The sequence below is a fragment of the Ambystoma mexicanum genome, chromosome 2q, assembly GCF_040938575.1.
Source record: "Ambystoma mexicanum isolate Mex_15411 chromosome 2q, UKY_AmexF1_1, whole genome shotgun sequence".
Taxonomy (NCBI): domain Eukaryota; kingdom Metazoa; phylum Chordata; class Amphibia; order Caudata; family Ambystomatidae; genus Ambystoma; species Ambystoma mexicanum.
In genome coordinates, this window is record NC_090924.1 from 413,930,146 (window position 1) to 414,074,324 (window position 144,179).

Here is a 144,179-nt window from a genome sequence, read left to right on the forward strand (position 1 = left end):
TTCCGACCTGGACGCTAAGTTCTGGATGAACCGACCACAGTACGTCACCATACCAAGAAATCTCTGCACCTCCGATACATTCTCGGGTGGTCGGGCTTCTTTGATGTCTTTCACCTTCCTTGGATCTGGCGACACACCCCCTTCCTTGAACATGAATCCAAAGAATTCGATGGTCGATCGCAGGAACTGACATTTTTCCCTGTGGAGCGTGAGGCCTAATGGCTGCAGCCTCTCGAAAGTCCTGGCCAACTTGCATAAATGGTCCACCTCAGTCTAGGCGAACACCAGGATGGCATCACTGATGTTTAGGACTCCATCCAGGTCAGCGAGGCCACCTGTGATGATGTTTTCAAACACCTCTGTTGCTGATGACACGCCAAAATGGAGTCTCTTGTACCTATAGAGGCCTCTGTGTGTTGTGAAGGTCGTTATATACCTTGTCTCTGGGTGCAGGAGGAACTGATGGTAACAATCTTGAAGGTCTAACTTTGAGAAGAAACAAGCCCCTTGCAACTCTGCGATGATGTCGTCGATGGTTGGCGTCAAATATCTTTCTCTCTTAGTAGCCTTGTTGGGTAGCCTCATGTCGCCACATATCCGTACGGAGTCAGGTTGTTTCGGTTTCCTCGCCACCACTATCTGTGATACCCATGGTGTGGGACCCTCGACCTTCTCAATAATGTCCAAATTTACTAAATTGTCCAGTTCCTTGTCTACTTGTGCCCTGAGATGGAATGGCTCCCTCCGATGTTTCAAGGCAATGGGCTGCACAGACTCATCTATGTGCAGCCTCACTGGATCATCGTCCATCTGACCAATCCTGTTGAATAGGGCAGAGTATTTGTCCAAAAGGTCAAGTATGTTCTCTAGGTATACAGAGTAGGCAAAGCTCACAATGCCTAAGGCCTCTGCCCCCACACAGCTCAGTAGTGTGTTCGTTCTCACCGGTGTGATGTAGAATCTTGCTGTGACCTTTGATCCATCATGTTCCACCTTTGCCACGAAGGTGCCATCCAATGGGATTGGTTCCGACCCCCCGAAGGCGAAGATGCGGGCCCTCAGGCTGACCAGTTTCGGTGGCATGTCCATCACATTGTAGTGTCCATGGGCCATTATGTTGACAGACGCCCCAGTGTCTACGAGCACCGGGACGGGCGACTTGTTCACTTCTATCACGCACCTCGGTTGTTGTCTGCTCTTTGATTTTAGAGCTCCCACATTGGACACGAAGAAGATGTTCTCCTCCTCTTCTTCTTCTTCCTCCTCTGCTTGGGCACCCTCCTCTCCTTGGTCGACATGTGCCACATTCGGTGGGCGGGCTTGATGCAGGAACCCCGACCGAACTGGGCCCCTGGGCACCATCACGGGCAGGGATGCCTTGCACACACGAGCATAGTGATCAGCAAGGCCGCACCGCCCACAAGTTCTTCCCGCCGCTGGGCCATCAGCGGGGTGGGGCAGGTCATAGCCACACTTCTGGCACGACTCACCAGCTCTCCCGCCCCTGTCATGGGCACTGGTACCTGGCCTCCTGGTACCTCTGCCACCCCACCCTATGACACACAACTCTTCTGTCTTCGCTGGGCGCGTCCCAGCCTCCATCGTGGATGCCCTGGCCTCTGACACTTCATGGCAGCACCCCAGTTCAAGGATGCGAGCAAGTGTTGTGCCTGGTTCCCTCAATACCTGTTGCCTCAGTTTTCCCGACAAACAGGCCTGTATCAACAGAGTTCTAAGCGTGTCAAGGAGAGGCGTTTGAGACAACCATAAAAAGTGTCCAGCGTCTCGTCTTCCTTCTGTCGGGCAGACAGCATGACAAACCTCTCATAATCTGCATTGGGAAATGGTAAGAAATGATTGTGGAGGGCCACCTTGTCAGCCCCATAGGAGGCATCAGTGGTCTTAAGTGACACAAATATCTCCTGCACTGCAGGCCCAGCAGCATACATCACCGTCGCCAGCTTGCTGTCATCATTAGTCTCCATGGTGACCCTGAAGTACATATCTAAACGGTCCACCCACCGTTTCCACCAGGCCCCATGCTGGATGGGGTGCCTGAGACAACAAATTCTGGAATAGGCTGTAGCGCCGCAGGGGCCCGCATTTGCGCGATGACTTGGGAAACTGGCTGGAGAACTGGTTGCGCCACAGGCTGGGGCTGGACTTAAGGTTGCTGTTGGTCTGCAGGCAGCCCACCGTCCTGGTTACTAAGCACACTCATGGGTTAAAGCACACAGCACCCCCAAAACGAACTGGGGGCTGCAACTCACCAGACCAGCACAGGCCCAACGGGGGCCGTGGAATGCAGACACACAAAGAAATCAATTGTCCAGACCTGATGATGAGGATGATGATGTGTAGCAGAGTCTGAAGGCCACAGAAAGTTGCCAGTCCAAAATGTGCCTTTACACACAGCAGCTGGGCATGATGAAGGTGACAATGAAGATGAAGGTCCCCAACTGCAGGATGGCTTGGAGTTTCTGCAATCCAGCGTGGATGTCCCAAAAATTGAGCCAGGGAGGTCTAGGGGTTAAGCAGGCCTTGGCATTATTCCCCCTTTTGCTCGCCTTCACTCGACGTAGCTGTCCCAAAAATCAAACAAAATTCAGAATTCGGGCATGTGTGGGCAGATATAGCTGCCTGCTATCATAATTTCTAAAATTAGGCATGGATGCCCTGCACGGGCCCTACCAGAGCACGGTGAGTATCCCCTGCCAGGAGCCCAAAATGGCTGACTGCCGAGTGGCATCTACCCGGCCCAATGCATGGAAAGAATCAACAAAATCATCTGCTGCGCTTCACAAATTGTGAAAATCTTCACAGCCGGGCCCGGGCAACATACTGACCTAGTCGACACTGTTGGGGGTTCCTCTGTGACTAATACGGCGGTTCCCGTGATCCCCCAACCCCACAGACTGAACCGCACACATCCGTTCAGTTCGGGCTCCCCGGTCGCACTGTCGCGGCCGGGAATGCCCCCTTTATTTATAATGCACGCAGCAGCGTGCAACGTCACACCGCCGTATGTGCTTCCCTTAAGGGGACAGCACCACACTGGTTCCCTGCAGCGCCAGTTCCCTTTCACTTCCCGTGATCAGGAACCAGCGTTGCAGGGTACCTTTTCTTTTCTTTTTTTTTGTAACGGAAGGCTGCGGGCATGTCCCCCGCAGCTCCCGCTCACTATACCATAAAGTATAGCGAGCAGGGCAATGCGGGGACACCCACACAGCCTTCGTTTTTAAAATTTCGTTATTTTATTATTATTATTATTTTAAACGGAAGGCTGCGGGTGTGTCCCCCGCAACCCTCGCTCACTATACCATGACGCATTTGAGCGGGGCGATGCAGGGGATACCTCAGCAGACCCCGTTTCTTTTCAATGCTATCACCAAAGTTTCTAACTTTTGGAGTTCAAACCTTTGGTGGTAGCATTTTTAGAACTTTTGGTCAATGCGACCACTTAAACCCTAAATTATGCCTGGTTAGATGGCATAATGTTACTTTATTGCTTTGTAGAGTTGTCTGAAAGGACATTAAAGGCGGTTTTGCACATGCAAATTCAATGAACGGCTGCTCGTTAAGAAATGCTCTCTCGTTCTCTGCAGCATGACGTTTTCGCCCTAAACTGTGAATCTTGTAGACTTGTCTAAACCCAGCATGTTCATTCCTAATTAGAAACAGCTGGTTCAGTTTCCCTGGCACCTGCAGGAAACAAGCACTTGAAAACCTTACACGTGTCAGGGAGACAGGGACAGACAGTAAATACATCAAACTAAATGACCTGAGACCGCAGTTTAGCTGACAAAGGAATCCTTTACACGTGAGAGAGGTAGAGAGGTGAATTGTATTGCGCGCAACCCAGGCTGCCTACATACAGAGCAGATGCAAAGATTCAACAAGCAGCACATAAGTGAATGTGCACTGCTGACTTACATAGCGCATAGCATGTTCCAAAACCGCGCTATATGCAAGAGGCAGCGAACAGCGCTAATCTTTCATAATTGAGCAGTCCAACAATATGCTGTCCATTTTCAGATAGTCTAACCGTATGTGCAACCAGAGCACGTGTTTTCAATTTACTACTCTACTACATGAATTGTGGCCACCAATATTTCACAATAAGGAAACCCTTGAGTCTTGCAAATCCACAAGCATGGCCACCGTGAAACAAGTCTCTCTGCCCTTACTGGGAGGGGCTTCCTCACTTGTTGGAGGAACACAGCTTAGCTCACAGGCTCAAGCCTGTCCTTCTGAGCAGCTTGAGATGTGCACTGAGACAAAAGGGGCGAGAATATCGTAGGTCAACGTTGTTTTTTTTTTTTTTGCATTTCTCTGCCACTCTTTACATTCTGAAAGGTTAAGTCCTTTTGCTGCATGTTAAACACCTGCCCACATTTGAATAATGTAAACTCACTGGTCTCAGAAGTGAGAATGTCTCCTCTGTTTGCTCTTAACTTTGCATTAAAATACATTGCACTAAATGAAGACTCGGAGGGTTCACGATAAAGAGTGGTCACTGAGTGGACATGATAGGCAAATATTGGCAGGACCATCAAAATGTGGATCAAGGAAGAGTCATCGCAGGGGAAGTTTCTCTACCATGTATTGCAGTTACATCAGCCAAATACAACTCTGAACCACAGCTCAGAGATAGCGGGGAAATTAAACCAAAAACCTCCTCCACACTACAAATGAATGCAGTTGAAATCTCGCGGTCATGTATACCGTACCTGACTTCAGAATAACTATAGTGCTTGCAATTCTCTTCAGATGCATTGTGCATAAGAGGGATTTGGGGGGAGGGGTCAAACCGGAAGTAGTGTCAAATTCTGATGGATGAATTAGAACGATGATCAATGAAGAATCGGCAGAGAACCGTGTGCCATATGCTGAGCATGATGCTGTCCATGGTAAATCTGTAAAGGCCTTCTTCACGTGGAAAAATATGTGAAAATCAGAGACAGATGTAAGGAGTGGCAAAGTCATCAAGGAAGCGTGGGGTGAGGTCTCCCTACCTGTGCCTCCTTCTGAAATCTTTGCCACCTCCTCTTTGGTCTTTCGAGCTCTTTGCCCTAATAAAGGTACGTGGCTGCAAGCACTGATGAAGCCCTGCGTGTTACACAAACTTTGCATGTTCTTTCAATGCATTTTTTCACTAGGGCAACTATTTCCTGCATTTTTGCACGAGGGCAATGTTTGCCTGATTTATATTTTGGAGTGGTGCAAAAATACATTGCCAACCATGTATTTTGCAATAGGGCAATGTTTGCCCTATTTCTAATTGCACTTTCCCCTGGAAAGTGGTTTTAAGCTAGAAGGTCAGATATTCAAACCTAGCAAGAATGAAAAAGAAAGCCATAGCAAATGGGATCACCAAAAAAAATGAACACCCAAAGCCACTTTGTCCTCTCCACAACTTTCATACCCCACCGCTCCAGGAACTGTTTTCTTATTATAGCCAAGGCGTGTGAATCGTGTGGTTCTCCAGATGAAGCAATTGGAGTCGCATAGGTTGAAGACACCCAGTGTTGCCTGTAGGGTTTTGTGTCTTAACTCTGCCACTGACGAGTATGTCTATAAAATTATACACTCACGCATTTTGATAAACTCACGCATTTTGAATGAATAGTTCACTGATGTGAAAAAAGGAGTGGAATTGCAACCATTTGCTTCAATTTTTACAAATTATTGAGAGAAAAACCAACTAAGAGCCCCCCCTAAATATTAATGTGAATAATTGGTGCAGTGTGAGCGATTTGGAACGGCAATAATATATCTCATTAAGAATTAGTAGCACAGTCAATCTCAAAATATCACTTACAGGGTTTCCACAGAAGGGTGCAGGTATTGTCTTGACTTCGTGCAATGTCCACATATTAATCCTGCATGTTGTTTGATGGGAGGTTATGTACTACTATACTCTTCCTGGGCTAGTTTGTGCATGGGGATAATTGCTTGGTGTAGTCAAGGTAGCTGGTCTCCTGATGATCCTTGCTCCATTCCACAGGCCACCCTACTTCGATAATGACTGGGTAGTGCAGTGGAAAATTGGCAGCATTTGGGAGTAGCAATCATCAGTTTTCTTTATGGTAGGCAGGTGAAAGTCTCGGAGAGCAGCTGCTAAAGATTAGCAAAACATCTGCAACCTAATTATGATTGATTGGCACTGCCAATAGCAGTACAACATTTGTTCTGAAGCCACGCCATGATTAATAGAAAGGAGCAGGCTAGGGTGTATCCCTCATTTGGGTTCAATTAGTGCTCATCGTAAAACTGATCGTTCATATTTATAAAAATTATCAATGTAAATTGCCTCATCTCCGTCATGATTCAATATAATTGAACACCTTTAGTTATATAGATATATTTATATATCATCATATAACTCCAAAGCATCCATACATAACTTGACCACCATCACAAACTGCTCAAGACATCACACATAGGAGCTCATGTTGCTGCTAATCGTAATTTGACGGTGGGATCTGGTATCTTGGCAATCAGACAGCCAGTGTTGGGATGCACGTACAGCTCCAATACAATGCTAAACGATTCAGGTTAAGATAAATCTATTAGCGCAAGAGAAAGTGAAGCTGCACGGTAGTAGGGGGGTGGAGAGCGCAGTTGGGAGCTACACATTTATCTTTAAAGTAGTTCTAGAAGCTTAGGTAGGCCCAGGTATAGGACATAAGTGATATTGTGTAACTGTAGTGAAATATAATGTGTAACAATGGTGATGTAGAGATAGGACCTGGGTGCAGGAAAAACTGACCATCTCCATATTGGAAGTCAGGCCTAGCATTTTGTACTCTCTGTTGGAGGTGTTTCTGCGGTGCATAAGGAAGAGTTTGAATCATTTTCCCAAGCCCCAGGAGCAAAGCTGAGAATAGTGGCATTCACGCTGAATACATAATGGTTTAATTGTGACACGCTGTATGCCTGTGAAACCAGAATGGAATGTGAACGGCAGAGCTATGGTAGGGCTACGACCATCCTGAAGGACAAGCGAAAGTCTCTAGCTGCCAACATGCTCGGTTTAGATTTAGTAGATTTAGTGCACTAGCACCCACCAGGACAATCAGCGTCCCATTTGAACTGCCAGGTGGCTGGAAAATAGAGTACATGTATCCATAAGAATTGGGCTGATTAATGTGGTCCTCAAGAGAACAAGGATGTGTACTGGGGGTGGACAACTGATAAGGAAGGAGCAAGGAGTAGCACATCCCATGATTTGTGATGCGAAGAGCAAGAGGTGATGCCAACAAATCTAGTCCCGAGCTGGAGAGGTATGGTTGGGCGCTGGCATGTCTGGCATCATCAGGAGTGCACTATTATTTCAAAGGGACAATTTGACGACAGCGTTGTCCACTGAGCTCATGCTAACGACCAGGTACACACCCTGTGACTAGGCTGATGGGGCGGGTAACATTACAGGTAACTCGCCAATCCAGTATTGGGAAAAAAGGTGATGGAATAGGGAAACCACATGTTAGAGGGCAGGGATAGATTAAGATGTGGCCAATCGGCCAAGAAACTATAGGAGACTGGTAGTATGCATGTAGGAGGCAGCCAATGAAGGAGGGGGATTAACATTGGATATTCTTCACGTCATGATTGATGAATTCTCTCCTTAAAAACCTTGCACTTGCTATGAACTAACATCGAGCTCTGTATCAGTTTGGTTCAACAGGACCTTCTGATACATTTTTCCTTTCTGTATACAAGATAAATCTTGTTTTCCTTTGCAAAGCGGTTCACCAAGCCTTTTTCCATAGAGGAGTGTTTTTATTGTCTAGTTGTCTGGAGTTCTTGCCTTACAAAATTGGTGACCCCAACGTGATCCGAGACCCTCTGTGCCCACCTGCAGTAACCAGACCGCTGTGCTTAAACTGAACAGGTTTACAGGAGCCATGTTGCCTGGATTCCTGTCTGCTCTTTGGAGCATGGAGCTGCTTCCAGATTATGCTGGTAGTTGATGGGACCCCATGATGGAGGAACTCGGGAGAGCACATAGATGTAAGGGCACATTTTGCGGGAGAAAGCAATAAAGGGATGGGGTGTGAGAGAGTGGAGGAGTGCGTGTGTGTGTGTGTTGATGGTGAAGTGGATGTGTAGTGGAAAGACCACGTGGAATTTTATATATTCTTTTTATTTTATGAGGTAAAAAGATAAGAGAGTAACAGGATACTCTCTAATTGGGGGAGAAGGCAGTGCTGCAGAACTAAGGAGAAAAAGAGGACTATGGGTAGAGACGCAGTATACAGAGAGGGGCTGAGTTCCCCTCCATCCTATATAAATAAGCTGTGAGGACAAATAGTCTTTTTTGAGTATTGTTATTGGTTTTTTAATTGTGGAGGTATGGACCGAGGAGCTTTGTTGAAAACAATTTTGTGGATTGTCAGTAGGATGTGTATAGTTCGCGTGAGAGTGTGTGGATTATAGTAGTGTAGTGACACAAAGCGTTTGTGTGAAGAGTGAGGAGTGTGGAGGGAGAAACACAGAAATGGGAAAGGGGTGGGGATGGAGCATTAAGGCGCCACTGGATTGGAGCCTGGGTTGTATTAAGACGTTATGAGCGAGTCTGGGAAACCATCATGGAGCCGTCGACTCCACTGGAGTATATATGTACAACCCTTCCTTTGAATCGGGAGAAAATTGTTAGGTATCATAAGGAGTGGGTTGCCGAGATGAGAGGAGGAATGTATAGGCAATGGCTGGAGCGGGGGACAAAGAACACAGAGGTTTTGGGCCATGTGTACCCATTTTGGGAGCCTAGTATGAGGTATGAGGGGAATACATTGAAGAACAGAAAGGGGGTTCTAGAACTATAAAGGATGCTAGAAGATTTGGAGGATGTATCCCCAGCCCCTGCAAAAGTAAAGATGCACCCATCCACTCCTTTTGCCCCAAGCATCCAGAGGTGCCTGGTCCCTCCCAGCACAGTGCACACAGTACAGCTTCCCCCTGTAGGCTGTTATCCCATGCGTGCAGCAGCAGGGTACAGAAATCCTTTGTATATGCCAATGCCAACCACTGTCCCTCCTCCTTCAGTACCTGCACAATACAAGAATATCCTGAACTCTATAGCATCTGCATCTGCTCAAGCTCAAGCATGCAGGGAATCAGAGCACAGACCACCAAATCATTTAGAGGAGGCTTTGAGGAAGACGAAGAAAAGTTAGCTAGGTTGAAGTTAGACAGAGGAGATGGGCATAGAGCCCTCGTTGGAGCGGATGAATGGCAAGTATTGGACATCTTGTTTTGATTGATAATATGGTGATTAGTAATGTGCATTTGGAGACAGAAGGTAAAGGACAATACCCTAAAGGGCAGCAAAGAGAAAGGCCATGGGCCTGGAGCTTGCATTAGGGATTGGTTAGGTCCAATGCTGAAATTGCAGCAGTTGCCTGAGAGGAAGGGTGGGACACAGAGGAGGATGAGGCCCTGCCCATGATATCACTGTGGATTGAAGGTCTGTGGGGGCCCAGATCAAGATCGTGCCACGGGCGCATGGCAGTAGTGAAAGGGAAATGAGGGGGAAGAAGATGACGGGGATGCCGGTAGGGGCACAGTTTCCATTATTGCACAGAGACCCTGGAAGGGCACAATACATACCCTAGCCACACATGGACAGGAACAATTTAATTAAAATGTTACCATCCCTCACCAGAGGTGTGGGTAAATGGATATATGCCTTTGAGAAAAAGACTGCTGGCATTACACTAGCTGTGCGCAATATAACAAATGTGTTCACTGCAGTATTGGGAGACCATGCAGATGGCATTTGGGTCAAGGTGGGGTATCGTGGAGTACAGATAGAGGACAACAGCTGTGACAGGCCCATTTTTATGACTGCAGGGCCCGGGTGTTGTCTGCACTGCTGTGCTCGTACCCCAACATGCCACATCTCCATTCAATAATGGTGCAAACTATGTGGGATGATGAGGACCCAATGCAGTATATATTGCAAACACAGGAGATGTGGAGGGCAGATACAGGGAAGCCATGGGGCTGATGCATAGCATTCCTTTACTTCATGGTGAAGCAAGGCCTCCCCAAGGAGATAAAGAATGCTTTACATAAGGTGGTAGGAATTGAAGTAAAAGGGTGGATGGGGATTCAGTCAATCATTGTTCACCATTGTAAAAGGGTGAGGGAAAAGGAAAAGGAAGTAGTTGAGATGGCAGAGGAAGCAGAAGCAAAACTGGTACAGAAGAAGTTACCGAAGTTGACAGTGGAGGGAGCAGAAGTAACTACGCCACAAGAAGGGCATACAGAGCAGAGGGCAATACCAGGAGAGGTATGAGCAGCCCCCACGGGAATGTTGGGAATCAGGGAGAACACCAATGAGGCACCCAAGGAGGTATACCAGGGGAATAGGGGGGTTTGCAAGATTTAGAGGGGGCAGATGAGGATCTGGATTAATGGGCACAAGGTTTGGGAGTACAGGACAGTGTTGGACATGTAGTATGGGCCATTTCTCACAAGAATGTAGGAGCAGACAAGCAGCTGCATATGAGCCATGCATGTCCCCATACACACCAGGGGTACCAGCCCCCTATCCCCAGGCATATGCCATGGCACCTCCGAATGTCCCATATGGTGTACTGCCCACACCCCCACCTAATGTCTTGCCCCATTATCTGCAGATGCTCATGCCGGTACCCAACAGCACGTCAGTTTACACCCTACATCAACTACGACTGAGGATCCCTCAAGTGCCCAATAGCACACAGTACCCCAAGGCTCAGTCACTAAGTGCCAGATGTCCATTGTGCTGGGTGGGAACCCATTTATATTTCCAGGAACTAATGCCTACCAAGATTAGGACAGCCCACATTTAGCGTGCTCAGTCTTGTCAGTCACTGCCAACCCAGAGGAGGAGCCATTGTTGGGAGTGGAGATAGGAAACAAATAATTTGTTTTCATGGTAGATACCAGAGCAGCAAAGTCATGTATCAGGGAGGGGAATTTCCCATTATAGGTTGAAGTAATGGACACACAATGATAAAATCGGTTCCATTCACAGAATAATGACCCATAAAGGTAGGCAACAGAATAGTACGAGCCCAGATGTTGTTTTCAGCCACATCTGAATATGAAAATATTATTAATGGAAGAAGGTGTAGTGTGTTCAATGCCAGAAATATGCTGGGTGAGGGACATGTTCATTGTGCACATGTAGGAAGTTAGGGAGCAACCCAAGGAGTACTTGTAAACCCAGGTCTGTCCACATACTGGGTTACAGTGTTCCATAATACAGTGCCAGGTGTGACCAGTAGACCGTGGAGGATACCATCTGAATGTTTATATTGACCAGCTATGCCCCAAGACAATGAAGCAGGGACATTAGATCGGGAAGGGGTGCTGGTCACAAGAGACAAAATTATGTTGATGGGGACTGATGTGAAGGTAGAATAGTGACACACGGTCCTGTGCATTGACCCGACCCAACCACTGGGGGTGTCAGACCAGTAAGTGTTTGGGGACACAGACAATGACAAGGAAGTAATATTAGAAGTATGTGCCCCAAGTTAAATAATGTTTTGATATCGGATTGTCCCATGTCCCATCATAATAGCTGGCAGCATACCATCATTTGCCCAGGACGACTTAGCACAAGTACTAGATGGTTTATGAAACAGTAATCCCCATGATGTAGGACTGTTAAAGAGTGTGGCGGCAGTGCACATTACCCTTAAGCCAGGAGCAATATTACCCAGAGTAAATAAAGCAGTATCCATTGTCCAACAGGGCAGATGAGGGGATATTGACACTATCACAGCTTTACTGCACCAGGGCATTAATGTGTCCGCTATCATGATTTCTAAAAATTAGGCATGGATGCCCTGCACGGGCCCTAACAGAGCACGGTGAGTATCCCCTGCCAGGAGTCCAAAATGGCCACCTGCCGCGTGGCGTCTACCCGGCCCACAGCATGGAACGAATCAACAAAATCATCCGCTGCGCTTCAAAAATTGTGAAAATCTTCACCGCTGGGCCCGGGCAACGTACTGACCTCGTCGACACTGTTGGGGGTCCCTCTGTAACCAAAAACGGCGGTTCCCGTGAGCCCCGAACCCCACAGACTGAGCTGCACACGTCTGTTCAGTTTGGGCTCCCCGTTCGCACTGTCGCAGCCGGGAATGCCCCCTTTATTTATAATGCACGCAGCGGCGTGCAACGTCACACCGCCGCGTGTGCTTCCCTTATGGGGACAGCACCACACTGGGTTCCCTGCAGCTCCAGTTCCCTTTCACTTCTGTGATCGGGAACCGGCGCTGCAGGGTCCTTTTCTTTTCTTTTTTTGTAACGGAAGGCTGCGGGTGTGCCCCCCGCAGCTCCCGCTCACTATACCATAAAGTATAGCGAGCGGGGCAATGCGGGGGACACCCCAGCAGACCCCGTTTTTTTTTCAATGCTACTACCAAAGTTTCAAACTTTTGGAGTTCGAACCTTTGGTGGTAGCATTTTTAGAATTTTTGGTCAATGCGACCACCTAAACACTAAATTATGCCTGGTGAGATGGCATAACGTTACTTGCTTTGTAGAGTTGTCTGAAAGGACATTAAAGGCGGTTTTGCACATGCAAATTTAATGAACGGCTGCTCGTTAAGAAACAAGCACTTGAAAACCTTACACGTGTCAGGGAGACAGGGACAGACAGTAAATACATCAAACTAAATTACCTGAGACCGCAGTTTAGCTGACAAAGGAATCCTTTACACGTGAGAGAGGCACAGAAGTGAATTGTATTGCGCACAACCCAGGCTGCCTACATACAGGGAAGATGCAAAGATTCAACAAGTTCTGTAAAACAAATAGGGTTGTCATGTTGCCCGTGTATCCCTCCAAATGATGCAGAAAATGGGTCTTTGTCCCATGTAATATTGATATTGATATTCTTTTGTATTGCTCTCGTACACAAGTGTTTCATGAAGTGTTTAATAGAGGCCCAACACATGTTAAAGACAGGAATGGAGACTGAAGCAGGAGTGGACACTGATAATTGGTTCGACCTTATGTTCTCCTGGGTCACACCTTGGCTAGGAATAGCATTGAAGATACTGGTTTCTATCGTAGTGTTTTTCCTGCTAATTGTCTGCACATACCAGATGGTGCTTCGATGTTGCACCAAGACTCTTCCAAACAATGCCATTAAGATTGTAAACAGACAGTCCAGATAGACTATGTATGGTGAGAATTGAACATTCCTTAGATCCCGGGGACATTAGCGTTGCCCCCAACAGACCAGAAAAATATGTAGAACACTGGGTCGACTTAGCCAGGGATAGAGATTCTCATTACCTTACCTGTACCCGAGAAAAATATGCCCAAGATGGGGGAAGTTTATGTCACGTCTACAGAGTATGGGTACCCAAGAATGATGAATGCAGAAGAAGGGAAGCTGGTGGGTTAGTTAGTTGAGGATTAACTAAAGGCAGGAATGTTGGGATGTATGTACAGCTACCATGCATGGCTAACCTATTCAGGTAAAAAAAGTCTATTAGCACACAATAAAGGTAAGGTGTGTTGGGACGGGGCCAACCCCGTCCCCCCTAGGCACTTTCAAGTACGGCGAGATACATTTGAGGCACTGTGATGAGCCAGGAGAGAAAGGGGACAGTGAGAGGGGCACCTCCCCGTCCTGCAGGACCCCATATTAAAATAACCTGTTAAAGTATAACTACATGATGTGCACAGGCGGCATCGCTATTCTGCGTGGTTATTAGTAATCGTAGGTAGAAGGGAAATCTTGCATGGTAAATGCGTGATGAAATGCACAAGGCCCAAGTTCACAAGGTCACATAAATGTCCAGTCATGCCCGAGGTCCCATGAGGACAGTTTGCACCCCCACCCGCCACACCGTCTATTCATTGTTCTTGAAAGAGTTGCAAAGATGTGTTTTTTCACCCAAGAGGAATGTGCCCTACAAGGCCATAATCAGAGACCGGCGCAACATGTGCATGTTAACTCAAAGTGATCAAAGAATGGCCCGGCCCATTCCCGATTGACCACAAGTTATAGCCCATATAACTGACTGAACCCTAACATCCCCTAATTTCATGGCACCAGGTGCCCTCTGACCACCAACCCCAAAGTAAAAAGTTCTGAACTGTTCAAAGAAGATGGACAGGGTATATTGTTGAAGCAACAGTATTGTGATTTGTATTGCGAGGTGCTGGGAGGGATAAATTATAGTTCAAAATGAAGATGGAGACCTTGGAGCCAGATGGCGTGGAGGGAGTGAGTGAAATGTGTGTGTGAAGGTTAGAGTGCCCTAGAACCTCCTATGTGTCTGTCTTGATGCCTGACAAGTGTACAGTATGAGTGATAAAATAAGCTGTATAGTAGGAGTATAATTAATTTGTTTTCTGACCTTCAACATGAGAAGAAAATGACCCCCACAGATCCCACGTGATGGAGGTCAGACAGACTGTGCTGGGACCAATAAACTGCAATCCCATATGGATAAAGGCAGTACCTGTATAGGGTTCATCCAATCAGCTGCACAGGTTTTTTCTATATGTATTGCATCATTTATGATGATGTTTTGCCTTATAAGATTGTGTTTGTACTAGTTTTCGGAAGAGCGTTCCCAGTAGCAGAGTTCTCTGCTGTTGCTCTCATCTGCGTGTGAGATTAAACTTGTTATCCTTACGAGATCGATTTAGGACTTTCTTCCCTAGCGGATTGTATTCTCTCTGGTGTGAGTGTTCCAGGGCGTGCCTTCAGGTGCGCAGCAGTACGGCAGTGTGGAGTGAGTTGGGAGCAACAAATGTATCTTTCAAGTATTTCTAGAGGCTAAGTTAGGCTCATTTATAAGGGATGGGTGATGTTGTCTAGCAATAGTGAAATATAATGTGTAACAATGGGGATGTATACATAGGGCCTGGATGCAGGAAACATTGAAACATCGCCATATTGGAAGTGAGGCCTTACATTTTGTATCCTCTGTTGGAGGTGTAGGAGCATGGCATAATTAAGTGTTCAAATTATTTTCCCTTTTCCAAGTCCCAGGAACAAAGCTGAGAATAGTGGCATTCATGCTGAATAGATAATAGTTTAATTGTATTAAGATGTAGGCCTGCGACACCAGTATGGAATCTGAATGGCAGAGCAAGGGTAGGGCTGCACCAATTCTGAAGGACAACCCCATGTCCTTGTGTCCCCGTCCAAACACTTGTATACAGGCGTGTTATAAATGCTATATCATATCATATCATGGGAGCCAGGCTAGAGGTCTTGAGCTGCCGAAATGCTCGGTTTAGATTTAGGGTACTAGCGCCTACCGGAACAATGGCCGTCCCATTTGAACTTCCAGACAGCTGGACAATACATGAACCCATCAGAATTGAGATGATGAATGTGGTCCTCAACATAGAAAGGAGGTTTACTGGGAGAGGGTAACTGATAAGAGGGGAGCGAGGAGCAGAACATCCCATGATTTGTGATACGAAGAGCAAGAGGTAATGCCAACAAATCTAGTCCCGAGCTGGGGAGGCATAGTTGGGCGCCTGCTTGTCTGATATGAAGAGATATGAAGAGAAGCCCATTATTATTTCAAAGGGCAAATTTGGCCTCCGGGTTTTCTACTGAACTCATGCTAATGACCAGGTACACACCATGTGAATAGGCCGATAGGGCGGGTAACATTCCAGGTAACTCACCATCCAGTAGCGGGAACCAAGGTGACGGAATAGGGGAACCATGTGTTAGAGGGCAGGGGTAGATTAGGATGTGGCCAATCGGCCAAGGGACTATAGGGGAATGGTAGTATGTATATAGGTGGTAGCCAATGTGGGTTGGGGATTGACACTTTATATTGTTCACGTCATAAGTGACTATTTCTCTCCTTAAAACCTTGTACTTGCTATGAACTAAAAGAGAGCTCCATGTCAGTTTGAGTCTAGGGGACCTTCTGATATGTTTTTCCTTTTTGTACACAAAACAGATATTGTTTTCCTTTGCAAAGCAGTGCACCAAGCCTTTTTCCCTAGAGGAGTGTTTTATTTTCTGGTTGTCTGGAGGTCTTGGCTTACACCAAGTCCCTGCCACCAAATTTGTCATTTGCACAGCAGAGTTCAAATATACAGGGCAAAGGCAGCGTACACTTGTATAGGTCGCATTTTGCCCTGAACCTTTTCACTCTGCAGTGCAAAGTGAGTAAATACTATCTGCCATGCTCGCATGGCAAGCAGCGTGTAAAATTACAATCAAATGCTGCTCAACATTCTCGCATTTTGGGAAGTATTTAATTTTACTTGTGAATGCTGCTTGCTACGTGTGCATGGTAAGCAGTGTTCACAGTTACAAGTAAACTCTGCCCAAAGTGCAAGCATGCCAGTCAGCATTTAATTTTATTTGTACACGCTGCCTGTCATGTGAGCATGGCAGGCGGCGTGTAGAATGGATCCCTCTGGGTTCTGGCTGCTTTATACTAGTGCATAAAGACGGCGGACACCATAAGGATCTCCAGCATTTGCACTACCATGAAAATCCATACCAGCACAAACGCAGGAAGGAAGATAGCAGAAATGCAAGTTGCTTTCCTACCCCCCTCTGTACCATACAAATCATTGAAAATGTGGTATGGCGTAAATGAAAGGCTTAAAAGTCGTTCTTAAGTCTTTTAGGCCTTTCATTCACATCGCGCCACTGTAGAACATAAGCTCCATAGTGTACTGCTATATTTCATTTGTTTTTTTTCTTTCTCGTGCCCTGAAGGAACTAAGGGTACACAATTGTAATTTGTGATAACATGTGCAGTGTCATGAGGCGGTGGCTGAGTTATGGTTGCTTTTCTATAACTGGCACATTTCCGTTTTTTTGATGATGCTTTGTATTACAGAAGGATCACCATAACTATACTTAACAAATTATTTTCAGTGGCTCTTTGAAGATTTACAATGATGTATGGTAACATCCCCAGATTGACAACTGGTTGTGGCCTTTGGGCATGGCCCAGGCACCTCCAGGCCACCAATACTGTCCTTGGACATGGCTTGTAGCAATGCTCAATAAAAACTGTGCCTGGTGTTCATTTTCCAGCTATGCCCAGACTCCTCCAATATCCTATGTTATTGTCCAAAGCATCTCTTAGACATGTAATTAGGCTACTGGTAATGGTCTTTAGCCATGCTCATTGGGAACCTTCCCCAGGCCATGGACTTCATGGATGACCATGCCCCCGGTACATTCAACCCACCCAGTATTCATTTGGGCATGACCTGCAGCCAACCCTTGAGTTTGATGAATGCCATACAGCAATACCCCACTTTCCTCCAAAACCCACAATATCGCCATTGGGCATGGTCTTCGGCTATGTTCTGGCACCTGCAAGCAACCCATTGTGTTTACTGAATAGGGCCTATGGGCATGCCCAGTGCTCACTCTAATGTGGACATGGCCTATTGCCATGCACAGACTCCCCCAAGAGCCTCAATGCACACTGGCTACTTGACATAGAGCATGACCTTCCTGGTCACCCAGAAAACAAACACCCCTTGTTTCCATTTGTCATGCCCTGCAACCATGCAGAGTGGAAATGTTTATGTGACTCTTAGAAACCCAATTTGTATACTGGAAAAGGATGGTGGCCACACTCAGTCAACACTGTGACCCGGACATGGCCTTTGGACATGCCCATTATCCAATGCTTGGGCCTTTTGGGGTCTGGTGGTCTCCAACCCTGGATCAGACCCAGCAGCATTGTAGGACAATGCCCTTACAGATTTAGCAAAGATCTGAACGCTGGCCCATTAGTCCCAGGTTGGACCTCTGTGTTGTATCAAAGGGCCCTACATAGACCCACCTTGAAAGTGAAAGAGGTAGTAGTTGGTAAGTGATTGGGGGTTGTGCGTGAAATTATGGTGTGTGGCTACATGATGTCCATATTAGGTAAGTATTTGAGCCATAGACCCAGCTAAGACCAGGCTCAAACAAGTCTTGGGCCAGTGAGCATAAATCCTCGTCTGAGATCAGTACCTGGCTCACCTCTCGGTCTGCTGTACCTGAAGAAGATCCATATACCTAACTCAGACAAGTATCATGGCTTGTGGGTGTAGAGGCTGCTCGGTATGCATATCATATACCAGGTTCAGACTCATCATGGGGATCACAGTCTTTGCAAGTGTCTAGGTCTCCAGCCCCCAAATAGAGTGTGCACACTCTGCCAAAGGGAGTAGGGAGTAGCGCAAAGGAGTAGCGCAAAGGAACAGGAGTCTTTGTCCCCAAAAGGGGGAGGCTCTCTCAGTAAGGTTCCACTTGCCTTGAACCCTAGGGAGGGTCTTGTGAAGTGTGCTCACCTCCCTAGACTCACAGGGGGAGTCTCTGTCTTGGGGAGAAGGGACGAATACCTGCGATTCATCACAGTCCCAAGAATCCCCAAACTGATGTAACTGAGAGTTTGCCTTCCAGACACACAAGCCCCACTTGGGTTTATCATTCTGCCCTCTGATGTTACTCTCCCTCTCTCCTCCTACTAGTAGGCACTTACTTCTTAGGCACTTTTAGCCAGTGTCATTGTAGTAGTAATAACGTTCCGAGTTGACATCCGGGAATCATTGTACTCCATCTCCCATCTGGACTGGTGCTTGGACGCCAGTGCTGACGCGTCTCCTGGGCGACACAGGCCATAAGTGGCCTGCATCCGCGCAAAGCCTGTTTGGGCCTGTGTTTTGCTTTTTTGACACATGTAATGGATCCAGAGCTACTCACCCTATTACACGGACCAAAAGTTCTTAGACTCAGGAAGTCAATAATACACACCTAGACCAACAATGGGAATATAATTGGCTCTTTACAGGCCCTTTTTTCATACACAATAAGCATACGGATAACTATTGGAATAAATCCAATTGATAACTCATACAATCATCCGGGGTTCCAAGATTCTCTCTACCATCAGGATACCTCTCTTCTTATGGGGAAAAAATCTCCACTCCTCCTAGGTTGCAAAACTGTCCCCGGCCGAAGGACAGACAGCAAGCATGGGAGGCAAAGAGCAGAAAAATCCAGACATTGGGGGGGAAAAAAATGTTTTCTCTGTTGCTCATTCCCAGCACCCCTTATCAATCCACCTGCATATTTCTGACTCCCTTCTCAGCTTGTCCTTGAGGGAACAATACAAGAACTATCCTTCATAGTGAGCTCCTCTGTTTCATAACATAATATTGCAATCATTGCCAAATTCATGTCTGCATTTTAACTGAGCTCACAGAAATGTAGACTTTCAATGAGGTTTGGAAGTGAATGTCCAAAATGGCTGCGCACCGGCGCCATGTTTTAGCTCATTTTCGCACACGCATTACACTCCACCCTTTGGACAATCATGGCCATAGCCCAATGAAACAAAAGATTGCTTCCGAAATTGACGAAACATCGTAATCAAATTGGGAGTACAAGAAATGCAATAACAACAAACAACCAATACAAAAACAACTGCAAAAACACAAATAAAAACATATTGCAAGGCCTCAGGGATCCAGGAAAATAACATATTTGACCAGTTCCCACCCTGGTCCTGAGTGACTTGGGAAACCAGGTCCCTCAAACTGCCAATGTGCTTTTCAATAGAACGGGAATGATCATCCAAATCAAAACAACACATCCCTTCAACGGCATTGCAACCCAAATTATGTTTCAAAAACAAACAATCAATAGCAGCCCTGTTTTGCAAAATAGCCATTCTTAAATTCCTGTTGTCTAACAGCAGCTCATTCAAAGCTCGAGAGGTCGCATTATGCCCTTTAACTAAAAACACAAGCCAACCTAATCAAGGATATATAACCCGGAGCAGCCAAACCCCAAACGCCCACTAAGGAAAACGCAAGCGCCAAAACCTCAGTGTCAGACAACAAATGTACATTCGAATCACAGTTAGGGGACAAGCCAATATGATGAACAGAGCTTGTAGAAAGGCAAATAGCAGGCTGCAAGGGAAACATCATCAAACTAAGGCATGTCAAAACACAAGGGCAACCAGAAATGTTAGCAGGATTATAGGAGCAGGTAAGGTTACTGCTGGAAAACAGCCAACCAGTAGGAAGTTTAACATGCTGAATATGACTAGCAGCTAAAACAGTAAAATTACAGAACATGTCATTAGACACATCAGTACAAGCTGTCATCAGGCCTCATTATAAGTTTGCGGTACAGTGACAACGGCGCCGGTAGGGCACCGGCACCATTGTCACCGTACCGCCAAACTACGAGTTGTGCTCGCAGGCTTGCGGCTGTACCAACTCGTGGATGTACCAGCACCGTTCTGAACGGTGCCGGTGCTTCCATGCTCCCCATTCCTACTCAGCCCCAAAGGGCTGAATGGGAATGGGGAGTGCGTTCACACCGGCTCGTAATGGCCTGGTAATTGCCCATTCGCGGGTGCCGGTGTCGGATGCGAGTTTGGCAGTATCCGTGCCTGTATTACAGGCACGGCTACCGCCAAACTCATAATGACGCCCATAGACTGGGTACATAAGCATTTCTCAAAATCAGTATGACTCTGATCATTAATCAAATGAAATTGTTGACATTTGCCAAAGCGTTGAGGATCAAAAGTCATCAAGTAACAAACATCAGCAGGAGCATTATTGTAGGTGACAATACGGGTCATATTCCTCCATTTACCATCTGTGTTCGCACAAAATTTGCAGTACTCATAAGCAGAAAATGTTCCTCTGACATCGTAATCCTGCACGAGAGATTCATTATGCAATATGGCAAAAATGCGCCGTAACTCAGGGGCTGTCATTGGTACGGCCTCAAGGCATTTTGAAATCAGGTTTGAAGCATCATGAACATCAGCCAAACATAAGTGCGAGATGTTCATCATACGACTGGCTAGGAAGACCCATACATTCTCAGGCTGTCTGACAATTGTAGCATAGCCATGCCTTATAAAAGACATGAAGTCCCGGAAGGGGGCAAAACATCACGGCCATGTCCACAACGTTTCCTCAAAGAATCACGATATAATGCAGTCAAACTAGTTGCAGGCAACGTGGTGACATGAAAGCCGTCAGTCGTCATCCAGATCATCGAATTCAGTCGTAAAATGGACACACCTGCCACATCGCTCCACATATCCCCCGACCCACCCGAATCGACTCCGCACAAATCCACAAGCGCAAACACCACACACAGGGTCTGGCAAAATCAAATTCAGAAAAAAAGACAAGATGTCAGTGAAGTACATCACTCACATAAATAACATTTGTCAGCAGGAGCATGGCTCCATTTTCTTTTCCCTGGTTCCATTACAAGAGCAACTTGGTCCTCTCCTGCTGCAATTACATCTGCTGGAACTGGTGGACAACTGGGTTTTTCCACCCAAACTTTCGCTCCTGGAACCATTCAGTCTGTATAGTTATCACCGTGGGTGCCTCTCCTTTCTTCACCATAGATAACTTTACAGGTAGCATGGTTTATCCACTATTGATTAGGATCACTTTTATCTCTCCCTGATAGTCAGCATCAACAATCCCCTCCAACGCTTGGATTATCCTCAGTGCTAATACAGATCTAGGAGCAATTAATCCCATATGTTCTGTTGGAATTTTGACTCCATTTCCTGTGTCAATAACACTGATTCCTCTGGGTTCTAGTCTGATCTCTTCTCTTGCATGTAAATCTACTCCTGCCGACTCCAGCGTTGCTCTATAAGGCGATAAAGCTCCAGGTGCTATTTCCCAGTACATCAATGTTTCAAATGCTCTATTCGGTTTAGTTTGTAAGGCTGGTGTTAACATACACATCAATGGGGTCTCATTATTGGTGATTGGTCTATTATTCAATATCTGCACCGCATCTAGAACACGCTCACACCACCCGTTCAAAATACCCTCACTAGTTTTTCACAACTGTTCTTTCAACAAACCATTCATTCTCTCAATCAATCCCGAAGCTTCAGAGTAATAGGGGATGAGAAAAATCCATTCGGCCCCCTTTTCTTGACAATAGTCCTGAATCAGTTTTCCTTTAAAATGTGACACATTGCGCCATGACTACCACCAACCTCGGAATGAGGGCCACTGTCTCCGCGGGACCTTGGGTTTTTGCTTCATTGATTTACCATCCCTCCTTTTTCGGTCCTTAAATAATAAGTTCTAGGTGCATCTGCACACTTTGCTGATCTTTTCCCTGTATCAGAACATCATCGGCATGCGAAATCTGTGCATCAGGTTTGCACAGAATCTTATCTAAATGTTCTGCCACCAGCCAGTGACAGATGGTAGGACTGTGCATGTACCCAATGGGCAGTCGGTGAAACATACACTGCCTCTCTTTCCACGAGAATGCAAACTGCTCCTGGCATTCTTTAGCAATGGGTACAGTAAGGAATGCATTGCTAAATCAATTACTGTGTACCAAGTTCCATCGAACCTTTGCACATTCTCAATCAAGGTAACCACATCTGGAACTGCAGGGACTAGCGGAGGAGTGTATTTATTCAACTCTCGATAATCCACAGTTATCCGGCAGCTTCCGTCGTGTTTTTTAACAGGCCAGACCGGATTGTTCCAAGCCGTAGTCACAGATCGTAATACACCTGCTTCCACACATCCTTCAATAGTATCCAAAATCTCCTTTTGCCCCCCCCCCTCCATGGACTACAATATTGTTTCACATAGATTTGTTTTGTGGATAAGGGAACCTGCACAGGGAGCATTTTTAATGTTCCCACAAGGACGGGAGCACACGTTAATGCACTCACCCCAAATTGATAGGCCTTCGTTCTAACCCAAGGGTCAACCCTTCAAAAATATCGAAGCTAATAATGTATTCGGTTGTGGGAACAATCAATACTTGGTACTTCAAATTGTCAATCTTCATATCAACTCTGGTTTGGACTGCGGCAGTCTCTTTACCTCCCACTCCCGTAATGGTAAAATGTCTACCATTAAACTTTAAAGGATTCCCATGAATCAGTGAGGCCTCTGCCCTGGTATCATTTAAGGCGCAACCACATGTGTTTCCCAATTGACAGAATAATTTCATATTCCCATGAGGCCGTCTATCTACCTTAAGTCGGGCAGACGCTACCGGAGTTTGACCACAATGCTATTCGTATTTTGACTCTGTTTCCAACATTGCACTCACCACCTTCTGTAAATCAGCATAAGTCAGCTGATATTGTAAGGGTGGCCCCAGGGACTCCACATCTGCCTCCTCCTCAGGCGGTGCGGAACGAACCTTTCTCCCATTGGATTCCTTGTCATCTTGCCTTTTCACTTGCTTGTACTGCTGTTTACCGTCTAGACAACTCTTTTTATAGAGATGATACATTTTGCAGGTCTCAATCCCATCAACGTCTTCCCGCGGCACACCATCTTTCAGTAGTGCCAAAAAGTATCTTTCCTAGATACACAGGAATCTTGGCTATCGAATGTCCTTCCAGTAGTCTGTCACTATGTCCCTCTCTTTCTCTTTCGCCGGGCTTGGCTTCAGTCTTTTCCCATTCCCCTAAATCTGCCAACTTTCTGATAGCATCCATCAACTCATCGGTTATTTTACTGGTCATCCCTACCAATAAGGTCATGATAACATGTTTATATGCCGGAGGAGCGGTTCGAACAATGGTATTTCTAGATGATACCGATAAATGACACGACCCCCATTTGTGGGGCATCCTGAATGTGTATAGCTTCCTTCTTAACATGCTCCCTCAACCTCTGGATTGCCTCCCTCAAGGTGTACCATTTCCTCTCCTCACTAGGCCAAAACGAGGTAATTGGTATTTGCAATTACATTCTTGAGCAGCTAGCTGTAGTAATGACACTTGTGATTCCCTCCCCTGACCGTTGGCAGGGGGCCCTTCATGCATTACCTTCTGAATATGATTTTAATGAGACAAGGGCAGCACCTTAAGGCATCCGTCGTGTCTACCAAAAGATCTGCGCACCTCCATCAAATAATTTAACCATCCACGTCAACAATGACTCACCATTCCTCTTCTTCAATCGGTTATTTTATTTCCCCAATGTCTTGTTGTGTATAATGCTCCAGCACGGTCATAGCCACCAGACCACTTCCGGGATTATTCGGATTTGGTCTGGCTCGCCTACGCAGGACTGTCTTTGCAGTACCTTTCTTGTCGTCAGGCTCTCTCTCTCTGAACAAGTACTGTCAAAAACATCTCCATCCCATTAGTCAGGGTCCCAATCGACCCCTCCGGAGCTGATTACTGTTGCCACCTTCCGGGTGTTCACCCTCCCTCCTCTCTTACGATATTTATATCTAGCAACTCTCACAGCAGTTCTCTCAGCTACCGCTTGATATTTATCATCTTTGTCATGATACATCTTCATTTGAAGCTGCTGCACTAAAGCAATCTGCTTCTCCGCAGCCAGCTTCTTTTCTCCAATCTTAACAGATGCGCCTGCAATTCTACATTCTGTTAGTGTATCCTTCTAAACGTATGCAACAAAATCCACCCTCTTCTATCTAGGGCGGTACATTCCTTCCCTCTCTCTACGGGCACTGTTGCAGGCACCAGCCACTTCGGACAGACTCGCCTCTCCTTAACTCCTATTTCAGGTCTCACTCAAACATGCGCCACATGCCCAGGTCTGTACCAATTTATCATATGGACCCATTGCCCACCCTGGAATTGTAACCTCAGGACAGTCTTAGCCCGCAGAGCTTCCTTTTTTCCTAAATAGGGAACTCATGATGTCAATGAGTGTTTCACGTCCCTATTACCAATGCCTTAAAACACACACTCTTCTTCTAAACAAACACCAAAAATTGCCTGACTGAGTACAAGCTCTGAATTTCACAGGACTCCTTGGCAGCAATAACAGCACAAAGACCCTGCTCACAGTGCCAAAATGTTCTGCTTATCTGTTGTGTGTAGTTACCTTAGAAACCACGTACCATACCAAACCGACCAAAAGTTCTTAGACTCAGGGAGGCAATAACCCACTCTCAGACCAATAGTTAGGATATAGTCAGCTCTTTACAGGCCTTTTATTCACACAAAATATAAACATGCACACAACACTATCAATTAATACAGTTGACTATATCTAAACAAATACATTAATAGGAATAGAAAAAATCACATCACTGTTAGAGTAGTTGAGGAAGAGAGCTTCCTCTCGGCCACTGCAATACTACCCAGTCCCAAGGCAGGTAGGCAGAGAGATCACACACACTAACTGGGTCTGGAGCAGAGCGTCCTCCCTCTTAGCGAGGCTCCTTCACCCAGGGTTCCACATCTGAATCTATTACCTAGATACACTCTCTCTCATGGGAAACAGGTCCCCGCCCTCCTTTGGTTGCCAACTGTCCACAGCCGAAGGACTGACAACAAGCATGGGGTGCAGAGTGGAAAAATCCAGTTAATAGTGGAAAAGCCCAAATCATCTCAGGCGCGCTTGTTCCAAGAACCCCTTATCACTGGTCCTGCATAACTTCAACTCCATTTTCAGCCCGTCCTTGGTCAAACAATGCACCAGCTATCCTCCATAGTGTGCTCCTCTCCTTCCAAATATAAACATTACAACTGTGGCAGAATTCAGATCTGCTAATTAAATTCACAGGAGCATAGACTTCCATTGTGTACATAGAGGGTGAATGTCCAAAATGGCTGCACATTGGTGCCATGTTTTTTAGCTCCTTCTCGCACATGCATTGCAATATCTCAGTTCTCACTTAGACCTGCACCACATGACCAAGTCTGTGCTATTTTGTTATATGGACTCTTTGTCCACCCTGGGATCGCTACTTCAGGACAAACTCCACCTGCAGAGCTTCCTTTTTTCCTAAATAGATAACTCATGGTGTCAATAGATGCTACACATCCCAATCAAAAATATCTCACACATGTCACCAACGTGAAAGAAAAGTTTCCTTTGTGTCCAAGCTTCAGATTTGTGTTGTCTCTGGCATCAATTTCAGCACAGGGACCCTGCTCACAGTGCCATTATGTTTTGCTTTTCTGACACGTGTAATGACGCCAGAGCTACTCACCCTATTACATGGACCAAAAGTTATTAGACTCAGGAAGGAAATAATACACACCTAGACCAACAATGTGAATATTATTGGCTCTTTACAGGCCCTTTATTCATACACAATAAGCATACAGATAACTATTGGAATAAATGCAATTGATAATACATACAATTAGTTATACGTAAACTCACAAGCAAGAATAGTTACAAAAGGTCTACACCATTGTTAGTGCAGTTGCAGGAGAAAATATCACCTGGCCACGACGACACTACCCAGTCCCGAGGCAGGTAGTCAGAGAGATCACACATACTAACGGGGTCTGGAGCAGAGCGTCCTCCCTCTCAGCGAGACTTCATCACCCAGGGTTCCAAGATTCTCTCTACCATCAGGATACCTCTCTTCTTATGGGGAACAAATCCCCGCCCCTTCTAGGTTGAAAAATTGTCCCCAGACAAAGGACAGACAGCAAGCATGGGAGGCAAAGAGCGGGAAAATCCAGACACTAGAGGAAAAACCCAGTTTGTTTCCCGCACGCTCATTCCCAGCACCACTTATCAATGCACCTGCACATCTCTGACTCCCTTCTCAGCTCGTCCTTGAGCAACCAATACAACAACTATCCTTCATAGTGAGCTCCTCTGTTTCATAATATAGTATTGCATTTGTTGACAAATTCATGTCTGTCTTTTAACTGAGCTCAAAGGAACGTAGACTTTCATTGCGGTTTGGAAGTGAATGTCCAAAATGGCCACGCACCGGCACCATGTTTTAACTCATTTTCGCACACACATTACAGTCTGTTTGCGGCCAGTTTTGTGGCATTTGATGAGAAACTCTGTGTTTAACTTGGTAAGGGTTTGAGTGTGATTGTATTTGTATATTCACTGGATGATTGTAGGCTCAACAACACGGTACCTTTGAGATTTAAGAAAATGTTAACCTTTTAGGGTGCCATGCTGAAAGAGTTTGACCACAATAAAGGCCATCTGTCTTTTTGGACTCTAGATAAAATTAGGAGCTAAGGTATTGAAAAAAAATAATCAAGTATTGATGTTCCATCTAAAATTCAAGAAAAAAGGGAAAGCCCACTGAAGGCAGCCATACTGAATGTTAGGGCAGCAGTTACACACGCTCTCGAGATTCACAACTTCATTGAGAATCATGATTTTGATTGCCTGTTCATTATGGAAACATGGTTTAATGATTCTTCGCAGGCCATGTTTCATTTATTGGTCCCTCAAGATTGTTCCATCCAGCCCATTGGAGTCCACGCACAGTCCCGCTTTGCCTTTGCCAGGACCTTTGCCAGGGCCGCTGCTCGCTGGATGAAATCACTCCATTACGGTTTTCTTCGTTCTACAACTACGTTTCCCACAAGGCCATTACGCTCAAGTGGGCGTGCTATATAAGCAGGAACCCACGTGCATAGCGCGTGCACACACGGAGTCCACGCAGAGTCCCGCTTTGCCTTTGCCAGGACCGCTTCTCGCTGGATGAAATCTCTCCATTACGTTTTTCTTCGTTCTACAACTATGTTTCCCACAAGGTGCTGATCTCTTGTCTTCTGGAGTGGACTTGCATTCATACCACATAGACTATATATATATATATATATACATATATTTATATTTTCTTTGCTTCACTTGTAGGCCATTACGCTCAAGTGGGTGTGCTATATAAGCAGGAGCCCGCGCGCACAGCGCGCGCGCACAAATGGTGTCCACGCGGAGTCCCGCTTTGCTGCTTCGCCGCGGCGACCGGTCGCGGGTTGCGGATGCTCCCTTTCTTCATTTTTTAGGTCATTTTGGTATGTGGTTTTGTTGTCTGTTAAGTTGTATTAATTGGTGGTCGGAGAACTTTGTCATTCCTTCCTTTTTCGTTTAGGCCTCTTGTTTCTGGCAGTGTGCAAGAGGTTTAGCTGTTAGGTCTTCATATCTCGTGCCTTATACACGCTTAAATCGGACATGCCTGGAGTGCCTGCCAAAAAACATTCTGATAATAATGCTAATGCTTCGCCGATTAGTTGTGCCACTCCAAAGGTATCTTCATCAAATGAGTCATACAAAACTCCAGTTAATGGGCAGATTTCCAAATTGAGTGATGAAAAAAAGAGGTTGTCCCGAATATCCAAGAAATCTATAACCCTTACTACAGTTATCAAAACTCCCTTACAAAACCGGGATATTCGAAATTTCGATGAAAAAATAAATGAATCTTCAGCAGTGACTCAAGTTCCTGTCCAATCTAAAAAAAACTCCTCAGCCAGTAAATAAGCTTTACCGGAGTCTACAAATACATCGTACCTTGATTCTAATGTGTTAAATCCTTCTGTAATCATTTCTGATCAAACATTAGTGACAATTCCTCAGTCTCCTAATAAAATCTTACAGCATAAAAGAATGATAACGGTAGTCGAGGAAGAAACTTTGAACTCCTCGTGACAGCTCTTAGTGCTGCATCTAATACCGATTGTGTTGTTGAAACTATGGTGGTACCTGAACACCAAAGTATTAATATTTCTGAAGAAGGTACTGTTCTTGAAGAAGTGATTGAAATTACTGATGTGAATGCAAAAGGCAAAAGAAACCGCCATGGTTGATACTTCGTTACACCAGTGTAACAATGACTAAGAAAGCTCTAGACTGTCTGTTATTACAGACTATAAGCTGCCATGTTCTATGTATTCTACAAGACATGTTATCGATGAATCCTTTATACAGCCAACGCCCCGGCGTTGCCTGTCTGTAAAAACTCTGGGTGAGCCTCTTGCGAATCGTATGCTCCTAGAAATTACTTTGGGGGCTGTGAACACAACCATATCAGGCCTCTTCACACATTCTGAAGAGATGGATCGCAAGTTAGCCTCCAAACAATAAAAATGGACCAGATCGGTGAATGGATACAACGTTGCTCCCATTAATCGACCACTCATGATACCATGAAGAACATAATGCAAAGACTCACTGCTCTAGAAAATTTAAACTGCTCTGGCCCGTTGTTTGCTGTACAGAAAACATCAAACATCATGCAGAGATTGTCAGGGTTAGAGCAAAATTATACCCCTAAGACAGCTTTACCCACTTTCATGAGAATAATACGCCCTGTGGAGTGTGCAGATGGCTTAAGAGATAAGAAAAATGATTTGTGGATCAGTGTTGACTCACCCCAAAGATCTGTTCACATTGTCCCTAACAAAACTATTATTAATGAAGAGAGTGCTGTTCCAACCCAAAAAAATGGTAAGAAAACCCTAGTTCTAAAAAGAACCAAAACATAAACTCTTAAAATGTCTGCGGTGGCAAAGACTAGCAGAGTAAACACTAAAAGTACTCAAAGTAGAAATCCTTCAATTGTGACCACCACTCTGTCTACCGTTCCCTTAGACAATCCACCTCAGATTGTGAGAGGCGGTACAGACCATGTCTCTCCTCAAATCCCGCTGGTAGCCTTAGAGTCCTCTATTATTCCCCCAATTGGTCCCCCGTTTGCAAGCATGTCACAAGCTTGGCCCGGTGGATATGCTCCATTGAATGAACTTGTTGAACTCCTTGATCATGACTCATCCCTGGTCCTGCCCCAACAGGCTCATGCTTCGGTTGACGCTTCTACCTCACTTTCGACTCAAGCAACTGTTATGAGTTCGGCTGGACATATAGTCCCAACAACTCCAGCAGGTTTTGAAAATCGTTTGTCTAACCTGAAATCAGCGGTAGACGCGCATCTTGTTAGAAGGCTGGCAAAAGTGATCCCGGAGGTAATCTGAGAGAGTGTTAAATCTGTTTCCATTGGAATAACTCGTTCAGCAAAGTCGCAAGATGACTGTCTCCAAAGAGAATATTCCATGGCCTGCTCAAAAGACGTTCTATCAGAGAAAGCGCATAATAATAATCGCCCTCTCTCATGTCAAAACAAGATAAACTCAACAGTGAATCCTGTGAACTCTCTTTCAAATCCCAAAACTCAGGTGCATAAGCAAAAAGATCCCAAAACACAGCGATTCAACTCTTTCCACAATCTGATCCTAAAGTGTTGTGATGGACCGTTTGCAAAATATGATTTGTGTCGTTCAAGTGTTTTGAACATTTTTGCTGACATTCAGTCATTGGAAGACCTGTCCTCGAGTGATTTTGACCAAATTGAGTTCCTCTGTGAAAAAAACGTATCAATTGTAAGGTTATGGATCAAATCGGGGCTGGTCCGAAATACTTTATGGAAAGCAAAAATGGACCTTGTTAGCATGGGCTTTTTGCTTGCGTTAGATCCAGCCCGTCAACACCTTCAAGAGACCAAAGAACAGTCTGAAAAAGCAGTCCATATGCCAGTCATAGAGTGTGCATGCCCATTTTGTACTGTTGATAGTTGTTCTGGGAATATGTTGTCCGCAAAAAAAAAAATCATAACCACCAATAATTGAGAAAAGCGAAACCTTCTCGTTGGCAAGCTGCAATACAAGATGCTTCTCACACCTACAATGGGCCTCCAATGATCAATTGAATAGCTTTGATATTGTAGCTCTGCAAGAAACTTGGATGCTACAAGCACCCATTTGGGATGACCACGATCTTAGCTTGCTGCCTGCAGCTACTTTAGGCAAAGGCAGACCCACTGCCGGCTTATTAGCTGCAGTAAAGTCTAGTAGGAACTTCCAAATTGAGGAGTGGCTTTCTCCGAACAGATTTATTCAATTGGTCGAGATCACTCATGGAACACAAGTATATGCACTCATTAACCTTTACCGTAACCGAGCTGGCATTACAGGTGATGCTTTCTATCGTGCCTTATTACTGGCTTTCGAAACAATTGCCCAACATCAGATCTCAGTCACTATGTTGGTAGGTGACTTGAATCTTGTGTGTCTTCCGACATATAACAAGGGAGTGTGTAATACAAGTCAGAGATGGAGCATGTTTACACAAAATCTAAACCTAAAAATGATGAATGGAGCTATCTTGGGTGACATTCCGCCCCAGCAAACGTGGTAGAGGGGAGACTCAAGATCCACTATCGATTCAATATATGTGAGTGACAATTTATTTGTAAATGCCATCAAATTTGAGATTATAAAGCAAACATACAGTGATCATCATTTGCTCTCATTCCAATTGTCCTCCTCATGCCAAACTGATACCCTGATAGGCTATTTTCTTTAAATACGGCCATTTTAAAAATCAAAGTACAAATGTTATTACATCATATGTCGATGTGTTGGACACATTTAGAAATATTTTACCTTTTAAATAACAGACAACCTCGCTCTCATATTCATGGCTTTGATCTTGCGTTACAAGAATGTAAAAACCTTGCTAAGAAAAGAAATATGCAATCTACGCAAGTTGCCGTTAGATGACCAGCTCAAAGCCATCAAAACAGCGAGATGCGCGTATCGGAACTGGACCCGCTTCAGAAAAGCCCTTCTCTTCCAAAATGACAGTGAAAAATTCCTGTCTGCTTGCTACACTAAAAACTCCGCACAAGTGTGGCAATTGTTGAACAAGTGTAACTCCTCCTCTCAAGTGGATCACCAATTAAATGGTGCTTCAGAAGCACAATGGGTAACACACTTTTCTCAATTATATGCTGATAACAAAATGATTGAGTATGAATATACTTATAGAACACCTTCATGTTGGTACCTAGATTGCACCATAGAGATTGTGCAGGATTTCATAAATAAATCATCTTCCTAAAGAGCCGCCGGGCCTGATGGCCTGACGAACTTCATGCTCAAACAAAATCCAAAAGAATGGGCGACTATATTAAACAACACCTTTCAACACATCTTGCTAACTAAAACAATTCCAAAATCATGGCGCACATCCTTAATTGTCCCCATTTATAAAAAAGGTGACCGTAAGGATCCCAAATGCTATCGCCCGATTGCGCTTTTGGATGCGCCGGGTAAGATTTTTTCTCTTCTGGTTGTGAAAGAGTTCAATCATTAGACCACTAAAGTAAATCAGCGTGATCCCGCACAGACTGGCTTTGTAGCAGGATTGGGGACGGCAGTGAATTTAATCACTCTTCATGCCATCAAACACCGAGCTCAAAGTACTAAACAACCTATCTATTTTGCATTTGTAGATTTGCATTCTGCCTTTGATTCAGTCTCTAGACCCCAATTTATGGATAAATTGATAAAGGCAGATTGCCCGTCGACCCTCAGTGATATCATCTTTGCATTGCACTCTAACACCTCAGTTTCCATAAGATTGAACTCAGAGAGGCTACTCTCATCAGCAGTGCTCACTGAACGTGGACTTAAGCAGGGATGCATCCTCGCCTCAGCGTTGTTTAACTTTTTTATTAATGATGTCAGAAGGGTCTTTGACGAGGTTCGTGCGGATGCTCCAAAATTGCATAACATCGAGGTGAAAGCACTTTGGTATGCTGATGACTTAGTTTTAATTTCTAAAACGCCCATTGGTCTTCAAAACCTCTTAACAGCTCTGTGCTCATATTTTCGTACAAATGAGTTGGTAGTAAATAGCAAAAAAAACAAGTTGTTGTGTATGCACCAAAAGGCAAGCGCAGTTATAGAATTGACTGGAAAATTGAACACATAAGTCTAGAGGTGGTTCCTAATTACATTTACTTAGGCCTCATATTTGATGGTCCTGCATCACTTCAGTCCCAGCTAACCAAAATCGAATTTAAATTAACTGCTGCAATACGTCAGACAAGACTAATCATGTTCAAGTATGGCAAATTTTCTATCAAATCTGTTGTCATATTTTTGATTCAAAATGTCATTCCCACCATATTATATGGTTTAGAAACATATAATGTGATTCTACCAGCCGTTTTGAATGTATTGGAAGCAAGGTTTTGGGGTGTGATTCTGCATCTTCCGCAATGTACTCCTGGGGTGATGATTCGTTATGAATTGGGACTTACTTCTTTAATGACTATGTACAATTGGCGTTTGTGCAGCCTACTTAGAAAATGTTTGTTGTCTGCTCTGAATAAGTCTACCTTAGCCACATTATCTAGTTACTTGCTTTCATCCCCTCATGAGTTCCCTAAAACATGGTCCAAAAACATCTTGTCCATAATGTCAAATGCTGGAATCTCAATTGAAACTCTTGTCTCTAACCCGGATAGAGCAAAGAAAAAGCTCTACATGATGGATTGGATCGATACCAGATCCTCCTGTCTGAGGTATAAAAACGTTAACTCGTCTGTGTTTGCTCCTAAACGCTACAGAGAAATGGCTTCTTATCTCTGTAAAGCTCCTTCTCCTGCTATCAGAAGTGCAATATTGCACATCCGTTTCAATTTATGCTCCACCCGTGAAATCCAAGCACGAAGGACATAGATTGATCCTGAAGCTATAGGGTGTTGCTTCCGTAAAAAATGCAATAATTGCAGAAACGTTAGGGCATGTTATTGTAGACTGTCCAGATCTTATGAATTTAAGACAAATTCCTTTCATTAAACACTTGGCTTACTTTAGTCAAATGAGGCATGAAAATAGATGGCTTGCAATCTCTGCCACTAATTGTATGAGTATAAGACTGGCCTCAATTAACTTTTTGCGTCCACTAAACTTGGTATAATAGTCTGAATTCTTGTGAGAAATGCCATATGAAGCCTGTGCGAACCTTAAATGCTGCCCTTTCAATCAACCTCTGGAGTTCATTCAATTAAATTGACGCTTATGTAATCCTGGTTTATGAATTGCAATTGTGGTCCTCAAAAAAAGAAAAAAAAAAAAAGAAAAAAAAAATTACGTTGTAAAAGTAATTAATTAGTAGTTGTGACAATTGTTATGTGTGCTCCTATATTTTATCGTGTTCCTGAAAGGATTTTTTAATTTTGCAAGTGTTTGTTAAACAGTCTGCGGGCGTCCTCGTGCAAAGTGTATAGGACTTGCATGTTAAATGTCTTTTCTCTTTTTTTTTCCCCATGCTTAGGATTTGTGCTGTTTGACATTTCTGTTCCTATATTTTATTGTGTTTTAAAAAAGATTTTTAACTCTGTATGTGTTGTTAATTAATTTGAGGGCGTCCTCTTGTAAATTGTAAAAGGAAGTGAAGTTAATTGTTTTTTTGGTTCTGTTTTGTCATTATGCTCTGTAACCTTTTGATAAATTATCTTTTCATAATTGAAAAAGTTGATTAAATTCAGCTAAATTCAATAAAAAAAAAAAAATAGAATGGCCAGGAAGGGGGGTGTGGTGGCTGTAATTCTTAAAACCTCACTTAAGCTGTCTCATATAGAAGTGTTAGATTGTGAAGCCTCCATACAGATAGGACATTCCTGTACTTGGTGTCCGCAAACAAAAGCCATACAAAATCTTTTTGGATACCGACAGCTGGGGCCAGCAAAATGATTTTGAATATATTAGATCAGTTTCTCATAGATACTGGAAGTAAATACAAAGAATCTGTCTGAGAAAAGGAAAAAACTGAAACCAACCATGGCGGAAAGTCCACGACAAAAAAGATAAGCAGCACCGAGATGCAAATTTGTGGCAAGAAGAAAGTCAGAGAGACATGACTGTCCACAGTGCAAGTAGGAGAAACGAAAGGGGTCAAAGAATCTCAAACAAAAAACGAACACCCTGCACTTGTCCAGAGGGGCCAAGCTCCTGCATAGATAAAAAGACTGCAGCCAACAACAACAAGCAAAAATCAGTAAGAAAGACAAGTATTAAATACCAAATTCTCCTGGAACGTATATCATCCTTGGAAGATGGGCTGATTTTAAAAACGCAAGCACGTCCTACGCTTATTGAACCATATTCCAGGCTTGTGTGCTATAGAGAAGGAGGACAGCGCAGTGGTGGAGTGTATCGAAGAGGAACAACATGACCGTGTACTTCTGCACCTGCAATCTAGACTAATGCTTGACTTCTTACTAAATGCCTCACAGGATTTATTACCATTAGGCTTTGACAACATCAAATCTACACCTGGAATTGAACAGGATGATAGGCATTACAACTTTAACAAAAACAAACACGAAGTTGGAAAAACTCGAGACATGACCCATAAAGAATCTCGAGCCAGAACAATCTTCATCAGCCCAAATGAACAAGAAAACAGCGACCGAAGCATAAAAGCCAACCGGGACCAGCTGCAAAACAGAGCAAATAGATGCTGGTCGATGGATAAAGAGATGATAGAGGGTCAAATGGATTTTATGAAGATAACAATCAACTGCCCAAATGATCGATACAAAATAGCTGCTAAAAATCCAGCCGTAGAATGACAAGGAAATAAGCCAGACTTGTGGCATTGGCTAGATGAGGCCCTGTACATAAATAACAAAAAGCTAAAGCCAGGTTCAATAACTTGCCACATACACATGCATTGGCTCATGGAATACAAGGTGATTTGTCCACATATCTGCAGAGGACCATAAGCTTAGTCAATTCAACGTCCTATGTTTACAGGAAACCTGGTTAACTGAACAACCCTGAGCCGAAGGTTATGATACATTCCTGAATCCTGCCATAAAGGGAAAGAAGGGGAGACCCAGGTCTGGATTGTTAACCTTAATAAAAAAAGAAGAATGGATTCTGTGTGATAAAGACCATGAACCCCAATGCATAAATAAAGGCTATTGTATTGAATTTAAGGCAAAAAGTGAACACCTGGCAAAATATAATTGTGATTTAAAATCTTTACTGGCAAGATAAAGTTATGGTCACAACCCAGTATATCGACCAAATAAGAACTCTGATTGACCACTTCAACATTTGTCTATCAAATCCAATCATAATCATATGTGATGATTTAAACATTGATTGTCTGGAAGCAGATAAGGATACAAAATGCAAACTTGACAGAAAACCCAATGGGAAGATCATGCGAGGTAAGATCTGGTTGGAAGAACTAGAAACCAGAGAAATCTGTATGCTCAATGGCTGCATACAAGGAGACATTGCAGCACAAGCAACATGGAGGAGAGGTTCTCAAGAGTGAACATTGGACTACTTCTTCATGTCAGGAAAAGCGACACATAAAATCATGTCGCTACATGTCAAATCCATGAAAAACAGTGATCACAAATAACTGGAGCTTGAGTGCAATCTGACAAAATCTGTAATACAGGACATGTGGAAGACGAAGCTGTCAGTGGAATCAGGAAAAAACATAATTTGCTTAATCGCAGATGATGTATGTGAAATGCACAGGAAATTTGGAAGCTTGGAAGTACGAGACAAAATTGATGTTGAATACATGCTGTTACTTCAAGTGTATACAAAAAAGTGCGAGGGGCACTCAGATGCAGACTTAACACCCATCACACCTTTGATCTACAAATTGTCATGAGAGAACTTCGGAAAGACCTAAGACACACTGTCCATCAGATGTCGTCAGAAGGAGCAAAAAAAAGAAAGGCACCAAAACAAAGTTATAAAAATTGCCTTATCTCCCACAAGTTCATAACCAAGCAGCACGACGCTGAAGCAATATTAAAAGCTTCAACTAACAGGAACACAAGAGAGTTCTGGGGGCTAATGAATCAAGCAAATAACACACAGCAGACCATTCAGAGTAATATGGTCCCAGAAGAAGCATGGATAAGGCATTTTGAAGATCTTTTTTTAAAAAAAGAGGGAACTCGGCTGATCCTGTACTTCCAGTGGCAGCCAAATGGGACATTGACTTTGGTAGTGACGACATTGCCAAAAGAATAAAACATGCCAGCTCCTCAAGAGCACCAGGCCCTGATGGGCTAAACAAGCAAATGCTCAAAGAGTCGCAAGGAGAATGGACAGACTTCTGCATGATGCTGTTCTCACGAACAATAAAAAAGAAAGAAATCCCAAAGTCATGGCATAGCGCGATTATAGTGCCAATTTATAAAATTATCGCCCAATCACGTTATTAGATGTCTTAGGCAAAATGTTTGCTTCTGTAATTCAATCAAAAATGATATGCTGGATCAAGGCTACAAAGGGGTTTGACTGCGGACAAATGGGCTCTGTAAAGGGCGCTGGATGTGGACTCAATTTATTTTTGATCAACCTGTTAAAGCTGAAGACGATTAAACAGGGACAAAAAAATTACTTAGCATTCATTGACCTAGCTCAGGTGTTTGATAGCATCGATAGAGAGCTCCTATGGTCAAAACTGAAAGAGTGGAACTGCCCTCTAGGTCTACTTCTTGCAATCAAAGCCCTTCACTCAAAAATGCGAATAAAAATAAGGTTAACTCAAGCTGGTCTCCTATCCAAACCAATAGACACGCATAGAGGCGTTAAACAGGGATGCCCGTTGGCATCCTTGCTATTCAACCTCTTCATATCAGACATTGGAGAGGTGCTAGAGGAAGTGAACTAATTTTCACCCAAAATTAACAGAAATAAAGTCAGTGGATGCTCTACGCAGACGACTTAGTCGTATCAGATCAAACACCAATAGAACTGCAGAGGAAGCTGAATGCACTACAAAGATATATGGAGAATAACAGGTTGAATATCAATGTAAACAAAACTGAGGTACTGACCCTAAAAAATTGAAAGGAAAGAAGAAAAGAAACAAATCATGCTGGTACTTGGGTAAAGAAACCCTGAAGCAAGTCAAGACTACAAGATATCTATGCATGCGCATCAATTCAAGTGCCAACGATGCTCCATGGGTACAAAGCATAAAGGAAAAGAACAAGCAATTAACTGCACAGGGGTGCATGGCTCATACAAAATTCTACAAATTCTCATTGTTGCCGATAATCATGTACTACAAACAGAATGTAGTGCCAGCAATAATCCACGGTGCGGACTGTGCACTGTGTTGTCCATGGAATTTGTGGGAAACATTGGAGGGCACCTTTTGGACAACTATTCTGAGCCTCCCAATGTGTGTTCCAACCAGTATCATAAGGCACGATTTGGGGTTGGTTTCTATAAATGCTAGAGTCGTCTGGAGTGCTATTTCAATGTACAGAAAAACAATAGTGGATGATATTGCTCCCCAAATTGCAATTCTGCAATCTGGAAACAAATATAAAGCAGAACCAATCCTCAGAGAGTGGAACGACTATTGTTTAAAATTACTAAGTGATATTGGCACCACCGTGGAAACTCTAATAAATATCCCTGAATCTGTAAAAAGGAAACTTTGGGAGAGAGACTGGATTATGACTGAAGAACAAAGACAAAAACACAGGCTAAACAAGAACATAGTAAGTGATGCAAAGGCCTTGAATAATGTGCCAAAGTACCTAAAAAATGTCCTAGTGTGCGCTATCGCCACCTCTTTATGAAATTTCCCTTTAATTTATTTCCAACAAAGGAGATTCTTGAAAGTTGGAGAAAAAATCGATTCATGGACAAGAGGCAGGGTGCGGACTGGGACAAGAAATAGGCCCGAACACCCAAAAAAAAGTGGCCCCCCCTTCGCCTCAAAAAAGTGGCCCACCTCTCGCCTCAAAAAAAGTGGCCCTCTAACCATCATCCGTGAATCGCATCAATTCACGACTTTACAGAAAATGCTCCTTAAGGAGGGTACATGTATCTGTTGCATGTTATGTTTTGTGTAAACGCTTGAGAAAGTGATAACATTCCTTTTGTTCTTTTTTTTAAAACAGCATCATCCCAAAGCTAAATACTTATTTAGCAGAACCAGACTCAAGGCATGTCTACTCGTTGCCACCAGTAATGAAAATAGAGTTGCATTTAATAAGCAGTACAGCCAAATGATTCCACCGGAAAGTACCTTGCCAGTTGCATTTATGCTCAAATATTATATTACAAAACAACTCATAAAATAACATAACTTTGCATACAGTTCTGTGACAGAGTCTACAGCTCTGAGGCGTAGGAGTGGCATGAACCAACTACCCCCACTGCGGTTTTGAGACCTGTTGCAAGTCAATGCTTATACAGGGCTCCACAACCCCAACAGGGAAGGAGGGTTAGGGTAACCATGGTTGGATAGGAAGGGGGACGTAGGGAAACCGGAATGAGGTTTAGGGAGAGGTTATGGGTAGGTTGAGGATTTTAGGGTAAGGTTTTGAGGTCCCTGCTTCCGAATCTACACATACATACAATATCACTACCGCAGTATACAAAGGCACAGCAGCATAATATACATACATACAATATCACTACAATATCACTACCGCATGGTATTGAGTTTCTCTCTCTTAATAGCTCCTCCCTTCTGCCCATGTTATAATATTCCATCACTTTAGCGTCTCTGGCTTTTGGTAAATATTGGGGGTTGCCTTTTTCCCCAAGCATGCTTCCCTCAGTTCTGATGGGTATTACAATCACTATTGCATTTCTCTCACTCAACACTCTGGTTCTCTCTTCAGGTGTTTGTATTTTTAATATAGTATCTTATCCAATAGTGTTGGTATTCAGGGTTCTCTTCTTCCCCTGGTCATTCCAGTTCCTTAGTCTTCCTGTTATATTACTCTGATGAGTATGATTGGTCCTGTAACAATTACTCAAACTTCTCTGGTCATCATCATTCTGTTTTCTTATTCTATTATTTGTACTACTAGTAAGAATATGAATGGTCCTGTAACGATTACTATTAGGCATCCTGGGTCTCCTCTTTTCCCTGTTACCTTATTTGCCTGGAGTAATGTCACAGGGGGCTTCGTCTGCTCAGGGTATGCTGGTTTCTTTGTTCTCTCGCATCACTTCAGCGTCACAATATCCATATCCTTTCTCGATATGGCTTATCAGCTCCTCGGATAACTGGCTGCTAGGCAGTCAGCTTCCCCTAGGGTTTTGGTGCATTTTGAAGGACCCTTGGCCGACCATGCAGTCTCTGAGGTCAAGTCATCACAACTGCTTTCTCTCCTCTCGCTTCTCACTGAGCACTCTGTGTCCCTGGTTCCTCCTGCGACTCCATTGCAGTTTTCAAGCTCACAGGTTATGCTTGCTGTAGTCTCTCTTCCCCTCTCAAGTGTTGCGTCTGTCTCTGGCTTCCCTGGCTGACATACGTGGCTCTCTGTCTCCGCTTATTCGTCCCATTTAAATGGGAATTTCGATTTAAAGAGACATATTCATCTTCTAGTTGAAAATAACGAATGGTAACATCTTCTTCCCAGTTTTTACATTGTATGTCCTTCGCGTTTTCTAATATTCCTAGGTTGTCCATAAACTAATTTGGGAGTTCCTCAGAGGAACGGGAGTCTCTCCCAGTGAGGTCACTCTTGCCTCGTTGCAGAGAGGACTCACCTCCCTAGCCCAACGAGGGGGCTCCCTTTTGGAGAAAAGGCACAAATTCCCTCGATTCGTCACATACCCTTCTCCCATTGTGTCCTTGGCTTCCCCTTCTTCACAGGTCTGAAAACGACTTAGGAAGTCAGCATTGCCTGGTTCTTGTGGCTAGTACGTATTTGTTTTTAATGGTGGTGTCTTCATTACTATTTTCTGAAGGTTTAGAGATGGGGCATGTTTCCATTTCCATATGGGTGTGTGTGAAATCTTGAGGGACGGTTCCTAAGACTGGAAGGGAGAGTAGGGAGTATGTGATTTTTGCTATTCAGCGGGTATAAATAGTTTGCTAAAATTTGGAAAGTCTGTGCTGATGATCACTTCCTCAGGCATACCTGGTACCACTGGTGTTTTTATAGTCATTGGTTGGTTTCTGATCTTTAATGCCACAGGTACCTTCGGATAGGTCTCTACATCCCCATGGACACAAGATATTTGTACTGATTGACTATGTAGTAGATTGGCTCTGATTGTCATTTGTTTACTCCCTAAATCAATAAGTGCCTTGTAGCAAAGGAAACAGAAGTTTGCTTGTCTTTCGCATTGGGTTTGGTCTAGCCATGTAGAACATGACAGTTGTTCGACAATCTAGCATATGTAGAAATCTTTCTACCCTTGTTTCAGGGTTCTGCAAGAAAGCAGAGAGCTCAACAGAGTGGTATATATGGAATATCGACATAGATTTCAGGAAGAAGCATGGGTGAGTTATGGAAAACACCTTTTCTATATGAATGGTGTCAAAGGGCTTGTCAAATGACAAGACATGTAGTTTGATTATCATTCTTATTGATGTAATTGCTGTCACAAAAGACACCTTTCCAGGGGTTTGAGTGAAAATAATTAATTGGCTCAGATGGAGAAGCATCAATATGTGTAGGGTTGTATTTACATCCCAAGTAGGTGCTAGGGGGCAACTGGCGGTCATTTTGCTCCTTCCATGAAAGATTTCACAAAGGGATTTTCCACCATGAGACTTTGTGCTGGGGTGTTGTCTGTGTGGCTACAGCTATTACGTGTAACTTTAGAGGACTAAACATGAGCCCTAAATCTAACAGGTATAGTAAGTAGGACACTACATCAGTAGCCATGGAATCTAATGGGTTAATGTATATCTTTGTACATCAAATTTCAAAACATTCCCACTTGTTGAAGTAGCATGAATGTGTATTAGTTACATAAACATCCCTAAGGAGGCAAACAAAGTGTGTTTTTTGGCGTTTTCCATTGGAATGAAATTGGGCCCCAGAGCGATTTGATCGGGGTTGCCTATTGCTGGGGCAGTCCGTATACAGGCAAGTTATTCGATAAATGTGATACCTAAGAATGATGATTTTTGGTGTTCAGGGAGAGGAAACCCCTGTTGGTGTTTTGCACGGAGCGTGTCAGCTGGCCCTAACTTTGTCATTTTTATCACTAGTGTTGAGTCGACCCTTGTTGGAACCAGTGATAGGGTTATGGAGAGACCAGTGGTGCTGACGACTATCTAGACGTGTTTCTAAAGATAAATTCACTTGTAAAGGTAATCACTGGGCCTTGTATCATTTGAAAGTATATCCCAGACTTTTAGAAGCAGATTGATGTACAATGCCTCGCACCTATTGATGGGGAGTGCTTTTGATATAGGCATGAGCCAGATTTGGATTTGTAATGCATTCCTCCATGGCATGTTATGTGGTTTACTCATTAAGTTGCCAATGCCTATACATCACAATAATAATTTAAAAAAACATTTTTCATGTGTTCCCCCCTGCCCCTTTTCTTAGATACTGAGGGTGTATTGTTCTTTGAAAATCTGAGGTCTCTTCAAGGTTTGTTACGCCTGTGAGCTGGCACATGCGACCTAGTAGGTACATGTTCATTTGTTTTGTAATTCTGTACATTTGATCTGGACTTTAGTATGGCCAATTCTTAAATCAAATGTTTCAGCAGATAGACTATTGAAATGTGTCCTGTATGTATTTGGTTTGCAGAGTATCCCTGCATACATGACTTGGTTTTGAATTCTTCCACACTGAAACTGAAGATCGGTTGAACTTATGTCGCTGTTTGTGTACCATTGACTATTCATCAGGTACTGACTATTTTGTAGTCCTTTCTGGGGTATGCTCTAGATTTAGGTGAATCTTTGTGAAAAACCTTTAAATTGTTGGACTTAGGTAGTGTCTCTCTGGTTTGTGTTTTTAGCTAAGAATATATGCAGCACTTCGATAGAATATAGGAATATATCAACATTCTTTATTGCTCTACCCCTGAGGAATGTCCTGTATTAAGTTACATCATAAGGACAGAAACATGTTGGGCTACGTTTTGTACACAGATTGATACAAATGTGTTTGATTTAAAATGTGTATGATGTTCCAAGAATAACTGTTTTGATTTTGTTTTTGTCTTGGACAAGGAATGAATGTTATTATTATTTTTTCATACAAGTGCCTGTGATCTTATGATTTTACCCTAAATATTTTTAATGAAATTGTTAAAGTAAACATGGTAATACTGTAGAGTGTACTTTTCCATTGTTGAATTACGTTGGATCTTTCATCAGAGATCTTTCGTGTTGGTCCAGAAACTAGAGACACAACTATCCTTTTACATTCTTTAACTATATCTGGAGTAACCCTATTTTTGAAAATGCATCTGAGTACCTATGTTCTCAGTTCCCACTCATAATATTCCTGATCAAGCCGGCTGATGGTGCCCAAGAGACAACTGACAACTCTTGGGATGTGCTGGCTCAGCAGCCAAATCTCCTAACTTATGCCAGTGCCAAATGTGCTGTGCCGTGTGGGATAGCATTAGGGTGTGATCACCCTCCGTTTCTTTAGATAAACCATTGCTGTGGTATTGAACATGTGCTGCCCAACCAGTAACACACATCGGTCATAATAATCATTTACACTGGGAGGTTGGAGAAAGGCTGTCACATCTACCTGTATGTTGCTCTCCAGGCTTGCAGACTCTGTAGAAGGATTTCCGTCATTAGCAGTAAATCATCCCAGCGTCCTGTGTTGCTTCTGACCAACTCACACTGAGTCACTGTTGCAGCAGTCTCAGTATAGTTGTGAATGCGCTATTAAGAAGATGCATGAAGCCGTTATACCAGCGATCCCATTTATTTGCCTGAAATGCTTGAACCCTTCTGTTTGATGGGTAAACCATTGGAATCTGTTGAATCCTGCGCCCAGAATTATCTATACTTGAGGGGACATAAAACTTGATTTTGGGATGTTTATTGAGAAGCCCAAATGATGGATGAAGGCTGTGTCTCCTTTGTGAGCTGGTAGCAAAGCATGGAATTGTTCCCTGTAATGAGCCAATTGTCTACGTAGGTGTAGACGTGTCCACCTTGCCGGGGAATATGTGCCACCACGCATTCACACTAGGTGCTCATTTTATCCAAAAAGGCAGAAGCTTAAACTGATAATGACCATTCATGATCTTGTACCTTAAATATTTGTTGCGTTTGTGGATCATGGAAATATGAATGTATACCTATTTCACGTCCACAGTGGTCAAATAATGTCCCATGACTATTTATGAAATTAAAGTTGCAATACAGAACATTTTCACTTTGACCAACTTGTTGGTTGGCCAGAAGTGAATAAATGGCTGCATTGCAGGTCTGTTTTGGGGGACTAGGAAGTAGAATGAGTAGATACTGTAAGGAACTCATGGTGACAACAGTAAAGACAGACAAAAATGATCACAGTTAAATAGTGTTTATTGAACTGTATGAATGGGTGTGAAAAAACGCCTAATCAAAACCTATAGTTAAGATGGGAGCAAGCTACAACCATCAAATAATAATAATGCAGTCCTAGTGATGTCTTGTCAAATAAAAAGGGCTTATACTAAAAAATAACTATTGCCAATCCTTACCACTAAGTTACAAAATAGTGTGGGATAAAGTTCACCGGAAAAGAAAGAAGTGTTCACAAAATGATAAGTCAGGATGGTATGGCTGGAGTCTCCCTTCGCCAGGTTTTAAGCACGGGACAAGGCAGGACTTCTGAGCAAAGCACACTCCTGGGCCTCTCCAGCACAATGTTTACAATTCCATTCAACAAAAGTTGGGCCTTCTGGGCCAAGTCTCTCTTCTGCAAAGTTTCTTGCCTTAGAAGGCCTGCTGGATCAAAACACCAAAAACAAAAGTTCCTTTGGTGATCGTATACATCGTGTTGATCTTCACCCCTAGGATCTCCTCCGCCGGGCTTGAATACTTCTTACAACGTGGCCTCCCTCTGCCGGGCTCACTATGGCCTTTTTCGCAGAATATCAATACTATCATGATGCACGATTTACTTCTCTTGGCTTTTCCTTGGCATCCCTCCATCAGGTTCATATAGCCATCTTTAACACAGTTCATGAATTTCTAAATCAGTTCATGATTTGCTTCATCTCATCAGAAAGCATGGTTTCCCTTCCCCTAGCTTTCTCTTGGCAATGGGTCACTGATTGTACAAGGGATTTGACGTAACCCTTGTATGACCGCTCTGACACTTCACACCACGACTTCCTAGAGCCTTCTGGTACTTGCAGTGTCAACAACAAAACAAAAGTGTCCAGCGAAAGTCCTTCGAATGAGCACTCCTGTGGCACCTGACCACTCTGCAGCTGGCCCTTCTCTTTGCTTTCCCAAAAATTCAAACATACATAAGTTCTTTGTTCACAAGTTTCTTGCATTCATAAAATGTTGCCGATTGCAACCTTGTGCTCAAGACAGTTCGGTTTGCTATCAGCTTCTTCGACTCACCGGCTATGCTGGACCTTGTCTTGCTTCTGTAGTCAAGGACAGTACCACGGTAGCAAGCATGCCTACCCACCTGTGATATCAATGCAGGAGGCCCCTGTATACCATAGGGGTCTGTTACTCCACACATCAGCTAAAAATCCCAGTCTTATGTCCCCTTTTCTGGAGGCTTCGCGGGTCGGGTTTGAAAAGGGCAAGGGAACTTCCCTCCTTGTTGTTCTATCAGCTTTCATCGCCTTTCGTCTCCTTTTGAACTGCAGTCCTGAAATAGCTGCTTTCTCATGCGGTTGGCCTTGCTCGTATTGTGCTCTCGTACCCTGCCTTTTATACCTGTGGAGAAGGTAAAGGCTGTCTGGTGTGTGTGATTATTATCAATTGCCTGACTCTGCCTGACCCTTGTGTTGGGACATGTCGGGTAAACGGCTCTGGTGTTAGTCCATTGTCTGTCATGGTGTAAGACAGTGTTTGTGTCAGAAAAGGGGGGAGGGGTAGAGCTTCTAAATATTCTACAGGGTAGGATGGGGAAAAGGTGTTACAAGGAAGGGGGTACCACATCTCAACCGTCGGTATCCCACTTCCACTCGTCGAATACCCCCCGTCCAGGTGATCCTCCACCACTGGTTCCACCCCAGGAACAGGATCCAATCGTGATGGCCATGTTCTGGCCACGTAGAAGACAGATCTCCGTGGACTAGCGGGAGAGACACCTTCAGGTTTCTCACAATACCTGTGTTCCATTGTTGTGGAAGGATTTCCTTGATGGCTCCCATTTGAAACAGTGCTGCCACCTCTGCTTCAAACAGTAAACCATATCCAAGGTTCTGTTTATGTCCTTCCCATGGTATGTTGTGTGGCATTGTGTGAAATTCCACACAATAACCATCCTAAATGATTTCCAAGACCCACTTTTATGTGGTTATTCCCACCCATATGTTGGTGTATGATGATATTCTCCCCATCAACCAAAGTTACAGGGGAGGGAATCTGGTGTAATAATTCATGACTTGGATGCATGTTCTAACTCTTGTCGAGAAGCCTGTGGGTATACTTTGATCCTTGCAGGCCTGTCTGTCCTATCTGTACTGGACTTTATGGGCATGCTCCTGTTGCAAATGTTTATGCTGTCCATCAAATGAATTGAACGCTGTGGTACGGTTGATGCAACTCCTGCTATTCTGGTGTTCTATAACCTCTTCTGGAAGTGCCCGGTCCTTTTCAAAGCTATCTGCTCCAGAGAGTTGACCTAAGCCTTTAACCACCTCTTGTGCTTGTTTTACTTTTCTCAAGTGTCTCGTCCATCCATTTGCCCAAAAGAAAATGCTCTTTCGAGATCCTTGTTAATCATGGGACCCGCCTTCTATGGTCTGAGCTGAGTTACACAGTGCCAGAAATATCGCTTGAGCATGGCACTGTGTGTGGTTTAGCGACCTTGGTTCCCACGCTTCTAAGGTGCTCTTGATGACTGCAATGGAAGCAAGTTGCCCTTCTTTGATGATTGTTTGTGCTTTTGCCCGGATTTCCTTGGAGCATTCCTTGAAGCACGTCCTGCATTGCGTCCCACTGGGATCGGTCATACCAGTTTATAAATGCTGTTGCATTAGGGCTATGAATTTTGTAGGTGGCAGAATATGCCATTATCTTGCCCATATGAAAGAGTCACCTGTGGGCCTGTTTTAAGGTGACCTCTAATGAGAAGGGGGTCGCAGAGATAATTTCTACTTTATTGTCATGTTTACTGGTTGCATGTGGCTGACACCTCCATGTGGGAAACTCAACTGGCAGTGCACTGATGGTCTATAGGTGAGTCAGTGGCTGGGGGCTCCATCTCTTCTTGTGACTCTACTGAGTAGTTTGGTGGGTCATCTTCATCTAAATCCCCCTGAGAGCTATATACAGATCTGACTGCCTCCTCTGCATGGAGGCTTAAGAGTGTTTACCGCCACCAGAGGTGTTTTTTTTTGTGAGTGGTTTTCTCTGACGATCAATGGGGCGATGTGACAGCTGTCTCTCCCTTTCTTGCCGTTCCATCAATATTAGATTTATATTTTGGATGGTTTGGAGCCATGTTTGTTCCTACCACAGCGGCATTCCTGTATCTGAATGGGTATCCCTACATATTATCCCCACCAAAAATATCGCCATGCATATGGTTTTTTGACTCACCATAGGCAATATTTTTGGGGGGGATAATTTGTGGGAGCTGGGGTTGCGGGGGTGTCCCCTGCACATTTAAAAATAGTGCAGGAGTTGCAGGGGTGTCCCCCGCAGGGTCCATGGCTCAATATTGCTACAAAAATATGGCAATATTTTGGTATCACGATATTTTATTAAAACATGGAACCTCTGTATGATCATAAAAGCCCTCCTGCTCTATATGTCCTTTGAAATACTCCTCGTCCTCCCCTTCCTCATAGAGAGTATGTTTCTTTTAAGACTGCTGGCCAGGAGTGTCCTGGAGAGAGTGTCTTTAGCCAGTCTACAAACACAGGAGGGTGTTGGCTTAACAGTGATTGGTGTTGCCTTAACATAGACTTAAAAATGTCCAGAAGCAGTGTTGTTTTAGTAATCTGGGTCTGCATTTCAGAGAGCAGGGGTTCTTGAACCCGTAATCAAAAATTTCTAAGTGATTGACTTTCCGGCACATTTTCTGAAGATGTTCATATGATGTTATGTTCTTGGCATGCTGATCGGCACTGATTGCTCCGGCATCCTATGGTCAGCACCATGCGTAGGACGTAATATGTGTTTGAAAAGAGTATCTTTTGAAAGTCTAAACTTTGATGAATCCGAGTGATCCGACCACGGGTGATTTGGCAGCGGTCGGAACCTTCGCATGAGAAAGGTGCGAACTACAAAAAGTTTGCACCTTTCTCATGCAAACACACGTACTACGGGGGCTGCAGGGGGTGTCCCCCACAACCCCCGCTCACTATACTATTAACAGGTTACCTGCAAGAACTACACTATTTAACATCTCTATGCTCCTGCTGTTCCAACACCTCGATACTACAGAGACCATCTATGCAAACTACGCAAAAGTGATGGCAAGCAGGAAAATCATTTAAGGGTGAGCAACCTAATAGAACAGGGCTAGAAGGTCTCAAACAGAGCTCCCATAAGGTGTGTCAAAATCAAATTCAAATCCCACACTGGAACCACAACGTTGTGCAGGGGAAACAGGTTACCTGCAAGAACTACACTATTTAACATCTTTATGCTCCCCCTGTTCCAACAACTCAATGCTACAGAGACCATCTATGCAAACTACGCCGATGATGCTCAGTGCCTCGTACCACTATCTGGGGACTACACCATCGATTCTATTGCCCTCAATTATATGTATGAAAAAATACAAGCCTGGATGCAGGTGAATAGTCTAGCATTAAATGACTCAAAGACAGAATTGATGGTTGTGGGCACAGCCCCAAACTACAAAAAAATTGTCAAAATGTTGCCAGTTTAACATAGCTGGATGTTTGATTAAAACCCAACTCAAGGCCAAGACCCTTGGAGTTATTCTTGACAAAAATCTATCTATGAAGGCACACATGAGCAGTCTAGCTCCTGCTCCTCCTACTATCTTAAATTGCTGGCTCAGCTTCGCCCCTTCTTGAGCATCACCAACTGTACTATGATTGCACAGGCAATCATAGGGGCCAAGTTTGGTTGCGCTAGCCTTCTACTGGGGGTAAATAAAGGAGAACTCTTCCGTGGTTCAGAATAACACTGTGCATGCTGTGACAGGGCTGGGAAGGGCAGATCATTTCTCCCTAGCCAGAAGGCCCTGCACTGGCTGCCAGTGTACAGCCGCAATCTGTACCATGTGCACTGCATAACTCATCAATGCCTTTATGGCTTGTGCCCAGAATATCTAGCCCAACATCTCCACTGCGTTCTAACAACACTGCCCTTAGGTGACGCGATGTTCAAATCCCTCCTGTGTGACAAGAGGGTCATTCTAACATGCATCCCTGCATCTTTGGAAGGAGCTTCCATTAAACCTGAGAGCATGCTCATCTTTCTCTGTCTTCAAGAAGGGTCTGAAGACAGTACTGGTCTGCTAAAACTCTTGAACTAGTAATTTCATCCCCTGTTTTCTCTCTTCTTTGTTCTATGTACACATGTTTTTGTTTTCGCGCCCCCATGTCCACGGGCTCTCGTCTTTTGCACTATATAAATAAACTAAATAAATAAATACACTGCTTAACAGTGGGGATTAACCTGAAAACTGAAATTTTTCGGTGAGGTATCCCTTAACATTGCTGATCTGCAGGCCTGCTTGGGCCAAGGACAGCAAAAGAAACATAAATGGGTATTACAGACAGGAACATGAGTCCAAATCCCTCTCCTGGCACCAATACGAAAATGTACACCACCTGCAGACATAAATAGACCTTGTTATAGGCCTTTGAGCTAATTGGAGCACATCAAGCATGTTGTCTGCCAAGTCCCAATCCTTGTATTTCAGCCTCTCAGTAGCAAAGCATAAAGGTTCAGGCTGCTGAGGTTCGGGGGGAGGACCCGTCCCTCCGAGTGGGAGAGCAAGTCGACCCTCCTTGGGACATGTCCATCAGCTCCAGGTATCATGTCCTCCGGGCCCAGTCCACAGCAATCCGAATCAACTTAGTCCCAAATAGGTGCAATCTCCTTAGAACTAGCGGAATGGCAGGGATCAGCGGAAATGCATAAACAGGGTCCTCCAGATCTATATGACTAGCAAATGTCCTAGAGCGGAACAACTCGCACTTCCTGGAAGCAAAAATATCTACTTGAGGAGTTCCCCAGAAGAAGAAGGTCTCCTCCAGAACTTCCTGGCAGTGTTCCCAATCGTTTGACACCAATGTCAGTCTTCTCAAGGCATCTGCTATGATAGTCGCTCTTCCAGCAAGATTGCCAGCCATCATAGAGATGCCGTTCTACAGAGCCCAGAACCACAATGGCACTGCTTCTATGCATAGCGGCAAAGACCCCACAGCACCGCGCTTGTTGAGGTACTTGTGATCAGGAAAGGAAGTGGTACACTCCAGTAATGAAGGGGTATAAAATCACAAGTTGTATTTAAGTAAAAGACCCCAACATCCTCTGTGCTGCAGAAAAACCAACAGAATAAGTAAACGTTTGTTGCTGCGCATGATGACATTCTAAATTGGAACGCTGAATGTCATTGTGCGCTAGCAACCATTACAATAACACATGGAGCATGAAACACTAATAGATTTGACATATGCCGCTCCTTGTACTTTTCAGGTGCACAACAAAGATAACAAACTAATAGAGATGTTATCACAAGAAAAATATATATGAATACAATATCATAATATGATGATATATGAAGAAATCTGGAGAAAAATTGTATTCATGGTCCCATAATCTCCTTTTCCTCCCACATCTCGTACTTTCCAACTCCTCCCCTGAACATCCACCCTGCCACTATCACTGGATTCTTCACCACTGCTCTTGGTCTCCGGTAGGCATATACTCCCACCTCCAGCACCTGAACCAACATCAACACCCCGATCTTGGTACCATTCATCAACCTCTATCCCCTCAGTATCATAGTTGCCCTGACTTGTCTCCAACGTCATATTGTCCACACCATGATATAAAGCAACCTTGTCCATGATTCCAATGTCTACCATCACTCGTCACAATGTGCTTTTTACTCATTTTGAGTACTCTTATGGGAGCAAAATAACGTGAACCACCCTTTGGAAACCTAAAATCACCTACTCCCTGTACTACTGATGTCTCCATGCATAACAGCATATTTTTCTTCACACAGCCATTGAGCACACATTGGAGAGCACATCATCCTACCTCTCATCTTCTCAAAAGGGGAAACACATGTTACTACATGGGGAGTATCTCTAAACCACTTTTACATTTCCTGTACACACCCCTTCCATTTGATGCCATTAGCAAATGCTAGCTGAATTGTCTCTTTGGTAATACCATTCACTCTTCCAACTAATCCATTAGCTTTGGGATTGTATAGTGCTGTCGAGTGTTTCTCTATATGATGATTCTTCAGGTAATTGCACATTTCAGAAGAAAATAACTATACTCCATTATCCGAAATAATAATTTTAGGGTATCCTTCTCTTTAAAAAAGCGTTTCCATGTTTTCTATCACACACTTAGTTGAAATGGTAGGGATAAATTCAACTTCAAACCATCTTGAGGCATAGTCAACCACAACAATCGCAAATCTATATTCAGGACCTAGAATGCTAATAGGGCCGATAAAATCAGTGGCTATTTTTTCCCAAGCTCGTTCCGGAATCTCCACACTACCCTCTCCAGTCTTCTGAGTCTTTAGAGATTTGTCACTTGGATAACAGAGAACACAGCAGCCTACTTCACACTCAACCATAGAGTCCATGCTTGGCCACCAACACTTTGCCCTTAATCTTCTCTTAGTTAGACCTTAGTCCAAATACCCTGCATAGACACACTTCACAAGTTCACTACATGGTGAGAAAGGAGGAAATAACCTATCCCCTCTTATCAAGCCCCACCGGAAGTTGCACAACTTCTCCCTCACTTTGTAAAAAGGTGTATCACCCACTTCGCCAGAGCACCACAACATTCAGTGTTAGTTATGGCATCCGTGAACACAGTATCCTCACGCTGACTATCATCTGGTGATTCTATGAGTAGCTAGCCCCGAACCTCTTGTGGTAAAGACATGGGCTAATGGTTTGTGGCCACTCCTTATTGTATACGGGATACACCACACATATATTTTTAAATAATTTGATGCCAAATAGTATGCCAGGCTTTCTCTCTCGATTGTATGAAGCAAAAGCTACAGGCACCTCAACACCCTGTCTACATTGAGAAAGAACAGCACCAATGCCCCTGTTACAGGCATCCACTGTGATCATGGTTTCATAAGCAGGTTCAAACTTGTAAAGTGTAGGTGCACTGGACAACTCTGCCTTTATCTGTTTAAAGGTATCTTCTTCTCTCCGTCCCCACATACATTCTCTCTGTCCCTTCAACAAATCTCTTAATGGTGCACATTTCACAGACAAATGTTCAACAAACTTAGGATAACATTCTACAACACCTAGAAAATATCTTAGTTCATCCCTATTAGTAGGAGACTTGATCTGTAAGATTGGATCCACCATTTCTGGTCGGGTCTCAACTCCCCTGTGAGTAGGCGTGTGTCCTAAGAACTTAACTTGATGCACTTTAAACTGGCATTTCTCCCTCTTTACCATTAAACCAGTTTTCTCTACTCTCCTTAAAACCTCCACCATTTTGGCATCATGTTCCAGTACGCTCTTTGCCCGCATCAGTATGTACGTCCTGAAAACATCAGACTTCCTCCATGTCTTTAAACAAATATTCCATGATTTTTTGAAAAACTGAAGCTGCCGAAGCTAACACAAAAAGTAATCTGCTGTACTGAAAAGCCCCCATAGGAGTGATGAATGCTGTAAGGGCTTTTGATGAGTCATGGAGTTCAACTTGGTGGTATGCAAAAGATAAATCTAGAGAGGAATACCATTCAGCTTCCTCCATGGTGGATAGCATTTCACTGACTTTAGGAAAAGGGTGCCTGTTCACCGGAATATTCTTATTTAAATCCTGCAGGTCTTCAACTGCTCCAAAATGCGGCGGCCAGAGCAAACTTGCACCCCCCAGCCCGAGCCCACATCTCAATGCTTCTGAGGCAATTGCACGGGCTTCCGATAGAGAAGTGTGTGTTATTTAAATCACTTTGCATTGTTCACCTGGCCTCCTACAAACTGGGGGCGGAATATGTACGGGAAATATGTCCCCACTATGTTCCTGCTCGCCATCCGCGCTCCTAGGCTGCCCTTCTGGTTTCTGTCCTATGTGTTCGTTTGTCACGGAGCAGTGGCCACGCCTTCTCTGTGGCAGCTGCAAAGGCATGGAATGGCCTACCTGGATACTCTGAGCTACTGCTGACCATCTTGCTTTTCGCCGGTCTCTGAAAACCCTCCTGTTCTAAGATCTGTTTCTCAACAGCTTCTGAAACCTTTCTGTCTTAAGGATTCCGTCCCATCACTGCCTCACCTCTGTTGCTTAGCACCAAGGTGTGTATGTGCGCTCTACAAATAAACATAACGTAACATAACATAACATACACCTAATCTGATCCTGCCCATCAGGACGTTGTGTGACTAATATCGGTGATAACCATGCACTGCTCTCAATGGGTTAAATTACCCCTTGTTCATAAAGATTCCTCAACTCCAGTATAACTTTTTCCCTCACACTCAGTGGAAGATACCTCACCTTATGTATACTTGGATATGCATTTTCCAATAACTGAATTTTATGCACATAACTTCTTAGCCTCCCAATTCCATTATGAAACACTTTACCAAACGTTTTACCCATGTCATCACTGAATTTCTCAGAAACACTCCACCCTACTGTGCGTACTTGTGACACCTTACCAGGGTGCATCTGTTGCCCTAGCTTACGCTGGTGTTTCCAACCTAGCAAGCAGTCCCCTTCGGTAGCCACATACACCTTCGCATGAATTTGTTTATCTCCATGTGCAATATCACACAAAACCCTTTGAATCAATTTTTCCTCCCCCATACACTTTAGGTTTTATGTCTGTGTTGTGTAACGTATGTTTCTTCTCACCCCAGAACTCTTTATATTTTGCCTCTGAAATGATGGTATAAGGCGACCCTGAGTCGGCTAAAGCTCTGATAATGTTGCCTGCCAAAACAATGTCCACTTTTGGAGGTTCATAGTCCCCTTCTTCATCCTCCCCCACCTCCCCCACAATATGGACCACCTTGTTAGACCAAGCATGTTTATCATCCTCGACAGCCTTCACACACATTTCTCCCACCGTCAAACTGGGATTGCTATTGATTTTACAAAATCTTGCAAAATGACCTACAATACCACACTTCCTACATCTCCGTCTCATAGCTGTGTAATCCTTTGGGTTCAGACCATGTTTCTCAAATCCACACCGGGATAATGTCCTTTGCACCCCCCCTGTTAAAAACTATTATTGCTCCCTCCCTGTCTGCTAGACTTCTTGAATGCATATACTTTTGACTCTTCCCCAAACACCTCTCCTTCCACTTCCCCACTTTTCAATATCTGAACCAGTTCTTTTCCATTCTTAGCATTCACTTCTAGACATTTGATTGTTAACTCTATACCGTTAGCAATTGCCAATGCTTCAATTAAAGGGTGATTTTTAGCTTGCCACAGTCTTCCCTGTATTTTGGAGTTTGACGTATGGATCATTAATTGGTCCCTTGTATATTCCTCCTCCCTACCAGTAAATTCACAAGAGCATAATAACCCCCTTAAATCAGCCACACAACTGTCCACTGTCTCCCCAAAACCTTGTTTTCTTGAGAAAAACTTATATCTTTCAAAAGCTACATTTACTTGCTTACCATATTGTGCCTCTAATTTTCTCATGGCTTTGCCATACAAACCTACTCTATCCTATCCTACTCTATCCCCACCACCACCCCTCTACCCCTTGCTCAACATGTGTTTTTTTTACAACCAAATCTTTATTAGTTCATCACTGTTCACATGTACAACAGCTTAGCATTTGCATACATTGTTTTAGACTGCTCTTTAGCATCTAACATTTCTTACTGATGTAACTTAAAACACTCCCCACCCAGCCCAACCCCACCAACCATTCTTATGAGAGCAACCCCTGTATCCTTTCTTCTTTGGCCCAGTCCTCTTCATCCTGTAATATCTTGAGTGCCCTCAGTTTCTCTGGGATGTATAGGTGAGTATGATCATTGAGTGCACAGGCAAGAAAGGGTGACCAGACTTTGATAAATTTCCCCAGCGTCCCACATATTATCGTGTCATTTTCTCCATGTCCACAGTGTCCAAAATGGCATTGTGCCATTGTACGATAGATGGTGGTTCCTTCTGCTTCCATTGTTTTGCTATTCAGCACCTCACACTCATCAGTAGATTTGCCCATAATGTTCCAGCTCCCTCTCCCAGTCGTTGCTTCCGCCAGGCAGGATGTTCAGGATTGCCATTTTTCCATCAAGTTCCATGTCTGCTCCTAATATTCTGACCACCTTTGACTTCACCCCCTGCCAGAAGAGCTTGAGCTGCGAACATCCCCACAAAATATGTTCCACTCTTCCAACTTCCCCACAGCCCCTCCAACACAGTGCTGATGTGAAGTTATACATTTTATGGAGTTTTTCCGTGGTGTAGTGCCACTGGTGTAGCAACTTGTAGTTCAAGATGCTGCACCAAGCCATATAGGCAATACCATCCCTTTAAGGATTTATTCCAATCCTTATCCGTGAATACTCTCCCCAGTGCCCTCACCCACTTGCCCCTCATTGCCCAGCTTTCCCGCTCCTCCTTGTCCGACAGGATCTTATAGATGGCTGAAATCAGCCCCCTATTGTTTTCAGTGGAAGACATTAGCTTTTCACATTCTGTCTGTTCCCTCGTGACCCCTTCCATTATTATGGGGGCCCGTGCCCAGTGTCTTATCTGCTGGTAGGCATAGAGGTCCCTCTTCTGGGAAGGGCACACCAACGGTCTGAAGATCAGTGGAGGCTGGTCTCTGTCATAGTCCAAACTTCATATCAATCTGTTGGAGTTGGGGGCAATCAGACTACCGATGATGGCCTTTCTGCCCTCTGTACGGGGGAAGAGCACCCTCATAATGACAGAAAACATGGTGGCCATGAATGACATCAACAAGAGAGGGGTTGTAGGGTCACTTCCTCTGTGCAGAGAGGCAACGCAGTTCTGGTTCTGGGCACTTCAGGAAGGAATCCCTCTTTTGGTGGTTCACCTGGCGGGAGAGGAGAGCACAGTGGCTGACGCTCTAAGCAGGCAGAGTACAGTCTCCCACAAGTGGGAGATAGCTCAGGAAGTCCTTCAAGAGATCTTCACCCTTTGGGGAAACCCTCAAGTGGATCTGTTCGCATCCAGTGTTAACAGGAAATTGACCTGTTCTGCTACAGGGAATTTCCTCAGAGAGGAGCTCTAGGAGACACGTTTGTATTTGTAGTGGACTGGGATTTTTCACTCCTGTAAGAGTTTGCACCAGTCCCCGTCATTCCTCATGTTCTCAGGAGGTTGAGGAAGGTCGGAAAATCCATGATCCTGATTGCCCCGGATTGGGCCAGGAGGACATGGTACCCAGAACTTCTGGACATTTCATATGCCCTCCAATCCGTTTTCCCCAAAAGGAGGATCTCCTCTAACAAGAGGGAGATCATATTCTTCACCCAGAAATCAGGACCCTCGACCTACATGCTTAGTTTCTGAGAATTTGAGGCACAAATATTGGGATGTCCGGAAGACATCATGGAAGTGTTGCTTTCAGCCAGAAGGCCAGCAACAAAATCTCTGTACTGCTGCCATTGGAATAAGTTTTGCACCTGGTGTAGAGATAAAGGTATTGACCCATTTTCTTGTGACACACAATCAGTGTTGTCTTTTCTTCTACATCTAACCCGTAAGGGGCTACAGGTCACTACAGTCAAGTGCTATCTTGCGGCGCTGTCTATTTTTAAGTGTTCGCCAGAACAAGGTTCCTATTTCAAGATGTCGATTGTTATCGATTGTTATCCAGTTCTTGAAAGGTTGACTAATATCTTCCCACCGGTTCCCTTCTTTGTTCCCGTCTGGGACCTCAACCTAGTCTTAAACTTCCTGATGGGTGCTTCTTTTAAGCCATTATATTACTGTCCGCTTAGGATGCTTTCCTTGAAAACTGTGTTCTTGACAGCCATTACCTCTGTTCACAGAGTTGGAGAGCATCAAGCTTTGTCCTCCAAGCCACCTTTCACTCTCTTTTATGAAGACAAAGTAGTCTTGAGGGATCGTCCCACGTTTCTACCAATTGTGGTATCAGAATTTCATTTGGCGCAAAAGATTTTTTTGCCTGCTTTCTACCCTCCTCCTCATCCATCTAAAGAGGAGGAAAGGCTACACAGACTGGACCTTAGGGGAGCATTACATTTGTACATGAACAGGTTCTCTAAACTGACTAAGGATGACCAAGTTTACGTTGGCTATACGGGCCATAAAATGGGACAAGTGGTTACTAAGCAAATGCTGTCTCGGTGGATCATACTATGTATTTCTGAGTGCAACAACCTGGCTGAGAAAGAAATTCCTGAAGGTCTAGGAGCTCACTCAACTAGAGGAGTAGCCATTTCCACAGCTCTTCAAAGGGTGGTGCCACTGCAGGATATCTGCAATGCTGCCACCTGGACTTCCATGCATACCTTTACGAAGCATTATTGCTTGGATAATGTATCGGACCAGGAATTCAGATTCAGAAAAGCTGTAAAACACAGCGTAAATTCAAAAATAAACTCTTCTTTCTCAACTCTTACAAGGCACTGCTATGGGAGACTATCAAAGCAGGAATATGTGGGAGGACACAATCCATTCGAAAAACAAATAATTTACCCTGGTAATGTTCTTTCGACAGGATGTTCCTCCCACCTATTCCTCATCGCCCCTCTCAACCATCCTCTCTGGCAAGAGAGAGTTTCTGTGATTTGCACTTTCCTCTCTGTTAATGCTCACATCTTTCTGATCTTCGAGACTGCTGTGCTGGTCAGAGGACAAACACAAACTGAGGCACTGGGCGTACCTTTTGTACCGACATCATACTTCAGATGGATGGAGGACTTTGACGGACATGAAGTGGGTGATGACGAATCACAGCGACCTCTGCTGGGAAAAGTTTCTGAGCTGCAAGCAGTATATCAGAGTATTTCAAAGATGAGGAATATGTGAGAAAAACTTCCAATCAAAAAAACATTATCAGGGTTAAGTCATTTGTTCTTCTAGTTTCAGATGGGATATTGCATGTATCTGAAAGGCACAGGACTCTGGGGAGCCAGATGTAAACAAAAGCCTAGTGCGGCAGCTGTGCGGGCAGGGGCTGCACTCTTATCCTATGCTGGTGCTCTTTTGGGCAAACATGGTACCTCCCGAATCTCTCATCCTGGGACTTGGAAGATGGCTGCAAACTGATTGGGTGCTCCAGAAATTAGATCTTATGTGTGAAATTAAATTTGAATGATTTTCAGCGGTTACTGTGGTATTGAGGATCATGAATATTTACAGTTAGAACAACTCGTATCTGCACAGTGATTTTGTCCTGCATGTATGGTAGCTGATAACCACAAATTTCAGTTAGTTGACCATGTTTGTAATATAAGATGAGGGGATAGGCTGTAGAAATCAATGCACAATGTTTTACAGAGATGTGTTCCTAACACCCTTCTCATTGCAACCAATTAGATCCAAAAGACAGAGCCCATTTAGGAGATGGAGCCACAGGACACTACAGACTACACAGACTGGTCAAGCTTTAACTGTGAGTGTATTAACCCCTCAGCCTTTTATTACAGTGTATGTGCAGTGGGCATTTTACCTAGTATCTTCTGTGAAACACAAGCTTCATAGCTTTGGCTTATTGTGTGAAGGTTGGGCCTCTGTTGACCAGGGCTGTCAGAAGATGTGGTGAGGCCCGGGGCAAAACATTTGGTGAGGCCCCCTTACAATCTTTTGCACTCGGCCAGCGGCGGCACATCCGTAAACAGGAGACTCGAGAAATCTACCCTTGAGTTTGTGTGCAGGATCTCAAATATGGTTTATTACTACAACTCCAAATCAACTGCAGCAAAGTTAGATTTCTCTACTGAAGAAAGGTTCATGCCAGACTAACTTTTTTATCATATGAATAAATATATATAAAATGGCATGAGCTCTCCATTGTGCCACCTCCAATTCTCTGAGGGTCAGTCACTTTTCCAAGCAAAGAGTTGAGGGCAGATCTCTTTCTTCGGCTGGGGCCTCCCTCTGGAAACAGCCTCCCTGCCTCGCTGAAACTTGAGGTGAACCATCTCCGGTTCCAGAAGCACCTCAAGACCTGTCTCTTTGCTTTTGCCTTCTCTCTTCCTCTTCCTTGCTGATCACCTTCCTGATCCATGCACTGGTCACCTGGTCAATCTCTGAATTCGGGCCCAGGTCCCTGCCTGTTGCAATCACGCACTGCCTCTTGGCTCCATTGCACTTGTGGTCTGTATCTGTAACCCTACAGTCCCCGCTCTTGCTTTTATTCTCCACCCGTTGGCTGCACTTATGAGTACCCACACTTGCCACCCGTTGGCTGCACTCTTGTTTCTCCTTTGTTACTGCACTTCTGCATCCTACCACACCCTCGGCACTTCTCCCCTCCCCCATTCCCTGCACGATCTGAATGACACAGGCCTAGTAAGATCTGTGTTTTGTCCTACTCTTTTGTTTCTCTCTCCTTGCCTTGTGTAGAAACACTTGTGTACAGGCACGTTATAAATGCCATATCATATCATTAAGGAGCACCCTGCCCCCGTGTGCGCATTAAAACACACATCATACACAGTGACAAATGATGTAAAGTGGAGGCTGGTACATTTCTAAACTTAAGAGGCTTAAATGTTTGTGCCAATTAGGCAGGATCAACAGAGCACAGTGAGGGAGCCCAAACCAAACAAGGGTTGCTTGAGTGGGGTTCTCACTCCCAAGAAAATGTTAAAAGCATACATTTTACAGCACTTTCTTTGCAAAATTGGGTAGAAATCCATACAGTTTGCTATTGGTTTTGTATGGAAGCACATGGAAATTCCCAATAGTTGCAAATCACAAATTGTGCATAGCAATATTTTCCAATACATTTCATGCAGCCTTTCCACGCGAGATATGCTAGTATAAAAATATATTCATGCTGGTTGTTCTAATTATGTTGATGCAGGCTGCATCATGTTGTCAGTGTGATCACGCTAATTGATGGGAGAGGAGTTCTCTCTTGTCAGTCATGTGTTCACGTTGCTCAGCGTGACCATGCTGACTGAAAGGAGAGGCGTTCTCTCCCAATCTATTTTGGATTGACCTCATCTGGGTAAAGAATCAACTTTTTAAAAATCACCATGTGGTTTGTGTTCGTAGTTGCTGAGCCGCGCATGAGACTTGTTTTTAACAAAGTTATTAGAACCAAAATAAATTAACATACTTACATTTCTTTATAGTCCTTACAAGGAGAAGTCAAAATTTAAAAAATAAACTTGCATTTTTATTTTAAAAAGTATTAGATTACAAGTACTTAAGAAAAAGGATAACACCTAAGCGCTTGGTTGGGCCAGGGTTGGAAGAGAGAAAAAGGGGGAAATATACAGATTTTGCTAAATGGCGAATTCAGTAAAAAATAGTTGAAAGCGATGAAGGACCGAAGTAGTCTTTAAATCAATTAATGCTGCATCAGACTGTGCAATAAAACCTCTTGCTCTGGAGCCCCGTCTTATGGTGGTGTGTGTGAGGGATTCGACCATCCACACGGGAAGAGTGCAATCGCCTGGGCATTTTTTTTGTTTGGTTAAAAGAATGAATGATGGGAGATCAACCTCTGAAAATATGTATGGCCATTGCCGCACATATTTTCCATGCTCACCGCACAGCAGAAAAAATAATCATGCTCTCTGGGAGGACACAGCTTACCAGCGCAGCCCTCCCCTGTCATGTGTAGCTGAAATCTGACAGCCACGGGTACATCAAAAGCCTTTGGCCGTGGGCAGCCTGATTAGAATTTCAACGCACCATGGATTTGCATCTCCATTGTCAAACCTTGCAGGTGGCGATGAATACTGAAGAATGTTAATTAGCAGGCCTCAGGGAAGGCCTGGGTGCAGGAAGTGTTAATGGAGACTAGACGCCAACACCTCTTTGTAATGCAATGTGTCAACTTGGTACTAACACCTCTCCTTTGTCTGAAAGGGCAGTGAATGTCCTGTCTGGAACCACTCCTTTCAGAGCAGGGGAGTATGTGAATTGTAGGAGACGAAAGTCTACCTGCAACCCCCTACTTGAAAGGAGGCCCATTTTGTGATCAAGCGCCGCACAGGGCTCAGTTAATTAGGGAGATACTTTAATGTAGAGCAGACAGGAAGATGGATGGGACTTAGAAGTACATATTGTAATCCAACCCCTGTCTGTTGCCAAGTGCTTTGATTCTGACCTGAAGCTTCACTGAGGATTGTTGGTGGAGACCCAGGATTGTCTCACTTAAGTTAGGCTTTAGAGCCCCTCACTGATCAGATCAACTGAAGACTTTGCAAGGAGTAAGAAGAAGGACTCATTTGGACCCGAGCTGAAGGTACAGTCTACCTTACATCTTCTGCCAGTGAAGGAAGGCCAGGAGTTCCAAGATGGAAGCAAGATCCCGCCTCTAAACATCTCCCAGGGAACGAGGGAGATACCAGACTCAGAGGACCCGTCCAACAGCTCCAGAACCAGTACCCAGTCAGCACTCAGCGTGCCCTGCTAGGTTCTGACAGCAAGATTCCTATGTTGGAAGTGCCGGAGAGTCTCTGGACAAAGGACAAGGCTGTTGCCTGCTAACACCCTCCTGAACTTTGGGACGGCCACCATGAAAGGACACAAGCCCTGCGAAGAAGCTAAGAGGAGTGCCATACAAACATCATCCAGCATCCATCCTTTTAAGGACAATTTTGAGACAGTCGAGTCCTCGAACCGCATCCGGCTGCACCACTGACTGTTGTCACTCCGCAGTCACCAGATCCATCCGAGATGCCTCGACCAGCATTTCAGATCTGCCAACCAGCACAGAGACAATGATTCTTGGCCCGAGCCCTCGTGCCGTACAGCCTGCATATGTCCGTCCAGCCTCGCTTGCCAAACTGGCTGCCGCCTGGTACCTGCAGTTGTCTCTCGCCACTAACTCTGTCTCACGGGCTGTGAAGTACCCCGGAACTGCCTCAACGCTGTCGAGTACCAAGAACCTCTTCAGCATCAGGTACGTTGTGGTTCTGCCACCCTGGTCCTTCTCTGAAGGCCCCTAGAGACATTTACAACCCTTTGCCTCTTTGGCATTGAAACCAAATAACCTTGAACAGTAAGACTGATTGCTTAACCAACTACCCTCCTGTCAGTATCCAGAGTGCATCCCTTTCCTTTGAGAAACTGCCTGTCCTCTGTGTTCTTTAAAGTGTGGGTTGTAATTGTAGTGTGCTAGAACTGTCTGTTGTAGTAATAATAAAGTAGATATTTTTATACAACCTTGACTGGACAGTCCCTTTTATCATTGGTTAATAATTGTATTTTTGCTTGGTTGCAACTAACAAATGATGCACAACCTTGAGGAGATAAGCCTGCCGTTCTGTCCACGTTACCAAAATTGGACAAGGAGTTTTTATAATTCACTTGTATTCCAATCTGTTTGGATGCCTTCTGATGTACTAGAGGCGTGGGGTTGATTGATGGTTTAGAAATTAATATTCATCCCTGGACCACTGGTGCCCCGGAAGTTGATTAGTCATAGTGTGATAAGGCAAGATGTCAAGTTGGGCATTTATTGCATGCTCCTGCTCACCAGACGGCATCCCGGTGAAAACACCTCTATTATTGACCATTAGTAGTAGCAATCAAAGGTATGAAATGAGCCCCCACTCATCAAGAGCACAGTGATGTTATCCACAGGGATCTACTCCTAGTCTAAGTAGTATGGGACACATAAAATGCCAACAGTAGCTGGGGAGCTTGGAATAGCATAACATCTGAGCATCTGACGGAGAGGAGGAGAGAAAGGGTCATGCACTGCGCCAAAAAGTTTGAGCAGCTGTTCTCCTTGTTAAAGGAAAGATTTTATATGTGCTGTTTTTCTGTAAGCTGCAGTTGAAGTGCAGGCCTGAAGGAGAAAACACATGGAATGTGGCTGACGGAGCAGGTTGCAAGAGTACAATGAACTCCTAGAGTGTTGTAAGATGACTGAGCTGGAGCGCAGTGAGTGTGCATATATCCCCTCAAGATCTCCTTGGACACGAGGAAGAAGCACAACTGAACTGCATCTGAACCAGTAGTGCATGTCTTATTGGTGAGCCTGTCCAAATCCTGGGGGAAACAGTGGCATCAAAGCGCGTTGATGATGCAGTATCAGAGGTGTCTAGAAAAGGGCTGATCGCTGTGCAGAGAAGTTTGCTATGCAAATGGTGCAGAGCTTCTTGGACTAGAATCCCAGCTATAGCTATAGCTAGCACAATAACATTGGATACGGGGGTTGTTAGGCCTCCCACAGCCCCACAACATACGACACAGGAGCCTCTGAATTCTGTGTGTTCTCTCCTTTATTTCCCATATAGCACTCCCGTTTCTCCTCCCGCTCTCCTCCTCTTCCTCCCTCCTCACACCTTCCTCCCAATACTTGTGGTCTGACCCTCTTAAAGGGGCTTCAGTCTATTTCCACTACAACACCTCCCCCTTGCTTATCAGGGAGGTTCACCATTTACATTTGCTCGATGAGAGGCATAGGGGTTTCCGCATGACTCGTTGTGGGCGACCTGGTGATTCACAAGTCTTCCCGCACCACTCTGCCCCTCTTCTTTGATTGCTATCTCCTCTATCAGTTCTGGCTCTTCCAAGTGTAGTTTGTGGAACAAGGAAATATTCTTGGTTTTCTCACTCCCATCTCCTGTCGCTGTGACCATCGGTCCCTTCACTTTGGTAACTGCAAGTGAATCTCGGCTGTACCTCGGGTACGTCTTCCTTTGCTGTTTTTATCTTATTAGAACGACCTCGCCGACTGGGAGTTGGTGTTCTTTCACTCTCTGCACATTCCTTTGCCTTTTTCCGCATCTCTTTCTCGAATTTCTGCATCCTGCTCTGTTGTGTAGTCTGCTACTTGTGGGAGGCAGGTTCACGGTTTTTATTTTTATCATTAGCTCTATGGGCGTCCATCGCGTTGCTTCATGTGGTATGTTTCTGTAACACCTTAGCATTTGACATATCGCTTGTGGTAGCGATGTTTGATCAGTGGTGGCCTTTTGTTGGGTTTGTTTGATGGTGGCCATGGATTGTTCCACCATGCCGTTGGCTTGTGGTCATAGTGGTGTGATTCTCTGGTGGCGGAAACCCAGGTGGGTGGCGAACCTGTGAAAGTCTGTCCTTGGAACGGCGGGGCGTTGTCGGTTTTTACAATGCTGGGAATCCCCCATTCACTGAAGAGTTTGCCGATCACTCCCACAACATGGTGAAAGTATGTGGATTGTACGTGTTTTATTAGTGGGAATTGTGAGTACTCATCTTTTATTACAAGGAGGTGCCCTCCTTCTTCAAGTGGGCCATTGAAGCCAATGGCTATTCTTTGCCAGAGTCCATCTGATAGTGGTACCACCTGGAGTGGACATGGGGGACTGTTTGCCGCTGTCTTTGGCAGGGTATGCAATGGGTCAGGTTTGTCTTCTACGATTGCATCCATGTATGGGAACCACACTTTATTTCTCAGTATTTTCTTTGTGTTTGCGACCCCCCAGTGGCCTTCATGGGCTATGGTCGCTAGTGCTTTTCTCAGGCCTTTGGGGACTACTAGGCGGTTTCCTCATAGCAGTATCCCTTGGCCAGTTGTGGCAAGTTCATTCTGTATTTTCGCCATCCTGTGCAGATCTTTTTTGTCCACTTCCCCATTCACAAACTGTTCCGTTTTGAGGTGCTTCCATTTGTTTGTGTTGGTGAGGTGTATTGCCACCTGTATCATGGGGTCAGCCCTGCTTTTGCTGGCAAATGACTCTGCCGTGACGGCGGGGGGGGGGCGTTGAGCGATAAGTATGAGATGTAGTCTTCTGCCTCTTGTCTCATTGAGTCCTCTGTCTTTCCTTCCGGATGCCTGGACAGGCAGTCCGCCGGGTTGGTATCACCCCCGGGTTTGTGGATGATCTGATAGTCATAATCCTGGAGTCGGATGCCCCACTGTTCAATGCATGGGGACATTTTGGTTTTGGGGTTGCCAAATAGAGAGAGTAGTGCCTGGTGATCTGTGATGAGGGTGAATCCTCTGCCGATAATGAAGTGGTGGAACCTTTCCCATGCCAAAACCGCTGCTAGACTTTCCTGTTCAGCTTGGGAGTAAGCCTGTTCTGTGGGCGACAAGGCTCTTCTGGCATACGCAACTATTTCCCGCTTGTGGGGTTTGTTAGGGCAGTCTGGGCAAGTATGGCTCCCAGACCAACAGGGCTGGCATCTACAGTGAGTTCTGTTTCCCATTCCGGGATGAAGTAGGCGAGCTGGCGATTGTTGGCAAGTTCCTCCTTGATGGCACGGAATGCTTCTTGGCAGCGTGTGTCCCGTTCGAATGAGGAGTCTTTCTTGAGGAGTCTGCTGAGGGGGTCTGTGAGGGTGGCATAGTTTGGCAGGTAGCAAGCACAGTGGCCAGCCAACCCTAGGATCAGAGTTCTGCTACTCCGGTAGGGGTATCCAGGCCGACAATGGCGCCGATTTTGTCGGGGGCGGCTGTGATGTCCTGGTCTGAGAAGATGTGTCCAAAGAAGCGTAGGCTTTGTTTGTTGATGGCGCATTTGGGGCTGTTGAGGGTGAGCCCTGCTTTGTGAAGGATATTGCACACCACTTCCAGAGCAGTGTCATGTTGTTCTTGAGTGATTCCAAAAATCAGGTTGTCATTGCTATAGTTAAAGGTGGTAAGCACCAGGGATATCAGTTTGCAAATAGTCTCTTGAAATATTTCTGCTGCAGAGGATTTCCCAAAGTTGAGCTGCTTGTAACGGAACAGCCCTTCGTGCCTTGCAAAGGTGGTGATCGGTCTGGAGGCGGGGTTGATTACCGGCTGGTGGTACCCTTGGTTTAAATCAAGTTTAGAGAAACGCGTGGCCTGACTGAGTCCCACCAGAATTATATGATATGATAGGTTATTCATAACGCGCTTAATATCCAGAGTTGTCTAAGCCCGAAGCCGGGGATCGAACCTATGTTGCTCCGTGTCATCTTGCTTCCAAGGCAAGCACATTGCCCCCGAACTATCCTCCCAAGACGAGATTTTGGGTCCTGGGTGTCTCTCTTTCTGGATTGCAGTGTTTAGAATGTGCATGTCCACACAGAGGCGCAAGCAGCCTTTGTCCTTTGGTATGACTACTAGAGGGGACACCCATGGTATGGGGCCGTCCACTCTCTCGAAGATGTTGTTGTCAAGGAGAAGCTGCCGTTCGTGCGTGACTTGGGCCTGTAGGTAGAATCCCACGCTTCGGGCGTGCAGAGGCACCGGATGATCTCTTGGGTCTATGTGGAGGGATATGTCTGTGTCTAGCTTGCCCACTCCTTGGAATAGTTTCAGGAAGGTGGATTACAAATTGGGATGGGTCATATTGGATGTCAATCAATGCTAGGGCTCTGGCAGTCCGTTAGCTGAGGAGGCACCGCCCTGTCGTTGGGCTGTGAAAGACATGAATGGTGGTGGGCACTCTTCGCCCTCTGTGGAGCAAGTCGCATTGAAATTGGCCCTTGGATTGAAGCGTGTGGGCTGCTCCCCACTGGAATATGCGGGCCTGATACAGGCATAGTGGGTATGCAGTTGTTATGGAGTGGTAGGTGCCCTCATTCATGACACTGACTGTCGCCCCAGTGTCCACGATGAACCGGTTGCTTAGGCCCCCTATTTGGACTTCCACTATTGAAACTGTGCTGTCATCCGATGTGTCAATGATGAGTCTGACATATTCCTTGCTGTATCTGTCTTGAGCGCAGTATTGGTTGTCTGCTTGGTGAACCCCTTCGATTGGCTGTGGGTTCCCGTTGGAGTCCCAAACGTAGTATGGTGCTGAATATGCATTTATCTCATATTCTTGGTTGGGTCCTTGCTGAGGAGCATAGTCTGTTGGTGGGTTGGGTGCATAGTCATAGGCATTGGAGTATAGTGCTGGCGGATCAATGTTGAGATCTTCAACTGCCCTTATGAATCCTGGTTGAGCGGGGCTTGACAGTATGTGTCTGTCTTCGAATGTTTTCGGGATGTCTCTTTCATGGTATGGTCAAGAACATGTCCCCCTCGGGTGTTCAGGTCCTGGTAGGGGCAGACAGTGGGGTCAGATTGTATGCGGAATGCAGTGGGGGTTTTTCCCTGCACATCGCCTGGAAGTGGTTCTCTTGACCATGCCTCATACACATTTGCCCTATGGCTGCGCACTGGCACCTGTGGGGGAATTCAAATCCGCACCTGTAGCATTGCTTCTTAGGTTACCAGGTGTATCCATTGGGTCCGGTGGCAACTGCTGCCATGGTCTCGCCTTTCTTTGGGTTCTGCCTGGCTGCCGCCTGTACATTCACTCTTTTGTATATCCTTGCTAGATTGACGATTTCTTGTAATGGGAGGTATTTCCTGAGCTGTGAGGAGGTGCACCCTTCGATTATCCTGAGACTGATTGCTTCATTGTCGTTAAAATGGACAAAGTCGCAGTAGGTCATTTTTTTTCTGAAGCCGGAGGATGAACTCTACCATTGTTTCATGTGGTAGTTGTGCACCCTGTTTGAATATATACCTCTCATAGGGCCTCATTACGAGAATGGAGGTAATGAAAAAAGGAAGGCGGAATGGTAATACCGGCATCATTAACGGGTCTGGGGCATTACGACCTGACAACCCGCCAATACCGCCACTGCCCATACCGTGCCCCTTCATACCGGCTTGTGCGCGTACACGCGCCCCTTCGTGGAGTAAATACCGCGATGCCGGTAATAGGAGGACATCCCAACTCACGCGGGCATGCAATTACCGGCATACCGAAGGGGGTAATTAGGGCCTGCACGATGGCGGCCATACAGACATCGTGGAGCACCAGTAAACAGCAATCTGCAATCAAGGCAACTGCCACAGGTGCACACAATGACCACAGGTGGAGTCAATGGAGCCTGTCCCAGTATAAAAGGAGTACACCCACACACCACACCCCTTCCTACGTACACCAAAATGATACCACTAGCTGTTGCAATCATGGGGCTGGAGGACTTGCTTATACTGCTACAACTACAGCAACAACAGCAACTACAACAACAACTACAGCCACAGCAACAGGCAGCACAGAGGAGACCCAGGAGGAGAAGGAGGTTGAGACAGGGCCATCAATTACCACCGGTACAGCCAGTAGTACCTCGTAGGCAGCCACCAATCCCTCGCATCAGACCCAGTCCATTCAATCTAACCCCTGAGCAGATCCACACCCTGTACCGGTTGGACCGGGACACCATCACCACCATAGTGGACATGATACACAATGACTAATACGCACTGCCATCACTCCGCTACTAAAGGTGGTGTCTGTGCTCCAATTCCTGGTCACAGACACCTACCAGCACACAGTGGGACAGCTGCATGGCATTTCACAACCACTATTTTCACGAATGCTGACCCAATGCTGGATGCCCTCCTGAAGCATGCTAGCACCCACATATCCCTACCACGGACTGGCCAGGAGATAGCCGACACCAAAGTAAGCTTCCATGCACTGGCAGGCATGCCCAATTGTGTTGGTGCCCTCGACTGCACCCATGTAGAATTGGTAGTCCCCTATGCCGTAGAGGTGGTGTACCGCAATCGCAAGCAATACCACTCCATCAATGTGCAGATGGTATGTGACTCCAGCAAGATCATCACACATTTCTGCACCCGATATCCCGGATCGACACATGATGCCAGGGTGCTGCATAACTCCACGCTACCCCGTCACATGGAGCGAAATGCTGGACGATGTGCCTGGCTGCTTGGTGAGTTGCCTGACTGGCCCATGGCAGTGCATCGGGGTTGTGATGTGTTGGGATGCATACTACTCCTGGGTGGGAATGGGGGGATGCATACTCCCACTGGGTGGGAATGGGGGGGTGCATACTCCACCTGGGTGGGAGTAGCCGGTGAGTGGAGAATGCATGCAGAGCTAAACACTCCTGACATGAACCTTCCAACCCGAACATTACACATCACTGGCACACATTGGACCAATGCCGTATATCAATGACAACATGTAAGACACACAACCTGGCCAACATGGGTATGTCAAGCAATGCTTGACAAAACATGATTGCAACTGTGCCAATGTGGCTAGTGTGACCATGCACAGTATAATATACACAGCAAAAATGTGAGGCAAAACATTGTCGTGCAACCACAGTACATCCACATCAGCATGCAAGAATTCACCCTGCATCATCTGTACAATGCCATCCAGACTACCACACCATATTCCACTATAGAATGCATCTAAATAACATTTGTGCATACGTACAGGGACATGTGCATGTCGACAGCAAATAACTGCGGCCATGGCTGTGTATCCTGAAGGTGGCAGCTCAGAGTGACTCACATACACCTATTTGTATTCGCTTGCAGGTGATGGAGAATATTCCTTGAAGCCTTGGCTACATACCCCTGTGCAGAACCCGCAGAACAGCCATGAAGAGGAGTACAATCGGGTTCATACCAGTACCCGTGTTGTGATTGAACAGAACTTTGGCCTGTTGAAGGCGCGGTTCCGCTGCCTAAGCAGGTCTGGTGGAGCACTCCTTTATAGGCCTGAGAAGGTGGCAAAGATCACCATGGCCTGTGTCATGCTGCACAACATGTGCGTCCGGAGAAATGTACCACTGCCACCTGACATTGACATCCATGCACCGGGTGAGGATGATGAGGATGAAGATGGAGGAGAAGCAGCACAGCTGCCAGTACGTGATGCACAAGATGGACATGCAGTACGCCAATCACTGATTGGCGAATACTTCTGACCCACAGGGACGTCGATAGACATATGTCAGTTACACATTGTACACTGGGTCCATGTGGACATGCACACAGGGAATGTGGGGAGTTGGGCACCACGCACTGTCAGGAATTAAATGGATACACACGAAATGAACCATGTCCAGGCATTGAATGATTTTTCACACAACGGGTGAATTAATATTAACTACAGAAATGTGCTGCCCTCCACAACACCAAAACTCCCAAAACACCCAATGAACTCCCCATACCCCCAATCAACACCCAAAATCCACCAATGAAACCTCAAAACCCCAATGAAATCCCAAAACCCCCCAATGAAATCCCCCTAATACACCCATACACCACCGACACCATCTGACCCACTCGCATTATTGTCCCACACTATTTTCTTTATTTCTTGTTGCCGGGGGCAGTATTTCTGAGTGCCTCGCACTCCGTCTTGTTGGACATACAGGGCTGGAGGATGCAGAAGAAGCGGGTGCAGAGAAAGCAGGTGTGGAGAATGGGGGTGTGGCAGATGGGGTTGAAGCCGTGGTGATTTGCACGGCTGGTGCGGGTGGTGGCTGCTGCATGTGCAGCAGGATAGAGGTGAGGACCTGCGTGACGGCCCCCAGACTGTCTCGCATCATCAATGCAGAGGCATTGACGGCGGCTGTGTTCGCCGCTATGGCCTGCACAATTTCACGCCTCGTGTCCTCCCCATCCACAACATATTATCAGAGAAGGTCCAACATTGAGTCCTGCCTAGCCTCCACCCTTGGTGGCCGTGCCTCAAGGTTGGTGGTGGGAGCAGCAGTGGTTGAGGGTGCTGCCACCGGGCCTGCATTGGCAGTGCTGTCCTCGGGGATGCTGCTGAGGTCCGAATCTTGCAGCAAAGGATCCGCACTGCTGCTGGTGGGTGAGGGCTGAGTGTGGGGTTGGGAGGTGGACACGGGGCTTGCGGAGTGTGGACATGCCACGTGGGTAAGTCCATCCTTGTCCACATACTCCTCCACTGCAGTTTCTATGTCGCTCAGTGGGGCAGTGGCTGCTGCCTCGCCCACGGTACTTGTTGCTTCGGACATTGTGCCACTGGCCTCGCCTTCCACTGGTATTGCCAGCTCCGTGGTCCCGGTGTCAGGCGTTGATGTGGGGTCCTCATGTGCGGCCATGGCCTGGGCACTCGCCCTGGGCATCGGTGTGGCCTGTGAGGCTGCCCCGGAGGTGGTCTTGCCTCTGGGATTGGTCTTGTTACGGGACGTGGATGCCCTTGTGGCTGTTTCCTCACTGGCATCCTCTCCATCGGTGCCTGGGGGGGTAGAAGAGATGCAGGGCATCAGTGATGGTGTTGCATGCAAGATGCATTATATGGTGCTGTGGAGAATTTCATTAATCATGCATTCATATCTTACAGGTGTGTCACACAGGGTAGTATGAAGGGGCCATTTTGGCATGTGCCGTGACGTCTCAGTGCAGGGATGCTGCTTGGCAGGTGGCATGCCGTTGTATTGGGTTTTGCATGATGTATTACATGGGCATGGTCCGTGTGTGTTGGCTGTGTGTTGGTAATGGGATTGGCACTCAGCATGCATTTCAGTGTGACAGGGTTTGGGCCTCCATCTGGACAAGGATATGTTGATGTGTGTGTTGGGACATGCATTGCCTTGCCTAGACTCTCTTCCACGTCACTTGTGCTACATCATGGTTTCCCCTACAGGGATGTGCAGGATCACTCACCTCCATCTGCAGATGTTGCGGCACCCGTCTCCATCTCCCAAAATCCCTTGATGGACTCCATCTGTATGAAGCTGCTGCAAGTCTCCTCCCAGCGTGTAAGTTTTGTCAGTGAGTGGGGACCCCCGCCTGTGGCCATGGCCTCCCTCCTATTGCTGGCCAGGATGTTCCGTACCCTGAGGCGGAGGTCATCCCACCATTTTTTATAGTCCTTGACTGTCTGTGGGGTGGTGCCGACTGCCGAGACCTTGCGGGCTACCTCCTCCCAGATCTCCTTTTTGCGTTGCTGCACCTCCCTTTTCAGGTTTGCTGGTTGATATCCTCAGCATGGGCAACTAGGGTGTCTGCCAGCATGGTCAGTTCTTCGTCTGAAAAATGCTTTTTGCGTCGGCGGGGGTTGATTTCCTGGTAGCCTTAGACACGTTGAAGGGATTGGCACTGGTCTCTCCTGAACACAACTGGTGGTTTGGGAAGATTGCAATGGATTGTGTTTTAAAGATGGCCGCCGGCGCATTTCCCGTTCCGACGCAATGACGTTACTTCCGGGTGCGGTATTACGAGCCCGGTATTAGCATGATGTTATTAGCAGGTCGGTATTAAGGGGTGCCTCCTAGGCAGAGGCGATATCAGCGGGTCCCGTGATGGTGCTATCGGGGGGTTGGAGGGCCTTTGGCACCATGGCAGTATGGCCATTACCGGCATGGGGGTTCGTGCGTGCTCACGCACTCATAATCACCCGCTATTAGCGGCGTCATATGAGTACAAACCCGCTAGTTCCTCCATGCCAGTAATGACTCCGTTTTTACTGCGCTTCTCGTAATGAGGCCCATATTCTTTGTTAGGGAGGATTATTAGTTTCCTGTTGACGGCAGCGTTGGTATGTGGTCTTCTCTTGTGTTGGGATTGTTTTCATGATTCCTTTGATCTCTTTCCCGGGAAGATTGCCCAAAATGTCTATTTGTCGGGTGAGTCCTGGTCACCTATAGCCCTCATAAAGTCCTCAAACTCATTCATCCATTCTTCCCACCTCTGACCATGGTCATGATGTGGTTGTAGCGTATATGGGTTGGGACACCATAGGAATGTTGCCCTAGAGGCAGTTCCTGCCCCGATGGCGACTTGGGCTTCTGCTCCCACACTCGCTGCTGCTTGTGCTCCTTCCGACATTTTGGCTGGGTATGGTTGTCTATGCTTATGATTTAGGCTTGTTCAAGCATTTGTCTCGCTCTCTGTGACAGGTTGACCGTATTTATTTATTTATTTATTAATGTATTTATTTTACTTGCTCTGTGGCAATCTGTAGTGTTCCTGGTTGGTTTCCCCCATTTGTGGCGCAGTATTGTGGTTTTTTGCACTGTTGCCCTCGTCTAGGGTGGTTGCGTTTTTCCTTTTCTGACTGGGTTAGGTTTCCTTTGGCTTTCGCGCTGCATGTACAGTGTAGGCACGTGTGTTTGCTGGTGTCTCACTTCCTGGGTGTGTTGTATGTGTGTAACTCTCCATTTTGACTCTTCTTCTGCCCTGTGGTGCTTCCCACCTCGGTTCCTGTATGATACGCGTGATGCGTGTGTCCGTGTTTGTGCACGTTAATAACGGCTTGTTTCCCTGTCATTCTCCATTCGGTGCGTGTGGTGTGTGTGCGCCCTTCTCTCTTCCTGTGCCGCTGCCACGCGTATAATATGCTCATTGCACGTGTCACTCTATGCCTTGCCCTCGTGGCGTACGGCTTACCGGTGTCTTGCAGTCTGAGTCCTCAGTACTCGCTTCCTCTCATGTCTTGTGGTCGCCTGCTCAGCTGGATGTCTGCATGCGCTGGGACCTCCTTGCTGGTTGCTGGGGGCAATCTCCACGCGGGATGGCTCACTCCTCTGCTGGTCCCACTGCGATGCTCTCTGTGCTCGCACCTCCACCGTATCAGCACTCCTTGCTGGTGTATCACAGGGTACTCTTCACCCGCAGTTTGGCAACATGGGACGTAGCACCTCCTCGCCAGTTGTTAGGCCTCCCACAGCCACCCAACATACCATACGGGACCCTCTGAATTACGTGTCTTCTCTCCTTTATTTCACATACAGCACTTCCGTTTCCCCTCCCGTACTCCTCCCCTTCCTCCTGCCTCACGCCTTCCTCCCAATGCTTGTGGTCCGTCCTTCTTAAAGGGGCTTCAGTCTATTTCCCACCACAACAGGGGTATACTTTGAAAAAGCAAAATAGTTCTAACTGAACAAGAATTGATGGTTGCAGGAGGCGGCAAGTGTACTGAGGCAGACCTGTAATACTTACTTGGTTGACTGAGAGCCATTAAAACTATAAGGTTAATTGAGGTTTTCTTAATTTCAGCCCTGATTTTCCATGTGGAGCAAGGGTAAGTTTTATATTAAACAAGATAATCAAACATTCTGTTTTCTCATCCACCCCATTTTAGCAGCTTTGGGTCAAAGCAGCGATCAGGCACCTCCACAGGCGCAGGCAACCTACTTCAGCACTACCCCAAATCACAATTCCCCACAAGCGGCAAATGGTGAAGGCACGAGGGAGGACCTGCACTCGCCCATCATTTTGAACAGCCGTGATGCCGCCTCATTCAGCACAGGTGAGTAGTGGTGCTGACTGAGAGGTGTAGCATACTGAGAATAAAAGTCAAAAAGCAGTGGAACATGTGGGAGGTAGTCCGGAATACTTCAAACATTGCAGGTCCTCCGGCATCAATGTAATGACTTCAGATGCTGTAACATGGACTGGCTTCCACAGATTAAGAGGCCATGTCTTTCCAGGTAGTGGGGAATATTCAGGAATAAAGATATACTATGCATAAGCTTCTTCTTAACTCGCCCAACCTGCTCTGTCTTTGTAGTATCATGACTGTCATGTCTTGCATTCCCTTTACGATCTGTTTACCACAGCCCCAGGAAAGTAAATTAATCCAAAGCGGCACTTGCCAGTAATGGGAAATATGTGTGCCTAACAATCCGATAGTAGAATAGGGCATTTCAGTTAGGCTTCTACATATGCACAACACTGCATGGTAGCCATCACTAGAAGTTCACCTTCAGATCAGAGCCACGCAGTAATGCTCTGCGGGTATCCACATTAGCTAATTTATAGACATATAGTGCCTTGTTCTGTGCTTTGGCTACTAGGTTGTGCAGGGCATGTGTGTAATCGTTGGTGAAATAGCCTATACTGCTATCACATTGCCCGTAGAAGGGGGTTGTCTTGCTTTTTTCCAACCTACCATAGTATCAATGTATAATAAGGTCCTGTCATTGAATCTGCCTTCTATCTCCTTTGTGCTTTCATCCAGTGGTTCCCAAATAAAGACAACTAAGTCTAATCTAGACTTCTATCCCACAATGATCCAAGTAATAATTAGCTATATTCTCGATCTTCTGTAGGTGGGTTCTCATGTGGAATGTGTTTGTGGCCTGTGAAATGCTTCCAATTGTGTCATTGGGAAGTGACCACATGGGCTCCCTCAGGCTTTCTTCCTCTAAGTGCTTTACAGTGAGCCCCGGTTTTACTGGACTGTGACCTCCTCCAAGCTGCCTGAGCATCAGGTTTACCTCTGCTACCAACCAGGTGGAAATGTTAGTTAGCTAAACGAGTAGATCTGCCCCAATTTAAAGGGCACAAGAATAGAAAGAGTGACCATTTGTTTTTTCACATTTACCCTACAGCCTCTACGCCAAGGAAAATCTATGACACCCGGGATGGGGGCAGTAACACAGATACACAAATCGACGTTGATGATGACAAATACCGCAGGCGACCGGCACTCAGTTGGTTTGCTCGATTGCTCAAGTAAATGTTTTCTCCTGTTTTGCTGCCTATGTGGGAGGTGGATCCAGCGACCCTGTTGGTGGGTTTGTGTTTCAGCAGCCCCATACAATGTCCATTCATGGCTTCTGTCTGGGATTACTGCCTAGAGTCAGTAGGAAAGCTGCCAATTACGAGAAGTACTATAAAACCGGTGAGCTGACTCTTCTTGCGGCTAGATTTTCTTCTACTGGTTGATGCGTGAGGGTGTGGACTGCACGCGGTTCCTAGCACCCACTGGGTGAGAGTCTATGCTGAGGCTCACCACTGAAGGCAACTATGTTCAGGTGATTCTGCCCAATTAAGCAGATTGCCATGGGTATTAACCAATGTCTGAAATATTATGATTTTCTCTGGGCCATGTGCAAGGTACTGTTTCCAAAATCTGGAGGCCAATTCTCCAGAAGGATAAGCACAGCTTACATTATGGTCCAAAGTAGAACTACCAAGATGTTGTAAGGCATGAAATATATTTAATTAGCTCATAAATGCAGGGTAGGTGGGAATCACGTTCAGCCAACGTGTGCGACAAGGCTAAAGGAAGGTGGTGGCAGGGGCAGTAAAAAGCATAGAAAGGTTTTCCTTAAGGTAAGCACGAATCCATGCTCTGAATGTCTCTGGTATCACACCTGCATTGTTCTCCGTACCACCCTCATGAAAGATTGCTTGCCACCATGGGCGTCTTGTTTCATTCTTTTCTCAATCAACTTTCATGTGATCAAATTACCATTGACTGTGCATGCACCCCTGCGACCACTATCTGACACCTTCGTAACTAGCCATGTGTTTGCTTCATCTCTTTCCTACTTCTCCTTCCTTCTCCACTACTCCCCTTTTCATTTTCCCACACAGACTAGGGTCTGGTTTACCAATGGCTCGGGCACAGCATGCCACAAACAAGACTCACTGCTGTATTGCCAGTATGGTGGTGATTTCTGCAGTATAAAAGACTCTTAACATTCATAAAGAGTGATACATGCATTTAATGGTCTTCCAGCAGGAGAGGTGTTTTTTCAAAGTTGATACAGAATGAATCTATGTGATCACTGCGCCGCCTGTCATTCCGCCGATGAAAATGTCGACGACCATTACGGCGTGGCGCAGTGAACAGATAGACCACTGTAGCCCACATCGCCCCCCCCTACTCCACTCCTGGCCACTTACCTTAACGGCGGCACACTTCTGTGTGCGCTGCTGACTTCACTCAATCCCTGTGGTGTCAGTTCAAACTGACTTACGTGGGTCATCTCTGGGGCCGCAGGATCCTTTTCTTCTCCTTTTTTTTTACACTTTCGTGTCCCTGCTCTCCATTTAATGGAAGCGGAGGACACCCCTGCAACCTCCGACACCCATTCCCACGACTAAGAGGAGCGGGGGTCACCTCCACAACCCACGTAACCCCTGCTTCCCTTAGTCGTGGCAATGGGGCTCGGCATTTCAGTAATGCGCAAAGGCGCAGTTTCAGTACCAGGCGACCATATGAGGTTGCAGTTTTTGTACGATTCCTATAGAATTCAAAAAGGCCAGGAAAGATACTGGGTAACTATTGTAGTGTAGGACCGGCAACAGAGTTGATGTAGGGTCTTCAGTGATAAAACAATCTGTGAAATGCGGAAAGTGGATAGGTATGACTGCTTCTAAATGATTTCCACATCTATACATCGATTTACATGCCTCATGACAATGTTTCATCTGTTTATTTATTTTTGTGCCTCTACCAGGAATCTATCCGGATCCAGAAAACACCCTGCCTCCAAAATGCAACGCTGCCTTGTCATCTTGGTGATCGGCGTCATCAGTTTCCTCACTCTTATCCTTGTCATGTCTGTTTGGGCGCTCATAAGCCGACAATGACCCAAACTTAAATCCATTGCTGAACCCTAACATTCGGATCAGACAGCAGTGAAAATGGACTGTGCAATGTTGTGCTTGATAGACTTGAAGTGTGGTTTGGGGGCATTGGGAAATCACAATTGCTTCCGAGACTTGGAAGAGTACCACAGAATTTCTGGGAAGTAATCAAAGGTAACACAAAGTGTTGTACTTGTCTGCTTACTCGATTTCTTAGACTTCGCTGAGCTCTTTGGGGTGTTCCTCCAACATCAGTGCCTGGAACAAGAGCCTTTTGTTTATATTTTAAAAATATAGACTTTGAAAAAGGAGGTTGGATGAAAAATGTTAGAGATGTTGTCTAACTGGAACGGATTGCGCTCTTTGCATGCTTCACTCCTGTGGAGGGAACATTTAACGTCCAAGAGAACAGGGTTTCTGAAATCACCTAGCAGGTTCTGACAAAACATGACATTGGCTACAATGCATTAAGAAGGGGAGTTCGTTTTTACTACTCCCTGTTTTCTGTTGCTTCATAAAAAAAATCATTCTGGGAGGTGAGGGGATTATATCCTTCCAGGCGTAACACATCATCACTAAAAAGGTGCTGTACTTTGCGCTGCTATGTTTAGGGCAACTGATTACCACCTACACAGTGCCATGTAATTTACTTGGGAGCACTACAAGGGGTGAGCATATATTGACGTGGTGCTACTGCCGACTGTCAAGGCTCTTGGTTAAGAAACATCAAGGAAAACTCCCAACTCCAAAGTATGACTGACCCACTTTTTTAAAGCAAGCTATATGCAGTGGAAAACATTCTTGCGTTGTTGTCTGAGGTCTAAATACACGGAAGATGGTTCAGCCCGTTCTCCTTGAAGGAGCTATTTACAAAGCCGTAGACTTGACGAGGAAATTGACTTCTGGGTATTGAGACATCATGGGGGTAATGCATAGAATTTAGTGCACAAGTGGCGCACGCGGCTGGCGCACAGTGTGCGCGTGCAAATCTTTGCGCCAGCCGCGTGCGCTAAAATCCATTTCCGTGCACAGCGTATTCATGGATTTTAGCTACCAAATCCAGCCGTGGCGCACAGTGGCACAGTGGCGCAGCGACCCTGCAGCAGCGCCAGTTACGCCCCAAGAACGCCCCTCGTGCAGGGAAAAGCCATCAAAATTCCCAATCCAGCGCAAAGAGCTGCGCTAACGCTGTGCCAGCACGGCAAGTGGGGTACGTGTATTACTGGGGAGCGCAGGAAGTTTCACACGTGATTTCAGGAGGGTACGTGTATTTCGGGGGTGCGCGGGAAGTTTCACATGCGATAGGCCCTGTGTGAGTGGGGTACGTGTATTTTGGAGGTGCGCGGGAAGTTTCACACGCAATTTCAGCAGGGTATGTGTATTTTAGGGGTGCGTGGGAAGTTTTACACGCGATTTCAGCAGGGTACATGTATTTCAGGGGTGCGCGGGAAGTTTTACACGCGATTTCAGCAGGGTACGTGTATTTCCGGGGTGCGCGGGAAGTTTCACACGCAATTTCAGCAGGGTACGTGTATTACAGGGGTGCGTGGGAAGTTTCACACGCAATTTCAGCAGGGTACGTGTATTTCAGGGGTGCGCAGGAAGTTTCACATGCAATTTCAGCAGGGTACGTGTATTTCAGGGGTGCGCGGGAAGTTTTACACGCGATTGGCCTGGGTACGTGTATTTCAGGGGTGCGCGTGAAGTGTTACACACAATTTCAGCAGGGTACGTGTATTTCAGGGGTGTGTGGGAAGTTTAACACGCGATTGGCCTGGGAACGTGTATTTCGGGGGTGCGCGTGAAGTGTTACAAGCGATTCATCAGGGTACGCGTATTACGGGGTTCGCGGGAAGTTTCACATGCGATTGGATGCGGGTACGTGTATTTTGGGGGTGCGCGGGAAGTCTCACGCGCGAAAGGGCCTGTGCGAGTGGGGTATGTGTATAACTGGGGTTCGCGGGAATGTTTCACCCGCAATCTCAGCAGGGTACATGTTTAACTGGGGTTCGCGTGAAGTTTCACATGCGATTGGAGCAGGGTATGTGTATTACTGTGTTCGCGGGAAGTTTCACACGCGATTTCAGCAGGATACGTGTATTTCGGGGGTGCCGGGGAGTCCTACATGTGATTTGGCAGTGTGGGTCCTCCCAGGTGTTCCCTGTACACCCTCCACGGCCCCTGCAGGCAGCCAACACCACAGGGAACTACCCTGCACCCCTGGTCATGTCCCGCAGGCAGCCCACCCAACATGGGCATGCCCCCCAGCAAAGCCACATGTCTCCTTGCACTACTGATCACCAACTCATGCCCCCTTGCACCCCCACCCCCTAGTAGTGCAGGGTACCTGCCAGCAGGACCCCACCCATGTCCGACTCATGTCCCCCTGGACCCCCACTCCCACCCCCCAGCAGTGCAGGGCACCTGCCAGCAGGCCCCCACTCATGTCCCCTTGCACCCCCACCCCCCAGCAGTGCAGGGCACCTGCCAGGAGGCCCCCACTCATGTCCCACTCATGTCCCCCTGCACACCCACCCCCCAGCAGTGCAGGGCACCTGCCAGCAGGCCCCCACTCTTGTCCCCTTGTGCCCCCACCCCCCAGCATTGTGGGGGACCTGCCAGCAGGACCCCATTCATGTCCCACTCATGTCCCCTTGCACCCCCACCCCACAGCAGTGTGTGGAACCTGCCAGCATGCCCCCACTCATGTCCCACTCATGTCCCCTTACACCCCCACCCCCCAGCAGTGTGGGGCACCTGCCAGCAGGCCCCCACTCATGTCCCCTTGCATCCCCACCCCCCAGCAGTGTGGGGGCACCTGCCAGCAGGCCCCCACTCATGTCCCACTCATGTCCCCCTGCGCCCCCACCCCACAGCAGTGCAGGGCACCTGCCAGCAGGCCCCCACTCATGTCCCCTTAAACTCCCACCCCCCAGCAGTGCAGGGCACCTGCCAGCAGGCCCCCACTCATGTCCCCTTGCACCCCCACCCCCCAGCAGTGTGGGGGCACCTGCCAGCAGGCCCCCAGTCATGTCCCACTCATGTCCCCTTGCACCACCACCCCACAGCAGTGCGTGGCACCTGCCAGCAGGCCATATAAAAGAAGATGGATGAGCACATCCAGCTAAGTCTGGCGCTCTCGACGTGAGCTCTCTCGGAGCTTCTTATTAGTTATTAGTTATTTTTTAATATAACACTTTATACAGAGTTTCATCCAACTGTTGGTTTATTCGTACCTGAGGGTTGATGTCCAAAGATAAATTAGAAAAGATTCTCAGATCTAGTCTTTAAACTAGTATTTGAGTGATCAGTTCCAAAAAACTGCCAGGTATTCAACAAATAGGAAGCTGGTTTGTTCAATGTTTGTGTGGTTGTCTTTAAAGCCAATGCATTTCGGAGCGAATCTCCTTCTTCAGGGCGTTAACCACACTTTTACGTTTTACTGATCATTTACAAGCCAAAATCACTTCACGCACTACATAAACAAATCAGGATGGCAACAAAAGAGTACATCACGTATAGAGGAAATCATAAATCAAATTTGGTTCCAGAAAGAACGAACATTTAGGCAATATATCAAACCATGTATATCAAATGTCATAGTCCACCATTTTGAAGAACATTAGTGAACATATAATAAGTAAATTAAAATGTACATACCCAATGTAGGTAATTCCCATTAAACAGAAGGATAAGGTTATGAGGAGAAAACAACAACATGGCATCTTCGTTAGATCAATGTTAATGAACAGTTATACAAATACACTAACACCTCTGTAGTGTTGTACATGCCTAGGATGCACTAAAATTACCTTTGTGATATCCTGTGGTGTCTGACACCATTGTGGGGTGAATAACTCTGTGTTTTCAATGTTACAAGCGTCTGTAAAAAAATGACGAAACCTTAACAATACTATATCCGTTATTATACAAGTCTCCTGCGTTTCTATACATTCCTTTGAATGTGAGTCTGACGCTTACCCCTCAGAGTGTGTGCATCCTCTCACTCTGTGGCCGTGTGTCTTCCACTGACGTTCTGCAATGTAGCGAAGGTTGCAGCCAGCTTGCGCCGTGCTGAGAAACCATTGTATACCCGTTTCCTTGGGAACCCCGTTCTGCGTGCACTGTCACATCGCGGGAAGCCTACGTGACCACGCTTGGAGTCCCGCGTCCCCATGGATACGGGGAAACGGGACGAATGCAGGGCCGGAATCAGTGCAATTTACGATCATCAATGTTCGTTGAAATAAGGCATTGTGCATAAATTCCGATTGTGTAACTAATATCTAAATGGTACTTGGTTTTACGTACATGTTCATATGGCAACCCAGATCTGCGTATGCTATTGCCAGGCACGTGGCCCGCATAGCAACGCCTCGCGTCCCGTGTCCCCATGGAAACGGGGAGACGGGACGGAAGGGGTGCAAACATGAGTTCTCTTACCTCTGATTGTAATCACTTTTCTGTCATTCTAGACGAAATCGAGCGTTAAACTCACTTTAACGTTACTGGACTCGCAATCATAGTACATAGTACAACAAACTGAATTCATACACTCTGAAATAAGTAAACAATCATGATGAGAAATTACTGCATTATACATATTCTACAATGCTCTGCTTAGTAAGTCCTGTGCACTGATAGTCATCTTCTACATTATATCAATATTGTGCTTGCTCGTTACACTTTAATAAAGTAACAATAATCCTCGGTCAATGTGTCCATGTTAGTGTTAACCTCCAAACCTTACGATCTCGAGCGTGTTTTACAAAAAGCACGCCCAGTTGATCTCTTCATTCATTCCTCGTGCGGTTAAACACCCCAAGTTCTCAATCCAGTAACATTCCCTTCTGTTGAGTTTGGTCTGTATATTTTCATGAGGATCATTGCTCTGAACTACTTCCAACACCATAAATCGAATCTGAGTCAAGTTATGTCTCTCTTTAATCCAATGTCTTGTGACAGCTGAATTCAAGTTCTTGTTTCGTATACACGAGCGGTGCTCGTTCCAACGAAGCTTTTCTTTGGGATTGTCCTACGTAGAATTGCCCGCATGGACATTTGGTGCCATAAATAATATTCATTGAGTCACAAGTCGCAAATGATTTCAGCAAGATTTTCTTCCCAGTGTGAGGGTGATTAATGGTCGATCCTTTCAACACATAACTGCAATTGCTGCACTGCAGACACGGAAAAGTTCCAACACGTTTAGTGTCTGGTTGTTTCTTGCGTTGTCTTGTTTGCACTAGGCTGTCTCGAAAGTTCCTGCTACGTTGATAGGCAAATGTTGGTAAGTCTTTAAAGAGTGTCTCTGTTTGCTGGTCACAAGATAACACCTGCCAGTGCTTCTTTATAATTGATTTGATACGAGTGCTTTGTGTTGAGAATTTGGTGACGAATACCAATGGAGGTTCTGTTTTCACTTTTCTTGTGGCTGTTAGTAATTCATTTCTAATCTTTTGGTTCACCTTCTGTTTGGCTTCTGCTATTTCTTCCTGTATGTATCCACGTTTCCGAAACGTCTCAACCATTTCATGGAGTTCTTTATCATATTACCTTGGATCACTGATGATGCGTTTCACTCAGAGCATCTGGCTGTAGGGGAGATTTTTAATTAGGTTTGGTTCGTGAAAACGTAGTCTATGTAATAAATTGTTACGATCTGTTACGACCCACTCATGTCCCACTCATGTCCCCTTGCACCCCAAGCAGTGTGGGGCACCTGCCAGCAGGCCCCCACTCATGTCCCACTCATGTCCCCTTGCACCCCCACCCCCCAGCAGTGTGGGGCACCTGCTAGCAGGCCCCCACTCATGTCTCCTTGCACCCCCACCCCCCAGCAGTGTGGGGCACCTGCCAGCAGGACCCCACTCATGTCCCACTCATGTCCCCTTGCACCCCCACCCCCCAGCAGTCCGTGGCACCTGCCAGCAGGCCCCAACTCATGTCCCACTCATGTCCCCCTGCCCCCAGGTCATGACAATCCTCAATCATGGCCCTTATGGCCAGCCTCCCCAGCCCAAAGACCCAACCAAGTATTGCATCCTCCCACAAAGAAAAGGCAATTACATGATACAACCCCAATGGCAAGTATGTAAATGAACACATGTCCGTCACACAGACACAATGGTTGCAAGTGAATGTGAAAACCCATATCATGACATGCATGAAACCAATGAGATAATACCACACATCGAAGTATGAAGAAAAAAATGTATTAAACACAACATGAATGTAATGAAAATCAAACAAACAACAATGGTAATAAAAAAAGAAAAGCTGCATGTCCCTTAAAAACTGAAAAAAAAGAAATCATAATCCAAAGAAATCCAAAGGAAATGGTGTCCAAAGTCACAGTCCAGCAAAGCAAATCCAAGGGAAAAAAGAAAAGTGAAAACCATTGCTCCATGGTGAAATAAAAAAAAGAGAAGAATCCAATGGTGAACTATATACAGATGAACAATCCAGGGTCCATGAGCCCAACTGAAGAAATAAAACCTATCAAAAATACTACCTAATAAAAAACTATATACAGAAACGTGGTGCATTGTCCAAGCGCAACCAAAATAAAGAAAAAACAAAAGGAAACCTAACACTATCTAACTATATACAATGGCGGCGGGCAAGCCCAGCGGCTTACTCTGTGGTGTCCCGGGCCAGGGCATCATCGAACTCCATGTCGATGTCCCGGAGGCAGGCCCTCTGCCCTGGCCCAGAGGTCTCGCAGGGAGGCACTCATGGCCTATTCCAACTCCCTGTGAGTTGCCTCGAGGCACTCTGCCCGCCTCAACGCCCGACGAATGGAGTTCTCCGCCCTGACCATCGTGAGCGCGCCTCTTCCGCCCGCCGCCGCTCCGCACCTATCTGTTGGCCCAACCGCAGCCACACGGAAGACACTCCCATTACTGGGTCCTCCTGCCCTATGGCCGATGCCTGCCCCTTCGATGTTGATGGCCCCAAGCCATTATTGCTCCCACCTAGAGCCTGCTCCTGCTGCTGCTGCTGTCCATGTGCCCTGTCTGATGGTGCCTGCACATCCTCCACCTGCTGGACCGCCAACTCCCGAATGTGGCAGGGATGGGATCTCCACCAAGCTGGCTGTGTTGGTCAGGCCAGGTCCACAGAGGGCCCTGGTGGAATCTGGGCTGGAGGACGATGTGGAGAACGACCGACGCATAGCCTCCACAGAGGAGGAGAGGTCCGCCAGAGTGCACGTCACATGTAGGAACCCACCGACCAGGGCCCCTCCCAGCAGTGCCACGTCATGACGCTGCTCTTCGTGATGGCGTGCGTTCTCTGCCCAGGAACAATGCACGTCATCACGAATGTCACGTGTGCGCAACGCGACACCCACCAGGACGGATCCCATACGGTCGCGGGACCACTCGCCCGCAGGTAGTGGAGAGGCAGGTGACATGGCACTCTCCCCTACTTGCGGAGGGCTCTGTGACAGGGCCTCCCTGCTAGTGCATGATGGTGCAGTCACAGGGTCAAGGACAGCGACATGCACAGGCCCCTCCGCGGTGACCTGTGCTGCCTCCTGACCCTGGCCCTGGACTGCACCACTTGCATCAGTGGTACTACCCCCACGAGGCCCCATGTGCGGCTCAGTAGCAGGCTCCTCCTCCTCTGTGGAGACCACCAACCTGGATGTCTCTGCAACGTCTTCCGCCATTGGAAACCCCTGTGGGGGCTCACCCGGCCCTTCCACCACAGACGTTGTGGCAGACGCGGCACCAGCCCTCTCGCTCCTGGATGATGGTAATTCCTGGGAGGGGGGCTGGGCCTTGCGTTGCAGCCCGGTGGAGGCATCCCCGCCGCTTGGCTCCACAGCGCCGTCACCGCCCTCTTCTTCACTTGACACTGCATAGAGGGAGACATAGAACACAAGCATCAGGGTACAGCACAAAATACCCTAGACAGGAAGCAATAACACATGAGTGGCACTGTCAAATGTCACTTCCATTCTGTCCTTCCACAACACATGGGTCAATGCATGCAACACACATGCAGAAACACTCCCGGCGCCTGCAATCAACATCAACACCCATGTACAAGGGCCCCTGTAAACCAAGATGTTGCCTTCAAAGTCACATGCATCCATGGCGTTTCAAAGTCAAACACACACTTCTCTGGCACACACACACACACATGTGCACCATACATGTACATGACGTCAGCACCCATTCCTCACCCCCCCTTCATGTCCAGGAACAGAGACTGCCATGCTTTCAGGTGTGTTCTGCATGGAGGTCCCCATGTTGCATTAAAACACATGCACCTACCATGTGGTTCACACATAACTGGTCTCACATGCATGGCCATGATGTCCCTGCACACACACATCCATACATGGCCTATGTCACACATACAGGCAAGTATCAGACGACCAGCAGACTGCAACATGCCCTGTCTCACACAGCAATGCTTGGCCACTTACCGCTCAACTCCAGACGGGTCTGCCTCCGAAGGATCTGGGCGTTGAGCGCTGGGCCTACGCGTTCCAGTACCCTCATCTGGATGTTGCTCAGGCTGACCCGGCCCCCCTGCGCGAGGCGCCGGGCCTTTATGAGGGTCCTGGACCTGAAGTCCTCCCAGCACTTCTTGACATGTTGGTAGTTGCGGGTTGCCACCCCCCCCGCGTTGATGGCAACCACTGCGTCATCCCAGATCCTCTCCCGTCCTTCCTTGTTGGCGCATCTTGTTCCGAAGAGGGCATCATAATGCCCCAGGTCATGCTCCACCACGACACCAACTTCGGTGGCAGTGAAGCTGGTGGCCCTCTGCCTCTCTGGCTGGGGGTTGCCAGTGGTGCCAGATGGAGATGTGCCCGACATGGCAACCCCAGAGGCAGGAGTGGGTGGGCAACTGGGTCCTGGGGCTGGGCTGTGGAGCGATGGAATCCCAGTCAGGTGTCTTCTGTTCCAGCAGGGGTGGACACAGCAACTGGACCCCTGCAGATGGCTGACGCGCAGGCACCAAATAGCAGGGCACGTGGGCAGCAGGCAGGCAGGCAGCAGCAGATGGCTGGTGGGAGTGTGCTCGGGGCTCTTGGGGGCAGGAAAATGGCCTTCAGGGCAGGAGCGTGGTCTTCCCTGTGTGTACACGTGGCCAGCTTGATACGGAGTGATTTGACACGTGAAAATCTTGCACGTCAGCGTGTAATTCGAGGAAAGGCCCATAGCGCGTAAGCGCGTCAGCACAAGTACGCAATATCATTGGACCAAAGGCCCTTAGTGCGTAAGCATGTCTGTGACGTATTGTGCACGGGCGTTGCCCTTTCGCATGTAAAACTTGCAGCGCACACCTGAAATACACGTACTCCGCTGAACAGGGCCCTTTCACGTGTGAAACTTCACGCAAACCCCGTAATCATGTACCCTGCTGAAATCGCAGGTGAAACTTCACGCGAACCCTGTAATACACGTACCCTGCTGAAATCGCAGGTGAAACTTCACGCAAACCCCAGGAATACTCGTACCCTGTGAAATCGCAGGTGAAACTTCCAGCGAACCCCAGGAATACACATACTTGTAACGCTGACCTGGCTCCCACGGAGGCGCTGGTCTGGTCTGGGTTGCTGTGGCCTCTTCAAGCGTGATGCGCAGAATTCGGACCACCGATTGAACAGGACCCCCAAATCTTGCTTGTCTGGCCCGTAGGAATATCCTTCTGCAGATGAGAAAGGGGATTAACTGTCTGCTGAATAGTGTGCTTGCTCCCCCTTCCCCCCTTCGTTCTTCTCTGATTCCTCCAAAACCCCCGGTTTAAGCTCACCTTATGGTTTGGAAGGATGAACTCTCCATCCTGCTTCTGGTGCAGGGGCGCGCGTTCGTCCAGTTACTTCACTGGTTTTCAGAATGGCGCTGGCACATCCACTTGACTTTTCTGAGCGATACGCCGTAAGTATGAAGATGCAAAAGTTCAAGTGTGAGCCTCCTTTTATGTTGTTTTTTCTGTCCTTTATTTCAGGCGCAGAACAAAGGCGATGCGTTGAGGGGTTAAATTGCTGGTGGTAAAATCAGGTGAGTTAGTGATGAGGGCGACTCCTCTAAATATCTTTATAATTCCCCAGTAATGTCTTTTGTCCTTTCCCCATAGGGGCCGGGGTGCGGTACCTGCCAAAGATGCGGCGCCGACCCGAGATGTGGAATGGTTCACCAAGAAAAGCCGGTAAGTAATATGGCTGAAAATTCGGCTTTCCTCTTGTGTTCCCTTGCTCACCTTTTGTCTCTTCTTCTCTCCCCTAGGTGCAGAGATGTGGCGACCGGTGCTGAGAGCCGCGATGGAGCCGGGCGGCGTCTCGGGAACAGGTGAGTGAAGCGCGGCGCTGCAGCGAGCAACGCAGTGCTTTTAAATGGAAGTCTTCCTTCAGGAATGCTGGCGTGAAGATTCCGGATGCAGGTAAGAAGGTTGAATAAGTTCTTGGTTTTCACCTTTCTCTTCTCTTATTCCCTTACAGGTGTTCCAGGTTCGAGGCGGGCGTTGCTGGAGTCCAGGTGCAGGAGCAGACACGGTGAGCGTTCAGCTGCTGGGATGCAGAACAACGCGAAGCACGTGTGGCTGTCCGGGCGTGGCTTAAATAGCTTTGGAAGAAGTTCCAGGTGAGTATTCTTCCACAGCCCCACCCAAGTAACAAAATAGTTCCTTCAGAAAAATAGTCCCTCCTAAGCCTCATTTGGTTTGGTTCTTCATGCAGCATGGTCTACATAAGGTGAGTGTGCAGCATGGTCTGCTTCAGGTAAGTGCACCAAGCACTTCCCCTTATGAGCCTGGCGCCAGGACTGATGCCCAACATGAGCCTGGCGCCAACGGCGCCAGGACAGAGTCCAAAGAGCCCCTATAAAGGGCCGCTGGGCTTTTACCCGGGGGCGTGATGCCTGCTCCCGGGGGTGCTGGGCCTGGCCTGGTGCTCCGGGGGTAGGCATCATGACAGCACTCCCCCCCAAGGCCCCTCCCAAGGTCGTTTCCCCAGGAGGTTTCGGTTTGTTCGGGAAATTCCGATGGAACCTTTTATTAGCCGAGGTGCATGTACGTGGTCGCTGGGTTCCCAAGATCTTTCCTGAGGCCCGTACCCCTTCCAATCAATTAGATAGAAAAGTTTTGATTTTGAGAACTTAGAGTCCAAAATGTTCTTCACCTCGAATTCAGGCTCCCCATCTATCTGGATTGGTTCTGGTGGCTTTATTAATCTGGTTCCTGGTTGCACTGGCTTCAAAAGCGACACATGAAAAACAGGGTGAATCCGCATGTTAGCTGGTAGATCTAGCTTGACTGCCACTGGGTTAATTATAGTTTTCATCTAGTAAGGTCCTAAATACCTTGGATTAAAAGTCTGAGGTCCCTTGAGCGATAAGTGTTTGGTAGCCAACCATACTTGATCCCCTATTTGGTATGGAGGCGCCTCCTTTCGATGCAGATCCACATTCTTTTTGTATTTCCCTTTCGCATGTTGTAAGTGTGCAGTAGCATCCTTGAAGGCTTGAGTAATCGTAGAATGCAAATGGTCCACTGCGGGCATTTCGAGGCTCAAAGGTGAGTCCAAGTCTGAAGTACAAGGGTGATGTCCATATAGGGTATAAAAGGGGCTCTGACCAGTTCCAGAGTGTATCGAGTTATTGTATGCCTATTCAGCCACCCATAAAATATCCTTCCAATTACCCTCCGATTGGTGCAACATACATCGTAGATATTGTTCAAGGGTCTGGTTCGTTCTCTCCGTCTGACCATCGGTCTGTGGGTGGTGGCTGGTTGAGAGTCTTACGTCGATTTGTGCCAGTAGACAACACTTTTTCCAAAAATGAGAAATAAACTGGCTTCCCCGATCGGAGATTAGTATGGACGGGAATCCATGCAGACAGATGATATTTTCGAGGAATTCCTTGGCAAGAACAAAAGCTGAAGGTAATCCTTTCAACGGAATAAAATGGGCCATCTTGGAAAATAAATCCACCACAACCAGAATAGTATTGTATCCATTACAAGAGGGCAGGTCCGTGATAAAATCTAGTGACAAGGTGTGCCAAGATGCTGGTGGAATGTCTAAGGGTTGAAGAAGACCGGCGGGTTTTGTTTTTTGACCTTTGTTTTGGGCGCAAACTCCACAGGACATCACGAAAGATTTAATATCCTTTCGCCAGGACGGCCACCAGAATTGTCGTTTAATTTTTTCCTCTGTTTTGGCAATGCCAGGATGTCCTTCCATCAGAGTATCGTGATGACGGGAAATAACCAGTTCTTGCAATTCCTTTTCTGGCAAAAATAAACGTCCGTGGATGTAAGGTAAGCCATCGTTGATTGAAAAGGCAGACCCTCTTTTGATCCAATCTGCAAGGCTGAAGAGTCCAGGAATAGTTTTACCCGTACTTGAATGTCTTCAAGGGTTTGTAAAGTGGTTATCCCCAAGATTCTTTGTTCGGGAATTATCGGCACAGGTTCTGAGTTTGTGTCCATTTCTCCCATTCCAATTCGAGATAGCGCGTCCGCTTTGCCATTCTTACAGCCGGGACGGTATGTGATTACAAAATCAAACTCAGCAAAGAATAAAGCCCATCGGAGCTGTCGTGAAGACTGAGCCTTGGCAGTTTTTGAATATTGTAAATTTCGGTGATCAGTGATCACGGTGATGGTATGCCTGGCGCCAAGAAGATAATGCTGCCAAGCCTTAAAGGCGGACTTAATGGCTAATAATTCCTTATCGGTGATTGCATAATTTATCTCCGGCGGCGAGAACTTTCTGGACCAAAATGCTACGGGGTGCAGTTGGTTGGTTTCGGGGTCTCTCTGAGACAGGACAGCTCCCATGGCTAAGCTGGATGCGTCGGTTTCGACTATATATGGGAGATCAGGACGCGGGTGTTTCAAAATAGGTGCGGACGTAAATTTAGCTTTTAATTCCTGAAAGGCCTGTTCAGCTTCCTCGGTCCATTCAAAACGTTTATTCTCCCGTAAGAGTGCAGTGATGGGTTGCACCACCCGTGAAAATTCCGTGATAAACCTGCGATAAAAATTGGCAAAACCAAGCATGCTTTGGACACCTTTCACCGAACTAGGTGATGGCCATTTGAGGATGGCATCCACTTTCCGTGAGTCCATTCGGACGCCTTTAGGTGTCAGGATGAATCCAAGAAACTCAATCTCGGTGGTATGGAAAACGCATTTTTCCAGCTTTGCAAACAGTTTGTGCTGGCGCAATTTCTCAAGGACGGCCCTGACATGTTTTCTGTGATCAGATTCCGAAGAGGAGTACACCAGAATGTCATCGATATACACGACAACACAGACATCGATGAGTTCCCGAAGGACATCGTTCATGAAGAATTGGAAGGCAGCAGGCGCGTTGCACAACCCAAAAGGCATCACCTGGTATTCGAATAGTCCATATTTTGTACGGTAGGCCGTTTTCCATTCGTCGCCTTCTTTTACTCGTACCAGATGATAAGCCCCCCGGAGATCTAACTTGGTGTATATGCAAGCGTCCTGCACCTGGTCAAGGAGTTCAGGGATCAAAGGCAGAGGGTAACGATTTTTAACAGTTATCTGGTTCAATGCGCGGTAATCAATACAAGTTCTAAGGTTGCCTTCTTTTTTTGGCACGAAGAACAAAGCCGAGGATGCCGGAGACTTTGACGGGCGAATGAAACCATTGGCTAGGTATTGATCTAAATATTGTCTCAAATGCAGATTCTCCGGCTCAGTAAGGGCATAAATCCTGCTACAAGGGGGTTGTGCACCGGGCACCAGATCGATTTGGCAATCGTACGATCTGTGAGGAGGTAACGTGTTTGCCTGTTCCTTTTGGAAGACGTCCTGAAAGTCTTGGTATTCCGGAGGTAGTTGCATGGAGACAGAGGTTACTGATGCTAGACTGATTTTCAGATTTTCTGGGTAGCAGGTTCGTGCACACTCCTGAAAGGTTATTCTCTTCGCTCGCCAATCTATTCGAGGATTATGTGTCTCTAACCAAGGGATTCCGAGAATAACCTGAAACTGTGGAGCCTTGATTACATCAAACACAACTGCCTCCCGATGGCCGTCCGGACCTACAAGTGTCACCTCAGCTGTGGAATGCGTTACCGGTCCCGAGGCAATTTCAGTTCCATCAACTGTGGTGATGACATCTTTGCTGGTTTTAGGACGCAGGGGAAGGTTAATCCTGGAGACCAATTCACGATCCACGTAGTTTCCTATAGCCCCACTATCGATGTATGCCTTTATTGCATGCAACCGCTTAGGCTGTTCTGGATCTACGAGGACCATTGGCACAGTGAAACGCGAGGTCTGAGAGTTCGTTTTCAAGCTCGGCAAGCGGACCCCTACGCTTGTCGGGCGGGGTCGTTTCCCGATACAGAGGTTTCATGGATTTTATCAGCGGCTCCTACCACCTTTTTGGGCGGCCTTGCCGGGCAATCTCGTAGAAAGTGTCCAGAGGATCCACAATAAAGACATAAGTGCATCTGCCGTCTTCTTTCACGTTCCTTTTGCGTTAAAGGTCCTTTAACTCCTCCGATTTGCATTGGCTCACAGGCTTCAGCCCCCTTGTGGTTAGCGTGGGTCTTGACTAACACCCAGGTCTCAAACTTGGACCGATCTGCTTTTCTGTTTTGCAGTCTGTGATCCAATTGGGCCACTAAGTCTATATATTCTGAGCATTCTTGGGGCGGATTTACAACTTGGGCCGGGACATCTTTAAGTTCTCCGCGTAGACCTCGATAAAATAACGTGATTCTTTTATCCTCTCGCCACCCAGTTTCCACAATTAGTCTATTAAAGGTTGCAATGTAGGAAAGGAGGTCTTGATTGCCCTGTCGCAGAGATAGAAGTTCGTCATCTAGAGCCTGCCCCTGGGAGTGACGAGCAAATAACCTTTCCATGCTTGCTTGAAATCCTTGAAAATCACGAAGAATCGGGTCATCTTGAGTTACCAGTGGAACTGACCAATTGGCAGCACTGCCGCTGAGATATGACAATACAAAGGCTACCTTGGTCTGGTCATTAGGGAAGGCCCCAGGTCTGCACAGGAAATGCAAACGACACTGATTCATGAATACGGCGAATCGTTTGGGGTCCCCAGCAAAGCGTTCGGGTGGGGCCAGCGGCATGTTTCCTGGTAGATTAATCTGCACCGGGTTACTGGAAAGCACAGGAGCGGGGTTCCCTCCGGAACCGGGTAAAGGAGTTTGTCCAGCTTGACCTTGCAAAAGCTGTCTAGCCAGGTCATCAGCTCTTTCCTTTGTTACAATCACTTCCCTCCTGAGAGCATTAGTCTCTTGACGAGCGGCGTGTACTTCGGCCCGTAATTCCCCCAGTAGTTGGGCCAACTGGTCAGTCTCGAAAGTTTCCATAGCGCCTGGGTGGGAATTTGTAGGATGGCTTCGTGTTCTGTAACGCTCACCTGGCTCCCACGGAGGTGCTGGTCTGGTCTGGGTTGCTGTGGCCTCTTCAAGCGTGATGCGCAGAATTTGGACCACCTATTGAACAGGACCACCAAATCTTGCTCGTCTGGCCCGTAGGAATATCCTTCTGCAGATGAGAAAGGGGATTAACTGTCTGCTGAATAATGTGCTTGCTCCCCCCTTTACCCCTTCGTTCTTCTCTGATTCCTCCAAAACCCATAGTTTAAGCTCACCTTATGGTTTGGAAGGATGAACTCTCCATCCTGCTTCTGGTGCAGGGGCGCGCGTTCGTCCAGTTACTTCACTGGTTTTCAGAATGGCGCTGGCACATCCACTTGACTTTTCTGAGCGATAGGCTGTAAGTATGAAGATGCAAAAGTTCAAGTGTGAGCCTCCTTTTATGTTGTTTTTTCTGTCCTTTATTTCAGGCGCAGAACAAAGGCGATGCGTTGAGGGGTTAAATTGCTGGTGGTAAAATCAGGTGAGTTAGTGATGAGGGAGACCCCTCTAAATATCTTTATAATTCCCCAGTAATGTCTTTTGTCCTTTCCCCATAGGGGCCGGGGTGCGGTACCTGCCAAAGATGCGGCGCCGACCCGAGATGTGGAATGGTTCACCAAGAAAAGCGGTAAGTAATATGGCTGAAAATTCGGCTTTCCTCTTGTGTTCCCTTGCTCACCTTTTGTCTCTTCTTCTCTCCCCTAGGTGCAGAGATGTGGCGACCGGTGCTGAGAGCCGCGATGGAGCCGGGCGGCGTCTCGGGAACAGGTGAGTGAAGCGCGGGCTGCAGCGAGCAACGCAGTGCTTTTAAATGGAAGTCTTCCTTCAGGAATGCTGGCGTGAAGATTCCGGATGCAGGTAAGAAGGTTGAATAAGTTCTTGGTTTTCACCTTTCTCTTCTCTTATTCCCTTACAGGTGTTCCAGGTTCGAGGCGGGCGTGGCTGGAGTCCAGGTGCAGGAGCAGACACGGTGAGCGTTCAGCTGCTGGGATACAGAACAACGCGAAGCACGTGTGGCTGTCCGGGCGTGGCTTAAATAGCTTTGGAAGAAGTTCCAGGTGAGTATTCTTCCACAGCCCCACCCAAGTAACAAAATAGTTCCTTCAGAAAAATAGTCCCTCCTAAGCCTCATTTGGCTTGGTTCTTCATGCAGCATGGTCTACATAAGGTGAGTGTGCAGCATGGTCTGCTTCAGGTAAGTGCACCAAGCACTTCCCCTTATGAGCCTGGCGCCTATGGCGCCAGGACTGATGCCCAACATGAGCCTGCCGCCAACAGCGCCAGGACATAGTCCAAAGAGCCCCTATAAAGGGCCGCTGGGCTTTTACCTGGGGGCGTGATGCCTGCTCCCGGGGGTGCTGGGCCTGGCCTGGTGCTCCGGGGGTAGGCATCATGACAGTACTCCACTCTACCGGGCCCTTTCGCATGTAAAACTTCACGCTGTACCCCAGAACTACACATACCCCGCTCGCTCGCACAAGGCCAATAATCCTGGGGTTTGCGTGAAGTTTCACACGCGATAGGCCCTGTGCGAGTGGGGTATGTGTATTACTGGGGTTCGCGTGAAGTTTCACACGCGATAGGCCCTGTGCGAGTGGGGTACGTGTATTACTGGGGTTCGCGGGAAGTTCCACACACGATTTTGCTGTCAGAGCGGGGTACGTGAATTTCAGGGGTGTGCGGGGAGTCCTACATGTGAATTGGCAGTGTGGGTCCTCCCAGGTGTTCCCTCTACACCCTCCACGCCCCCTGCAGACAGACCACACCACAGGGGACTACCCCGCACCCCTGGTCATGTCCCGCAGGCAGCCCATCCACCATGGGCATGCACCCCAGCCAAGCCACCTGTCCGCTTGCACCACTGATCACCAACCACCCCCAGCAGTGCAGGGCACCTGCCAGCAGGCCATCACTCATGTCCCACTCATGTGACCCTGCACCCCCACCCCCCAGCAGTGCGGGGCACCTGCCAGCAGGCCCCCACTCATGTCCCACTCATGTCCCCCTGCACCCCCACCCCCCAGCAGTGCGGGGCACCTCACCTGCCAGCAGGCCCCCACTCATGTCCCACTCATGTCCCCTGCACCCCCACCCCCCAGCAGTGCGGGGCACCTGCCAGCAGGCCCCCACTCATGTCCCACTCATGTCCCCCTGCACCCCCACCCCCCAGCAGTGCGGGGCACCTGCCAGCAGGCCCCCACTCATGTCCCACTCATGTCCCCCTGCACCCCCACCCTCCAGCAGTGCGGTGCACCTGCCAGCAGGCCCCCACTCATGTCCCACTCATGTCCCCCTGCACCCCCACCCCCCAGCAGTGTGGGGCACCTGCCAGCAGGCCCCCACTCATGTCCCCTTGCACCCCCACCCCACAGAAGTGTGGGGCACCTACCAGCAGGCCCCCACTCATGTCCCCCTGCACCCCCACACCCAAGCAGTGCGGGGCACCTGCCAGCAGGCCCCCACTCATGTCCCCCACAACATGTCATCACGATCCACAATCATGGGCCTAATGGCCACCCAAATCCCACCCCACGCCACCCCAGTTGAAACACACAACCAAGTATTACACACACCCCACATTGAAATCCCCATCACATGAAACATCCCAAATGGCAAGTATGCACATCAATACATGTCCATCACACACACACAATGGGTGCAAGTGAATGAGAAAACATGCATCGTGACATGCAGGAAACCAAGGAAAGCATACCACACAATGAAGTATCAAATAAAAATGTATTAGACACAAAAGCAAGGGAATTAAATGAAATCACACAATAATGTAAATAATAAATAAAAAGCTGCATGTCCAAAATATGAAAAAGAAGATGTGTAAAACCAGAATAAAAATCAATCCAAAAGCAAATGGGTCCAAAGAGTCTGTCCGTCAAATCAAATCCAAACTGAAAAAAAAGAAAAATCCATTGATCCATGGTTTACAAAAAAGGCAAATGAAGTGAAATCCATTGTGGAACTATATACAAAGTACATATTCAGTGTCCATGAGCCCAACCATTGAAAGGAAACCTACAAAAACCCTACATAATGAACAACTATATACAAAAAGGTGGGGCATTGTCCAAGCGCCCCAAATGAAAAGAAAAACAAAAGGAAACCTAACACTATATAACTATTTACAATTGCAGCGGGCTAGTCCAATGGCTCACTTTCTGATTTCCCGGGGCAGGGCATCATTGAACTCCTGCTCGATGTCCCGGAGGCGGTCCTCTTCCATGGCCCCGAGGGTTCGCAGGGACGATGACATCTGGACCTCCAGGTCCCTACGAATGGCCTCGAGGCACTCGGCCCGCCTCTGGGCCCTGTTCTCCACCCTGACCATCGTGAGCCGTGCCTCTTCCGCCTGCTGCCGCTCTGCATCTATAGTCCTCCTGCCCTCTGGCCGATGCCTGGCCCTCCGATGTTGAAGGCCCCGAGCCATCATGGCTCCCACCTTGTTGCTGCTGCTGCTGTGCCTCTGCCTGTGCCCTGGCTCCTGCTGCCTGCACATCCTCCTCCGGCTGGGGTGCAGTTGTTGAGGTGGCCACCCCTGCTGGACGTCCGACTCCTGATTGTGGCAGGGATGTGTCCTCCACCAGCCTGGCCGCAGGGTCAGAGGCAGCTCCACAGGGCACCCAGGTGACACATTGTTGGGAAGATGGCACGGAGCACGACTGGCGCATAGGGGGTTCAGTTGAGGAGGGGGTCGGAACAAGGTCAAGAATACTGAGGAATCCGGCCCTGGTGAGCTGTCCCAATGGGTCAATGCGGTCAACGAGCCATGCGAGAAGATGTGCAGTCTCCTCATGAAAAGACTGCAGGTCAGCTAGCATGGCACGTTGACGCAACGCCACCCCACCCAGGACAGGCTCAACCCGGTGCCGGATAGCCACATCCGCAGGGAGAGGAAGGCCAGATGGTGTAAACCCAACCCCTCCCTGAGAACGGGTCTGGACGTAGGCATCCCTGCTGGTGTGGAATGATGCAGTGACAGGATCGGGGACAGGATTACACACAGGCACCTCCGTGGGGGCCTGTGCTGCCTCCTGTCCCTGCCCCTGCACTGCACCACTAGCACCAGTGGAATCCCCACCTCCAGACCCCATCTCTGTCCCTTGCATGGCCTCCTGCTCCACCAAACCCCCCACCAACCTGGATGACTCCATGCCATCTTCCTCCGTTGGGCCCTGTGGGGTCCCAGCTACCCCTTCTGCTGTCGAGGAGTCCAACTCCGACCTCCGCCTCTTGGACCTACCCTCAGCAGCTGCGGCATGGGACGCGGCACCGGACTCCTCACTCCCTGACGAGATCACAACCTGGGAGGGGAGCCGGGCCTTGTGTCTCCGGCTGGCGGTGCGATCCCTACCGCTGGGCTCCACAGCACCCTCTCCGCCCACTTCATCAGTTGATGCTGCAGACAGGTAGAGATAGGAGACAGGCATCAGGGCACTGTACAATGGACTGATACACACATGACAGTTCCACATGAGTGGCAGTGTCAAACTTCAGACATGGCATCACAATCCCCAAGACACATGTCATTTGAAATCACACACATGAGCTATTCCACAGCCATATCACAACGGCCAGCACCATCCATACACATACAACAGCACGAGCAGCCAAAGATGAGCCAGACATCACATGAAACACAGGGAGTGCACTAGACATGCACACACGCCACCAAACTTACATGCATGTGTACACTTCCACCAACTGTCACAGTGATGAGATCGGCATCCATGTCACATCTGGCAATCAGCCTTCTACATATCAGTGTCACATGCATCCATGTTGCATCACTGTTGCACCCTTGTCAAATACACACACATGCACATGTACACAGTGCAGATACATGCAGCTGGAACCAACATCCATGTGTGACACCACTACCATGCCAACTTACATACACAGTCATTCAAACATGTGTGCTCACACATATGCATTTGGCCTGCATGCTTAACCACACATACACCATCCATGTGTCTCACACATGAGATGACTCACATGTGTTAGCCTCACGGCCCTATACATACACATCCATACATGGCCATACAAAACCACATGTGCAACCTGCACACTACTGGCACACCACCACACGCACAGCTTCGAATCAGTATGCATGTACACTTACCACTCAACTCCAGACTGGTCTGCCTCTCAAAGACCTGGACGTGGAGCGCTGGGCATATGCGTTCCAGGACCCTCATCTGGTGTTCCGACAGGTGGCCCCGGCGCCCGTTAGCATCCGCTGCCTTCACGAGGCGCCGGGCCTTGTTGAGGGTCCTGGACCTGAAGTCCTCCCAGCGCTTCTTGACATGTTGGAATTTGCAAACTGCCACCCCCTCTGCGTTGATGGCAGTCACGATGTCTGTCCAGATCCTGGTCTGTCCTTCCTTGTCGGCGCGTGAACTTCCGAAGAGGGCATCATACTGCCCCAGGACTTGCTCCACCAGGACACCAACTTCGGTGGCAGTGAAGCTGGTGGCCCTCTGCCTCTCTGGCTGGGGGTTGCCAGTGCTCTCAGATGGTGGTGAGCCCGAAATGGCAACCCCAGAGGCAGGTGTGGGTGGGCAACTGGGTCCTGGGGCTGGGCTGTGGAGCGATGGTATCCCAGTCAGGAGTCTTCAGTTCCCGCAGGGGTGGTCACATCAACTGCACCCATGGCTGATGTGTAGGCAGCAAATAGCAGGGCACGTGGGCAGCAGGCAAGCAGGCAGCAGCAGATGGCAGGTGGGAGTGTGCTCGGGGCGCTGGGGGGCAGGAAAATGGCCTTCAGGGCAGGAGCGTGGTCTTCTGTGTGTTTTCGCGTGGCCAGCTTGATACGGAGTGATTTGGCACGTGAAAAAATTCCACGTCAGCGTGTAATTCGAGGAAAGGCCCTTAGCGCGTGAGCACGTCAGCGATTTCATTGGACCAAAGGCCCTTCACGCGTAAGCGCTTCTGTGACGTGACACGCGGGAGCGTGCGTGGGCGTTTCCCCCGTGACGTGGGCATAGTGGATAAGAGCGCGCACAAAAAAAATGCACGTCCCCGTGTGAATGCGTGTAATCCGAGGAAAGGGCCTACGCTCGTAAGTGACGTGACACTTTCGGGCGTTTCCCTCAGCATGGGTTAATGGTGAGCGGGGCCAGCAGTTTGCTGTACGTGCCTTTCGTGGAGACCGACGTGCGTTGCTGCTTCGTGTTGTTTCGCGCGCCATCACAACTTCACAGCTATCATGGACATATCTCTTCTTTTGGCGGGGGTATTGGCTACGCGTGTTTTTCTGCACTGCGCTAGTCAGACGGTGAGTCGTGCACGCTATTTTTCCCACTGCGGGTGCCCCTGTGTATCGCACCGTTTTTGATGCCATAGTAGCCTGCGTGTCCCACGCGTACGTGTTTTTCGTGTTACTGGGTGCCACCGCGTACTGCAGGAGGTTGATTCCACACACGTAGGCTGCAGAGTTGCGTGCACAGTTTTCCAGCAGTTTTGGGGTGCCTGAGCATTGCGCGACCCGTCACTACATTACCAGGGTCACATACAGCCTTGCAGGTGCAGGGGGGCTGTTAATATCTTGCTTCCCACCCCCTTCACTCCAATTGCCCAGGTCAATTGTGGTGTACACCTCCCATTGGCACTACTCCATCTGTGCCGGCACTACTACATCTGTGCCATGGTTGGGAGGACACCAAAGGTGAGGGGCGCCTCAGCTGGGCGTCCTCCTCGAGGTGGGCGTGGTCAGGGACGTGGCCGGGGTGACCAGGGAGTAGGGGGACTCCAGGGTGTCCAGGGCAGCCGCAGAGGGGGAAGAGGCAGGGGTGCGCCACTTGAGCACGATGTCGTGCCATGTGTCGGTGCAGTCATGCCACCACCCCCTGTGGTTCCGGGAGATGCAGCTTCTGCATCTGGCACTGGCGCCCGTGTGACCCGGCAGTCCATTCCATCGACTGTCACGGGCCCAATGGTAGTGGTAGCTGCAGGTGCAGCTGTGGACACCGCCACCCAGGCTCAGGGTCTGCCAGCGCAGCCAGCGTTGGCACTTGAGGAGCCCTTGGAAGATTTCCAACAGGCCAGGAGGGAAACCGTAGGGGCATGCAGGGCTGCCCTGACCAAGACACGTGTCCCTGGGGCAGTTATGTCATCTGCTGCCCCAAACAGCCGGGTGTTGGCAAGTGCAGGGGCAGATGCACCCAACAACACCCCGGTTGTGAGTCTGCCAACCAGGACAGTTGCGTTTAATGACCCTGCCACAGCGGATGTTGCTGCACAGGGTCCATTAGAGGCCACCCAGCTGCCACTGACAGAAGTCAGGCCTTTGGTTGTCCCTCCACCTGCCACTCCCTTGGCTCAATCCACCGAACCCACTGGCCATACTGGTCAGGGCGGCATTAGCCAGCCAGGGTCTGAGCCACAATCCAAGAGGAGGAAGGTTGCACCTGCAGCACAGGCTGGGACCTTACACACAGCCAGGACCTTCTGCACGTCGAGGAAGAAGCCTTTCTGCAACCAGGAACTGGACGTCCTCGTGGGCTACGTCCGGGGCCACAGCTGTGACATGCTAGTGGGTGCCAATAGTCAGACTACGGCTGCCTAACGTGATACCCACTGGAAGCATGTTGCGGAACATGACAGTGCATTCGGCCATGAGGTACGCACGGAGCAACAGTGCAAAAAGCGTTGGAATGACATCAAACGCAGCGCTAAGGCTAAGCGTGCCTCAAATTACAACTTGACTCTGGTGACTGGCGGTGGGCCTGCACCAGAGGAGGAAGTCCTCACTCTGCATGAGTCACTCGTTGCGGAGTTCATACCATCTGAATCGGTCGAAAGAGTGGGAGAGATGCTGGACTTTGATGCCCAGTCCAGTGAGTGTTGATGCGTGTTTGTTGAGGATGTGTGTGTTTTACTTGTGGGATGTGTTGTGCATGATTGCCACTCCATGTGACGTGTACATGTTTCGGATGTGCAAGTAATGCAATGCTTCCGTGATGCATGTCTGCTCTGCTGGATGGTGGACATGTGGAGCAGATGGGGACTGTCGGCATCAACACTATTGCACCCTACTCACATGCTGGTTACCAGTATGCCCCTCCGGTCCATGTCCCAGCTCACTGGCCCTTCTGCATGTAGCGTGGGGTGACCTTCCTCTCAGCCCAGGCACGATGTCATAGCATGACTGACGTGCATGTGTCCTCTGCCTGCATGCAGGTACTCCATGTAGGCATGCTCCCTTGCCCCTCCACCCCCCGCACTGCACCCCAATTCCACCTTTGCACTGGTCTGCTTCAATATTGCCGTTGGGTACTTCCCTGTTAATGCGTCCTGTGTACATGCTAACTTCCCGCAACCAATCTGCCAGACATATGCTGTGTGGTACAGCCTTAGTTCTTGATTCAGGGTATCTCACTTGTACTGTGCAGATGTCAGATGCCCTGCAGGGACATGAGTGCCCATTCATGCTCCATGTGCATTGCATGCATGCCCCTATGTGTCCTTGACTGGATGATCACTGTAATACAAGTCCTGGGTGACATACATTACATGGCATTTCATCAGCCTTCTCATGTCTACTGTGGCTTAGTCCTGCGTTGCACACATGTTTAGGGTCTGACAATCTGGGTGGGTCACAGGCCTCAGCCTGTTTAATGGACAATGACTCTGTCCAACTGGTGTAGTGTCCTCTTCACACGTGGGTGGCCTCCAGATGTTTCATCATGTGTCATGCTTACTGTCCCATCATCATTTGCAGTGTTGTCACTTGACTCACATGAAGCTGTTGATGCTAGTCAACACTGCCTGTCAATGCACAGGTCTATGGTCAGCCTTTTGAGCTAGGCATCCATGCTTTTGCACTTGGGTGGAGGGGTGCTTTGCTTGTAGATATGCTACCCATTGAATGCACATTGCACGTGATGCCTGAAGTTGACCTTGCACTGCCTTCACATTTTCTGACAAACACCATGAAGTACTTGTACATGTAGGTAGTGAGTAACATACACATTGGCTGCACTGTATAGACCCACTTTAATGCAAACTGCCACCTTTCAACAGGTCTGATCACAGAAGCAATTCCAAGTTGACCCAGCATGCATGCCAGGTTCTATTTTGTGTGTCACATGTCTGCCTGATGTTGTCGGTGTGTGTGTGTGTTGTGTGCTTCTGATATGTGTAGTGACCTTTTTTCTCTCTATTTTTCAGATGATGACACAATGGAGCCGGAGGATGGTGTTGTGATGCCAGGCACAAGGTTGGTATCACTACATCAACCCGGCACAAGTGGGGGTTGTGGGGTGGCAGGCCACGAAAACCCCCAAGTGCTACAGGCCATCTTGTCTCTGGCTGCCTATGAGTCCAGCCCTAATGACGACTCTGACATCCATGTCGAGTTGGATGAGCATCAGGTCCATGTGTCAGGGGTGAGTGATTCTGATGTGGACACTCCTCTGTCCGCGACACCTGCACTGAGGGTCAGATAGTCTTGGAACCTCTGCCCGTGGTGGATCGGGACGCAGGGTCACCCTCCACACCAGTCACTGATGTGCCTGGGACATCACGTCGACGGGGGCATGTAGTCGTGCAGCCGTGGGTGCTGCCAACACAACGAGGACAACCGGTCCTTGGGTCCCGCAGGGGTCAAGCCCAGCAACGCAGTCGCCGCGCGCAACCGCTGTATACTGAGTGGGAGCAAGACATGACTGCCAATTCAGAACGGCAGGGGGCAACAGTGGAGAACATCGCTGAGAGCATGGAGCGTGTGGCCCGATCCGTGCTCCCTCCTGCTAGGCAGGTCCTTCTCCAGCAGCAGGCGGCACGGTCCACGGCCCGCTCGCTCAGGCTGGGCATGGCGGCCTCAGACAGGGCACGCCAGGCTGAAATGTCATCTCTGTGTCAAGAAATTGCTGCTCACGCAGAGGCACAAATGGAGGCCCTGAGGGAGGACTATGCTTCCCTCAAATATACTCTGGGTGTCCTTCTGATGTCCCAGAGGGAGCGGTCAGAGGAGAGGTTTGCACAGCTTGAGCGTACCATCTCGGCTGAGCTACAGGCTTGCCGGGAGGTGCAGCGGTTGTCCAGCCAGGCCTTGCAGGAGGAACTCCGTGTTACACGTGCTACCTTGCAAGAGGAAGCACGTGTATCACAGGAGGTTCTGCATGCAGACCTACATGTCATCGCCACACAGAACCAGGCTCACCCGTCCGGCAGACTTGCTACCGACGAGGGGCAAGCTGCGGCTAGGCATGGCCAGGCTACTGTGCCACATCCTCCTTTCCAGGATGAGCCAGACTCGAACGACCATCTGTCTCCCACATAGGTCGGGCTGTGCAGGCGTTGAGCCCATGGAGTTTTTTTTTTGGCTCAGCATCATCGCATGTGGGTGTTGAGCAGCACCCTGTACCTTCCCCTTCCTGGGTGCCCCCCCCCGGGTCGTATGTGGCCATTTTTGATTTTTCTTTTAGTTTAGTTAGTTAAGTTTCTGTTTGATAGTTAGTTTAATTAGGTAAAGTAGGTTTTTCGTAGTTAGTGTAATTAGTTAATGTAGTTTAAAATTGTTTGTCTATTGTGCTTTCATGTGACAGTGTGGTGCTTTGTGGCTTTTGAAAGCATCCACTGTCTGTTTCAGCTGGGCCCTTCAGGCTTGTCTTGTGTATGTGTTTGCTGCTTGGGGTCCTTGACTCACATATGCCACTCCTGCTTCCCTTATCCATGGGCTCGCAAGGATGGTTCGGTGTAACAGCCTATTACAGAAGGGCTTTGGACTGTCATATCTGTGGCATGTCTGCTGCTGTGGAACTTGTGTTAACACCCCTAGTGGGGATGATTGGGGTGTTATTGACCACTGTTCTGCTTGCTAGATGGGGTGTTTCATGATTCATTTGTACATTCATTGCTATGCATTGTGTAGTATGTTTCTTTTCTTTACTGTACATGCGATTGTTGCAATTCATGCCGTAGATAGTGTGTTCCACACTTTGGCTGTGAAAGACAGACTGTGGTGTGATTTCTGATGTACGTCTCTGACATGGTCCAGTGATGTGATGCCTGAAGAGACACATACAGATGAATCTAATGCATTAATCATGTGTTTCATGCCCTTTCAGCCGGGGGATGTGCCTCCAGACCACCTTTGCCAGCAGACATGGGCCATTGGACGTCTGGAATCTGGACACGTTTGGTGGTGCCCACATGCACATGTGTGCACAAGCAGAGGCACAGGGATTGCAATCATACATCCGAAAACTGCTGACGTCTTTCAAGGGACTCCAGGCAAGGTGAGCAGCACAGGGGGGTCACAACACAGCAAACCTTCCACCAGGCCAGTTGCACATGCATGCTTAGTAGCAGCACTAAGAGTGAGCTTGGACGAATATTGGTGTTGAAAAGCACAATACAGCTCAGATGTGTTGGTGGACTCATGGCTAGTTGATTGTAAGGTTGTCTGGGGAACCTACAGGGGAAGTGGCACATTCCCTCCGGTCCACCATGGTCCATTGAGGCACTTGTATCACCCATGTAGCGTTCTGAGACATGGAAAGAAGCAGCTGACAGGGACAGACGGCAAGGGACAGACTCGGGTGCAGTGCATTTCATTTCCATGTAGAATTTGAAACATGCACTGCCTACTTTATTTGGGTCATGGTGGAACACGACTTGTTTGGAAGTCATACCTTGCTATATGTGTCTGTCTGCTTACCCAGGGAACATTGCATGTTGTGTGATTCATGACACATTGGTGTTCCATTTGCCACGAACCCACCAGCGCCTGACTTACTGCATTGACTGTTTATGAACCATCACAGGGGTAATGTTACGTATGGGTACGAAGCATCCACACCAGATTGTCTGTTTGTACAGTAGTTTGTTACTTTGGGGCATATTTGGTGGTGTGTTTGCGTGTTATGGGCACGCACAGATTTTTAACTGTGGCTCTCTTTGCAGCATTGAAGTGCTCCTGTTACCGGACCTGAGAGTGCGCAGGCAGGAGGCCAGCACTCACCCCAGAGATAAGTTTCTCTTTGACTTCCATTTCAGTGAATTGCTGCTATGTTTATGATGAACAAGTTTGGTATGATTGTGTATGTGTTAATGTGAGTACTACATGCTTGGCCATTCCCTACTTTCCCGTGTCAATCCTACTCCCCTCTCTTGCCCCTCATTCCGGTTATCCAGTATGCCAACGCCTGTCCAGACTCCATATACCTGACCCTCCTTCCCCACCAGGGTCTCAGAGGCCTGTGTGAGTTTGACCTTGCAGCCACCCAGACCACAGTGGGTGTGGTTGGTTCGTGCCACTCCTGCACCTGTACACAGGATCAGTGACAGTACACATCCGTTTGTGGTGCTTCATTCTATGTTATGTACCACACATGGTACACATCCTGTTGTGACATTGTTTTACTGTACTACCTTGGTTGTTACGTCATTGTGGTAGCACTTGGCCTTTGTGAGGTACTGCTACTTCAAGTCATCTACTGGAGGCTGTTCTGGTTAGTTTTTCTGCCTGCAGGCTTTTTGCTTGGCTTCTGTGTTGGCCTGCTTTGAGTTCTCTTGGATGTAGTGTTTTTGCAAATCAAGGTGGACTCTGAGGGTGCAGGCAACTTTTTACACACAAGGTGGGAGATGGTGACAAAGGGGAAGGGTGATCCTGTGGCCAGGTGAAATTCAAGGATGAAGGCTCCATAACCCCGGTGCAGTTGTTCAGTGGGTCATGGAGATTTGTGAGGGAGGAGTGGTGGTTGGTTGGTGATAGTTGCCTTGCCCTGCAGTGTGATGGGCACCCTGACATTGTAATTGTGGTATCCTATGTACATGATGTGTTCTGCTGATCAATGCCTGTTCATGTGTTGTGTTTACCTTTCAGGTGTGAGGGGATAGTTGTGGTTTGACATGCTGGGGTGTACACATGGTGAATGTTCACATGTGATGTGTAGAGGACACTGATGGTCACTTGATTGCACACGCATATGTTGAGTGCATGTCCCTACTGACCCACACACTTGCACTATAATGCACTACATGTACAACCACCCTTCCATGTCCACGTGTACACTCTGTTTTCCTTCTGGTGCCCACTGTGTCCCTGCAGTACATGTCCTATGACCAATTGTGGATCCTGTACATGCCTAATTTGCTTTTCGATGTGGTTTGTCGCTTAGATGTGATGCTCAGGGTGTGCATCACACGCAATGGCTGTTAACTGTGCTGTGCACTGAGCAGTGTGAAAAGAGCACAGAAATACTTGTAGGAGAGAGAGAATATCTAGATGGAGAAGGTGAACGATATTATGCTGTTGAAGGAGAAAGGAGAGAACAGTCTGGAGAAGAAGGAGATAAATAAAGAAGGTGAGAAAATGGGGGATTCCATTTGGGAGAAGGGGTGGAGAGTTGGAAGGCGAGAGGAGTACGGAAGGAGGGGGTTACTATCAGAGGGGAGAACATAGTTGGCAGCAGGAAGAAAAATGATACTATCAGAGATTGGATGGGGAATTTATCTTGAGGGGAAGGACAGTCGAGATCTAGGAGGAGAGAACTGGAGGGTAGAGGAGAAATGGGATGTTTTGGAAGGCAGGGAGAAACAGTGAGAAGAAGAGATACTATCAAAGGGTAGAACATCTTCGGAAGAAGTAGAAGATATATCACCAGGAAAGTGAGGAAAAAACTGTGCAGCCAGAGAGTAGGATAGAGCCAGAAATCATAGGCGAGGCAGAAAGGGGAACATGGATAGGGACGTTCCAAATGATCACATTGGTCCTGGGGAAAGCATACAGCCAGGAGGAGGAATGCGAAGGTGCTGCTAAACTTGGGAGTAAGGAGGCACACCTAGGTTCAATCAGGATAGAGAGGACAGCCCTAACAAGCCAGTCACCACACTGATTCAGGTTGGTCATGGTGAAGCGAAAGTGGTATGGACAGAAATGTTGAATTTTATTAATATGGTGGGTAATACATCATTTAAACTGGAGAAATGTACAGCTATTTCCCTTTTAACTACCAAAATGGTGACTCTTGTCACAATACGTTAAGTACACACAAAGCTCTTTCAGTTGGTTAAATGTTAATATTGTGCAGCTAGAATAGCCCAAGAGAGCTTCAAATTGAAGACTGAATATGTGAGATGCATAACACTGGAGGTAGTCACATGCAAAGACAAGGGTAAGCTAATACTTTTCAATATGATTTGGAACAAACATTTAGAGATATTTGAAGAGTAGGTACTTTTAGCTATGAGTTCTATGTTGTATTAAATGGTCATATGGTTTATGATATGCTTTTCAGCCTTCTTTCATTATAATGTGTGCTCTCAGAGGAAAGATCAGAGCTACAAGAAGAGTGTGGTTTCGGTAGATGTGCTCAGCGGCCCTAGGTGGACGTAGGGCCACATGGGTGCAATCTATGGCACCAAGCACTTTGGGGAAGTGTGCCACCCTGTCAAAATCCAGGACAACGGCCTGCCTTTCTGCGGGTGTTCTGGGCATGTATATGTGCCTGCGGACTGAGGGGCGCGCTGTCATGATTGCCAAGACCTGGTGTAGGCAGTGTGACTGCGTGGCCTGTGAGACCCCCCCCCACTATGGCAGTAGTCCGCTGAAATGACCCAGTGGTCAAAAAATGCAGGACATTGAGCACCTTCTCCAAGGGGCTCAATGCTTGGGAGCAAAGGTTGGGGGATCTAAGGTCAGCTTCCCACTCCCTGACCAGGTCTAGGATGATACGGGGTGGAAACCTATACCTGCCGTAGACCTAGTCATCAGGCATCCCAAATAGGCTTGTCTGTGGTGAAAAAATGCATGCCCTGGCTATTCTCCTCCTCCTGCGGTGTCCCACGATCAGTGCTGCGACAAATGGGGCATTCATTGTAGCTGTATATATGTGTTTGTTGTTTGTGTGCACTTTTATACTGTGCACGGGGACGCTTCCGCCTGCCTTCGTGTGGCAGACGCATTCACGCCTGTGTGCGTCTTTTTCTGTGCGCGGGTTTCCCATGTTCGTATCCATGAATATGGGTTGTTTGCGTGTGTGTGTGGGCGTTCCTTGTAGTTCCCTGCAGTACTTCTTTTGTTGTGTGCGCTGCACTATGTGCGCTTTTGCTGTGCGCGTAGTGCACGCCGTTTGATGACGTGTGTGCCCGCGTGCGACATGCACCGACTTGGCGCACAACCAGTGGGAAACAAGCACAGCGCCTTCCTTGAATCGCACGCGTGCGCTTGCTTTCTCACGCTTGCGCCACCTTGTGCCTGCTTGCGCTGGGATTTTCGGCGCACGTTTGTTCCATGAATCGGCCCCCATATGTTGTGTGTCTGCTCTTAAGGAACATACTGCAGAAATGTGGAAATGGTTGTCCTTCTGAGTTTAAAGACAATTACGCAAAGTTTAGTTGAGAAATTGGTCTCATCTTTCTCGGCTTCTAAACAGTTTGAGAATTTCAATTAAGATTAGCCCCTCTCAATCAGTCCTGCATTCCGTGTTTAAACCATGAGCACTAACTTATGCCTGCAGTTGAGGTACTGCCAACGACCCTTTCACTTCCATACCTTAATGGGGCCTGACATGCATTCAGCTTCACAGTTCGAAAAGGGACCCACTTATGTTGGGTGGGTGGGGGTCATCAGAACGGTTTAAACGTGCCACACTGCTCTTTTAAAGAGCATTGCAGCCCTTGAAAAAAAAAATTGTCATCTTGTCTTTTTAATCCACTCCCTTACATATAATCACCAATTACTGAATACCTTCGGAACATCTGGCCGAATCTCACAAATGTTTCAAGAGGTCTCTTCCTAACCAGTGTTCACTTTACATAAATCACTATTTTTTTTATAAAGCTCCTTAGTTGGTAGTACCATAAAATGTGTATACACAAAGCATCTTCCCTCGACTTCTATGGGGACTTCTACCGGGCAGGGACTATATGCATATATATTATATATTACATGGCCTGGGGTAGCGGCCATGTAGTTATGGTTAAGTTGCTAAAGACATAGGAAGAGCACTTATTGGGCAGCTTATAACTTCGCTCCCCTAGACGAATCCTCACCAAACTTTGCAAAGAAGGTATATGGTCCACTCTGAATATGTATGAATACTTATGCAAAGTTTCGTGAGGTTTGGTCCGGGTGGGGCAGTTATAGGGGGGTCCCAAAATTTCTTTTTTTCCCATATATTGAATGTAGATAACATTTCTGTTGCGCCTACAGTCCAAACCGCTGGACGGATTTTCACCAAAATTGCGGATCAGGCTTGGTCCTGAAAGTGTGCTTTTGTAAGTTTGGTGAAAATCGGTCCAGTAGTTTTTTTAAAAACAACCATAAAGTAGGTCTAAAAAAATGAGTGATATCTCCGTCCGCTCCGTGGACAAACTTCCCTGTTCACTCTGTGGACAGGACACCGATTGGTTAATGGGCTTGTGTCGTGTCCGCGGACAGGCAACCTGTTCGCTGGTTGACTGGGATGAAGCGTGAAGTGCGTCACATTGTTTAGATGTTTAGATGCGCACGCAATATTGGATCCGTGGACAGTGCGGTGTGAAAGTGAGCATAAACCCAATTTTGGGGAGTGCTTGGAGAGGGTGGGGGAGCAGGAGATGGGTCAAATGCTGTATTTGTTTAGGTGGGAGAAGGCCCTGATGCGTTTGCGGTGTCCGTGGTCACAATAGACACTGGGCGCACTACTGGTTATTTTACTTAAGTATGATGTTGGTTTTGGGTCGTTAGTAAAGCACTGGTTGTAATTATTTTTAGAATGTTAATTGAAGTGGATAGGTTTTGAGGTTGATGTGTTATGTTTTTTAGGTTGTGGTTATTTGCTAGGTGTTTGCTTCTATGGGTGTGTTATGCATAACACACCCATAGAAGCAAACATTTTGACTGTGGTATGTGGGTTGCTTAGGGGATATATTTTAAAACATGTGTGTACTGATTGGCAGTAGTGTAATTGTGTTTATAGGATAGTGAGATGATGTGTGTTAGTTTGTTTGTTGGATTGTGTTCAGAATGTTGGTATTGAAGACTCTAGGCATTTTGGGTTGTATTTATTGGTGTGGTGTTTGTTTGCATGTGTTATGTTGCAGTGTTTGTGAGTGTAATTATTATATAATTTTTCCTTTGTTGAGGCTGTATGTAGAGTTTTGGCCAGGCCATGCAGTCAAGATTGTAGGGTTTGGCAAGAAGCACTGCAGCATAAGATACCCATGGAAGCAAACATGTTGGATTGTGGTCTATGGTCAGGTGTTTGTTTGAATGGGAGTGTTGTGCTGTGGTGTTTGTGAGTCCAAGCATTATATACTTTCTGTTTGACTCTTTGTGGCTGTATGCAGTTTTTTCAAGACATGGATAATTGGAGCCGACATTCTTTTACAATCTCTGTGATAACAGAAAAGATCACATGTTAGTGTAGGTAGTTCATAATGAGTTATTGCATTGCATAATAGACATTTCTGTATTGTGTCGACCCTCATAGTTTAGTGCTTTAGAAGTACTATAGTTCAAACCAGTGCACTGTGAAATTTGCTCAGTTCCTTTGTTTGTTTATTAAATCATTGGGTCTGTGGGAAAATAATCCATGCTGGATTAAAAAAAAAAAACCTTTCTATGTTGTGGTACAATCTATTTCTTTTATTATTTTCAGTAGGAGGAATTGAATAGGTGTATGGTTTTTGATTTGGAAGTGGTGGTAGTATTGTTGCAATTAGATAGCAGTTGGTGTATTCTATTTGTTTATTTCTTTTTTCCATTTCAGTGGTATTCATCTATCTGTTGGCTTGTTGCAGATTTTTGGGACAGTTAGATACCTGTTGGCGTATTCTAACTGCGCACACGGAAGCACTGAAAGCACGCTGTTTGCTGCGAGAGACTTTTATGACTGCCTGCTGGATACGGACTCGAGCTGCCAGTCCCTGATTGCAGGGACCTTTCTGGCCGTTCAGCAAAGTTCCGACACGGAGGACGTCCTTTGCAGGCACACGGAAGTTGCCTGGCTCACAACTCTCTTCTCATTGGGCAGAACATCGTACCCCTCCCTGGGAACACGCCCACTCCTCTTTCAAAAACAGTGTGTCTAGCGCACACGCGCGCGCACACGGTAGCACTGAAAGCACGCTGTTTGCTGCGAGAGACTTTTATGACTGCCTGCTGAATACGGACTCAAGCTGCCAGTCCCTGATTGCAGGGACCTTTCTGGCCGTTCAGCAAAGTTCCGACACGGAGGACGTCCTTTGCAGGCACACGGAAGTTGCCTGGCTCACAAGTAATTAGTTAAACTGATCATTGACTTTTGAACTCGTATGAACTGTGAACCTAATGTGAACCTAATGAGATGAATTAACATGCTGGTAACCCTCCCTACAGCACTCAGGCTAACTCATTACTTAACTTAATTTTTAGCTCTCTTCTCATTGGGCCGAACATCGTACCCCTCCCTGGGAACACGCCCACTCCTCTTTCAAAAACAGTGTGTCTAGCGCACACGTGCGCGCACATGGAAGCACTGAAAGCACGCTGTTTGCTGTTCGCTGTGCAGCGAGCAGCACGCAGGCGACATTGGCAGGCAAGGGCATAGCATATGAATGAGGACATCTAGAGGGTGAGTGCATTTTATTGGAGCTTTACAGATCGGGGTTGTGAGTGTTCTGGTGGGAGTGGGAGGAGCCAAGGCTAAAAGTAAGCGAATGCTGGAGGGGGCAGGCTGGATCATAAAGGGGTAATTAAGCCCCCCTAACGGCAGATTGTGGAAAATAAGAGTACTGAGCCTTGCGAATGCGCCATTGATATATGCATATAGAGGATCAATTTGGGAGCCAGTCCTGCAATGCTCATAGAATTCTGTGCATAGGGTCTGAAAAGAGTGTGAACTGATAGGATAGGCTGGGGAGGAGATTGAACCTTGGCCCAGTACCTAAATCTTTCAAGAGATATTATATGTATTTGTATTGAACAGCTTTAGGAGTGGGCAATCTGAGTGAATAATAACAGGGGTCCTTTGGGGGCAGGAAATCGCCGGAATGTCTAGGCGAAGAAACAGTATTGAATATGTGTATACTCGGGGTTCGACTGCTGGCCCCTCTACCAGAAGTAGTACAACTCAGGGGATAAGACCCTATGACGACATTCTGTCAGCCCCCTTAATTTTTACGCCTGTAAAAAATACCATGAGAATGGCAATGAACATGCCTCTCCCTCCCTCTCCTCCTGAGCCAAGTGACTCTATGCTGTTGGAGTCTGAAGTTATGGCTCATTCATCTATGATTTTGCAGGGGGGTCAAGTGCAGATCCTACAGGGGGAAGTTTCCGGGGCCGGGATGACAGGGACGGAGGTGGGCACGGAGATGGGAGTGATTCCCGAGACTTCTTTTTTGGATACGCCCCCAGATTTTTTCTCCGCAGATGGGGATGCACATTTGTCAGAGCCGATGAATACATCTGATTTACAGATAGAATATCCTTCTGAAATGGGAGGGTTACTGCGTTCAATATTGCAGGAATTAAAAACTCACTCTACTGAACTCATGGAATTACGAATTTTGACAGGTAGACAGCTGTCACAAGGCAAAATCGGGCTAGAAACTCTGGAGTTGGTGTCTATGAAGCTAGAGACAAAGCTAATGGGCCCGGGATCCACACTGATTAAGGAAAGGGTCAGTGGGGATGATTTAAGAGAGGTCCAAACACAGATCCCTCCTGTTTTAAAACCATTGGAATCTGAATCCACAAACAAGAATAAACAGTGCATGGAGAAGGATGAAGTTCCGAATCCCACTAATAAAAAGATCCAAAAATCAAAAAAGAGAAACAGAGGGAACGGAAACTCATCCTTATTTAATCAAAAAAATAAAATATCTAAAAATACTTGGGGAAATTTCATCAGAGAGGAACAGATACAAAATATGGACTCTGATGTAGAAATAATAGAGAACACAGATCTGTTAAATAATCAAGAGGTTGGATCTTACTTTAATCCATCTAATCTCCTCTCAGACGAAATGACCCATAAGGCATTACCAACAAAAACTAAATCTGCAAAAATTAAAAAAATCTCCGAAAAGGGTCTGGAGGCATTACCAATGGAACACAGAGAAAGCTATGCCTTATTTTTTAAATCAAATTCATGAGTCTCCAATCCAGAACCTAATGACATCCAGGCATCAGGCTGAGGGTGATCCACCGAAACAGGGTGGACACAATTTAGCAACACAAAAAAGGAGGGGGGAGACACAGAAGAAAGACAGCATCTGTGAGACACAAGGAATGGAGAGTAAGCTGAACCCTGATACTTTGGAAAAGATACCTATGAGGAAATCCGATATAGCACAACTGATTAGTGTAGTGGTGGATGAAGAGTTGAGAGAAAGAATAGCGATGGCTGTAGAAACCCCAATACCAGAAGGCTCTTTTAACCCTGTAGATAAATAAGCTACACAGGATGTCATGACTCTAATAAAAACTTCACTGTCTGACAATAATATGCCTCCCCTGCAGGGGCAAAGCAGAAAAGGAAAGAATTTGCACCCCGCTTTGAAACCCGAGGCAAAGATCTTTAAGCAGAATAATGATGTATTGCAGGGGGCAGATTCTGATACAATGCCGCAGTCTGAGGGTCTATTACTTAATACAGATCATATTTTAGAGGTTGTAGCTCCTGGAGATGTTCCATCTTTGCGACCACCGGGACCAATTATGCTGAGTAAGGAGGAGATTGCGTCACTGATCGGCTCTGCAGTGGAAGAGGCAATTAAGAATAGAAAATTGCAAGAGCAGGAAGTCAGATCATCTATTGAACCACAGAAATCCGCCTCTAACATGATGCAACAGGAAGTTGATGGTAACCAGGGTGAACAGGGGTCTCTGAACCCTAGACGCCCAGATTCAAACTCCTGGGGAGCTAATCCCGGCCCCAAATCTGGGTCCGTGCCCGGGCCTAATCAAGAGCCAGGGGATGGAATAGGGGAAGGAGATTTAGAGGAACATTTTCCGAGATATTATATGGAAACGGAACTCAAACACATTCCGTGGAGAAAACCATGCTTTCTGGAACTCCCGAGCATACAATTATTTCCTCTCTTTGATTGCGGATCACATCCTGCAATGAATCGCAATAGAAGTCTGCAACTCTTGAATGAGATTCCAACATTAGCCAATTTGACTTCTGCAGACATCAAAAGGGTAGATTTTATCCATCCACATTGTTTGGACCACGTAAGATTGGTCTTTTTTTCAAACTTGGTATTCGAAAATGTCTTGCGGGAACTTGATCAGTTTAACATGAGGGGATTTGACATTCTTATCTTCGGGGATGGCAATACTGTGAATGAGGGTCTGAACACACAGGAACAAGTCATGGCGGGCCCCAGGGGAGGACCAGTCACAACGAAAAACAAAAACACAGTAAGCCCGGAGGAACAAGACCCGAGCTGGAGATGGCTTGCCTTGAGCCTTCGGGACTCAATATTCCAGCTGCAAAATCTCAAGCAACAATCATAAATCAGGAAACAGCCCTCACAATATTGTCATGGAATTCTAGAGGGAACTATCACCTATTCTCATCAACTGAGTTATGCCAGTTGTTAAGAACGAAAAGCATAATATGTATCCAAGAGACTTGGATGACTGCCAATGCCCAGATGGATGGCTTCGAGTGCCTACATATTCTGGCTTCTAAGGGCCGGATCGGTCGACCGAAGGGGGGTTTACTCTTGGCACTTAAACTGGGCATCGGCATCACCCTGATTGAAACATTCTTTATTCCACCATATGCGCTGGGGGCTTTAATTAAAGTGGAGAGTATGGATCATATATTAATATGGAACATATACTGGTCTCCAGGCTCACATATTTGTAAACTAACTAATGAAATGGAATCAATCATGGAGAAATGCCTTGGCAAATACTCAGGGTTACAGATAATGGTGATGGGGGATTTGAATACAAATATGTTGATATCAAAGGATGGAACAGCAGTATCGCCGATACCTTACTGGATGCAAGGCCTGAGCTCACTAATAAAACTATGGAGAAATATGAGGCAATGACTTACAGGAAAAATGATCGCTCATGTTGGAGTGTGTTATTTAAAGCATGGGGCTTGAAAGCCACGTGTGATTTTATAGGAACAGATGCACCCTATATTACATGGACATTGGGAGATAAATCCTCTTCAATTGATTATATATATATATATCTTCTGATTTGTTTAATATGATCGAGAGTTTAAGATTACGCTCTACATTGATGAGTGATCACAAGATGCTGGAACTGGAGTTATATATTCCCAGGAAAATTACCTTGCAAAAGATGATGATAAGCAAGCTGAGCATAAATCCAGGAAATAATAGAATTATTTGGCACCCGGGTAATGTTAGTGCATGCAATTATCTCTTCTGTAAGGATCATGAAAATACAACCTTTGAAGAGAAAAAAATTAGATTTACACATACCCACTTTGGTCCTTATGTAAAAAGCCTCATTGATAAATCAGTAAAGAGACCTACAACATCGGCTCCACATAAACATAAACACAAATTTGACTCCCTAGTGCGAGCAAGCAAGATTTTATTACGCCGCACAATAAGGCAAATTTTTCTGCTCGAAATTTCAGAAGAGTCTAGAACGCAGGGAATCAAATACGTGAAACAGACATATAGAAATTGGATCAGAAACTATAAATATATGCTGTTTCAAGCGGATAATGAAGAAATGTTGAGCTCCTTAAAAAATAATTCCGTAAAACAATTTTGGCAGCTCATAAACAGAAACTCAAAAGTCCCGGTGGTACATAATCTTAACCCAATCAATGAACAAATCTGGATAGAATATTTTTAGAAACTGTATGCAGGTAATGAGCTAATCCCGCAACATCATAAAAGGGAAACGCAGCAGTGGTCGGGCAATTTCTCTATTAAAAATTTCAGAGAGGATTACCAGGGCAAGCTCCTCTAGAGCAGCAGGGCCTAATGGGCTCTCTAATGCCCTTTTCAAGGGCAATAAGGACAAATGGTCAAAAGCCCTTTTTCTCCTTTTCGAGGATATAAGTAGAACAAAGGTAATCCCCAGTTCATGGAATATGAGTTATATTATCCCGATTTATAAAAAGGGAGACCGCCTTCGAATTACCGGCCTATTGCCCTGATGGACTCAGATTCAAAGATATATGCTAGCCTTCTGCTCCAAAGGATTGAGCAATGGGCTACTAATGGAAAAATCTATTCATCATGCCAATTTGGCTTCAGAAAAGGTATTGGAACATTAGCGGGAGGGTTGGTGATCTCTTTACTCCAAGAATTGGGATGGCAAAAGGGGGAGAGCCCGGTATACTTGGCTAGCATGGACCTATCTCTTGCTTTTGACCGGGTGAATCGAACTATTTTATGGAGGAAACTTGCCCTAATGACACTTCCGAGAGATATTTTAGATACCTTGATACATCTGCATGAAGGGTCTATGATCCAAGTTCGCCTGAGCTCTGAGGGTTGGCTTTCTGAGCCAATAAAAACATCTAATGAACTGCGTCAGGGCTGTATTTTTGCTCCAACATTATATAATCTATATACATCTGACATAGGCCCGGTGCTCGAGAAGGCAGCCTTCATACAACCAAATTTAGAAGGCAAGAAATATTGTTGGTGTTCATACGCTGACGATTTTCTATTATTTGACAGATCACCAGTAGGACTACAGCGCCTGCTACTGGCATTTGCTAAATATATGACAAACGACGGGCTAGAGGTGAATCCATCAAAATCTCAAATTCTATGCTTTAGTGGGAAAAGATCTTTAAATACAAAAAGCTGGTTTTTAGAGAAATGTAAATTAGCAATCAAGAGTTCTATGATATATCTGGGCTTTTTTGTAAATGCAAAACTTAATAGTGAACAAATACTAAATCACTATCTTTCTAAAGTCAAAGTATGCAGTACACAATTGAGAGTAGTGGATAATAAATTTGGAGGATTTTCTTACGCACCCACTATGAGATTTTATAAATTAAAAGCTATACCGAAAATATTGTACGGAAGTGAAATCCCATTTATTAAGTGTAAATTGGATGTGAATAGGTTAGAATCATCCTTACTTAGAAAACTGATTGCCTGCTTACCGCCCTGTGTCCCTATAGTGGCAATTCGCTACGAATTTGGACTCCAATCTTTTAAAAGTATTGTGGAGTGGAAATGTCTCCAATTATTTCAGAGCTTAATTGTCCAAACAGAAAATAATCTGTACAATGATTTGTCAGTGCGGTTAAAGCAGGGCAGTCCGAAATCAATATTCCTATTCAAACTGTTGGAAATATGCACTATATTATTGGCCCGAGTGGGCGCTTCTTTGACAACCCTTATAGAGAATCCTAAAAAAGTAAAACAGCTTTTGCAAAATGCTGATTGGGCAATGACAATCCAAGAACTAACTAAATTCAGGTTATATGCCCATATGGTATCATATTAAAAATATATGGGCAAAATGGAACCATATTTGTATCTCTTTCCGAATAGAAGATGGAGAAATTGTTTTTTAAGATTCAAATTCAATGTTATGTTCACGGGAGAAATAATGATGGCAAGATCTACTTCAGTAAACTCATTAATTACACGTAGATACTGTAATGTACCATCCTCTAAGGAAACGTTGAGACACTTGTTGCTGGAATGCCCAGTTTTGTTGTCAAGGAGATTGTTTTATTTTGCCAGATTTGTGCCGGATGTATATAATGTGTATTTGGAACAAGTCTGGAAATGCATACTGTTTGACAAGCAAGTTCCGATGCAATTGGAAGTAATTATATTCTTGAAAGAAGAAAGTGATCTATTTTAGATTGTACATATAACTGAATGACATTTTCCTACGAACTAAGTATATATGAGTATTTTAGTACATTGTTATAAACTTCAGGAAGCTAATGTGTGTATGAAGAATTTTATTTTGTCTGTTTTAATATCTGGTGGAATATAAGCAGTTACATTTTAACTGACTAGAATGCTGCTTTTTAACTAATGTTAGAAGTTTGGATTTTTAAATGGTAATTCTATTTGTTTCATTCGTATGTTTAGTTTGGTATCTTTTGTCTCTTTATTTTTCTTCCTCTCCTGTTCTAATCGTATATGAGATTATTGTATTTCATTTGTTTGCTTGAAATATGAAATTGTTTTGTTTGCTATGGTTATAGAATTTCTGCACTCTGTATTTTGTACTCTGTGATTTCACATGTAAATTCTGATTGTTTTGAATTTGTAAAGGTTTTTTTTAAAGCCATATACAAATAAATAAATGTATTAAATCTAACTGTTTACTTCTTGTTTCATGGTATTCATCTATCTGTTTGCTTGTTGGAGAATCTTGGGGCAGTTAGATACCTGTTGGTGTATTCTAAGTGTTCATAGTTTTGAATTTGAAGTTTTGTTTATGTTCATAGACAGATTAGTAATTACATTTTGGTTTTAAGAATATTAAGTAAGCTTTTACAAGATTTGCTGGTAATCTCTATTTTAGAGTAATGGTAGTATGATTACATTCAAACCATCCACATTTCTTTTTTACATATGCAGTGTAGTGACCTGCATTGGTTGTGGCACCTGCATGGTAGATTATACCTATTGTTGTAAAGGTTTTCTTATCAAGTGATACTTGACCATGCGTGAATCCAGTCAGTTTGCAGTTGTTTTTGGTACCATCTGCATTGTAACGTTAAAGCATTAGTATTACTTATTTACTATGTGTCTGTATTTGTAAGGTGGAGCGATTATCTGAATTGCAGGTAGTACATAATCTGCTATGGTTTGCATTTTGTACAAGTTGCTGAAATGGAATGGATTCACAGTTAGGTATGGATACATATACGAAGCGTTCATTAGGAACGTGTTCTTGTATTACTTGGCTGCAAAGAGTGCATGTATGTTTCCACATGTATGAAATCTGGAAGATTTCATTTATAGGTATGTTTTTGTTTTCTAGTACTTGTATTAAGTACATTAGAAATTCTTGTGGATCTTCTTGTGTGTTTATAGTGAATTTCACATTCCAGTACAGTAGTCAAATTCCTGCCTTATTCCAGAAACACTGTAAATTTTGTCAGGATTGTTGGGTGCATTTCTATGAATGACTTACAGTTGCAAACACAATTGGTCTGTACTGTGTAAGTAAATGTTGTCAATAAATGGTGGAAATTGAATAGAATATTGATTGCTACATTTGCCTAGCAATTTACACCAGTTCTATTTGAAAATTTGAATGGACCAGACAGTTCTGTGTCTAAATCATTTGTTGGGAGTGTGCAGTGTTTCTTTGAAGAGGTAGTTGGTTTGGTTTGTGCAGTAGATCCCTCTTTGGTTGTGGTCATTGATGAATTATTAGCTTCTTTTATTTTCTTTGGAGAAATTGCTGTGAGATCCTGTATCGTTTCAGTCTGAAGTAGTCCTTTTACAACGTTTTGCTTTTTGTGGAAGAGGATAGGTTTTTAGATGGGAGGTGTAGAGTGAACGCAGTCTATTGTATTCTACAATGCAAGGAATATCAGCATTTACTTTACTTGCATCAAAGTTGATAAGAAATAGTCCGTCAAGTGTACGTGAGCGTGAAAGAGCTACATAGCTCATGCCTTCTTTAAAGACTGTGCTACCAATATCTATCAATGCATTATCTAGGGTAAGACCTTGTGATTTGTGAATGGTGACTGCGTATGGTAGAGTTAGAGAACATTGTTCTCTGCGTACATGCATGTCTTTAAAAAAAAAGAAAGAAACGGGCTGTTGAGCGTCCTATCCTTTTAACTTCTGATAGTTTGGCAAAGAGAATATTGACAAACTGAATGTTGTTGTCACGTGGGTATGTTTGAAACCAACAACTGTACCAAGTGCTGCATTAACTAGTCCTTGGTCCACGTCAAGGTTAAGTTTAAGCATTACTCTACAATTCAAAGATAATTTTAATATTTTCTCCAAACCAGCTGTGTTAGAGATAGAGTTTTCTAAGGTATTTAGCGTGGTTGTGGCTTGTTGACACATGGGTAGTGTCATACCATGCACGTCCAGGTGGTATGGGGGGTAATGTCTGAAGGCGCAGAGTCCCCAAAATACAAAATATAATAATTATAATTGTACACATCTATAAGGGAATGAGATCAGGAGAGTGGTATTGAGAAGAATAAAGTATTTATAGAGTATTTATAGAGCCACGGCAGGGCCCTGGCTCAGCCCCACTTCTTGGAGACTGCCAGGGCACGGCCCTGGCAGGCTCCGGCCCACTTAAAACACTGGTCACTCACACTCCTCAGAGGAAGGAAGGAAAACCAATAGACTGTTTGAATTGTAACACTTCCCGGTGGACCAGCCGTGACAAATAGTCTAGTCTGACACAGGTGCCGGAGGAAAAAGGTGGGGGGCAAACAGTGTTTGCTGTCCGCGCATTTGCAAATGTGGGGGCTGTTGTTTGCTCCCTGTGCGTGCTGCACATGTGAATGGATGCGGTGTGAGACAAGGTCAATTCCTTGGGCTGTCTACTCCCTTGCATCCTGCCCAGTTTATTTGTGTCTTTCATTTACCAAAAGCAAGTAAGGCATAAACCATTCTATTGTTTTTCGTCCTTGAAAATGAAGGGAGAGGAAAGGAACGGGGGAGGTATATAAAACTGTCAAATATCAAAAGGTTCAGCATTCCAAAATTGGACAAAAGAACATTTAATTTCATTTCATAAAACTTCGTTGATTTGAAAGGACACTCTGCGTTACGCCGAGAGCATGGAAATGCCAAATATTATGTAAGTTTTACTCTAGATGAATTTGTAGATAAATGAGTAAAGGTTTCACTTTATGACTAATATGGATGGCTGGTTAACATTGCAATGGCTTGTTTTTTTGGGCATATTGTGAGGACACTCAGAAACAACCGGTGTGTACTTGTATTTGTGCCAGGCACGTGGGTAGTCCAGCACAAAAATACATGGAGTCCACGTCTGTGTTCGCAGAGGTTCCACCAACGTCCAATTCTAGGCTAATGGTGTCTATGTGTTATTCAAATTCTTCTGTCAACTTCCGCATCGGCCTCACATTGCGAGCTAAACACACTGCATAGCACTAACCTCTCAATCACATCGCAGAGTCCAACATTGCACGTTGTTTTCTCTGTGTTTGCATTGTCACGTTTGTGTTCACAATTAGTTTTTACACGGTGCATAAGTAATGGATCGATTAGAATATATTAGAATAAAGAACAGCTACTGGGTCACATTTCTCTTATGTTTTATACACAGCTACATCCTGCCTTTCTGCGAAATGTCATCGTTTCCAGATACCAATTGATGGCTTCTTCAGCCAGCGGTTGCTGATCCACCTCAATGGCTGGATGACCATCACAATCTTTTGGGACGATCGCCCTGGGCCCATATGCCCTTTCGCGGTACCGGTTACAAGGAGTAACTTGACATCGTTTACAGTATCTAGCAACAAGCTGATGCAGAAGCCTTGGGAATCATGGTGCCTCCATCCAATGCGCTTATACCCAAAGGAACACCTTGTGAATCACGATAAACATGTGTGTATCCAGAACAAAGAAAGAAAAAATGAAATTGTTGATTATGGAATTCGGCGGATGTTCTCAGAGAGTTTATTGTGAAATGAAAGCACATTATAAATTATAAATTGCAGAGTATTGCGGTTTCCTTTAAAGATAGTGTTTTGTATTCAGAATTGGGACGCACTGTGATATGAGAGGATGTGTGTTGATATTCCGGGTTCTGCGTCAACTGACGTCAGGATGTAGGTGATGCAAGTTTGGCTACGCTGCACAGTAGCGTCATGGAGAGAGGCGGAGAATATCGCTAGGAATGGTGATGACAGCTTCAGGGTCGGGGCATATGATTTAGTGGCAATAAAGCACTTGAGCTAAGGGCGATGCAGCAACGGGTAAGATTAGCACAATATGGCCGCGTCCTGATGTCTGATTTTGCATATGTAAAAGTGAGGAAAACTACTGTAAGGTGCATATTATATGATATGATATGATATGATATGATATGATATGGCATGTATAATGCGCCAATAGACAAGTGTTTCAAAGTGCGAGATGTCATAGGTAATGTTTTTACGATCCATCAGCGTATGCTTAAAAACACATGCCTGAACGCTCGGGCCAATAATATTTTTGAGTGCAATACTCCTTTAATGCTATGAACATCATCAACAAAAGAATTAACACAAATAGCGTATTCTGCATTGTAGTGTTGACTTCTGCTTAAATTATGTATTGAGTATTACCAAAATGAATGCACTCTAAATACGTAGTTGATGTTAAATTAGTTACAATGCATTATCATCTAACTAACTTTGCTTTTTTTTTTTGCTTTACGGAAAGTGTAAGAGAATCCTAGTAAACACCTATCAAAATCATGCTATCAATATCTGTATTCAGTGAAAAAGCTTTGTTAAAGTAGTGTTATGGTTAGGTTGAGCTACTAAAAACCTATGAAATTCAGTGAAAAAAACATTGTTAAAGGGACATTATGGTTAAGTTGTGCTACTAAAAACCTATGAAATTCAGTGAAAAAACGTTGTTGAAGGGACGTTCCAAGTAAAACCGAAAAAACCCTGAATTTCACCAGTTATGGTAAGCTAAGCAACCATAACTCGCGCCACCACCGTGCACTGCTAAGACTAACACCCAGGACATCACAAACAGATTTTCTTTTCTGTAACAGAACATATTGGAAAGGAAAGCAAGGTAGCACAAGCGGCACCCCTTCCACAACAGCATACGTGCATAGGAAAGGAAAGAAACTCTGCGCATGGGAAAATGGACAGCCTGCAATCCAAAGTGGAAAAATTGGTGAACAATTGTGTTGCCTTAAAGGTTGCATACAAGGGTATGTTGTGGACAAAATAAAACAGCACTGGCAGACCTGCACGTGTACCCCTTCCCCATGTCAGAGGCCGCCATCCCCTCAAAATCTGTGTGAGGTGAGGCGTTACGGTGATACCGCAATCCTTCCTCCCCGCACAACCAACTTCAATATGTATCCAGTTCTACTACCCATTCCCTTTCCTAATGGTGTGCATGAATGTGTTCAAATAAACGTTAATATTAAAATGTTGGTGTGTGTATATGTGGTATTGTTTTCTTTTTTTAAAGGCGGTCTGACTCTGCGGCACATAGTCGTCATTGGAATGAATGCAATTAAGGAAAAGGTAGGTGTCCTACTGACACCGCAGCTGGCCAGCCTATCCACAATGATAATGGAGCCATCAGTACGATGCCAGCATGCTCCGCATGGCCGCATGTTGTGCACCACCTATGATTAAGTGTAGGAGTGGACGTTTGGTCGTTGTGCAAGTACACGCCTGTGTATCTGTTCCTCTGTGTCCTGGTAACACCGCCACTGTGCAGCATATGCGAAAGAACAGTAATTAGGTGGAGGCACCCACCCATGTCCATACCCTTATCACCCATTAAGTATATTGAGTCTAGATGAGGTGTAGCCTCTCGGTCGGATACCTCGAGTACCCTGAAATTGATACCCCTGAGATGGAAGTGTGGGAGATATTGGGGTGAAACCACTCATCTCTCGTTGGTTTACCAGCGAAAAATTCAAAATCAGCAAATATATTCAACATATGATGTAAAGTCAACATGACTGGACATTTAGCCCGAAGGAGGCATGTCATTTGGGCGCGTCACATTCTTGATGTTGTATGATATTTTATGCATAAAAAGAAGTCTCCAATTGGGAGCAAAATAGTTTGGGTATAATTTTTATATACAAACAAAGTGGATATCCATAGAGGAGAAAAAATAAACAAAGAACCCTTCTATCATTGCAGAAAGATCAAAGAAAAAGCTTGATTTGTAATATAGGGAACCAGTCCTGTTTCTATGCCTATGGTAAAAGGCAGGCCGATCAGCTTACAATATAAATAGGAACTGGCGTCGGTCGCGTTCACTGTTTACCATAGAGAGGAAGCATTCTGTGATAAGCAGGTAAGGAAGGGCATCATTTAGATGCTGAATCTAGCGTTCGCACATAAAAAGGAATGGATGCACGTTTGCGAATGCGGGTAGAAGGTTTGTGTAACCGCAGAGCTACTACAGACATGTGAGGCTTTGAGAAGTAGTGTCCAGGCTTTAGAGGTTGCCGCGTGTCGTGTCGAAGCTGTAGATGTGCAGCGTTGAGTGCCTTAAATAGTGCCGCGCATCTATCATTTAGTTGGAGAATGACGTGATTAATTTGTTACACTTTAAATACTGCTGCGCACCTATAACATAGTTGCGGAGCTAAGACAAGCCGGGCACTGTGAACTAATGCGGGATACACGATGAAATGTAGCTATGCTCACTAACTTTGGCACTTTGTTGACGTCATGTGGGACATAGACACACAATGGGGGAGTTGGGAGACGTGATTTATTCGGCTCCTTTTATTTAAAACTAAGAGGTATTTACATAATCTTTCTTCAGGAAATATTTCTGAAATCGGCATCTACTTTGTGAAACCCGCCGAGTCACGAAAGGAAAAAGGCAATACTGGGATATTTTCCACTTCGAACAAAGAGTCCACCATAACAAGGTGAGATGGCATGAAGAGAACGTGAGACAGCCCTTTAGCTAAATGGTAAAAAACAGAAATAAGCAACCTTTTTGATATTGGTTTAGGTGTATGCCAGAAGTCGATGATTCTACATCGTAAGAGTCAGGCGTGTTAAGGTTACTACACATACGACTAAAATAAGTCCGTGAGTAAGATTGGGCTGTTGAAACACTTCGAGGGAACGGTTATCCGTTGTGTCCTGAGTAAGTGCTTTTGATTGGTCAAGAAAGGAAAAATAGATAATCTTTAATGTATTATGGTTCAGTGTCGAACTGTATGTTGTGGATGGCATCCTTATATGGTTGTTCTCATGAGTTAAGGATTTCCAGTAGGGCACATACAGGATTTATTCATTTGGTAGTTGTTTTTCATATCTCTAACGAAAAGATGGAAATGGATACAACACTACGTGCTATATGCAGACATTTTGACACAATAATAGTGTGTGATGAAACTAGGAGGATGACAAAAAGGAAATATGTAATCAAAGGTTTTTATTTCCATTGTTTTTAGGCAATTTGATCCACCGTGCTTGATCGAAAGGGACGTTACTGTTGTTCCTGTTGTTTGTCCTGAAGGGTTGGTGTAAACAGTGGACTGAGTAAAGTCTAGAAAATACAACTCGAAACACGTGTCGACATACTGCCTAATTGGATATATGCGGTTATCCATATGTGAAGATTGTAACAAAAGGATCGAATACCGAACAACAATATATTTATACATTGGAGTGTGACCATAATTAATTGGTCATAGAGTTTTTTGTGTGCATGGATGTTGGCTTGAAAAAGTGATATGAATGGTATGTAGGGTTGAATGTTGTGGATCTTTTGAAAAAGGTATTAATTGTGTTTTATATTTGAATTATTTCTACACCATTGGGTGTTTTTTAGATATGCAATATTATTTACATTTTTTTGTGTTAAAGTAAAAAAAGATTGAATCATTTGTTATTATTTATGAAGAAGCAAATGTATTGGTTGTCATCCTCCATCTATGGGTTAATTTCCTGTTTTATACCCACCCATGTCCTACAGGTAGCTATAGAGATAAAGATCGCACTGCTAAACCCTATAAACATCCACCGTCTCCCAAAATGGTCGGCACATGTGTGGCGCACTATTATTCAGTAGACAAATGGCAACAGAGTGCATACAACACTTATGCACATGCGCACAATGTATTCCGCCCAAAACGCGTCCTGCCAACAGCCAACGCAAAGGAGAACAGTGGCGATGTCACCATTGGACTGCACCCACAGTGCACGTGGGCCCTTATTTGGGGGGACATGATCCGGACCCTCGGACAGTGTTTTTCGGAAAATACGCGGTTACAAACACAGCACAATGTGCCGTTGCACATGCATGTATGTGTTTGAACATTGTAGTCCTGTTTTCCGGGTACAAGTTCTCCAAAGGAACCCTACAAAAGGCCACACCCCAGAGCTGCTCTGCAATCTGTGTGCAGCTTTTCAGAACAGAGTAGCAGGCCACATAAGTTTGCCTTGCAAGTGATGGTGGTCCAAATGTGCTGTGCTACATTGCGTTTGCAAGTAATAGCAACCATGTCAGTCTGGCTCAGTGCGCACAATAATGGAGAAAATTATGAACGGTCCTTCCTGTGACCGACACCCAAAGGTGCGATAGTTCCCACTGTCCCAATCTCATGGCTAGCATGCTGAAAATGGGAGTATGTGCACGTGCATTTCCCCAAGGACGGCAAAGGCTGTGCCCCAATAAACCAGAAACATTCCTTCTTCTCTTTCTACTTTCTTCTTTCCAGCACGCCGTCATTGCGTATTGCTAAAAAGTTCCAAAGGCATCCACCGATGACATTGAAGAGCTCTCCATGTAGCAATATCAGTTCTGTACAACAGTCCTCTGAGTAAACACCTCGCCCTGAAACGTTGTGCAATCCCTCTGCCTCCACAGTCCCATTTCCATAGCTGCCATCCTCAAAATCCCTGGATGTAGCTTTTGTGCTGCATGCGGATGTGGGGGAATAACGTACAACCAGGGTAGGGGGAGTTTGTTGTAAGGGGCAGCTCCGAAAAGAGCCTTTTTTTGGAGGGATTATTGTAGATGCTTCTAGAGAAACACCTTTTTTTGGTTTTTATTTGATTTAGGTTTTTCTTGTGCGGACATTGTTACACAAACTCTTCACTGCATCTTGTAGACGGGTAAACAAAACAGCATTACCAATGGGCGACAACCAAATACCATTTGCTTGGAAAAACTCTGCATTTCCACAACTAATGAGGTCATTGTAGCAGAAGAACATCCCACGATGGGACAGAAAGGTATGCAAGCTTCTGTTGATGAGACACCTTCCTGCATCTGGCTCGGAGCAACATGCAGGACCATTGTCCCATTGTCATGACCACTGGTCATTGGCCATCTACTTCACATCCTGCAAGGTCCCAATGGACACAGTCTTTGGCGCCAAGCTCATTATAATATGTGCTCTGCACACAGACTGTGGAAGGCACATGCATCTGGACAGGGCGGGGCCCTAACAATGCATGGAAGGCACCTACAGAAGGCAGGAGGAGTGGCAAGGTGGGTGGGGCCTCAGGGCCAGGTCTAAAGGGAGTGGCTGGGGCCAGGCTATACAAGCCTGCCCCACCTGCATGTTGGTGCTTCGCGTAAGTCTGCTAGAGCAGCGTAACGCTTACCGCCGTTCAGAAGACCTTACCTGTTTCAGCACGTTTATCCTCAGACTCTGGAACACTCCAGCATCTAACCTTGAGGTCAGCCACACCATCGCCTCACTTCTGCAGCTACGCGCGCATCTTACCTGGGTCTGCCTCAACATCGTTGGAAACCACACCATTGCTTCACTTCCGCAACTACACGTGCATCTTACCATTTTCTGCCTCACCATCACTGGAAGCCACACAATCGCTTCACTTCTGCAACTACGCGCGCATCTTACCTGGGTCTGCCACGCCATCGATGGAAGCGCTGCTATTGCTTCACTTCTACAACTACGCGCGCCTCTTACCTGAGTCAGCCGCACCATTGCTAGAAGCACTGCTATCGCTTCCCCTTCTGCAGCCACGCACATACCTTACCTGGATCTGCAGCCCCTCGCGGGTGCTGCCCAGCATCCTTACCAATCCCAAACTTTTATCAACACGGGATCTTCTTCCGACGCACCATCCTCGCAGATCTTCATCTCCAACCACCTGTAGGAGTTCGGAATCTGCCCATCAGGTACCGACCAGCTGCCTCTGCAAAGGGAAAGGAAACACAAGGTTAGCACTCGCATAGACTTTCATTCTCTAAGCAGCGAGCTTCAGGTAGAGATTACTTACCTCTGGTAGCTCCTCCGGAATATACTTTGTCATCACACGTTCTTTGGTCATCTTCATACCTAAGGGAGAGAGAAAGGACAATATAGGGTTACGGACAATAATCATGGATGAAGATTAACACAATCAATACGAACAATAATCACAGTTACAAAACTTACCTTCAAGACGGAATGGTCGCAGCTGGTCTGGAACTTCACGCCAAGGACCAGTGAAGGAACTAGGTCCATCTACAGCACCCATGCTGGAAGAAAGCAGGACGGAGAGCTCATCATTCAATCAAAACAGGTGAGCTTGCATGTGTAAACTCTTGCTCACAACCTTCTGGCACGAAAGGGGTGAGGGGAATCCCGACGTCACCACGCCATTTTCACCGTCTCTCATCCTCTCTCAGGAGCAGAGTCAATATCCTAGGTCCTTCGACAACGCAGTGGCTTGGGGAGAGAGCTGATCCACGGGAGCCAGGTCCAGGAGGGCTCCAACCGCGCCCCAACGCCCCCGTGGAGACCAGGTGAGCGCGACAGAACACAAAGCCTCTCCGAATCTCTGCCTGGGCATTATGTATGCTTAAGAGACTGACGAGTTGACCCAATTGTTGGGGGAACTACGAGCTGAAGTGCATGCCTCCAGACAAGAGACTAATTCATTAAGAAGGGATCTTATTGTTGCACAAGAAAGAACCGATGAACTGGCAAGGCAGGTAATTCAAACACATGCGGGGCAAGTCCTGTTACCTGGAATTACTCCAACTCCTGTGCAACCATCACCACCAGTGCAAGTGGTGCTCCCAGGGGCTGTACCGTTGGCTCCACCCGAATGGTTTACCTGCGGCCCCAACAAATATGCGATATTTATGAATCAGTGTCGCCTGCACTTTATGTGCCGTCCAGGGGCTTTCCCGAACGACAGTTCCAGAGTGGCCTTCGTACTTCCGTATTTAGGAGGCAGTGCTGCAGACTGGATGACCCCAGTACTCCACGACTTTGGGAGGTTCCAACAGGAAATGGAAAAGTTGTTTGCGAGACACTCCCAAGGACGAGCTCTGGATAACGAACTATTGTCTCTAATACAAGGGAATCAGGAATTATTGACATATATAGCCACCTTTAATCGCCTCATTGCACAAACCAACTGGCCCGAAAAAAAAAGGACCACGTTATTCTATCAAGGACTACGTGGGGAATTAAAGGATGTGTTAGCCCAAGTGGTCAATCCTTCAGAAGGTTGTACAGAGTACATTAATCTGACGTTGCAACTGGATCATAGATTACAAGACTGGAAATTAGATTGCAGAAGAATTGAAGGGAGAACAGTCTGCATGCGAACCAGGGACAACCAAGTCAAGGCTCATGAAGCAGCTGAACCCATGCAAATCGGGGGGTTACAGGCCCCCATATTTAAGGCACAGAGGGAAAAAAGGAGGCAACAACAACTTTGTTTATATTGTAGCAAGGCTGTACACTTTCTGCGAGATTGCCCAGCGAAACCCCCTAGGAAAACTGTAGGTGCAACGGACAATAACGATAACGAGCAAGACGATGCTTCGGCTCCGGAAAACTCCAGTGCCCGACAAGGGTAGGGGTCCCCTTGTCGAGCAAAAGAAAGAAAGCAGTTCAGACCTCACACCTAGTCATTCCGGTACTTATAGTCAACCCTCAGAAACCAATGATGGGTCATGCCTTTGAGGCATATATCGACAGTGGAGCAGTTGGTAACTATATTGATCAGGATCTAGCCGCACAAATAGGCCTTCCTCTTCAGCATAAATCGCAGGAGGAAAACCTAACTGCAGTGGATGGCTATCAACTATCTTCTGGACCAGTAACGCAACACACCAAAAAAGTTATGCTAATATGTCAGGACGGTCATCGAGAAAACATCTCTTTTGATCTTATTGGAGCACCACAGTTCCAGATGATCCTAGGAATGCCGTGGCTGGAGACCCATAATCCCAGAATAGACTGGAAAACATGAGTACTGACCTTTCCGCAAGAATGCGCCAAAACCTGTTATCCTAAGAACTTGCAGAAATCCAAATCCAAAGCAAAGGCACTTCTTGCTCTTGCGAGCACCTTACCCCCGGAATATTTGGACTATCGGGATGTATTCCAAAAGGAACAAGCAAATACGTTGCCCCCGCATAGACCCTATGACTGCCAGATTTAGCTGATACCCGGGGTCCAAATCCTGTGCAGTCGAATATATGCCTTGACAGAGCAAGAAAATCAACACCTACAAACCTACCTAGATCAGTACCTGGCAAACTGTTTTATTCATCCATCTAAGTCCCCTGAATCCTCAGCGCTCTTCTGCATACCCAAGAAGGAAGTTGACCTCATAACGTGCATCCATTACAGGGCATTGAACCAAATTACGGTTAAGAATAGGTATCCTCTGCCACTCATCCCAGAACTACTCGACCAGGTAAAGAGCGCTCGGATCTACACGAAGCTAGACCTCCGGGGGCTTTTCACCTCGTACGAGTTAAAAGTGGTGACGAGTGGAAAACAGCATTTCGGACCAAATATGGACTTTTTGAGTATCAGGTGATGCCCTTCAGGTTACGCAATGCGAAAGCAGCATTTCAGTTCTTTATGAACGATGTACACCACAAACTATTACATGTCTGTGTTCTTGTTTACATCGACGATATCCTCATCTATTCGCAGTCCAAGGAAGATCATGTTGGCCATGTAACAGCTGTGCTGGAAAACCTCTGTCAGCACCGATTGTTTGCGAAACTGGAAAAATGCTCCTTCCACGTCACACAGTTTGAATTTTTGGTATTTATGCTTACTCCACAGGGTGTTCGAATGGACACACGCAAGATTGAGGCCATATTCAATTGGCCTTCCCCGACCTCTACCAAAGGGGTACAAAGTGTGTTTGAATTCTCTAATTTCTACAGATGGTTTATACCACAATTCTCACAGATCGTCCATCCGATCACATCCCTTCTAAAGAAAAATAAGAAATTCTTGTGGTCCGCCAAAGCAGAGAGCGTTTTTCAGAAATTGAAACAAGCCTTCACACCGGCACCTGTACTTCGACACCCTCGACCGTATCTACCCTATGTGGTTGAAACGGATGCCTCCAGCATTGCTATGAGAGCCGTGCTATCGCAAAAGGACCCTGGGACGGGACAACGCCATCCCATAGCATTTTGGTCTTGCAAATTTTCAGCACCTGAAAAGAACTATGCAATTACCGACAAATAACTCTTGGCAATCAAAGGAGCCTTCAAGACCTAGAGATACTACCTTTTAGGGTCCAAACACACTGTTACTGTTATTACTGATCACTGTAATCTACAATATTTAAAAACAGCTAAAGCTCAGTCCTCACGTCAACTCCGCTGCGCTTTATTCTTTGCTGAGTACGATTTTATAATAACCTATCTACCTGGAGTGCGTAACGGAAAGGCAGACGCCCTATCGAACATGGGAGAGGACTAAGACGCCTTCAATCCAGTCGACCCCATTGCCATTATTCCCGAAGAAAGGATTCAACACCAGATCACCGTAACTACCTGCTCGGAAGACTTAAAAATTGATCCCCAAAGTCATATGGACCAGTCTGCCCAAAGGAATGGTAGAGTAAGGGGGATCAATATTCCATCAAAAATAATCTGCCATACTTCCAGGGAAGACTATATGTTCAAGACAAGGAAACACGCACCAAAATAATAGCAAACTATCACGAGTCCTTGGTGGAAGGACACCCTGGGATTTCCAAGACTAGAGCCAAAATCCATGCCCATTATTGGTGGCCCTCTTGGAGGAAGGATGTAACCCAGTTTGTTACCACTTGTGTAGTCTGCACGCAAAACAAAGCCCAAAAACGAAACCTTGCAGGGCTATTGAGACCCTTAGGAGTACCACCAACACCATGGCATACTTTGAACTGGACTTCATTATCGACCTTGCCACCCTGTGATGGGTTTAATAATATATTGGTAGTGGTAGACCTATTCTCCAAAATGGCGCATTTCATCCCACTGAAAGGACTTCCCACCGTACTATGGCCACAGTATATCTGGAACAGATTGTTCGAATACATGGTTTCCCATCTGTACTGGTTTCGTACCGGAGAACTCAGTTTGTTTCGGCCTTTTGGAAAAGATGTTGTAAGATAGCCCAAATTGACCTCTGTCTTTCCACGAGTCATCACCCCCAAACCGATGGTCAAATGGAATGACAAACCAGACGCTGGAACAATACCTGAGAGTATGTTGCAACAAACAGGAGAGTCCTGGAAAAACAGTTAAGCAAATTCGCATACAACAACTCCATTCACACCAGCACTGGAAAGACCCCATTTTACACTATGAACGGTCGACACCTAAGAACATCCTCCTTTGATCCCCTTGACGAGTTGGAGATGCCAGCTGTTGCATCATTGCATAGGATAATCACTCAGTCCATTAAAGAAGCCACCGAAAACTTGAACCGTGCTAAGGAGCAACAAAAGAAGTTTGCAGACCAACATAGGCGAGAGGCTCCACAATATCACGTCGGATATAAGGTGTGGTTGGCATCCAAACACATTCCATTAAAGGGACCATGTGCCTTTCGGCCACAATACCTGGCACCATATCCAAATAAGGCCATCATAAACCCTGCGGCCATGAAATTGGATTTACCAGCCAACATGAGAATCCACCCGGTTTTTCATGTCTCTCTTCTAAAGCCAGTGAAACCAGACACCCGAATTTCAATGCCACCTGAACAGGAGGTTATCGCAGGGGAGCTTGAGTATGAAGTAAAAAACATCCTGGACTCCAAGAAAGTACGCTCAAAACTTTATTATCTCATTGATTGGGAGGGCTACGGGCCCCAGGATCGTACTTGGGAACCAGCCGAATGTGTCCATGCTCCACAACTCATCAAACAATTTCATCAGAACAACCCCACCAAACCGGGACCAGAGGGAAGGACAATCCTGAGAGGGGCCTTGAGGGGGAGTGCTGTCATGGCCACTGGTCATTGGCCAGCTACTTCACATCCTGCAGGGTCCCAATGGACCCAGTCTTGGTGCCTTTGGCGCCAAGCTCATTATAATGTGTGCTCTGCACACAGACTGTTGAAGGCACGTGCATCTGGACAGGGCTGGGCCCTAACAATGAATGGAAGGCATGTGCAGAAGGCAGGAGGAGTGGCAAGGTGGGGCCTCAGTGTGGTGTCTTAAGGGAGTGGCTGGGGCCAGACTATATAAGCTGGCCCCACCCGCATGCTGGTGCTTCGCGTTAGTCTGCTGGAGCAGCGTAATGCTTACCGCCATTCAGAAGACCTTACCTGTTTCAGCACATTTATCCTCGGATTCCGGAACCCTCCAGCATCTCACCCGGAGGTCAGCCACACCATCGCCTCACATCTGCAGCTACGCGCGCATCTTACCTGGGTCTGCCTCACCATCGCTGGAAGCCACACCATCGATTCACTTCTACAACTACGCGCAACTTACCTGGGTCTGCCTCACCACCGCTGGAAGCCACACCATCGCTTCACTTCTGCAACTACGCACGCATTTTTTCTGGGTCTGCCACGCCATCGCTGGAAGCACTGCTATCGCTTCACTTCCACAACTACGCGTGCCTCTTACCTCAGTCAGCCGCACTATCGCTGGAAGCACTGCTATCGCTTCCCCTTCTGCAGCAACGCGCATACCTTACCTGGATCTGCAGCCCTCCCGGGTGCCGCCCAGCATCCTTACAAATCCCGAACTTCCATCAACACGGAATCTTCTTCCGACGCACCATCCTTACGGATCTTCATCTCCAACCACTTGTAGGAGTTCGGAATCCGCCCCCTTAAGGTACCGACCAGCTGCATCTGCAAAGGGAAAGGAAACACAAGGTTAGCACTTGCATAGACATTCATACTCTAAGCAGCGAGCTTCAGGTAGAGACAACTTACCTCTGGTAGCTCCTCCGGAGTAGACTTTGTCATCACACATTCTTTGGTCATCTTCATACCTAAGGAAGAGAGAAAGGGCAATATAGGGTTACAGACAATAATCATGGAGGAAAATTAACACAATCAATACGAACAATAATCACAGTTACAAAACTAACCCTTCCGACTAAATGGTCGAAGCCGGTCTGGACCTTCACGCCAAGGACCAGTAAAGCAACTAGGTCCATCTACAGTGCCCCTGCTGGAGGAAAGCAGGATGGAGAGCTCATCATTCAATCAAATCAGGTGAGCCTGCATGGGCAAGCTCTTGATCACAACCTTCTGGCACGAAAGGGCTGAGGGGAATCACAATGTCACCACACCATTTTCACAGTCTCTCATCCTGTCTCAGGAGCAGAGTCAATATCCTGGTTCCTCGACAACGCAGTGACTGGGGGAGAGAGCTGATCCATGGGAGCTAGGTCCAGGGAGGGCTCCAACCACGCCCCAACGCCCCTGTGGAGACCAGGTGAGCATAACACCCAAACTCCTTGTGGTGTGATGGATGAGAAAAGCACCTTGGCAGTAGGAAAAAGCCTCTTCACTACATTTGGCAACGTCTCCAGTCAACGGGACAGACCTAAACAAGACACGTAACCCATATGCATGCTGCCTTAGTGGATGACGATAACATCGGCAGTAGCAAAAGTGGCCAGTCCTTTGCAAAGTGCATGTATGTCGGTGACACTGCGCTCATGCACAGTCTTCCACAATGCGTCCACTCCTTCCAAACCAAAATTTGTATCGAAGTGTCTATCTAGGGCATAATTGTGCAGATCTATCACAAAGGAATCACCCAAAGTCAACACAATGCCTTTCGACATGTCAGCCAGCCTCACTATGCAGAGTAATGTACAACAGTATGACCGCCCCTTCCTGTGAACCACAACCACAATCCCCAAAGTTCCATGTCCATTGGGCAGCATGGTGAGAAGCGTAGATTGAGGCATGTGCGCTTCCCAAAGAACTGCGAGGGCCGCACCCCAGTAAATCAGGAGCAGTCCTTCTTCCCTTTCCATTATCTTTTGTCCACCACTACCTCATTGGGTACGGGTTAAATAGGCATACACGATTCCACCAATGCCATCCAAAACGTTAGCATCTAGCAGTGTCAGTTCTGCATAACACTTCATAGGTACCGTTACAAATTTAGCCTACAAGTGTCCTGTCACGCAAACGCACGTCCACTAGAAAGTTCAGTAAAAGATTGCAAGATTTGTACATCCACATTCATCCACATGAGCACCCATCAGCACAAAATGGAGGAATGAAATCTTTCTCTGCAGTATGTTCACCACTGTTTTATAAATGCCTCTGCGCATGGTATCTGCCACTGACCGTCCATTACCTTCTTTAAAAGCATACTGTTTTTTCCCCATCCCCTACCATCAAGTGGCACTTCAGTGGTATGTGCTTGGAACGTTTTCATTTGCCCATAACATACAATCTAATTTAATATCGAAAAAGAAACTCTCTCCTTTCCTTTGACAATGCTACGAAATGTTTTCCCCACTGACTCATCTCCTATGTAAATCATACAAATATGCCACCAAAAGGTGCACTACATGTATTTTACCAACATAAAGCAAGGATTCCAAAGTTCACTGTCTGCGCAGCCGTGCTTCTGTCTAGGCTGCACTATTGAAACAGGCTCTTTTTAAATCTGCCTGCTTCCACTCTCTGCCCTCTGCAACACATCCAGTAGAGGAATAGTATCTCTTCTGCACCGAAATGTCTGCAGTAGCTCCCAGTGGTTGCGAGGAATCAAGGTGAAAACCCTATGCATTATGCACAAGGCCTTCTGGGCCCTGGGACCTCAATACCTTCAACCTTCATATATATCTCTGTGTTCAAGCTCTTCCCTCACCCACCTCCAACTCCCTCAGGGTAATCGTTTCTGCAAGCAACCAGTTGGTGGTAGATGTTTTTTTTTGGCTGGGGCCTCCCTCTGCAACAGCCTCCCTGCCTCCCTGAAACGTGAGGAGAACCATTGCCGGTGCCTGAAGCACCTCAAAAGCTTTCTGTTTGTGTCTGCTTTTTCTCCTGCTCTCCCCAGCTGACTGCCTGCCGTAAACTGATTCAGCACTGATTACCTGACGACCCTGTGATATCGGGCCCTTGGCACCTCCCCCTGTGAGGCGAACCCCTGCACTGCCTTTCTAGAAAACCACCCTGTTTGGGATTGTTTTCTGTATCGCTAACAGTTCCTGACCCACCTGACGTTTGCACCTATCTTTGCAATTGGCACAATTGGACCGTATTTTTACTTTTTGTCATTCTGTCTTCTTCCCATGTACTACACTTTCTCCTCCCCCTCCCCACCCCATGCAGTTGGGTGATCTGAGTGGCACCTGGCCGAGTAGGTTCACTATCTCTGTCTCCCTTCTGTTCCCCCTCACTTGCCTCGCTGCGCCTTGCAAAACTAGTCGATAGGTGCATTAAAAATGCCATATGATACAATTGGCAATAGGCCATGCACCCAAGAGTCTAGGCGCTGGCCACAACCACCACAGCACAATATGCCCATGCACCCAAGAATCTGGCCAGTGGCATATGCATTGCAGAAACATGTGTATAGAAATGCAATTTGCTCATTAGAAAGAAGCATGACAGCAATAAGCATATAGTCACTGTACATACTCTGCAGTCTCTGCATACTTTTTGGAACACAGTGACAGAATCTCATTTGAGTGGAAATGGCAGTATTGCAAATTGTGCCATTGCGGGCACGCATTTTGTTTGTTGCATGTGTAAATGCAGGAGATATCTTTGTTTCATTGTGAAAAAAACAGCATAACATGTTAGGGAAGGTACTTCCAACTGTCGTATTGTACAGAATCTCAAATATTAATGTACTTTGTGGACCCTCATAATTAGTACATTACAAGTGCTATGCTTCAAACTAGGTTACTGTGCAATGTGCTCAGTTCCTGTGTTCGATTGCATAATCATTGGGTCTGTGGGTAAAAATATCCATGCAGGATAAAAAAAAACCTAGTACATCTATTTGATGCTATGTGTCATACAATTGAAGTGTGCAGCACTTACACAAATGTTTAAGGTACATTTCTACCTGTTTTTCCTGTAACACGCACTCTTGCAGTAGGAGGAATTGAAATAGTGTATGTGTTTTGCTTTTTGGAAGTGGTGGTGGCATGATTGCAGTTAGATACCAGTTGGCGTTGAACCCTCTGACTTAGGGCCTTTTAAGACTAGGTAGCAGTTCAAGAGATGGATGGGGATGCAGAACGTACTCATAAATCAATAATCAGACCGACTCAGGAAGTTGTCAAAAACGGTACTGTTTTATTAACAATTGCCTAAAACAGGGAGTTACAATGATCATCTACGGACGTTTGCTCGATTTCTCTCAAAGTCTTTTATGAAAAAACAGTCTTCTTATACTAACAATTTGTCACTGCTGACGTCATCCTATGTGGTAAAGTAAGAAAACCTACTAGTTGACGTTATTCGCTTTTCGGGAACATCTAGATATACATTCTATACAGCCGGGGGAAGTGATTGGGTCTCTAAGATCAGGTGGACAAATAAGCCCATCCCAGGTGCAAGTAATCTTCCGTGTCATACTAATACACAACATCCTATTGGCTTCTTAAACTATAAGGCTTTGTACTACGTGGCCCTCTACAATTGGTTGGCACGCATGTACCCTTCTGGAATACTCCACTCGCTAGCAGCACACAAGCTGGTACCCCAGGTGCTGGGAGGGGGTCGGTCTGGTCATGCCTCCCCACGCAATTAGCCCTCATCCATCATCACTCCTACTGTCTGCCATGCAATCAGTCCTTTGAACTTGGCCTTGCCGAGTCTCACTGTGCCTGAGAATAAAAGGGAGTGTGGCATGGTCTTATCTTCTGGTTTCGGTGTAGCTGAACCCAATGTCTATTTTCATCTGACCATGTGACTGTAGAACACGTTTTTGAGCTCTTTCGTTGCTTTTAATATTATTAAATGAGGATCGCTTGGAACTTCCAGTGTTTTTCCATTACACCTCAAACAGGAGCTAGCTTCTTTCTCATGTTCATGTAACTTCTTAAACAGATAACCGAGTTCACGGCGGCACGACTCTTGACACTGGGCCAGCCATCCTTTCCTGAATTCTCCTTTGCCATCAGCTATTTTATTCAAGTGTGCCACACTTCAAGCCCTTTCCATTCACAGGGTCAAAGTTTGCTAAAGTATGTTGTGGAACATCCAGATTCTATACATTCCTATGAAAATACATTGGTGCATTGCCTGCAATCTATTTCACTACGTAGCCAGCCTCATGATTGCTTTGTCTACTTGGGTTACTGCATCTGTACAATTTTAAAACAACTTTGTATGTTCTTCAATGCTTCTTCGCATGATTAATCATCATTTCGATCCCGAAATGTTGCTTTACTTTGATACTTCGTCTTCAGATTCTCCATAATGTCTATATTCTTTCTTCATTGACATCTCTTCCGGGTGCGTCAGTTCTACTTCGCATGACGTCACCAGTCTTCCTTCTTGTTCATTTTCACACTTCTTCCGGGACTTCTTCCAGAAGACCGTTATTTCTACACGCATGCATATAGGGTTTTCTCAATGGAAATCTTGTCTCATTGATTCTTTGCGGTATAGGCACCCTCACTGGTACTGCACATGTCACAATTTCCGGTTCCCTACATATGGGCAACATAGGGGCAGACTTCTGCTAGAGGGATTTAGCTCTTCCTCTACAGCGTATTCTAACTGTTTATCCATTTTCACTTTTTAATACTATCCATTAATGCAGTTTCATTCCAGTTGGTGTATTGTAAATACTGTACTATTGAAAACCAATATTGCAATATTGTGGGGGCACTTAGATACCTGTTGGCGTATTTTAACTGTTGCTAGTTTGACAGTTCTCGATGGTATGTTTTGTAGCAGTTTCATTGTTGAAGGTGGATTTTACGAGTTTGACCGCTAGAAGTAACATTGTAGTACTATGGGTGTACTGAGATACCAGTTGGTGTAATCTGGCTGTTGATACTTAATACGTTTTGAAGGGCTTCTTCAGAAGAACTTTCATTTTTGCTGTTGGATTTTAACTTTGCAATAATGGGAAGTAATATTTCAGTATTATGATTGCAGTTAGATACCAATTGGTGTATTCTTACTGTTCACAGTTTCACAGTTTTGCAGGGTATGTTTTCAAGCACCTTCATTGTTGTTGGCGAATTTCCATTTTCCATTATTGTCAAGTGCCATTGTAGTATTATGGGTGCAGTTACATGCCAGTTGCCATATTCATTGAAGTAGTATGGGCATGGTTAGACAGCTGTTGACTTATTCCAACAGTCTGTAGTTTTACAGGTTAGTGAGGACAGTTTGTACACCCTCATTCTCAGTACGTTTCTTTTTAAGTACTATGGGTGAAATAATATTAGTGTGTGTTTTGCAAAGTTGCTGTTTCTGTGCCTATAATCATTGGGGAAAAAAACTCTATAGTGCTAAGTTGTAGTATCACAGGGCAGAAGGTTATTATTTGCTTGCAGTTACATACCTGTTTGTGACTATTGGGAGTAGGCTATTCTACTTTTGTAGGTCAGTGAGTACATTTTGGTTTCAGGAATATTAAGTAGGCATTTGCAAGATTTGCTGGTAATCTCTGCTTCCGAGTAAAAGAAGTATCATTGCATTCAAACCACCCACATTTCCTTTTAATGTATGCAGTATAGTGACCTTCTCTGGTTGTGTCACCCGTGTGGGAGATTATGCCTATTGTTGTGAAGGTTTTCTGGCCAAGCAATACTTGCCTGTGCATGAAGTTAGTAAGCTTGCAGTTGTTTTTGGTACCATCTGTGTTGTATCGTAAAAGCATTAGTATTATATATTGGCTATGTGAGTTTATGTGTAAGGTGGAATGATTGTCTGAATTGCAAGGTGTACTTAATATGCCATGATTTGCATTTTGCACCAGCTGCTGAAATGGAATGGATTCACAGTTAGGTATGGATACATACACAAAGCGCTCATGAGGGACTTGCTCCTGTGCCACATGGTTACAGAGAGTGCATGTTTTCACATGTATGAAATCTTGAAGATTTCATTTATAGGTATGTTTTTGCTTTCCGGCACTTGCAGTTAAGTACATTAAAAATTCTTGTGGATCTTCTTGTGTGTTTATGGTGAATCTCACCATTCCCGCACAGTAGTCCAATTCCCGCGTTATTCCTGAGACACTGTAAGTGTTGTCAGGATTGTTTGTTGCATTTCTATAAAGGAGTAGCATTTGCAAACACAACTGGTCTGCGCCATTCAAGTAAATATTTGGGTGGCAATTGGAATAGAACATTGTTTGCTACATTTGCATAGCAGTTTACACCAATTGTGTTGGAAAATGTGAATGGACCAGACAGTTCTGTGTCTGAGTAAATTGCTGGAACTGTACTTTCTTTTTTTTGTTGGTGCAGTTGGATGTGCATTTGCCTTTTCACTATATCCTACTGTAGCTGTGCTAGTTGCTGGAGTAGCAGCTGCTTTCACTTTCTTTGGTGATACTGTTGGGAGATCTCTTATAAGTTGTGTTTGAACTAAATTTCTTTGACCAAGTCTTCCTTTTTGAGGAACAGGGTACATATTGAGATGGAGTGTGTAGCATGCATGTAGTCTGTTGTACTCTACGATGCAAGGAATGTCAGCCTCGACTTTGTATCAAAATTGATTAGAAATAGTCCTTCAAGTGTACGTACCTGGACAGTGCTACGTAACTCATACCTTCTTTAAAGACTGTGCTGCCAATGTCAAACAATGCTTGATCTAGGGTTAGACCTTGTGATTTATGAATTGTGACTGCATATGCAAGAGACAGAGAAAACTCTTCTCTGCGTACATACATGTCTTCAAAAAGAAGGACACGGGTGGTTGAGCGTCCTATCCTTTTAACTTCTGAAAGTTTGTCAAAGTAGATGTTGACAAACTGAATGTTGTTGTCACGTGGATATGTCTGGAAGCCAACAACTGTACCAAGTGCTTCATTAACTAAACCTTGTTCTACGTCAAGGTTACGCTTTAGCATTACTCTACAGTTTAAACACAATATTAACATTTTCTCCAAACCAGCTGTGTTAGAGATAGAGTTTTCTAACCTATTCAGTCATGATGTGTCTTGTTGACACATAGGCAGTGTCATACTGTGCACTTCCAGTTTGTCTGTGGAGTTATTTTCCACTATTGGTTGCATTTCTTTTTTTAACATTGTGTCATTGAATTGTGCACAGCTTGCTAGAGTTGGCATTAAGGACATACATTTCACATTTTTGTGTGCTGATTTTTCCTTGACATCAGCAGCAGATGTGTTATGCCCATATAGCTTATGGATGATTCTAATATGAAAGATAGACTGCGCATCCTTAGAAAGGACACCAATCCGAATGCTTCTCAAAATGTTTGCATAGGTGAGGTCTGCAGACCAATGCATATTTTCAGTTAGTTCTATGTATTGGATATGTTGCCAGAGATTTACATTTCCTATGCTGCCTAGTGTGTTACAGCACAGTTTGTGTCCTAGGTTTTTAAAAATAGGTTTACCTTTCACTGGTGTTAATTGAAGAAGATCCAAAAACAATAATGTGTTTTCCTCCAAAGAGTTCTTCGTAGTTTGTTTTAAGGACCTCTTGCAATCTGAGGTGAATCAAAGCCAACATTAGGTTAGAGACCATGCTCACCTCATCTATTAGGAGCATTTTCATTTGTTTCAGAATTCTGCGTAGCTCCATTGCAGCTTCTGCAGAAAGTTGGTAGTGCTCTAATTTGTTTTGGTGTTCTACTGGAAGGAGTAGCAATCGGTGTAAAGTAACACAACCTATGTTGTAGGCAGCTAGACCTGTGGGCGTTGTTACAACAGCAGAAAGCTTGTTGTTTGTTAATTTTTGGAGGAACTTGCTGATGCTTTTTATTAAGAATGCTTTTCCTGAACCTGCCTTACCACTTACATACAGGAGTACAGATTTATAATTTTGACAGCTATAAGTTTTAGAATCATGCGGCACACCATGTTCAATTTCTATAGTTACTTCCAGGAAAATGCTACGTTGTTCTTCATTGAGTTGTGATTTCAGTAGAGCAAAGTTTTCTTCAGATTCCTCATACTGACACATGGTTTTTCAACTTCAGTTATGGCTATTCTACTTCATTTACTATGTGTGACTCTCCAAGTGGTTCTTGACTTCCGTTAAGAGAAGGTTGAATGCTCTGAGGAGTGTCTTCTTTTAGTTGTGCTTGAATTTCTTCTTGTTGGCGTTCATTGTCCAACATGTTTTTGTCCTGTTTGAAATTCATATCTGTTGTACTGCTTTCACTTGCTTTGAAAGCATCTTCATAGGAGTCATGGTTGCCCAATGAATCTTCTTCTTTTCTCCATGGTTTAAAAAGTTGAGTTGGGACATGTAGTACAGTTCTCTATGTTGAGGAATTTTAAATGATAGCTTCATATGATTAATCAGGCTCAGTTTGGTAAGTTTAACCAGGCTGCCTTCACAACTTTTGACTATGTATTTCCCTTTTTTTTCATCGGGTTTAATATTATTCTTGTACAAGATATTTTGGGCTATGTTGCACAGACACATGATTTCCATAGCAATACCCCTCTTTGGATAGTATGTGTCCAATACATTGTTTTTAAAAATGTCCTGGCTGTTGGGATCATTCTTGGCTATTGTTTCTATGTCTTGGTACAATTTGAGCACTCTTTTTCTGGATGTAGAAGGACCAAGGCTTAGCCAGACTAACAGGGTAATTCATGGAATTTCGCACAAAAGTGTCGCATGCGGCTGGCGCACAGCGTGCCCGTGCGAATGTCTGCGCCAGACGCGTGCGCTAAAATCGATTTCCGCGCACAGCGTATTCATGGATTTTCGCATCCAAAACCAGCCGTGGCGCAGCGTGGCGCAGCGACCCTGCAGCAGCGCCAGTTACGCCCACAAGAACGCCCTCGCGCAAGGAAAAGCCTTCAAAATCCCCAAATAATCGGAAAGGGCTGCGCTAAGCCTGGTCCAGTTCACAGGGCTGGCAAACAGCAAACGCCAAGGGGGGAACGTGTATTTCAGTGGTTCACGGGAAGTTCCACATGCAATTGTCCTGTGTACGTGTGCATCAGGGGTGCGTGGGAAGTAACACACGCAAAAGCAGCAGGGTACGTGTATCTAAGGGGTGCGTGGGAAGTATCACATGGGATTCCATCAGGGTACGTGAATTCCAGGGGTGCGAGGGAAGTATCACACGCAAAAACAGCAGGTTACGTGTATTCGAGGGGTGCAAGGGAAGTATCACATGCAAAAGCAGCAGGGTACATGTGTTCCAGGGGTGCACGGGAAGTATCACACGCAAAAGCAGCAGGGTACGTGTATTTCAGGGGTGCGCAGGAAGTATCACACGCAAAATCAGCAGGGTACGTGTATTTCAGGGGTGCGCGGGAAGTATCACACGCGATTCCATCAGGGTACGTGTATTCCAGGGGTGAGCGGGAAGTATCACACGCAAAAGCAGCAGGGTACGTGTATTTCAGGGGTGCGCAGGAAGTATCACCCGCGATTCCACCAGGGTACGTGTATTACAGGGGTGTGCAGGGAGCACCACACGTGAATTGCATGTGTGGGTCCTCCCAGGTGTTCCCTCTACACCCTCCACGGCCCCTGCTGGTGGCCCACACCACAGGGGCCTACCCTGCACATGTCCTGCAGGCACCCCATCCACCATGGCCATGCCCCCCAGCCAACCCACATGTCACCTTGCAGTACTGCCCACCAACGAATGTCCCCCTGCACCTCCAGCCACCAGGGCAGCCTCCACCAGGCCCCCACCCATGTCTCCCATCACCCCTACCCCCAGGCCACCAGGGGCAGCCTCCACCAGGCCCCCACTCATGTCTCCCTGCACTCCAACCCACCAGCCACCAGGGGCAGCCTCCACCAGGCCCCCACTCATGTCTCCCATCACCCCCACCCCCCCCAGCAGTGCAGGGGCAGCCTCCACCAGGCCCCCACTCATGTCTCCCATCACCCCCACCCGCCAGCAGTGCAGAGGTAGCCTCCACCAGGCCCCCACTCATGTCTCCCTGCACCCCCAGCCACCAGGGGCAGCCTCCACCAGGCCCCCACTCATGTCCAACTCATGTCTCCCTGCACCCCCACCCCCCAGCCACCAGGGGCAGCCTCCACCAGGCCCCCACTCATGTCTCCCATCTCCCCCACCCCCCAGCAGTGCAGGGGCAGCCTCCACCAGGCCCCCACTCATGTCTCCCACCACCCCCACCCCCCAGCCACCAGGGGCAGCCTCCACCAGGCACCCACTCATGTCCAACTCATGTCTCCCTGCACCCCCACCCCCCCGCCACCAGGGGCAGCCTCCACCAGGCACCCACTCATGTCTCCCACCACGCCCACCCCCCAGCCACCAGGGGCAGCCTACACAAGGCCCCCACTCATGTCCAACTCATGTCTCCCTGCACCCCCACCCCCAGCCACCAGGGGCAGCCTCCACCAGGCCCCCACTCATGTCTCCCATCACCCCCACCCCCCAGCAGTGCAGGGGCAGCCTCCACCAGGCCCCCACTCATGTCTCCCATCACCCCACCCCCAGCAGTGCAGGGGCAGCCTCCACCAGGCCCCCACTCATGTCTCCCATCACCCCCACCCCCCAGCAGTGCAGGGGCAGCCTCCACCAGGCCCCCACTCATCACTCCCACCACCCCCACCCCCCAGCCACCAGGGCAGCCTCCACCAGGCCCCCACTCATGTCCAACTCATGTCTCCCTGCACCCACAACCCCCAGCCACCAGGGGCAGCCTCCACTAGGCCCAAACTCATGTCTCCCACCACCCCAACCCCCAGCCACCAGGGGCAGCCTCCACCAGGCCCCCACTCATGTCTCCCATCACCCCCACCCGCCAGCAGTGCAGGGGCAGCCTCCACCAGGCCCCCACTCATGTCTCCCTGCACCCCCACCCCCCAGCCACCAGGGGCAGCCTCCACCAGGCCCCCACTCATGTCCAACTCATGTCTCCCTGCACCCCCACCCCCAGCCACCAGGGGCAGCCTCCACCAGGCCCCCACTCATGTCTCCCATCACCCCCACCCCCCAGCAGTGCAGGGGCATCCTC

General features: G+C 46.3%; 1 protein-coding gene across 2 annotated transcripts; it reads left to right on the plus strand.

Annotated features, from left to right (window-relative positions):
• Nucleotides 1-58,180: 58,180 nt before the first annotated feature.
• LOC138569461 (zinc finger protein-like 1) lies at nt 58,181-110,556 on the plus strand. Of its 2 annotated transcripts, XR_011303243.1 has the most exons (5): nt 58,181-58,258; nt 73,617-73,784; nt 74,869-74,992; nt 76,729-77,032; nt 109,999-110,556. XR_011303243.1 is itself a non-coding variant. In XM_069647443.1 (4 exons), exons 1-4 carry the CDS (start codon nt 58,210-58,212, stop codon nt 76,859-76,861), a joined length of 474 nt encoding a protein of 157 aa, XP_069503544.1. In that variant the 5' UTR covers nt 58,181-58,209; the 3' UTR covers nt 76,862-77,086. The 2 variants fall into 2 exon arrangements, 1 of the variants encoding a protein (XP_069503544.1); XM_069647443.1 differs by lacking the exon at nt 109,999-110,556 and having other exon boundaries at nt 76,729-77,086.
• The last annotated feature ends 33,623 nt before the right edge of the window (nt 110,557-144,179 follow it).

Excerpts from the sequence above, each read along its gene's own strand:
- LOC138569461 (XM_069647443.1), top strand. The coding sequence starts at position 58,210 with ATGGAGCCACAGGACACTACAGACTACACAGACTGGTCAAGCTTTAAC. Across the intron at positions 73,785-74,868 it reads TGCCGCCTCATTCAGCACAG|CCTCTACGCCAAGGAAAATC; the intron begins GTGAGTAGTGGT and ends TTTACCCTACAG. Across the intron at positions 74,993-76,728 it reads TGGTTTGCTCGATTGCTCAA|GAATCTATCCGGATCCAGAA; the intron begins GTAAATGTTTTC and ends TGCCTCTACCAG.